The 129,515-nt window shown below is 48.9% G+C and overlaps 3 protein-coding genes across 11 annotated transcripts; all 3 read right to left on the reverse strand.

The window, feature by feature from the left end:
* Positions 1-12,082: 12,082 nt before the first annotated feature.
* On the reverse strand, positions 12,083-52,382 carry mgat1b (alpha-1,3-mannosyl-glycoprotein 2-beta-N-acetylglucosaminyltransferase b). 6 transcript variants are annotated; one of them, XM_048519970.2, is made up of 3 exons: positions 52,301-52,382; positions 44,341-45,159; positions 12,083-13,799 (listed from the first exon to the last, which is right to left on the reverse strand). In XM_048519970.2, exon 3 carries the CDS (start codon positions 13,692-13,694, stop codon positions 12,348-12,350), a length of 1,347 nt encoding a protein of 448 aa, XP_048375927.2. In that variant the 5' UTR covers positions 13,695-13,799; positions 44,341-45,159; positions 52,301-52,382; the 3' UTR covers positions 12,083-12,347. The 6 variants fall into 6 exon arrangements, with proteins under 6 accessions (XP_048375927.2, XP_048375926.2, XP_048375925.2 ...); XM_048519969.2 differs by lacking the exons at positions 44,341-45,159; positions 52,301-52,382 and adding an exon at positions 37,565-37,811; XM_048519968.2 differs by lacking the exons at positions 44,341-45,159; positions 52,301-52,382 and adding an exon at positions 37,542-37,811.
* Positions 52,383-59,880: 7,498 nt separating this feature from the next.
* Positions 59,881-68,931, reverse strand: polr1h (RNA polymerase I subunit H). Of its 2 annotated transcripts, none has more exons than XM_048520122.2 (5): positions 68,578-68,931; positions 64,884-65,014; positions 63,283-63,389; positions 60,900-61,009; positions 59,881-60,377 (listed from the first exon to the last, which is right to left on the reverse strand). In XM_048520122.2, exons 2-5 carry the CDS (start codon positions 65,005-65,007, stop codon positions 60,353-60,355), a joined length of 366 nt encoding a protein of 121 aa, XP_048376079.1. In that variant the 5' UTR covers positions 65,008-65,014; positions 68,578-68,931; the 3' UTR covers positions 59,881-60,352. The 2 variants fall into 2 exon arrangements, with proteins under 2 accessions (XP_048376079.1, XP_048376077.1); XM_048520120.2 differs by lacking the exon at positions 68,578-68,931 and adding an exon at positions 68,462-68,572.
* Positions 68,932-71,142: 2,211 nt separating this feature from the next.
* dhx16 (DEAH (Asp-Glu-Ala-His) box polypeptide 16) lies at positions 71,143-106,317 on the reverse strand. 3 transcript variants are annotated; one of them, XM_048520119.2, is made up of 22 exons: positions 106,166-106,308; positions 104,484-104,691; positions 102,866-103,077; positions 100,740-100,908; positions 99,399-99,455; positions 97,672-97,926; positions 97,113-97,334; positions 95,058-95,246; positions 93,546-93,656; positions 92,812-92,927; positions 92,229-92,439; positions 91,014-91,112; positions 90,521-90,673; positions 85,752-85,892; positions 83,376-83,538; positions 82,014-82,132; positions 81,333-81,400; positions 78,167-78,329; positions 77,811-77,972; positions 74,835-75,008; positions 71,720-71,857; positions 71,143-71,399 (listed from the first exon to the last, which is right to left on the reverse strand). In XM_048520119.2, the coding sequence occupies exons 2-21, from the start codon at positions 104,679-104,681 to the stop codon at positions 71,729-71,731; spliced, it is 3,111 nt and encodes a 1,036-aa protein (XP_048376076.2). In that variant the 5' UTR covers positions 104,682-104,691; positions 106,166-106,308; the 3' UTR covers positions 71,143-71,399; positions 71,720-71,728. The 3 variants fall into 3 exon arrangements, with proteins under 3 accessions (XP_048376076.2, XP_048376075.2, XP_059495395.1); XM_048520118.2 differs by having other exon boundaries at positions 71,143-71,857; positions 104,484-104,712; XM_059639412.1 differs by lacking the exon at positions 104,484-104,691 and having other exon boundaries at positions 71,143-71,857; positions 106,166-106,317.
* Positions 106,318-129,515: the final 23,198 nt, after the last annotated feature.

The raw sequence follows: 129,515 nt of genomic DNA on the forward strand, positions 1-129,515 counted from the left end.
AGTCTGCACACCACGCTGTGAGAAAGTTTGAGATTGTACTAGACTTTGCAGAGAGGCAGTTTTACAGGGGCTTTGCCTGGACCAGAGCGGCATCGTTGTGCGGGGATAGTTTGGCATTGGTTTCCTTGGTTGTCCTGAGTAAAAGTGAGTGAGAGAGAGAGAGAGAGAGAGAGGATGAAAAGGCTCTGTTGCCTTTAGTTCAGGGGTCCATAACCTGGGACACAGATTTAAGGGAGGGCAGAGATTCAGGCATTTTCTTTTTACTCAGGGGCATGAGAAGACCTGGAACTTTGTGTGATAATGTGGTCAATGCCCTGTTTCCACACCTGTAAATTTAAATATTCGCATGATTCTGTTAATGCAGGCACTATTCCCTTTTACCCTACACAGGACCCCTCACCTGCTTCCTTTTTACCCCACTCTGCGGCTTTCTTCCCCCATGTCTGCATGGGTTTCCGCCCATGGTCCATAGATGTGCCGGTTAGGTGGACTGGCCATGCTAAATTGCCTCATAGTGCAACTACAATGGAAAATGCAGAGCTAGGGGGAATGGGTCTGGGTGGGACACTGTTCATATGGTTGATGTGGACTTGATGGGCCAAATAGTCTGCTTTCACTGCAGGGATTCTATACGCCCAAAAAAAACACTGCAAATTCAATCCGGCTCCGACCATCAGCAACATGATGGAAGGTGTCGTGCATAGTGCTGTAATGCTCAGTTTGTGATCTGTGGTGGGATGTACTAGTCAACAGCTTTGGTCCAAACATTGCAGAGAAGGATGAACTCAATTGTTGCCATGAAAATAACAGCCCTTAACAGCAAGGAAGCATTTCACCAAGTGTGGGGGGGGCCCTGGAAAAAAACTGGAGTCAGTGGGTATTGGAGAAGTTCTCCACTGGTTGGAATCTTACCGGGTACAGAGTCAGGTTGACTGGTCAATCAGCTGTATCCCAAGACAAGTCTGCAGGATTTGTCAGGGTTAGTGTGCCTCGGCTAACCGTTTACAGCTGCTTCTTCAATGACCTTCCCTCCATCATGAGCTCAGAAGTGGGGATGCTTGATGATAATTGTGCAATGTTCAGCATCGTTTGTGACTGTTCAGCTACTGAAGCAGTCCCATCTAAATACAGAAAGACATTGATAATGTTCGGTCTCGAGATAAGTAGCTGCATAAGGCCCAAGCAATGACCATCTTCAATGACAATCATTACAGAAAAATCTATTCATCACCTTCAAGGGCACATTATCTTTGCTGAATCCTTAGCGTTACCACTGATCAGAAACTGTGCTGGACTAGTCATATAAATGCTGTGGCTAGAAGAGCAGGGATGAGGTTGGAAATTCAGTGAGGAGTAACTCACCTCCTCAATCCCCACTACCTGTGCACCATCTACAAAGCACCAGTCGTGGAATACTCTCTACTTGCCAGGGTGACAACGCTGAAGAAGGCTTGCATTTTATTGGCAGCCTGCCCACCACCTTCATCCAATCTCTCCTCCATCAGTGCACAGTGGCTGCAATATCGAGCTGCTGAATTACAGAAGTTCACCAAGCCCTCTTCAACAGTACCTCCCAAACCTCTACAACCTGGAGGTAACCAAGACAATAGATGCATGGGAATGCCACAATTTTAAATTTCAAAGCCACATTCCATCTTGACTTGGAACGATATAATTGTTCTTTCAATGTTATGGGACAATTTCCCTTCCTAACAGCACTGTGGGTGCACTGAACCACGTAGTCAGCAGCAGTTCAATGTGGCAGATCACAGCCGCCTTCTCAAGAACAATTGGGGATGGGCAGCAAATGCATAAAGAAAACAAGTAAGAGCTGAAAGTGTTGTAACAAAAAGACAATTCTGTACAATATGGTTGGCACAGTGGTTAGCACTGCTGCCTCACAGCACCAGGGATCTGAGTTTGGTTCCACCCTCATGTGACTGGCCGTATGGAGTTTTCACATTCTCCCCATGTCTGCATGGGTTTCCTCCCACAGGCCTAAGATGTGCAGTTTATGCTAAATTGCCCTGCAGTGTGCAGGTTAGCTGGATTAGCCATGGAAAATGCAGGGTTACAGGGAGAGGGTGGGAGTGTTGGTACAGACTCGATGGGCCAAATGGCCTGCTTCCACACTGTCATTTCCTTCCCTAAAGGATATTAGTGAACGAGATGGTTTTTCCTGACAATCAACAATGGATTCATAGTCTTCATTAGACCCTTACTTCCAGACATTTATTGAATTCAAATTCCACTATCTACCATGGTGGGATTGGAACCTGCATCCCCAGAGTGTTATCTCATCTCTGGATTAACAGTCCAGCAATAATACTACTAGGCCATTGTCTTCCCCTATGAAAGGTGCTGTGTAAATGCAATTTTTTGTATTCGCCTCTGCGTTTGTTTATTCTCATGGACAGCTACCCTTCATCTAAAACTCTGCTACCTGCTCATTTGGGTTTCACTGACCTGCATTGGTTCCTGGTCATAGAGTCACTAACCTGTTGCAAATTTCACTGTGGTAATGTCACTGGTTCAATAATTTAAAGTCACAAATACCAACAGTGGATGGAATTTAAATTTGATAAATATACCCAGCATATAAACCTTGTTTCTATGAATGGTGCCTGTAAAATTGCTGTCAATTGTAGTTAAAAACTTGCCTGCTATCCTAATATCCATCAGGAAGGAAATCTGCCAGCCTTACCAGGTCTGGCTTACACTGACTCCGGATCCACAGCAATATGTTGATCTTAACTGCGCTTGGAAATGGCTCAGCAAACCACTTAGTTCAGCGACAATTAGCAATGGACAGCAAATGCTGGCATTGCCAGTGATATCTCGATCCCATTAGAGAAATAAATCTTCTTGTTCATGGCCTCGGTCCTTGCATAACTTTCTCCAGCTTCACTAAATCAGAGCAGACTGGGATGTCCCTATTCCTCCAGTTCTTTGTGTTCTACCTGTCTCCCTACACTGGCCTCTACTTCCTCAGGAGGCTAAGAAAATTTGGTGTGTCCACAAAGACTCCCCTCTGACTTTTATAGATGCACCATAGAAAGCAACCTATGTCAACACGCTGCAGTGTGGTTTGACTGTTCTCAAGGCCATAAGAAACTACAGAGAGCCATAAACACAGCCCACTCCATCATGCAAACCAGCCTTAGCTTTTGTGCTCCTGACATGCTGCTTGGCCTGCTGTGTTCATCCAGCTTCACACTTTATTATCTTGGATTCTCCAGCATTTGCAGTTCCCATTATCTCTTCTATCCACTGGCTCTGTCTTTACTACCTTGCCTCAGGCAAGCAATCAACATAATCAAAGACCCCCCTCACTCGGTTTATATTTTCTTCCACCCTCTTCCAACATGTAAAGTTATAAAAGATGTAGGCTTCTGAATGGACCTCTCAAATTTTAAATTTAATGTTAATCTTGCTCTCTATGCATCTTCTCTGCAGCCATAATATTGTATTCCTCACTCTGTTCTATTACTCTAATGCACTTTGTATGGAATGATCTGCCTGTACTGCACAGAAAATGAAACATTTCACTGTACCAGGTACATGTGACAATAATAAATCAAAGCAAGTCTTTTGGTTCTATGACTTCTGGCTACATCAACTTCACCTTTAAACTCTATCTAAGATCAAGGATTTTGGTCACACTTTCTGATCTTGCTTCAGCTCAAAATCCATCTCTTTGTGCCTTTACTTCTGTGTTGAGCACCTTTGAGATTTGTTTTTTACCCTGAAACCTCTTTGAAACTGCCGAACATGAGTAGTGTGGTTGATATGGACTTTCAAAAGACAATTGACAAGATGTCAGCAAATTTCATGCCTGTTCAATGAAAGAGAAAATTGGCAACCTGAACACAAAGCTGACTCAGAAGCAGAGAATAGTGCTGCTTGGCCTGCTGTATTCATCCAGCCTCACATTTTATTATAATAGTGCTGAACAGTTGCTTTTCAGATTCATGGGATGTATATAGTAGATGCATGAAGAATCAGTGCTCATATTTGATATTTATCAGTACTTGAGTATACAAGGCAAAAGTTTCACAGATGGCATGAGACTCAGAAATGTGGTAAACGATAAGGAAATTAAAAACAGACTTCAGGAGGACCATAACTAAATGGGCACAAACATGTGGCAGACAAAAAATGAAGAGGAGTACAGGTGGTGGAGAAGTAAATTGAGAGGAAGCATGATACAATTCTGAAGGGGATTCAGGAGCAGGAGGGAGCGAACTATTTAATACAAATGACAGGATAAGCTGGGAAGGCTGGTTAAAAGTACACAGGGTACGAAGAGTACAAAGGTATTAAGGAGAGAAGATACCTACAGGTAGTCAGTGTCATCTAAACAGAGAAGTTTGAGGGCTTGAAGACTGCCCATGAGGGGAAAATACCAGATTTTCAGCTATTTGAATTGTAATATGGTTGACAGGTCAGCTTGGCTGAGCGTGCACCCAGTGTGTGTGTGAGAAGTCATGTGTTCCAGAAAGGCAAATCTGCAATAAGTGACTGCACTTGCACAAGCTTGGTCCTGAGTTTTGGAACTTGAGCAGTGGCTCGAGTCATCGTTGTGAACCCACAAGGCAGGGAACAATGTGAACAGCACATTCCAGAAGGTGGTCATTTTGCAGGTTAAATGTGTACTTCCATCAAAGGAATGGAGACTGCCAGGCAGTCTAAGAGAACTAGGCTGGCAGTGCAGGAACCCCCTGAGTCTATTCTAATTGGATACTAGTGAGGACGATGGCTCCTCAGCCAGAAGATAAGTTAATGGCAATACAGGTAGTTCAGCTACACAGCAGAGAAATGAAGGATTTCACAGCAGTTTTGTTTATTCATTCATGGAATATGGGCTTTGCTGGCTGGACTAGTATTTAAGGCCTGTTCTTAATTTTCCTTGAGAAGATGGTGGTGAGCTGCCTCTTGAACTGCTGCAGCCCCTTTCATGTAGTCACACCCTAATGCTGTTAAGGGACAGTGTTCCAGGAGTTTGAACCAGTGACTGTGAAGAGAAATGCTGATATATTTGCTATTCAAGATGCTGAATGGCTTGGACAATGACTTACAGGTGGTGGAGTTAGTTGCTGAAGGATTCCTAAATGCTGACCTGCACCTGCAGCCACAGTATTTATATGGTTGGTCCAGTTAAGTTTCTGGCTATTAGTAAACTCCAGGGATCAGTGAGGGTTGTGCTATTGAAAGTGAAGGGGCAATTGTTAAGATTGTCTCTTGTCGGAAAATGGCATTGCCTGGTACTTGTGTGACCTGAGTGTTACTTACCTGTTTTCAGCCTGAGCTGAATATTGTCTCGGTCTTGCTAGCTTTAGATTGCTTTACCATCTGAGAAGTATTCAATGTTGCTGAACATTGCACAATCACCAGTGAACATTCTAGCTTCTGAGTTTTTGTTGGAGGGAAGCAATCAGGGATTCCATCCTTATCCAATCAGCTAAGTGTTTCTGCAGTCATCACTGTTGCAAGTTGCCTCCCTGGTGCCACAGTAAAAAGTGTTTAGGATTAGCATAAAGACATTCATCTGGGGTAAAGTTATCAGCCAGAGATTGTTGGTCTACCTTGGTACCAATGACTTGGGTAGGAATGAGAATGAAGTCTTGAAAGAATATTTCAGGGAGCTAGTTTGGCAATTGAAAGCAGAACTTCTGAAGCAGTAGTCTCAGGATTATTCCCAGTCCTGTGTTAGTGACTACAGAAATAGGAGCATAGCTGAAAAAAGCTGGAGTAGGAGGGTGGGCATCAGATTTCTGGTGCATTGGAACCAGTTCTGGGGAAGGTAGGACATGCAGAAGCCATATGCCAGAACAGTACTGGGATTAATATCTGTGCAGCTAGATTTATTGGTCCTATTGAGGAAGGTACAATCTGGATTGGCAGGCAGATTAATCCAGAGGGCAAATTCAGAACAGGGAATGTGAAACAGAAAATTGACAAGTAATTCAAAGACAGGAAGCAGTAGTTAAAAATGTACAAGTCAGAAAATTTGCAGTGTTAGAAGGTACGCATGGAAACGCATGGAGTAGAGTGAATAAAGCTGATAAATTGAAGGATTAGATAAACACATGGTGGTGTGATATTGCTATGACAGAAACCCTGTTTAAAGAGGGGCACAAACTGCAGCATCCCTGGACAGAGAGTTTTCATGCACAATGGAGAAGAGATTAAAAAAAAAGTGGGGGCAGCATTACTGGTAAAAGAATCAATCACAGCCAGGAGCAGGGATTTATACTAAGTGAAGAATTAAATGAGCCACTGATGAATGTGTACTACAGACACAAAATAGGGGAAGGCAGTATTGGGAGGTTGAGAAATTGGCTGGGTCAAAAGTGGCAAAGTGAATTCATTCTGGTGAACCACAAGGTTATACATTTGGGAAGGCAAACAAAATTAAGGAATACATTGGAGGGTTATTGAGAGGAATAAAGGAAGTGAGAGACTTCGAAATACTTACCCACAGTTTGTGAAAGGTCGCAGAACAGGTAGATGAGGTGGTAAAGGCAGCATGTCAGATTCATTAATTGGGTGAAGTACTGACCGCAAAAGCAGGGATCTAACACTGGAACTATATAAGACACACATCAGTTAACAGGTGGACTTTTGCATTCGATTCTGGTCGCCACATAATAATAGCTAGGATATAATTCCTCTGTAGACTACAGAGGAAGATTGGATAGGCTCGGGTTGGCTTCCTTAGAACAGTGGAGGCTAAGGGATGATTTAAATCAGGGTGTAAAAATTAATTTGGATAAAGTGGACCGGGAAGATCTGAGAGATCAGTTACTAGGGAAATCAGGTTTAAGAAGTGATTGGTTGAAGCCTAACAAGATAATAAGTAAAACATTTTCACTGACAGTGGTGGGTGTCTGAAATTTCCATTTTGGTGCTGTGGGTGGCGGGTCAACACTCATTTTAAAGCAACCTGGATTAGCACTTGAAGGCCTGTAATCTGCAATGCTACAGGCCTGGTAATGGTAAATGAGATTAGGATGGGCGGTAGTGTATTCAGCAAGTCCGGACATGGTGGGGCAGACTAGCCTATTTCTGTGCTAAGATACCAAAGCGTGAAGCTGGATGAACACAGCAGGCCAAGCAGCATCTCGAGCACAAAAGCTGATGTTTTGGGTCGAGACCCTTCATCAGATCTCTCTGATGAAGGGTGTAGGCCCAAAACGTCAGCTTTTGTGCTCCGGAGATGCTGCTTGGCTTGTGTTCATCCAGCTTCACACATTGTTATCTTGGATTCTCCAGCATCTGCAGTTCCCATTATCTCTGATCACTATTTCTGTGCTTTTGGTTTTATATGATCTTTTAACTTTTGGATGAATAAAGAAATCGGGTACAAAGGAGAAGTTAAAGCTTTCTGAAGCCCTAAATTGGGCCTCAGCTGGAAGTTTGTCATCCAGTTCTGGACAGTCACTACTTAAGGAAGGAAAGGGTCTAAAAAAAGAGCTCCATGGATAGAGAGTTGCAGTTGTGCTAGGACTGCCTGAGATTTGACACAGCTAGCTTCATGCTCCTTTAGAGGAGAAATCATACCAGAGGATGGAGACTGGAGGTCAGTAGCAGCCAGTTATGATAGATCCAGTTGTATTGAGCAACACCTCAATTTGGGGAACTTCACAAACTAAATAAAGAACTGCAGATGCCAGAAATCAAACAAAAACAGAAATAGCTGGAGACACTCAGCAGTGCTGGCAGCATCGTTAGAGACAGCAACAGAGTTCTGAACAGCATTCACTGGACTTGGACTATTAAATCTGCTTTCTCTCCACAGATACCGCCAGACTTGTTAAGTTTCTCTAGCAATGTGTTTTGGTTTTGAAAACGTTCACCCTTATGCTCAAAACCCTCAATGATCTTATGCCTTCCTGTTTCGGTAACTTTCTCTTGCCCTATAATCTTGATGAGAATCCCTGCTTTTGATCACTGCTTTGTTAGCTCCAAGATCTGAAACTCCCACACTTCATTCACAACACCACCACCCCCAACACTGACTCCTTTAAGATACCCCTATAAGCCTACTTCTTCTGTGTTGTTAATAGCCAGGTGTGTGGCTCAACATCAAATAGCAATTGCCACTGTCTCAGCATGTCAAACATGTGATAAACATATAGGTTTTTACTGTTGCATATATGTTGTGCACATCCTGTTGCTTGTGACTTTTTCAACAAAAAATAATTGCAAGTAGAACAAAGAACAATTTTTTTATTATTTCAAAATAAAGTCACACAAGTAACAAAATAGTAGGGGAGAGAAAATAATAATGAACACCCAATCAGTATCTCCTGCAGATTTAACTCCCCTTACAAAGTCTGGGAGAGTGCTGGGGACACATCCTTTCAGAGCCCATATTATCACACGCCTCATAAGTTGTCTTTAAACAGATTTGAGGAAACAGTGGAGTTCAAGGCATGAACTTATGGTCAGAATGGATTAAATTGTAACAAAGCCAGAAACTCTCAGGCCATCATTTGTGTTAGTTCAAAAATTATCAATCTCAGGGGCATATCAACTTATACCTTAAATAGAAAAAGATGATCCTTGGCATCATTTATCCCAGACCTGTTTCCTTGGTTCTGTGCCTATTTCTTACAAAATCAGCACCCTTACAAAAAGAGTTTCTCTTCTACAAAGGCAGTGTGTACTTCTGTTTAATTCTAAAATTTATAAATGGTGAGGAAATTTGGAACTAGGCTGCATGTTGAAGGTGAGGATCAGGTCAGGCTTAGCAAATTGGTCTTTGCCTGTTCAGCTTGCTGTTCCCCACACCACAGCTGACTATAAACATGGTGGAAATCCCAATGTAAAGATTCACCAAGGCCATATTATGTCCTTTGAACTTGTACCTGTGGACTCCATGTGCGCCCACTCTGAAATCCCATCTCCACTGCATCCACAACTCTAGATAGCAAGGGTTAGTGGGCTTTTCAACTGTGGGTGCCCTCACCTGTCATGCACTTTCCAGCAGTGAAGAACAGGGGGAAAGGGTGGATACGATAGCTTTACCCACCTTCTAACCCAGTGTTGAATTCCCTTCCCTTTAGCATCACCTTTGTCCATTCTAACCCAGTCTAAACTATCCATCCTGTCCTGGCTGACACAGTAAACCTGCTGATTTGAAAGCGGCATGAGCCTGCACTCCTGTAGACAAATCAACACCCAAGTAATCAGGCCTTGCAACAATTATCGCCCAATTACTGGCTTCATAAATCAAGGGATGCCAGTACTGGAGTCTCCGAGAATTGAAGATTAATCTCGATGGCACTGCCTAGAATATCACAGAATAGCAAAAGTTTTTTTGAAATAAAAGCCTAAGGTGTTCAAGGCAAACCTTTGGAAATTTGTTGCAGGGCAAAGGTGAAGATCAGATTAGTATTTGATTGTCTTCTCGGCAGACAGCCTTTGAGCTTACAATCTTGTTTCCTGTAACCTGATCATTTTTGAAGCAGGAGGATTCGTCTGCTTTGACTGAAGATTTCCAACTATACAGCACTTTTTTGTTCCACTTAAAAAAAAAATCAGAGTAACTCCCACCACCACCATAAACCTTAATGCAATAAAGAAAAGATCCACTCGCAATACCTTAACAGATAAAGAAAAAGGGTTTCAAACAGTTTTGCTCGTCCAAGGTTTTCTCCGTTGGGTGGCTCACTGGGAGATGAACCTCTAATTCCTTGGAGACTCCAATGGTAATTCTGTATGATTTGGAACCCTCCCCAAAGGAAGTCAAGCTAACATCCTGCAGCAGCAGTGCCAGTAGAACCCAATCATCAAAGTCTCACCAGCTACGAGCAGACTGGGGGATGTAGCATCTCCTGTAACCCTACTTGTACCCAACCAAAAAGAAACCCACCCCAGTGTAGCTTAAAAAAATAAATTGGCTCAATAACATATCATCTGTAAATTTCCAAAAGAATACTCTCAATCCCAATTAACCCCTTCCCTACCTCACTACCCCCCCCCCACACAAATTCTCTCAGTTCCTTCTTTCCACCCAAGCCCCAATCAATTTGGTTTGCTTTTGCCAATACCAAGTTGTATGTGTGGGTGGGAGAGGTGGGATAAAAATATATGGTGATTCTCCTCCCGTTCCCCTCTCTTATTTGATGCATGCTGCCTGTCAGCAGAACCCACAGAAAAATAGTTCCATTTAAATCCAGAGGGATTATTGCAAAACATACAAACATCTTGTGTTTAATGAGATCATAGCAAGTCAATCACAGCTTCATTGAGAAAAAAAGTGACATATAACAAACATCCCAGGTCTAGAAATAGATACTGTATAAGATATATAGATGTGTATTTGAACTTATTTACAACTGCTGCCATTCCCTTCTGCCTCAGCCCCAACCCAGGATTGTCAAAGGGATGGATGGAAGTTGTTCTGCGGGGTGGGTGGGTAGTAACATTCCCCAAATTTAAATGGACAATTTTAAAAAATATAGAAATTGCTCAAAATTCACAAAGTGCAAATGGGGAAAACACTCTCTCTGCCCACATATATATTTGTGGAATAAAAATAAAAATTATGGTGAGTGCCCTTTATCACCCAGCCACTCAGATGGAGGTCGGAATGGGGATTATCACTTTAAGCACCATTGGTGATGAAAGAACTTTCTCTCAATGGGAGTGGGGGGTGGAGAGAAATGCTTCACATTAGGGAGGCCAGCTGGAGTCTGAGCAAAGGACCCCAGGCAGCTGACTGATTTTCGTATGTCATTCACATTCAATGGGTGTCACATTTTGCACTGGCACTGCCCCATGATTTTCCAACCAGGTGTGCAACTGCCCAAAAACATACCAACTGATAAAACATTGGCTCCTGCAACATCCAGTGTCTTTCCTTAAATCTTCTTGTTGACAGATTGTTTCCGTGTTGGAGAGGTGAAGTGATCATAAGGGTGAGGGATGAACCTCCTGCAATGATGTCAGCAACAAGGACATCAGGCTTTTGTTTAGCTGGGTGCGGTGAGGCACAGAATAATTCAGGTCAAAATGTACTACTGTCTTCAGCACCTTCCTTTAGTTACATTTTAGTCTTTACTCCCTTCCCCCATTATGTTTTGCCTGGGTTGGGTGTAGAACATGTTAGGAGGTGGGGTTCAGGGAGGAAAAACACAGAGAGGGAAATATATAGAAGGAAAATTGGGTGGACTCCCTCTCTGCACCAGGATAACAGGTCACTACACAAGTATTCAAACACCCTTCTCTCCCAAGGGTTGAAATTGTTTCACCTTTGTGGATTCCGAGCATACAAAATGATAGTAACACCATCTATCACTCCTTGCAAGAGGCTACCCTATGCCGTGCTCCTGTTACAGTGTGTGAAGTTCAAACTTACCTTATGTGGTTCTGACTCCAGATTAACAACAGGTTTCGGTGAAGTGGGGGAAGAGGACAGAGTGAGCAGGGGTTAATTCAGTACTGGTTATCAATGACGACTCTTCAAAGCCACAGCAGTTGAGTGAATCAGACAAAGGCAGGCCCTAACTAGGTGAGTCAACCACTGAACCCCAGAGCCAATGTCCATTTTCACGAGTAAGACCCTCAGCTTGTATTTGTTGGTCTCTGGGACATAGCCCACCCCTGCCCTCCACTCAGGAGGTCAGTCCATCAGATTCATTTCCTTCAGCAAGAGGACACTGGAATGAAAAATCAAGGTGGGCAGATTGACCCTAGTAGTTCTAAGCCCCACTGTCAGCAGTCTAATCCCCAAAGTTTCAAAAATCACCCCAGCAAATCAAGAAGGGGAGGTTTACAGTAGTTACAACCCTCCCCAGTCAGCAGTCTAATTTCTCAATCTTGAAAACCTTTCCAAATCGTGAAGGGGACGGATTAACGACTAGTTCTGACCTCGCCCTCACCCCAGTCAGCAGTCTAATCTCCCAAATGTGAAACCCACACCACCCCCTCCCCACATCGAGAAGGGGACAGTCTGACATTAGCAGAACCCCCGCAATGAGCAGCCTAATCTTGCAGATTGGAAAACCCCTTCCCTTCCGCAGCAAATCGAGGACGGGGGCAGATTTACAACTAGTTGAAGCCCCCACCCCACCCCCCCCCCCCCCCCGGGTCAGCAGCAAGTCTGGCTTCCCAAAGTTTGCAAACCTTCCTCACCCGACTGAATCAAGGGGAAGGTGGGTGCGGATTTACAACTCGTTTAAACACTCCTCCCCCCTCCCCATTCCTAACAGGCGGCGGTCCCAGGGTTGAAACACCAACAACCACCCAGCCCCCAACAGCTCCAGCTTTGACCAGCTCCCTGACAGGGACAGGGCTATGAAGGAAGAGGCAGAGAAAAAAAAAGGGGGGGGGGTGTGCTAACTCCAGGTGGGGTCGTATCCGGTCCAGTCCTGGGGCGGCGCCAGGTAAACGCGGCGGCCTCGGTACACGAAGGCGACGACGCCGCGGTAGCCGGCGCGGGGCACGCCCGACTTGAGGTCGTCCATGACGCCGAGCGCCTTGGCGAAGGCCTTGAAGGTGTCCCGGGACGAGTACTGCACCCGCACCCGGCGCAGCTCGGAGCGCTCGCCCCGCTGCAGCTCGTCGACCCGCACGGCCGGGGAGCCGTACACCTGCCGGGCGAAGGCCGGGTCGTACAGCTCCCGGCTGAGGTAGGACAGGTCGAGGCGGCGGAAAGGCACGAAGCGGTCGTTGAGCTTGATGAAGCGCAGGTGCTGGTCGAAGAACTGGCCGTTGCTGACCCCGCGCCGGCCGAAGGTCACCGTGCGCGAGACCTCGGGCCGCACGCACGCGCGCCCGCGCCGCTGCTCCGGCCCGCGCATCCAGTCGTCCCAGAAGGCGTCGGGCCACTTGGGCTCCAGCTCCTCCCAGGTGTCGCTCAGCAGCATCCAGCCCAGGCCCGGGAAGAAGTCGGTGCGGTACAGCGCCTCGGGCCTCCCGGACTCCACCATCTGCTCCTTGCCGTTGTCGTGCCACGCCGAGGCGCACCACAGGCTCGGGTCGCGGCGCAGCAGCGGCAGCAGCGCCCGGAAGTACTCGAAGAAGTCGGGCGCCACCTCCAGGTCGTCCTCCACCACGACGGCGGCCCGGTACCGGAAGTTGCGGAAGACCTGGTTGAGCGCCCAGCGGTAGTGACGCGAGATCTTGTAGTAGCCGCGGAACTTGCGGTGCTCGGGCGGCACGCGCGGCTCCGACAGGTCCGGCTGGCGCAGGTGCACGAGCTGGTCACCGTACGACGCGATGACGCGCGCCGTCTCCTCGTGGCCGCAGTCCTGGCTCACGAGCACCGGGAAGAGTTCCTTGGAGGGACGGTACTGCAGCAGCTTGTCCAGGCACCGCCGGATGGTGGGCCGGTCGCAGCCGATCACCAGCACCGGCAGCACCTCCTCCTCCTCCTCCTGCGCCTCGCTGCCCCCCGGGAGGGAGGAACGGGCGGCGGTGGGAGCCTTAGCCCGCCACAGGCCCCGGTGCTGCTGGATCTGCTGCAGCAACCGCTTCTGGTTCTCCAGCTCGGCCTCCACCTCCTCGGCCACCCGCACCACCTCGAGGGTCAGCTGCTCCGGGTCGGTGTCCCCGGCTCCCCCCACTCCCCCGGACGACGACGACGGCGGCGGCGGCCGGCCCAGCAGGAAGAAGAGCAGGAGCAGGTTCCAGCCGATGAAAAGCAGCACCCCCCAGACGATCACGTTGGCCCGCCGCACCATGTCTCTCTCTCTCTGCCTTTCCCAGCGTTGCTTCTCGCTTCCTCTTCTTCCCCCACCCCCCTCCCCCCCCCAAAACCCCGGCTCTGTCAGTCCAACTCCATCAACCTGCAGCAAGGGGTAGGGAACGGGGAAAACAGATAAAAAGAAATACAGAACGCTCGGGGTCAGACATGGCAAAACAAAAAAAAAACAATACCAGAAGTTCATGCACAAATTAAACCAGGTTTTAAACACGATCTGGAATGACACAGGGAGAGGTAGATAGATACAAAAACACACACAGTGAGAGAGGAGCCAGGCATGCAAACGTTTTGGAGTTTGTACGCAAGAGTTACACGCTGTCATTATGGAGTTTGGGAGAGATTCACATTGACATTTTGGAGTTATACATTTATGGGATGCTGTGTAAAATCTGCCTGCTGCATTTTCCTCATTAGTGTACTGGCTTCAATCTAAAAGCTACTTTTTGATAATAGCAGGGCCCTAGGTAATGTAGAACAGAGAGCCCAAGGAGGTTCAGGTACATAATTTCTTGAAGACACTTAATTGTCTGAGCCATGGAGGCAAGTGCACTAAGTACAAGAGTTGGGATATCATCTTGAGGTCGTACAGGACGTTGTGGAGGCCTCTTCTGAAGTACTGTGCGCAGTTCTGGACACTCTGCTATAGTAAGGATATTATTAAACTGGAGAGGATTCAGAAAAGATGTACCAGAATGTTGCCAGAAATGGAGAGTTTGAGTTTCTTGAAAACAGGCTGGGCGTTTTTTCAGTGGAATGCAAGTGATGGAAGGGTGACCTTTTAGAGGTTTATAAAATCCTCAGTGGTGTAGATAATGTGAATAGCAAGGGTCTTTTCCCTAGTTTGGGGAAAGTTGAAAACTAGGGATTTTTTTTAAGGTAATAGGTGAAAGTCTTAAAAAGGACCCGAGGGGCAAAATTTTTCACACTGATGGTGGTTTATGTGTGGAATGAACTGCCACAAGAAGAGGGGAAGGCAGATCCAGTTACAACTATCACCACTATAACAGCTATTTATGCAGTGCCTTTAAAATAATGAAATGTTCCAAGGTGCTTCACAGGCATTTTTTTTTTTAAACATTACATGATTATGTGAACCACAATTTTAGGTCCAAAGCAAGTGTGTCATCCAATTTGGCTAGAATACAGTTTTCTTAGCGCTAAGAGACATGACGCTGTGGACATGCAAAAGGAATTTAAGTATCTGTCCACAAAGATTAATAGAAGCTAGTACAAAGTCATCCGAAATGCCCATGTAAAATGTTAGCCTTTATCTGAAATGGGAATTGGAATAAAAGGGAAGGGATGGAAGGTGTGTTCCAGTTGTAGACAGCATATTGTGTGGAGTACTGTGTTCAGTTCTCGGCACTATAACTCCCAAAAAATGCAATTTCTGGGTGGGGGAACATAACTTTTTTTAGATAATATGGAGCTTAATCATAAGAAAAATGAAAAGACTTTTCAAACGAAGGATAGTGGAAATTTCTAATTCCCTTTCCCTCAGAAAAATTCTGGATTTTGGGTCACAAGTTCTCAGGACTGCAAAGGCAGATAGTTGTTGTTAGGATACAGGCCATCTCTCATCTAACCAAATGGCAGGATAGCTTTCAGATCTAAGTGCCCCCCTCCTTTTCATGTGGCTCTGAATAATGTCCAGAACCTTTCACTCCATCTAACCTGCATTGTATGTGCTTTGAATCTGTTTTGATGGGACAGCTCAGAGGGAGCTGTACGCTTTTCCTAGTTTTTGAAAAGTGTAAAGGGAATTTTATTTACCCAAGTTGTTCTTGGTCTGCTGGGATATTTTCATTATGTAGCTAACCTGAGTTACACCTAATCCAAGAGTTTGATGGGACAGTGAAACTGGAAACCTTACTCTGTATCAAACCTAGGATGCCCATACAAGATATGCCAACAGTAATGATGGAACTCTCATACAATGTAAACAAGAGCAAATACAGTAACAGGGTTAATCAACAAGAATCCAACAGATCAACTGCTGGACTAAGTTGCAGTCGGTGTGCGAGGGCAGAGGATAGTTAAATCAGACCATGTTACACAAATGTAAATAGTGGTGACAGGGTTAAAATTGGGTGGTCTAGACTCTCTGAAGAGCAGCTTTGGGTAATATAAACAAGTAATTGACAGAATTGGTTCAGAAAGGGTTAATGAGGACACTCATCTCAGTCTACATTGTATGACTGTGTCAGTAGATGAGAGTGCAGGAAATCTGTGTATGCCAATATCACACTCTGGTTCTGAATTCACGTAATCAGTTACTTTTGTGAATGACAATAAGTTTGTATCTGTTGGTTCTTATGATAATTATATTTACAAGGCAGCCTCTTTTCTAACTGCAAAACTCATTATAAAAAGGGTTGACATCCAAATATTACGTAATTCAGGAACATTGTGTACATGAGGACCGGGGGGGGGGGTAGAGGAGGATGGGAAGAAATCTGGAAACACAGTTTCAGTAAATGTACAGAAACATTTTCTGCAAACAACACTTTCTCTGCCTCATCTTTGGTTCCTTTGCTATTAAGGCCCATAGCTCAAGAATTAACACCATCCTCACCATACACAAATCCACACCTTCTGCACTTTTATCTCTGATAACAAATTAGATTGACCAAATGAGTGTGAAAGCGGGCTCATTTTGACCTGATTTACATGGATGATGAGATCAGATACAGGAACAGTCGTGGTGAACTGACTGCAAGTCAGGACGTCAGTGCAGGAATTTGCAAGGATATCAGGCAGAAGCAATCACCAAGGCTTCCTCCCCTGCTCCCCCTGGCCTCCCTTACGCACCAGTAGTCATGCCTCTCTAACCCCACCCACCAACACATCTGACTGCCCACTGTCAGATCCCATCTAAAACCAAATCCATCACTGACCTGGACTTCAAACAGAACCTGCCAGTCCAGAATATCCTCTCACTGAGTCAGGCATTGGAGGTTTTCACACAACCTCTACTTAATGCTGGGAACATTGATCTCCAGCTCCCTCTCAGGATCATTCCAGTGCATCCTCTCCAGAAAATGTGGTTGAAGTGCTAGTGCTGCCCTTGAATAGGGCCTCCAAAGATGACGGGCGTCACTGACCACAGCTGTTCTACATCATTTCTGAACCTTCTCTCATTCAATCAGGGACTAGCCAGCTGTTTCCCTTGTTTCCATTCCAAAAAAGTTCTGACTCATAAACAGCTCTCAAAATAGGCAAAACATGAACTCCTGCAGCATTACTTATAGATATAGAATATTAGAACTTGAGAGGAATGAAGAAACACTTTGTAGGCTGTGTCAAATCTGTCTCTTGGACACAATTTTTACTAATGGACACCCCTAACACACCCATCATTTCCTACAGCACCGAATGATGCAAATATTGCAGCTGCAATGCCTACCTGTTCACCTACTCCCCAAAGAGACTCTAAACACTCCCTCGAAGCATGAGTCATTTAGCTGTACTTCAGTCAGTTTGGTATACTGTATTCACTACTTTTCATGCCATCTCTACTAGATTAGAGGGATCAAATTGAGATAGGCAGATTTTTAATCAGTAAGGGAATCAAGAGTTATGAGGATAAAGACAAAGTCGAGTTGAGAATGATAAGATCAGCTAATACCATTGAATAGTGGATCAGATTTGATAAGCCAAATGGCTTACCTCTGTTCCTAATTCTTGTGGTCTTATTAATGCAGACTGGGTGACTGCTTCACGGGATAACTTCTGTTCAGTCTACAGGTGGGGGACCCTTAGCTTCCTCTCATTTATTTCAATTTTCCACATTCCTCCCATTCAGCCCTTTCCATCTAGGCTCAGTTGCATTGTTCCAACATTGGAGTCACAGACCCGTGGTCTCGACACTGCATTTACCAAGTTTAAATTATATCCTCCAGTCCCATTTTATTGTGTGTTTCTTAACTGGTTTCTGTCTTAGTTTCTCTTTTCATTCTCCTTCCCATTTCCTTGACTTGCTTTCAGAAGGTAGCTTTTTGCAATTTACACCTGCTGTAGACACACCCAGGGGAAATAGTGGCAACAGTTTTGTCATTGGACAAATAATCAAGGGACCCAGGTTAATATTCTTTTCCAATGAAAGTAATCACAGCATTTACAATCATATACACAAGATCTACCAAGATTTTGCCCACGCATCTAACCTGTCTATATCATGCGTGTCATTCCCCAGTACTTGCCTTCCCACCTAGGGATATGGGTCAAATGCAGGCAAGTAGGACTTGTTTAGTTTGGGAAACTTGGTCAGCATGGACGAGTTGGACTGAAGGATCTATTTCAGTGCTGTATGATTCTATGACTTCAAGTGGATTTGAATCCCAGTACATGTGACTCTAGGCCAAAACAATGTGGATGACTCTTGATCATCCCCTGAAATGGCCTAGCAAGTCACTCAGTTGCATCTGACCATGCAAAGTCTGATAAGAGGAATGAAACTGGACAGACACTGGATACTACAAAGGCTGCTTTCCTCACAATATTCTGGGAATACTATCAATGCCTTGTACTCCATATCTACTGCACCTCTCGTCAAGCAGTTCCAATACAATTATAACACAGAATCAAAAAACAATATCAGCAAACCAAGCCCTCATGATCCTGACAAAGTTCACTAACATCGGTGTACCAAATACCAGAAAGCTGTCAGGCAACAGTCTAGCAGTCACACACATGGAGTTGTACCTTACAAGACAGTGTCCCAGACACCACCAATCCTGAGGTAGCATTACAGTGGTATTTAATCAGGAGGGAGTCCCCATGGTAGTCCTCAACATTGCCGTGAGACTTTAAGGCCCACAGTCATCAGGTGCAATATGGATATTAATGTACCTTGCTGATTTTCTTCCCCCATCCCCCTCTCTCACTGAGCACCACTTGGAGGAAGGATAGCAAAGATAGATGTATCTGGGCAGGAACATCGATGTCCAACACCAGGAATGGTGATAGCACCACTAAAGAGTCTCCAAGCTGGCTGAGTTGTAAACAACGTACCTGCTAGAATTGATCTGCAGCAGGTTGTGAGGAAACCAACAAGAAGGAAAAATGTATTTGACCACATCCTCACCAACCTATCTATTGCAGATCTATCTGTTGATGACAGTATTGTCAGGAGTGATCACAGCACAGTTCTTGAGATGAACTCACATTTCACATATATGCATTGTGTTATGTAACAACCATGCTGACTAGGATAGATTTTAAATAGATCTAGCAACTCGAGCCAGGGCATCCTTGATGGGACATGAGCAATAGCAAAATTGTCTTGAACTACAATCTGTAACCTCATAGCCCAGTAAATTGCCATGCTACCATTACCATCAAACCTAGGTATTAATGAAGATTCACCAGAAGTGGCATTAGGACATAACCTGGCAAAGGTATAACAACAGACTATTGCACGCCAAGTGTACAAACCATGCTAAATGATCCCCTACCAATGGATCAGATCCAAGCTGTGCAGTCTTGTTACATCCAGTAATGAATGGTGCTGGACAAAATAAACAACTCTGAGGAGGAGGACTCCCCTCACCAGGGGAAGCAGTGTTTAGCCAAAGTCTTCACTTTCAGGAACAGGGTGGGGAGACAGGCTATAAAAGTCTGTATCAGCTGGAAGGAGAATTGAACCCATACTGCATTTTAAACACACCTAGCCAACTAAGCAAACCTGCTATCATTTAACCCAGTAAATGATCAATAAATTACCCTGTTGGTTCATCATCTGATCTATGGTGTGAAGATGTCGTTTTCCCGTCTATCAAAGACTAGTAGATCAGTCAATACATTCTGCTGAGTCAGTGAAGAGCTCTCTGTTTCACATTTTGGATCTCACGGCGCTTGCTGTGGCTTAGTGGGTAACACAGTCTTGCCTCAAGAGTCAGAACATCAACAGTTTGAGGACAGGTGCACAAAAACTAAGCTGACTCTCCAGTGCAACAGCAAGGGAGTAGGTACTGTCAGAGATTCCACCTTTAGGATGAGAGGTTAAACCAAAGTCCTATTGCTCTCATACAGTTAGAGGATACCACAACACTACTGTGAACTTGTTAGTTTTCTAGATGTTCAACCAACGTCACTAACAGTGTGTCACGGTCCTTGTCACCGTCACTGCTATTCGTGAGTGCTTGCTCTGTACAACGGGGCTGTCACATTTTCAACGTTATAACGTTGGATACATTTCAAATATACTTGGTTAGCCAGGAGGAAGTCCGAGGATTTGAAAAGCACTGCAAAAGTGCAAATCCTTATTTTATTCATCGCTTTAAATAATGCTAAACCTAGAGAATATATCAGCAAAACAAAATTAAGTTAAACCTAACGTTAAGAGAGTTCCAGTGGTTTGCTGCAGTGAACCTCTAGTTCCATCAATTAAATTCTCAGTGGCAGTGTCCGGTTACAAGCTATGCCATATTCGTTAAGTAGTTGAACAAGCATGGGAGTTGGAAACAGGATACGGACACAAAACTAGCAACACGTGATATACAAAAAAAACAGAAGTACGCTCATCCCCACCCTGAAAACATACCCAGGCAACACACATTTCAAACCTGTAACACAGCTCCATACTGAAAAAAAGAGACTAAAACGTGCTCCAGATATGCACAAAGGCATAAAACACAAACTAAAAACAGAACCAGTGACACGTACCTAAAAGACAAAACCGAAAACACATTCAGGCATGCAATCATGTACACACCAATGTAAAACCAAGGTGCCCACATACAAGCGCACATCAAAACTCAGAATCCAGGTACTCAACAGCGACACAGAACCAAAGACATAAGCAGTGTACCCCGTGTATACAGAAACAAAACCACACAACCAGGTGAACACAAACAGCTGGTACATACTTTCACTCAAGTACACGCGTACGCACACACCCTGAACCAAAAACAAACCAAACACCACCCACTAACACAGAATGAAATTCACACCCAGGAGACGAAAGAACCAAAAACACATCCCAATGAAACTTAGAGCTGCAGGTTAAAAGCAGAAGAGTATATGAGAAGAGACAAAACAGGAAACAGAAACCACATATGGACAACAAAGTTGTTTTTTTAAACATTCAATCGGCTGGTTTCTAGGGATATACAAAGGTTACAGGTCTAATTACATCTACGGGACAGAAGGTATAGGCGAGAAAGGAGGATCTGAAACTGATGCTGGAGCTTCAAAGAGATTAAACTACCATCTGGCAAATTGCTAACCACTAAAAACTGCTTCTGTTAAATGCTCACAGGTGGTGTTCACGGCATACAAAGTGTTGTTGAACGAACAGCTGGAGAGCAACACTAAGGAAGGAATCCATAAGATGTACTAGCAGAAGGTGGCCATTTGGCCTATCGGTGTTTGCTGCGCCAGTGACACCGCGGCTAATCTGATCATTCTCAAACCCTACTTTCCCGTCTTTAGTTTTGGCCTGCTTTCACTGTGTCCATTTCAACATTAATTAACACAAGCCCTTTCAGTGAAGGAGGAACCAGAGCTGGCGGATTGGCAACCCATGTCCGGGAAATCTTACATGATGGTCAAGGGAGTCTCAAACTCTTGCAGCATGGGCATGGACAAGAATGCGTTCTCCAGGGCTCGGTGGTGAGCACTTGCAATTGCTGAGTCCAATGCAGGCCCTGTCTGTCCTCCTCAGTGGGTGTGAGGGGGGCGGGGGACATGATTTTGAAAAAAAAAAGGCGATAACGTCTTCAGTGTCCCCGCTAATATTTATTTCTGGGCTAACATCATCTTAAAAGTTTTTTTTAAAAACCGTTGTTTGTATGGCTGCATTTTAAAACATTTTTTTGTGCTGTAAAGTGCTTCATGGAGCCTGGGCGTTATGAAAAGGCACTACATCAATGCAAGTTTTTGTTTTAAAAGGTGCCAACTCACTCGTTAGGCAGGGCCACTGCCAACCAGACAATAGTCCAGCCGATCATGGGAACACGCACAGCTATTCGGTGCAGACGGGCTCCCTACACATTCATGCCGTGGCAGAACGCTGTCTTGTTAGCAGGGCACTGGAATTGCAAGCAGGCAGCCTGAGCATCCCAGGCCAAATCAGGAACCGCAAAAGCGTCAGGCTGGGGCATCCAAGATAACACAGTGTGGAGCTGGATGAACACAGCAGGCCAAGCAGCATCTCAGGAGCCCAACGGCTGACGTTTCGGGCCTAGACCCTTCATCAGAAAAGGGGGAGGGGGAGGGGGAGGGAGTTCTGAAATAAATAAGGAGAGAGGGGAGGCGGACCGAAGATGGATAGAGGAGAAGAGAGAATAGGTGGGGAGGGGATAGGTCAGTCCGGGGAGGACGGACAGGTCAAGGGGGCGGGATGAGGTTGGTGGGTGGGAGGAAGAACAGGTTAGGGAGGCGGGGACGAGCTGGGCTGGTTTTGGGATGCAGTGGGGGAAGGGGAGATTTTGAAGCTGGTGAAATCCACATTGATACCATTGGGCTGCAGGGTTCCCAGGCGGAATATGAGTTGCTGTTCCTGGAACCTTCGGGTGGCATCATTGTGGCACTGCAGAAGGCCCATGATGGACATGTCATCTAAGGAATGAGAGGGGGAGTTAAAATGGTTTGCGACTGGGAGGTGCAGTTGTTTGTTGCGAACCCAGCATAAGTGTTCTGCAAAGCGGTCCCCAAGCCTCTACTTGGTTTCCCCAATGTAGAGGAGGCCACACCGGGTACAGTGGATACAGTATACCACATTGGCAGATGAACATCTGCTTGATAATGGGAAGTCATCTTGGGGCCTGGGATGGAGGTGAGGGAGGAGGTGTGGAGGGAGGAGGTGTGGAGGGAGGAGGTGTGGGGGCCGATGTAGCACTCCCTGCGGTTGCAGGGGAAAGGCATTGAGTCGTTCCAGCACATAATCTCGGCCAGGGGGATCTGCACACATCTGGAAGCTAAGCAACCACTGGTGGCAGCAGAGAACAATTGCTGTTCTCATGATACATGCTGGCCTTCTGGCAGATCCAAGTGCATCGTGACCAGGAGCCGGATCTCTTCCGGCCCAGGAGCGTCGGCAGCAATTGCAATGTGTGGCTAGTGTAACAGCGGGGTCTCTCGCCACGTTCCCTTGGCCTCACAACTCCCGTACACAGCCCACCGCCCCGTCACGCTTTACAAGGGATACATTTAAAAAGCAGCAGCCAATTGAGAACGTAAAAATAACTCACTTTAAAAAGGGTCTTCTCCACAGTGCTATTACATGGGCATGGCAAATGAAAGAAATCTGAAATGCACCTTCGCGGAACATGGGGATGGAAGGAAGGCGGGGTGATGAAGACATTAAAAGGTTGACACACACTCTGAGTTTCTAAACCACACTCTTCGCAGCGAGGAAATGCAATTTTTACATACTGGCTGCCAACTCGCTCACATTCCAACAATCACGGCTCTTTCTCTCTCCCACTCTCCCCATTGCCTGCCGGCGGCTGTTCGGAAATCTTTCCCAAAGCAGCACAGGAATAAAACTTTAGGAAACAGACAGGAGCTTCGGCGGGGGGTGGGTGGGGGAGCTGTGGAAGGAAGCGGCTTCCAGACCCAGTTCTTTACTTCCTGACGTCAGACTTTGTACTTATTCAAAGTTGTTCACAGCACAATCTGCCACTCCCTGTCTGGAGCGAACAGAACTGCCTGGTCAACTCAGTGAAGGTGCACAATATTCCGGGCTACACGCATCACCAGATTTCCACCTCCAACAACAACAAAAAACCCGTGACACAAACCGTTGCAACAACAACTTACATTTACTCAACACCTTTAATGTATGGAGATGGCCCGAGCTGCTACCTGTATAAATTAAGGACGTACATATTGACCGAATGATTATTGGTCACGCTTTTAGTTTTTTTTCCAAAAACTATTGTTGTGGTACCCCTATTTAAGACTCCTACTTAGCAGCTGGATGTCAGGCGTTTAACACAAGCAACTTCACAGGGGTGGCCTTATAGAGGTTTGCGATATCATGATGGGGCATGGAGAGGGTGAAAAGCTAAAGGTAGGATAGGTCAAAACGAGAAGGCATTGGTTTAAGGTGAGAGGGGAAAGGTTTAAACGGGACCTAAGGGGCAACTTTTTCAGGGTGGGGTGTGTGTGTGTGTGTGGAAGGAATGAGCTGCCAGGGTAAGATTGCAGCATTTAAAAGGCATCTGCATGAGAATTTGATTAGGAAGAGTTTAAAGAGATGTGGGCCAAACGCTGGCAAATGGGACTAGATTAATTTAGGATATCTGGTCGGCGTGGACAAGTTGGACCAAAGGGTCTGTTTCTATGCTGTACATCTCTATTGCTCTATGAACTGACAACCTACCAAAAGGTGTGGGACCTGGTCGTGATCACACTGCTGTGCACAAACTGGCTGCCACATTTGCTATCTTACAACAGTGACTCCACTTCAAGCAAAGTACTTCCTTGGCTGTACAGTGGGTCAGAATATCCTAAAGTTCTGTAAGGCGCTACAGAAGTGCACGTGTTTACCAGTCTTTTTACTTGGACCCATGTATTGGGAGAGGAAATAAAGGCAAAAGAAGGGAGTTTATTCTTCACTTATAGAGCGTCAGTGAGACCACTGGTCTGCTGTGTTTAATATTGATCTCCTTGGTTAAGGAAAGATGCAAGTGAGTTGGAAGTAGTTCTGCGAAGCTTACTCAACTGGGTTGTATTATAAGGAAAGGCTGGACAAGCTAAGCTTTTAAGGTGACACGGTGTGAAGTTGGATGAATACAGCAGGCCAAGCAGCGTCAGAGGAGCAGGAAAGTTTGACATTTCAGGTTGGGACCCTTCTTCAGAAAATAAAGCTAAGCTTTTAACTGATCAAGCTCAGAAGAGTAGGAGGTAAATGGATTAAAACATACAAGAAACATCTTGAGGTATCTTGACAGGGTGGATGTCAAAAGGATTTCTCTCTTGTGCGAGAATCTAGAACTGGGAATCGTTGATTTAAAAACAAGGGGGTGTCACCCTTTTAACACACAGATGAAAAGGATTTTCTTTCAGAAAGTCAGAGAAACCTGGATGTCAAGGGGTATAAAACTTAGGAATAAGTTTAAAAAAAGCTTATGGCAAATACCAAGGGCTTAATATGGCAGAGTCTGTGTGGGAGTAAAAGAAAAAGTGGGGGAAGAACTTAAAAGGAAATTGGGAAACCAAGAGAAGGTTAAGGGCAGCAGAAACATGGGAACACCACTACCAGCAAGTTTTCTTCCAAGCACTCACCATCCTGACTTGGAAATACATCACTGCTCCTGTGTCACTGGGTCCAAATCCGTCTCTGACGGCATTGTGGGTTGACCTACGCCAAATGGACTGTAGTAGTTATGACATTTGAGCATAGGAGTCGGGATGTCATGTTGACATTGTACAGGATGTTGGTGTGGCCTTCCCTGGAGTACTTGTGTGGTTCTGATCTCCCTGTTCTAGGAAGGGTATTATTAATCTGGAGAGGGTTCATAAGTGATTTACCAGGAATGAAGGGTTTGAGTTGAATAGAAAGGCTGGATAGGCTGGGCTCAGAGATAATGAGAACTGTAGATGCTGCGGAATCTGAGATAACAAAGTGTGAAGCTGGATGAACACAGCAGGCCAAGCAGCATCTGGTCTAGGCCCGAAATGTCAGCTTTTGTACTCTGGATAGGCTTGGGCCTTTTTCACTGGAGCGTAGGAGAATGAGAGGTGACCTGAAAGAGGTTTATAAAATCATGAGGGTATAGATAAGGTAAATGGCAGGTGTCTTTTACCTAGGGTGGGGGATCTCAAGACTAGGGGGCATATTTTTAGGGTGAGAGGAGAACGATTTTAAAAAGTCATGAGGGGTAATTTTTTTTTAAACAGAGAGAGGTTCATGTGTGGAATGAACTTTCAGAGAAAGTGGTGGATGCAGGCATAGTTACAACATTTAAGAGACATCTGGATGAGTACATGAATAAAAAATGTTTGGAGAGATCTGGGCCAAGCGCAGGCAGATGGGACTAGTTTAGTCTGGGATTATGTCTGGCATGGACTGGTTGGACTGAAGGGTCTGTTTCCGTGCTGTATGACTATATAAATACTGCTGACCACCACCTTGTCAAAGGGCAATAAATGTTGCCTAGCCAGTGACATCCACATCCCATGAATTAATTTTAAAAAGTGCAAGAAAAAGTATTGGTGGATAAAATAAAGAAAAAAACCAAAGATTTATATATAAATAAAAATAGTAAAAGAATAACTAGGGGAAGAGTAGGGACCATTGAGGTAATCTGTGTGTCAACCCAGAAGACATTGGCACAGCCCTCAATAAATACTTTGTGTTTGTCTTCACCACAGTAAAGGATGTCACAGGTATAGATATCAGGGTGGAGGACTGTGAAATATTAGAAGAAATTAACATCAGGAGAGGAAGTACTGCAAGGTTTAACAGCCTTAAAAGTATATTAGGCCAGGTGACATGTATCTCAGGCTGATGAGGGAAGCAAGGGAGGAAATATCAGGAGCAAAAACAAAAATTTGCTGGAAAAACTCAACAGATCTGACAGCATCTGTGGAGAGAAATCAGAGTTAATGTTTCAGGTCCGGTGACCCCTCCTCAGAACCGACAGGTGCCCTGTCAATAATTTTCAGTTCCTAGTCACAGGTGAGGTGTTAGAGGAATGGAGGAATACTAACATCATCACATTTTTAAAGAAAAGGCATAGATAAGATGAATAAGAAGGGTCTTTTCCTTAGGGGTGGTGAGTTCAGAATTACAGGGCATATTTTTAAGGTGAGAGGAGGAAGATTTAAAAGGGGCCCAAGGGGGAAATTTTTCCATACACAGGATGGTTCGTATGTGGAATGATCTGCCAGAGGAAGTGATAGACGCAGGTACAGTTACAACTCCAAAATGATATCCGAACAGGCACATGAATAGGAAAGTTTTAAAGGGTTATGGGCCAAACACAGGCAAAGAAGACTAGTTTAGTTTGGGAAACTTGGTCGGCATGGACTGATTGGACTGAAGGGTCTGCTTCCAAGCTGTATGACTCTATGAGTCTGAGTCAGAAACCTTTTGCCCATGGCTCTGGAGGATATGGTTCAAGAGCTACAAAATGACATTAGTGTAGTTAGAAACAAAACAAAAGTTTCTGGAAAAGCTCAGCAGGTCTGGCAGCATCAGTGAAGGAGAAAACAGAGTTAATGTTTTAGGTCCGGTGACCCTTCCTCAGAAGGTTATTTTAGTGTCGTTAGATCTGTGCTGACTGACCATTACACAATGGGCTGATTGGCCTCGTTCGGTGCTGTATAAATTTATGAGTCTATGGAATTCTTTTCCTCAAAAGGTGGTGAAAGCAGAGTTCTTGAAGGTATTTGAGGCAGAGGTAGATAGACTCATGATCAGCAGTGCGTGAAAGGTCATCAAGGTTGGCAGGAATGTGCAATAATCAGATCAGCCTCGATCTTCTGGAATAGAGGTGGCACAACCTCAAGAAGGGTCCTAAAAGAGCACAGGAAGGCAAAGAATTTAATGGAGACAATTCCAGAGCTTGGAGTCTAGACTGAAGACATTACGGACCCAAACTGTAGGAATTCTATGGATGAGACTGTCCTTTCCCCAACCTCAACCTCAACGCAGTAGAGTACACAGTCAATCTGGCTACTGCAGAAACCACCCTACCCAGCACTGACGGAACAAGTTGTGCGTTGTGTAATTACCAATAGCTCAAATCAGTAGTGATGTAACCTCACAAACTGCAGGTTTGTGCTCCACGGGAAAGTGTATGCAGTGGGAGAGGGGAGAATCAAACCTGGCCACTGGTCTCTACCCACAGTTTAAGGTTTGTCACACAAAGCATGGGCACGGCAGTTAAGGTTAAGTGACAACTGTGGACCTATTCCTAATGTTTTGGGGTGGTATAAAGCTAGGATGAGCATGAAACAAACAGGAAGGGAGGGGAGAACATAATAAAATGAATAGTAAAGGGTTAAACGAATAAAGAATGTATTATATATAACCATCGAGCACCAGTCAGTCACAGCATTTGCGAAACATTTATCTAATTTCCTCTTAAATAACGTGATTGTCTTGCAGAAAATAATTATCAGGGGTCAAAGAAAAGAGTGATTGTTGACTCAATCATTTGTGAAGGAGCTGGGAACAGCACAAGGGAGGTAATAGCAACCACGTGTTCTTAAATTGCTCTGATTCATTGTGGACATTATACACATGTCCATTGTAATGTAACAGAGTGGGGCCAGTCTATGATCAGAAGCTTCAGAGGAGCTCTTTGGAACAGGAGGAAGCCACATGAGCTAGATTAGATTAGATTAGATTCCCTATTGTGTGGAAACAGGCCCTTCAGCCTAACAAATTCACACCACCCCTTGGAGCATCCCACCCAGACCCATCCCCCTATAACTCACACACCCCTGAACACTATGGGTCAATTTAGCATGGCCAATCCACCTAGCCTGCACATCTTTGGACTGTGGGAGGAAACCCGAGCACCCGGAGGAAACCCACGCAGAAACAGGGAGAATGTGCAAACTCCACACAGACAGTTACCCGAGACGGGAATCGAACCCGGGTTCCTGGCGCTGTGAAGCTGCAGTGCTAACCACTGAGCCACCGTGCCGCTTTCATTCAGATCACAACTTATTTATATCTTAAACTCCAATAATCCACCTTGGATCACTAACCTTTAATATTTTTATGCAAGAAGAAAAAAAATTAGCCTCTGTGGGGACATTTCCAATTAATCCAAATCCTTTATAGCTCCCTATGGGGAGACAGAGCTCCAGATTGCTGCGAATAGCCTGATTTTTATTTCAAACTTAAAATCTACTTCACAAAGAAATAGTTTCTCTCTATCAACCCACTGAAATCATTTAATTGTCTCAAATACTACAAATTAAATACTCCAACAATCTTCTGCGTTGTAGGAAATACAATCCTGGTCTATGCAACCTATCATAGTAACTTTAGAGCTTGTTTAGCAGGATTCTGGTAACACTTGAGTGAGAAATATACATCGACAGCAGCTCACAGCCACAATGTAACACACTGGCATGCTGAGTTTTGATCGTCCTGACAGAGAAAGGTGTTAAACTGCCCATCCACTCCCTTCACCAGAGGAGAGGGAGTCTCTTGTTAGTGCATGTCTCTCTCTCTCTTTGTATTTGTATCTGTCCCCCCCGTCTCTCTCTCTCTCTCCCTCGCAGTGTATGTCTCACTCTCTTTGTTCCTCTCCCTCTGTCCATGTGTTTGCGTGCGGCTCTGTCTGTTCATCCCTGTGCATCTCTCTCTCCCTCTCCCTTTCTCTGTCCCTGTGCCTCTCCCTCACTCACTGTACATCTCTCTCTCTCTTTCTTTCTGTCTTGCACACACGCTCTCATTGTGCGCAGCTCTCTCTCTCTCTCTCTCTCTCACTCACTGTGCCCCTCTCTGTCAGTGGCCCCCATCCTGCTCCCTCTCTCTCACGCTGTGCCAACCTCACTGTCTCAGTGACACCCCCTCTCTCACTGAACCCCCCCCCACTATCTCAGTAAATCCACCCCACACTGACTCAGTGACCCCACTCTTCTCTCTCACACTGTCTCAGTGAACACCCGCTTCTCTCTTACTTGGCGACTCTCTATCTTTCTACCTCATTATGTCCCTTTCTCTCTCTCCCCATACCCAACTCTCCCACTCGCTCTCTCCCTGTGCCCACCTCTCTCTCTCTCCCCTGTGCCCCCTCTCTACCCACGTGCCCACCACTCACTCCCCTTGAGCCAACCTCTCTCTCACCCCTGTGCCCACCTCCCTCTCTCCCTGTGCCCACCTCTCTCTCTCTCCCCTGTGCCCCCTCTCTACCCACGTGCCCACCACTCACTCCCCTTGAGCCAACCTCTCTCTCACCCGTGCCCACCTCCCTCTCTCCCTCGTGCCCACCTTTCTCCCTCTCTCTCTTCCCCTGTGCCCACCCCTCTCTCTCCCCCATGCCCAGCTCTCTCTCCCTCTCTCTCTTCCACTGTGCCCACCTCTCTCTCCCCCCTGTGCCCACCTCTCTCCCCCCTGTGCCCACCTCTCTCTCCCCCCTGTGCCCTCCTCTTTCTCCCCCCGTGCCCACCTCTCTCTTTCTCCCCCCGTGCCCACCTCTCTCTTTCTCCCCCCGTGCCCACCTCTCTCTTTCTCCCCCCGTGCCCACCTCTCTCTTTCTCCCCCTGTGCCCACCTCTCTCTTTCTCCCCCCTGTGCCCACCTCTCTCTCTCTCTCTCCCTCCTCCCGTACCCACTTTTCTCTCCCTCCCCCCGTGCCCACTTCTCTCTCCCTCCCCCCGTGCCCACTTCTCTCTCTCTCTCCTCGTGCCCACTTCTCTCTCTCTCTCCACGTGCCCACCTCTCTCTCTCCCCCCCGTGCCCACCTCTCTCTCTCCCCTGTGCCCACCTCTCTCTCTCTCTCCCCTGTGCCCACCTCTCTCTCTCCCCTGTGCCCACCTCTCTCTCTCCCCTGTGCCCACCTCTCTCTCTCCCCCCTGTGCCCACCTCTCTCTCTCTCTCTCCCTCCTCCCGTACCCACTTTTCTCTCCCTCCCCCCGTGCCCACTTCTCTCTCCCTCCCCCCGTGCCCACTTCTCTCTCTCTCTCCTCGTGCCCACTTCTCTCTCTCTCTCCTCGTGCCCACCTCTCTCTCCCCCCCCGTGCCCACCTCTCTCTCTCCCCCCTGTGCCCACCTCTCTCTCTCTCTCCCTCCTCCCGTACCCACTTTTCTCTCCCTCCCCCCGTGCCCACTTCTCTCTCCCTCCCCCCGTGCCCACTTCTCTCTCCCTCCCCCCGTGCCCACTTCTCTCTCCCTCCCCCCGTGCCCACTTCTCTCTCTCTCTCCTCGTGCCCACTTCTCTCTCTCTCTCCTCGTGCCCACTTCTCTCTCTCTCTCCTCGTGCCCACCTCTCTCTCTCTCTCCTCGTGCCCACCTCTCTCTCTCCCCCCCGTGCCCACCTCTCTCTCTCCCCTGTGCCCACCTCTCTCTCTCTCTCCCCTGTGCCCACCTCTCTCTCTCCCCTGTGCCCACCTCTCTCTCTCCCCTGTGCCCACCTCTCTCTCTCCCCTGTGCCCACCTCTCTCTCTCTCCCCTGTGCCCACCTCTCTCTCTCTCCCCTGTGCCCACCTCTCTCTCTCTCTCCCCTGTGCCCACCTCTCTCTCTCTCCCCTGTGCCCACCTCTCTCTCTCCCCTGTGCCCACCTCTCTCTCTCCCCTGTGCCCACCTCTCTCTCTCTCCCCTGTGCCCACCTCTCTCTCTCTCTCCCCTGTGCCCACCTCTCTCTCTCCCCTGTGCCCACCTCTCTCTCTCCCCTGTGCCCACCTCTCTCTTTCTCCCCCCGTGCCCACCTCTCTCTTTCTCCCCCCGTGCCCACCTCTCTCTTTCTCCCCCCGTGCTCACCTCTCTCTTTCTCCCCCCTGTGCCCACCTCTCTCTCTCTCTCCCTCCCCCCGTGCCCACTTCTCTCTCCCTCCCCCCGTGCCCACTTCTCTCTCTCTCTCCTCGTGCCCACTTCTCTCTCTCTCTCCTCGTGCCCACTTCTCTCTCTCTCTCCTCGTGCCCACCTCTCTCTCACTCTCCTCGTGCCCACCTCTCTCTCTCCCCCCCGTGCCCACCTCTCTCTCTCCCCTGTGCCCACCTCTCTCTCTCCCCTGTGCCCACCTCTCTCTCTCCCCTGTGCCCACCTCTCTCTCTCTCCCCTGTGCCCACCTCTCTCTCTCTCCCCTGTGCCCACCTCTCTCTCTCTCTCCCCTGTGCCCACCTCTCTCTCCCCCGTGCCCACCTCTCTCTCCCTCCCCCCGTGCCCACTTCTCTCTCCCTCCCCCCGTGCCCACTTCTCTCTCCCTCCCCCCGTGCCCACTTCTCTCTCTCTCTCCTCGTGCCCACTTCTCTCTCTCTCTCCTCGTGCCCACCTCTCTCTCTCTCTCCTCGTGCCCACCTCTCTCTCTCCCCCCCGTGCCCACCTCTCTCTCTCCCCTGTGCCCACCTCTCTCTCTCCCCCCCGTGCCCACCTCTCTCTCTCCCCTGTGCCCACCTCTCTCTCTCTCCCCTGTGCCCACCTCTCTCTCTCCCCTGTGCCCACCTCTCTCTCTCCCCTGTGCCCACCTCTCTCTCTCTCCCCTGTGCCCACCTCTCTCTCTCTCTCCCCTGTGCCCACCTCTCTCTCTCCCCTGTGCCCACCTCTCTCTCTCCCCTGTGCCCACCTCTCTCTCTCCCCTGTGCCCACCTCTCTCTTTCTCCCCCGTGCCCACCTCTCTCTTTCTCCCCCCGTGCCCACCTCTCTCTTTCTCCCACCGTGCCCACCTCTCTCTTTCTCCCCCCGTGCCCACCTCTCTCTTTCTCCCCCCGTGCCCACCTCTCTCTTTCTCCCCCCTGTGCCCACCTCTCTCTTTCTCCCCCCGTGCCCACCTCTCTCTTTCTCCCCCCGTGCCCACCTCTCTCTTTCTCCCCCCGTGCCCACCTCTCTCTTTCTCCCCCCGTGCTCACCTCTCTCTTTCTCCCCCCTGTGCCCACCTCTCTCTCTCTCTCCCTCCCCCCGTGCCCACTTCTCTCTCCCTCCCCCCATGCCCACTTCTCTCTCTCTCTCCTCGTGCCCACTTCTCTCTCTCTCTCCTCGTGCCCACTTCTCTCTCTCTCTCCTCGTGCCCACCTCTCTCTCACTCTCCTCGTGCCCACCTCTCTCTCTCCCCCCCGTGCCCACCTCTCTCTCTCCCCTGTGCCCACCTCTCTCTCTCCCCTGTGCCCACCTCTCTCTCTCCCCTGTGCCCACCTCTCTCTCTCTCTCCCCTGTGCCCACCTCTCTCTCTCCCCTGTGCCCACCTCTCTCTCTCCCCTGTGCCCACCTCTCTCTCTCTCCCCTGTGCCCACCTCTCTCTCTCCCCTGTGCCCACCTCTCTCTCTCTCCCCTGTGCCCACCTCTCTCTCCCCTGTGCCCACCTCTCTCTCCCCCGTGCCCACTTCTCTCTCCCTCCCCCCGTGCCCACTTCTCTCTCCCTCCCCCCGTGCCCACTTCTCTCTCCCTCCCCCCGTGCCCACTTCTCTCTCTCTCTCCTCGTGCCCACTTCTCTCTCTCTCTCCTCGTGCCCACCTCTCTCTCTCTCTCCTCGTGCCCACCTCTCTCTCTCCCCCCCGTGCCCACCTCTCTCTCTCCCCTGTGCCCACCTCTCTCTCTCCCCCCCGTGCCCACCTCTCTCTCTCCCCTGTGCCCACCTCTCTCTCTCTCCCCTGTGCCCACCTCTCTCTCTCCCCTGTGCCCACCTCTCTCTCTCCCCTGTGCCCACCTCTCTCTCCCCTGTGCCCACCTCTCTCTCTCTCTCCCCTGTGCCCACCTCTCTCTCTCCCCTGTGCCCACCTCTCTCTCTCCCCTGTGCCCACCTCTCTCTTTCTCCCCCCGTGCCCACCTCTCTCTTTCTCCCCCCGTGCCCACCTCTCTCTTTCTCCCCCCGTGCCCACCTCTCTCTTTCTCCCCCCGTGCCCACCTCTCTCTTTCTCCCCCCGTGCCCACCTCTCTCTTTCTCCCCCCTGTGCCCACCTCTCTCTTTCTCCCCCCGTGCCCACCTCTCTCTTTCTCCCCCCGTGCCCACCTCTCTCTTTCTCCCCCCTGTGCCCACCTCTCTCTCTCTCTCTCCCTCCCCCCGTGCCCACTTCTCTCTCCCTCCCCCGTGCCCACTTCTCTCTCTCTCCCCCCGTGCCCACCTCTCTCTTTCTCCCCCCGTGCTCACCTCTCTCTTTCTCCCCCCTGTGCCCACCTCTCTCTCTCTCTCCCTCCCCCCGTGCCCACTTCTCTCTCCCTCCCCCCATGCCCACTTCTCTCTCTCTCTCCTCGTGCCCACTTCTCTCTCTCTCTCCTCGTGCCCACTTCTCTCTCTCTCTCCTCGTGCCCACCTCTCTCTCACTCTCCTCGTGCCCACCTCTCTCTCTCCCCCCCGTGCCCACCTCTCTCTCTCCCCTGTGCCCACCTCTCTCTCTCCCCTGTGCCCACCTCTCTCTCTCCCCTGTGCCCACCTCTCTCTCTCTCTCCCCTGTGCCCACCTCTCTCTCTCCCCTGTGCCCACCTCTCTCTCTCCCCTGTGCCCACCTCTCTCTCTCTCCCCTGTGCCCACCTCTCTCTCTCTCCCCTGTGCCCACCTCTCTCTCCCCTGTGCCCACCTCTCTCTCCCCCGTGCCCACTTCTCTCTCCCTCCCCCCGTGCCCACTTCTCTCTCCCTCCCCCCGTGCCCACTTCTCTCTCCCTCCCCCCGTGCCCACTTCTCTCTCTCTCTCCTCGTGCCCACTTCTCTCTCTCTCTCCTCGTGCCCACCTCTCTCTCTCTCTCCTCGTGCCCACCTCTCTCTCTCCCCCCCGTGCCCACCTCTCTCTCTCCCCTGTGCCCACCTCTCTCTCTCCCCCCCGTGCCCACCTCTCTCTCTCCCCTGTGCCCACCTCTCTCTCTCTCCCCTGTGCCCACCTCTCTCTCTCCCCTGTGCCCACCTCTCTCTCTCCCCTGTGCCCACCTCTCTCTCCCCTGTGCCCACCTCTCTCTCTCTCTCCCCTGTGCCCACCTCTCTCTCTCCCCTGTGCCCACCTCTCTCTCTCCCCTGTGCCCACCTCTCTCTTTCTCCCCCCGTGCCCACCTCTCTCTTTCTCCCCCCGTGCCCACCTCTCTCTTTCTCCCCCCGTGCCCACCTCTCTCTTTCTCCCCCCGTGCCCACCTCTCTCTTTCTCCCCCCGTGCCCACCTCTCTCTTTCTCCCCCCTGTGCCCACCTCTCTCTTTCTCCCCCCGTGCCCACCTCTCTCTTTCTCCCCCCGTGCCCACCTCTCTCTTTCTCCCCCCTGTGCCCACCTCTCTCTCTCTCTCTCCCTCCCCCCGTGCCCACTTCTCTCTCCCTCCCCCGTGCCCACTTCTCTCTCTCTCTCCTCGTGCCCACTTCTCTCTCTCTCTCCTCGTGCCCACCTCTCTCTTTCTCCCCCCTGTGCCCACCTCTCTCTCTCTCTCCCTCCCCCCGTGCCCACTTCTCTCTCCCTCCCCCCGTGCCCACTTCTCTCTCTCTCTCTCCTCGTGCCCACCTCTCTCTCTCTCCTCGTGCCCACCTCTCTCTCTCTCTCTCCTCGTGCCCACCTCTCTCTCTCCCCTGTGCCCACCTCTCTCTCTCCCCTGTGCCCACCTCTCTCTCTCCCCTGTGCCCACCTCTCTCTCTCCCCTGTGCCCACCTCTCTCTCTCTCCCCTGTGCCCACCTCTCTCTCTCCCCTGTGCCCACCTCTCTCTCTCTCTCCCCTGTGCCCACCTCTCTCTCTCCCCTGTGCCTACCTCTCTCTCTCTCCCCTGTGCCCACCTCTCTCCCCCCCCGTGCCCACCTCTCTCCCCCCCCGTGCCCACCTCTCTCTCTCCCTCCCCCCGTGCCCACTTCTCTCTCTCTCTCCCCCCGTGCCCACCTCTCTCTCTCCCCCCCTGTGCCCACCTCTCTCTCTCCCCCCTGTGCCCACCTCTCTCTCTCCCCTGTGCCCACCTCTCTCTCTCTCCCGTGCCCACCTCTCTCTCTCTCCCCTGTGCCCACCTCTCTCTCTCTCTCTCTCCCCTGTGCCCACCTCTCTCTCTCCCCTGTGCCCACCTCTCTCTCTCCCCTGTGCCCACCTCTCTCTCTCTCTCCCCTGTGCCCACCTCTCTCTCTCCCCTGTGCCCACCTCTCTCTCTCCCCCCCGTGCCCACCTCTCTCTCTCTCCCCCCTGTGCCCACCTCTCTCTCCCCCCTGTGCCCACCTCTCTCTCCCACCTGTGCCCACCTCTCTCTCTCTCTCCCCCCTGTGCCCACCTCTCTCTCTCTCCCCCCTGTGCCCACCTCTCTCTCTCTCCCCCCTGTGCCCACCTCTCTCTCCCCCCTGTGCCCACCTCTCTCTCTCTCCCCCCTGTCCCACCTCTCTCTCTCCCCCCTGTCCCACCTCTCTCTCTCTCCCCCTGTGCCCACCTCTCTCTCCCCTGTGCCCACCTCTCTCTCTCTCTCCCCTGTGCCCACCTCTCTCTCTCCCTCTGCCCACCTCTCTCTCTCTCCCCTGTGCCCACCTCTCTCTCTCCCTCTGCCCACCTCTCTCTCTCCCCTCTGCCCACCTCTCTCTCCCTCCCCCCCGTGCCCACACCCCCCTCTGTTCACCTCTCTCTCTCTCCCCCCCGTGCCCACACCCCCCTCTCCCTCCCCCCGGGCCCACACCCCCCTCTCCCTCCCCCCGGGCCCACACCCCCCTCTCCCTCCCCCCATGCCCACACCCCCCGCTCCCTCCCCCCGTGCCCACACCCCCCGCGCCCACACCCCCCGCTCCCTCCCCCCGTGCCCACACCCCCCGCGCCCACACCCCCCGCTCCCTCCCCCCGTGCCCACACCCCCCGCTCCCTCCCCCCGTGCCCACACCCACCTCTCTCCCCCGTGCCCACACACCCCTCTCTACCCCCATGCCCACACCCCTCTCTACCCCCCTGCCCACACCCCTCTCTCTCCCTCTCCTCCCCCTTGCCCAAGTCTCTCTCTACTCCCTGTCCCCAACCCGCTCTCCCTCTCCTCCCCCGTGCCCACCTCTCTCCCCACCACCGTGCCCACCTCGCTCTCTCCCATGTGCCCACCTCTCTCTTCCCCTGTGCCCACCTCTCTCTCCCTCTCCTCCCCCTTGTCCAACTCTCTCTCTCCTCCCTGTCCCCAACTCACTCTCCCTCTCCTCCCCCGTGCCCACCTCTCTCCCCACCACCGTGCCCATCTCTCCCCCCAGCCCACCTCTCTCTCCCCCATGTGCCCACCTCTCTCTTCCCCCGTGCCCACCTTGCTGTCTCCCTCTCCTCCCCTGTGCCCAACTGTCTCTCCCCCCTGCCATGCCCAACTCTCTCTCTCCCCCGCCGTGCCCAACTCTCTCTCCCCCGCCATGCCCGACTCTCTCTGCCCCTGTGCCCACCTCTTTCGCCCGCTGTGCCCACTCTCTCCCTGTGCCCACCTCTCTCTCCACCTGAGCCCACCTCTCTTTCCACTTGAGCCCACCTCTCTCTCTCTCCCACACCTGTGCCCGCCTCTCTCTCAGGCTGCTCTCCCTCTCTCTCCGCCCACCTCTCTCTCTTCCCTTGTGCCCACCTCTCTCTTCCCTCCCTGTGCCCACCCCTCCCTTCCCCCTCCCCATGCCTACCTCTACTCCCCCTTCCTTGTGCCCCCTCTCCCCTCCCTCTTGCTGTGCCCTTCTGCCTCTCTCCATGCCTCTCTCTCTCTCTCGCACTGTGCCTTTCTCCCCCTATCCAGCTCTCATTGTGGCCCCTCTCTTTCTTGCTGTGTCCCTCTCTCACTGCTCCCCCCTTCATGCTGTGCTCTCCCTCCCTCTCTCGCGCTGTGACCCCCACCCTGTGCCACTTTCTCTCTTCCTCTCTCTCTCTCTCTTTCCCATTGTATTTCTGTCTCTGTCTCTCCCATTGTGTCTCCTAGTCTCGGCGTGCATGTCTCTTGTCTGGAAAACCTGCAGCATGGCTTGCAAACACTCGCACTCACTCAGCAAGCCCATGAATTCAAAAGAGTAGCAAGGCACAGAAGACAATGCAAGGGGAGGGGTCCCAATGGTGTAGAGTTGAGACAGGGTACATGACACAGAGCGGGGGTGTGGCAGGGCAGATGCAAGGCTCAGAGAAGGGATGGAGCAGATAAGAAATCATGTGAGTGAAACACAGCACCTGCAAGGCTGTACTAGGAAGCAAGACAGGATAGCAGCAGAAAATGCAGGTGGTACACAGTCCATAAACTGGAGAGCAAACATTTGAACTGTAAAGACAATCTCAGGCTGAAACTGGAATGCATGATCGCGTGGGGGTGGTCAACCCCCTGTCCTACTCACAACGCTGAAAAGGAGTTTGATACCATAAGTCTTGTTGCAGGTCCCAGTGACTGAGGGGCACGGCATTATATTGTCGACAGTCAGTCACAAGCCACTAGTACCTGACCATGGAAAGTTGCATCAGTGCTGTTGCACAGTCACCAGGCTGTCAGCAACAACCAGTAGAAAAACAACATGCCTGAGAATAGTACACAGACCATCTACGATCGCCCAGGTGCTGTTTTGACTGATGTGGCCAACGTTCATACTAAATTATGACTGATCACTTTGTAACTGGCTAACCTGCACATCTTGGTCAGTGGACACAAGGTTAAAGTCGAACTCTGTTACACATTAACCGAAAGGAGGAGTGGAGCACAATAGTTCTTGCACCATGACTGCTGAAAGAAGCACAGCTGAACCATATTTGTGACAGTAACAGCAAATCATGTCTTGACCAGAGGAAAACAAAATTAAGAACTTGAATCTGCAGTGTCTGCTATCAATATTTGGACTTTACAGGCAATTAAGGACTTATGGATTTCTAAAAAAACAGCCTTTGTCATCTTAATTTAGCAAACAAAAGCGGTCAATCTCAGCACAGAATAGTTCCATGTGATAATGTCCTGTTGATGCTGACATCTTTTTTCATAATGTTATATTGGCTAAGGTATAACTATTGACCAAGGACAGTGTGAAGATCTCAACTTTGCAACAGTAATCATGGCATCTTTTACATTCACCCTAGAGGACACTTATAGACTCAGTTTGGATGTTACATCTGAAAATACAGCATGTCCTCATCATTGAGCTGAATTATCAGCATAGGGAGCCACTTTTAAACTTGTTACAACCAAACGAGGTGTGATGAATCAACTCCACTCTTTTTAACCTCTGTCAGTCACAACAAATATTTTTTCATTCTTTCTAGCAAGCAGCTTTATTGCTCTTCATTTGAAACATAGTACAAGTCAAGGGTTTGAATGAATGAAAGAAGTATTTTCTTATTTACTAACCCACGAAAAACAATAAAACTTGACATCAAACGCACTCGCACACACAGCCACAAGTGCAGGTATCGGAACAATGTTTAATGTGCTTGGTACAAACGGGAAGATCAAGAATGTGCAGTTTAACAAGAACAGGTGGTGTCAATTCTTTGAAATATTAAATTTTAACCTATGGCTCTGATTGTTTAATAGATGTTCTGTATCCTCAAATAGTGGCAAATGTGTAAATACCCTTGAACTCTTAGTGAATTTCCAATTTGCTTTATCTCTATTCACTGTTTTGACAGGCTGAGAAAAACAGGCTTTGACAGAGGCAGAACATTTGGCTAACAGAGTCATACAGCAAACAGACCTTTGGTCTAACCAGCCCATGCCAAACATAATCCCAAACTAAATTAGTCCCACCTGCCTACTCCTGACCCATATCCATCCAAATCTTTCATATTCATGTACTCATCTAAATGTCTTTTAAACATTCTAACTATACTCACATCCGCATTCCTCATTCTACACACAAACCACTCTCCCTGTTAAAAAAAATTGCCCCTCGTGTCTCTTTTAAAATCTCTCTCCTCTCACCTTAAAAATGTGCCCCCAGACTTGAAATCCCCCATCCTAGAGAAAAGACACCTACTGTTAACCCTATCTAAAGCCCTCATGATTTTATAAATCTCAATAAGGTCACCTCTTTAACCTCCTACACTTGAGTGAAAAAAAGTCTCAGCCTATCCAGCCTTTCTTTATAACTCAAACCCTCCTTACTCAGCAGGTATCCTGGTAAATCTCTTCTGGGCTCTCTCTAGCTCTATAATATCCTTCCTATAACAGGGCAACCAAAACTGGGCACAATATTCCAGAAGAGGTCTCACTAATGTCCTGTGCAACCTCAACATGACTTCCCAACTCCTTTGGGACAGACAATGGCCTAGTGATATTATTGCTGGGCTGATTAAGCCAGAGATCCAAATAATGCTCCGGAGACCCGGGTTCGAATCCTGCCACGGTAGATGACAGAATTTGAATTCAATAGATATCTAGAATTAAGAATCTAATGATGACTGTGAATTCATTATCGATTGTTCAAAAAACCCATCTGGTTCACTAACGTCCTTTAGGGAAGGAAACTGCAATCTTTACGATCTGGTCTACATGTGACTCCAGTCCCACAGCAATGTCTGAACTGCCCTCTGGGTAATAAATGCAACCTAGCCAGCGATGCCCTCATCCCATGAATGAATAAAGAAAAAGAAAGTATTCAAAGGTCTCAGCAATGAAGACAACTGTGCTAAATGCCTTTTTAACCACCCTGTACATATGTAATGCAAACTTCAAAGCATTATGTGCCTGAACCCCTAAAGCTCTGCTCTACAACACTACCCAGGGCTCTACCATTAATTGTGTAAGTCCTGCCCCAGTTTCTTCTGTGTTTTAAAAATCCTTTTTCCTTCTCTGCTCTGGCCATAAGCTGTTCTCCTGAAATATACTGAACCTACATCAGCTGTCATTGCTTCTGTCAAGCTGGCTAATGTACAACTGACTCTCCCACAAAAGTGTGAAACTTCCCAGGAAGCACAATGGGAAAAACGTCAGAGATGAGGATTTTCTCACGTCTGACTGAGTTTCAGTGCCTTCTGATAAAATGTCAAATCTGGTTCATATTATCTTTGCGAATTTCATGACAGTTTCGTGAGTTTGGCTGAACCTGACTTTTTCCAACTGTTAAAACCATTTTCAAAGTCCAAGACTGAAGTCTCAGGTACTAAAATCAGGTGACGCCAGTTGAAAATTATAAGTTAACTTTGTCATTTGTGATAAACTGTTTTCATAGACAGGTCACCTTAACATGAATGGTAGATAACGTAATAGTATTTCTACCAATGGAGGAAATAGAAAAACAACTCGGAACTTAAAATACAATGCCACTGAATCGTCAGTTTGAATTTCAAAACAAAAACTTTTTCTGACATGAACTCATTCTCTTGATAAAAGATTGATGAGAATTGGCATGAAGGCACATTTTCAAGGGATCAGTGCTCGGGCGAAAATTATTTACAATACTTATTAGTAACCTGGACGATGGAAGTAAATGTATTATCTTTGAATGTACAACTTTCCACTCAATGTAAAATACAGTCACACAGCACAAAAACACACCCTTTATTCCAACATGCCCATGTCACCAAGTTTCTCAAACTAAACTAGTCCCCCACTTGCCTGGGTTTCCCATATCCCTACACAGGAAGACAAGTAGTGAGGATGACACAAAGAGGCTACAGAGGGATATAGACAAGTTGAGTGAGTGGGCAAAATCTTGGCAGATGTCGTGTATATGGGTGCAGATACTGTGAATGGTTTCGTTTTAAGAACCTCTGATGTAAAGGGGGAGGGATGTTCTGTATTTGTACAAGTATGGTGGACTGTCACTTTAAGAGTCTGATTATGTGACATATTGAAGATGTCATTGACTGTTCTGGGGCCAAACAAAAACTCTTTCTCTAACCTTGCTGCCTGTAGAGTTAACATCTTCATAACAAAGCTCCCGCTGTTTAACAGTTTGGCCTCCTGGTCCTTCTTGGGTACACAGTAAATATAGTTTATATAAATGTTCAAAAACACTTCAATCAAATACTGCGTAACAAATTGATATGCAAGTTAAGAAATAAGGAGTCAGGGCACATGGAACCTTTTAGGTATGCAAGTATTGTAATTTCACCAGGTTGACACCTCAGTTTACCCTCCTGCGCCCTTCATTGAACCAGAGCTGATCTTGCAGCTGAATGATAACTGTAAAATGGGGGATGCGCTGGACCACGTGGTACAGAACATATCGTGTACTTCCACAGTTCTACTCACTAATACAGGACATAAAGACACTGGGCAGAGTGTAAAGGATTTACAAGGTCTTTACCAGAAATGCAACATTATACCTGCCAGGAAGGGACAAGCAAGCCAGGAAGGCTGAACAGAAGCACATAAAAGCTATGAAAGGTTTTGAACAGACTTTATTTCCCAGCTAACCTCAATGTATCATTAGCAGGAAATCAACTGAGTAATTCAGAAGAAACACATTCACTCAAACAATATAAAACTTTTTACTATACAGAGTGTTTGAAACAAACAGTAATGAAACATTTAAGGAAAAGCTAGATTATTGTAAAGGAGTAGAAAACATGGAGTTATAGGTAAGAGACAAGGAGGGCAGGGTACAGCAAAAAAGCTGGAGGGGGACAGGTTGGAACAAACAAACTGTTTTGATGCTGCATACTTCAAGTAAATTCTTTGTAATTTATAACACTCTGCAGATCTGGTGATCTCTTTTTCTCGGCAGGCAAACAGCCAATTTACTTGGTCCGTGTATTTTTTCTGAACATGTTCACGTATTTTCCTCAATACATAACAGTCTTTTCCAATTTGCTTCACAGTTATCAACAGGTTTCCTGTTTAACTACGAAGAAGCTTGAAGCTTGTTCATCCCTTTCACTTTCTTTCTGGTGATCAAACAGGCAGTTGAGTTTGCTTCCTCCACCTTTTCTTGCTTGTCTGATTAAATGCTTTGTTGCTTACTAGTTCTGAGGAGGGTTCTCTCTCTCTCTCCATCCTGAAATACGGACCCACCTATACCCCTTCAAGAAGTGTGAATGGAGCTTCCATGTACCTCCTGCTTATGTCTCAGATCTCTGGCATTTGTAGCTTTCTCTTTTCCTGTATCTTGGCCACTGCCTACTTTGCTCCAGGAGCTAAAGGCTAAAATGGTGCTGACTGTTGTTGCTGAATGCCAGCAAGTCCATTAAAAACACAGAGCAAGTTGGTGGAGAGATCCTGAAAGGGCAAGGCTGCAAAGTGTGAGCATATAAAAGTTTTAAACAGCAGTTCAAATCCAGCATATGGAGTCAACTACATTCCAGTCTGTAACTCACTCCCACGTATCCATTATTCTATACTTAAACCAACTGAAGCCCTCAATTAAATTCCAGTCTCTAACTCACTCCCAGGTATCTATTATTCTACATTAATATTTGTACCCCCTCAAGTGGATGTAAAAAAATCCCACAGATATATTTTGAAGAGGAGTAGGGGAGTTTATCCCTGATGTCCTGGCCCCAATTTCAATCTCGAGCAAACTGGTTCATAAACAGGAGAGGCTGGCACTTCCTTCACTGGAGTGTAGGAGGTTGAGAGATGGCCTTTTGGAGGTTTATAAAATCCTGACGGTTAATGGCAGGCATCTTTTCCCTCGGGTGGGGGAATTTCAAACTAAGGTATATTTTTAGGATGAGAGGAGGAAGATTAAAAAACACATGAGGGGAAATTTCTTCTCTTTTACGCAGTGTGATGGGTGTGTGGAATGAACTTCCAGAGGAAGATGCAGTGACAATTTAGAAGGCGTTTAGGTAAGTGCATGAATATGAAATTTTGGAGGGATTTTGGCCAAGTGCAGGCAGATGGGATTAGTTTAGTTTGGGATTACGGTCAGCATGAACTGGTAGGACTAAAGAATCTATTTCTGTGCTGTGTAACTCTATAACTTTAGAATCTATCAAATCGGATTACCCCAGTCCCTAACACACTGCAGTTCCTGAAGGTTTTCTGTGTACAAACTGGCTTCTGGGTTTATTACAGATATTACAATGCAGAAGGATGTCACTGTCACGTGACAAAATGGGTGTTCCGAAGGTGCTATAGAAATGCAAGTTTTTTCTTTTAGAAAAACTACGAACAATTTGAATATTGTGATTAAATTCCATACCGTGCACAATTATACCCATCCATGACTCTCTCAGACACTGTTTACTCTGTAACTGCCACCCACCCAATGCGGTGAAAGGTATTTCTCAGTGACAGACCACGTTGCAAACCACTTTGCTGAAATGTAACAAATGCCTGACAGTAGGAGGCTTAAGACGCTGCTCCACCATCATCAAAGCTGTGTGACAAACACATGCTTGCTGCGCTGCAGAACTGCTGAGCTGTTCCGCAAGTTTTGCATGATTCGAGGGGGCAGTTTAGCGGGCACGAGGATCCCTCTTGAATGCACAAGCATCAAATGAAAACAAAGACAAGACGCACACCCAGCACAGCCCAAAGCAACCCGGACAGCCAGTCAATCCAAAAAATCAGCAAGGATTGAAAAGAGAAGCACAGTGGTAAATTGAAGCAGCTCAGCCAATATAAAGAGGGCATCCTACAATTTACTTGTTACAACTATTTAGACACCCCCACCTAGGGACGCCAAGCCAGTCCTGGCTGGAAATAACACAACGACCAAGTTGCTACCTTTTTAGGAAACAGACTGTAATTTAGGAATAGAATTTGAGGATGGAAAAAAAAAGGCCCAGAAACTTGGAATAACATTCTTTTGGCGAGACATTGGTTTCATCTCCTCCCAGGGCTGTAGACTGTAATAAAGAGCAAATGCTGAAAATGGCACCTTCCCAAGAGCATAGGAAAAAGCCTGAGAGGTTAAAAGGTCGCCCACTAGAACAAATAAATGTTTTTAATCTGCCATGGACATACAAACACGAAATAAAAACCAGGACGATTGAGGACATTCTGAGCCTAATTTACAGACAGAAAAAAAGGCTGGTTGGAGCCAATAGTTTAAAAAAAAGAACATTTTCAACACTCAAGAAGTTGATAGATTAGTTTAGTTATGAATACTCGTCCAGCATGCAGACATTCTCTCACCCATCTTCTGCCAATGACTGCGCGTGAACAGAAAGCCTCCTTTGCACTTTTCCAAATACAGTTTCTCACCCTGCAAAAACTTTTTAACAAGTGTTAATGTTCATGAACTAAAAGCATGGTCCTACCAGGAGAAGTGGCGTTGATCCTATCTGCCCATTTCTTCCACGGAGAGGATTGCACCAAGTGTGAAGTGGAGGGCGAGTCGTACCCTCGGGTTCCTTACTCCGAGAGTAAATTATCGAAAATCCAGTTGTTTCCAATTCTTCCTCCTCTCTCTCCTTTGTGTGAGCGTGTGCTGAGAGCTGACTTTGCTTTCTGTACTTTGGCAGCCTTGGGTGTCAGCCAGTCACCCTCGGTTAAGAGGAAATGTGTCACTTTCGGGTAGGCCCCCTGGTCAGGAAATCTTTTACAGTGATTGTTTAGAGCGTGAGCCAGCTTCACCGTGCTGGCTTTTAATAAACACAAAAAAAATTTCCAAGCTGTCTACAGCCGTTCCTGCTTCTGGGCACTGCTCACCAGAGGGGGTTGGGTTTGAGTGGAGAGCCGTGAGTCAAGAGGAAGGGATGGTGGCGCGGGGCGGGGTAGTTAGGGAAACAGCCGGATCATTCAGCCAGTGGTGTGTCCAGCATCAACGCTGATCCTCGCTGGTATAGCTACCGTCTCATATAGTCCGGCCGTTAGTGCAGAGGGCCATTTTTCCTCGGCCACCAGGCGCTCCTCTATGCCATTTCGTTGCTGGTGCTCTCTGCTGTGTATCACGCCTCGCGAGCAGATGAGGAAGGAGTCAATCCCAGTGATCGGAAGCAGATAGGTTTGCCGCGCCCAGCTCAGGGTGGGCACTACTCCATTTACGGAATACCTGTGCTGTATCTATGGGTTTGAGATGGTACCTTCGCCTATCAGTTCGGTCACAGCCGCCTCCGCTTTCGCACAGGAGGGTTTCACTGAGGAGTTAAAAGAAAGAAACAAGCTAGGGATTAATCAATCAGTCGCTCCCTTCCCCTCCAACTGACACCAAAAAACTATCGAAGAGGCAGCCTGGAATTTCACTCCCAAGATGGGTCATGGAAGCCAAGAAATTCACCAGCTTCTACATCTTCCTCAGGAACGCCTCTACATCCCACCAAACAGTGGAATCTTCATTTGGTTGGGTGGGAGGGAGGACAGAGACTTAGGGGCCACCACCTCCCGATGCAGATCGACGGTGGCCAAAGATTTTGATGAAGGTCAAGACAGCTTTCTAAGACTTTACCCCAGTTACAGGGTTTTTTTTTAACAGAACAGAGATAATTCCTCTGACCCATCGTGTCTGTGTTTTCATCAAACATCCATCTGTTCCTATACCACATTCCATCACTTGGCCTACTGCCTTGTATGCTACGGACTTTTAAGTGCTCATCTAATTAGTTCTTAAATATCTTGAGGGTTGTAGCCTCTATCACTTTTATCAAGTACCCCACCATCTTCAGGGCAAAATTTCCTTTCCTCAAGTATTGTCTAAGCCTCCTGCTCCTAACCTTAAAACTGTGCCCCTTGGTTACTAACACCTCTACCAACAGGAACTGTTTCTCCTTATCTACCTAATTTATGCCCCTCTCAAAACGCTGTATATCTTAATCAGGTCCACCTCCGCAGTCTTCTCTGCTCTAAATAAAACAACCTTAGCCTATCTAGTCCCTCTGTATAGCTGAATCACTCCAGCCCAAGCACCATACTGGTCAATCTCCTCTTCACCCTCTCTGCTGCAAACACATGTTTCCTATTGTCTCCATCATAAGATCCTTGCTCTTGTATTCAATTGACTAGTAAAGGTAAGTATCACATTTGCCTTCTTAAACTCTTAATTATGTGTCCTGCTGCCTTCAAGGATCTATGGTGATGCATAGCCAGTTCCTCTGATCCTCTGTTGTTCCTGGGTCCCACTAAACAATGTGTACTCCCTTGCCCTGGACCTGTTAGTTGTCCCAAAATACATCACCTCACACTTTTCAGGATTAAATTCCGTTTGCCACCCTTCAGCTCATCTGACCAGCCTGTCCTGTAGTCTAAGTTTATCCTCCATGCAGTTTATCACACTATGAATTTTTGTGCACAATTAATGCACAGTACAAACAAGGTGTGAGCACTGAATACAGTCTACCAGCCACAAAAATACTCTTCAATCATCACACTCAACTTTCTACCACTGAGCCAAATTTGGATTCAACTTACGAAATGACCCAAGAACCCAAACCCATCCCACGGACTCTGAGCATCATAATCAGTATGTCGTTTGAGACACACATGCACACCTCCCCCACCCCCAACCATCTTGCCTGAAGATTCTATACTCCTGAACATAGAGCTGCCAGTTCTGCCCCTCCCTCAACTATGTCTCCTCGAAGGCAATACCACATCCCCAAGGGTGAAACACCCTCAACTCATCTGCTTTACACTTAAAGAAAAATGCCATCGGGCCTTGCCATGCTGCCTTCACTTGAGTATATTTTATATAAGTTATGATCTTTCCATAATCTTCCCAAACATTACACCCTTTGGCCCTCAATCCCTCCAACAGCCCTCCATACCTCTACATATCAGGCTTTGTCAATCCATGCCCTCCCTCTCATCCCCAATAGCACTTAATATCTTTGATTTCAGATCATGATACATCTCCATGGCCTATTATAACCTATAGGCTCAGACATTTTCAGCACAGAAAGGGGCCATTCAGGTCTTTGTGCCCACGCTGGTCAACAAAGATCTGACTACACTAATTCCACCTCCAAGATTTTGGCCCATGGCCTGGAAGCTATGGCAACATAAATTAATATTTAAATACTGCTTAAAATGTTTCAAGAGCTCCTGATTCAACTACTTTTTCCCAGGCAGTGAGTTCCAGACTCAACCCTCTCCTATCTCATCTTAAATCTATGTGCCTGGTTATTAACATGTTTGCCAATGGAAAAACTGCCTATCTCCTTTATCTATGTCCCTTGTAAACTTAACATAGCCCTGTCAGGTCTCCTCTCACCCAACGAAAACAACAGCACCCCATGTAAACATTCCTCATATTGGACATCTTCCAGTGTGCATTTTATAGTCCCAGTGAAACCTTCCTGCTCCTGTATTCCATGACTTAGGTGATAAAGCAGGTATCCTTATGCTTCTTGGCCATCTTGCCTGGCTACCTTCAGGGATCTGTGGTCAAGGTCCATCTGATCTTCAGAACTTTCCAGGGTACTACCAGTTGGGGCTGTATGAAACCTTTTGCCTCATTGGCTCTCCCCAGTTGCAATACCTCACACTGTTCATGCTTGAATTCCATTTGCTGCTGATCTGCGCACTTGTCATCCTCCCCGTTATTTACCACCCTACCAAATTCTGTGACCTTCTTGATCATAGCTCCCACATTGAAATCCAATCATTAATGTATACTACAAACAGCAAGGGCCCTAACAACAGCACTGGGAAGAGGCCTCCAGTCATAGAAATATCCTTCTAGCATCGCCCTCTCCTTTCTGCTTTTCTGCCAATTTTGGATCCCACGTGCCACTTTGCTTTGGATCCCATGGATTCTTATTTTCTTGATCAGTTTTCCAGTTAGATCTTATCAAATGCCAATCTAAATTTCTTGCAGACCACATCAAATATCTTATTAGCTTATTACCAACTCATGCCCTCCCCAGATATACCATAGACCCTTCTTTTAGCTCTTATGCCAACTCAGTATTGATCCATGATTCCCTCTCACACTACATTTGGTACACATATCCTCTATACCAGCTCATTCAGTATCCAATGTGGGCAGACTTCAGAAGACACATGAAGCCATATTAAAATAAATGTTATTGATACTTATTGCAGAGTTCACTATGTTAACAGTCCTTTTCCTGGAATACCATACCAAACATTGAAATCTCTTTAAACACTCATTCCCTAATCAAATCAAGCAGACTTGTATTCATAACTCCACAGAGACAGCTAATCCTTTAATATTCATTTTACACTGTCAATCAAACTGCAAAAACCTGACCAACACTCCTTGTGACCTCCAACACCATCGTAAGTGTACATGATAAGAAGACAACCAAGCTAATATGATAGCACTTAGTGTAAATGAATGACCATCATAACTGCTATAACAGTTTTTTTTCAACTGCAACAAACACAGGCAGGCAGTTTTCTTTTCACTGTTAAACGGCTGTCCATATAAATAACTAGAAAGTGCGACAGTTCTGCATCACTTACCCACTTTTCAAGAGCACTCATGACTTGTCTAAAGATTTTAAACTCCCACACTATAGGATAAGAGCTTTGTTCCAAACAAAAGGCAGTCTGCACTGAGCTAAAATAACCCTTTCCGAAGAAAGGTCCAGACCGAAAACGTCAGCTTTCCTGCTCCTCTGATGCTGCTTGGCCTGCTGTGTTCATCCAGCTCTACAGCTTGTTATCTCAGACTCTCCAGCATCAGCAGTTGCCGAATTTGGGTTGCCTTCATGTAGGAGTCATGCCCTGCCCCATCCTACTCAGGCAAAAATAAGACTACGTTGGAAATTGAGGTGGAACTCCAGATTTGGGACATGCCTAACCTTTGTCAGGTTTCCAGAACTGCCACAACTCTGAAAATCCAGGGATCTGTGGTCAAGGTCCATCTGATTTTCAGAACTTTGCAGGGTACTACCAGTTGGGAGTGTATGAAACCTTCTGCCTCGTTGGCTCTCCCCAGTTGCAATACCTCACACTCTTCATGCTTGAATTCCATTTGCCGCTGATTTGCGCACTTGTCATTCTCTTCGTTATTTACCTCCCTACCAAATTCTGTCTAAGCTCAAACTGTTGTGTGCTGAGGCCCACCCCCATATTCGCATTCTCTCTCTCACTCACTCTCTTCCAATGCCTCTAACCACTTCTAGCAGTATAACCCTCTGAAAGCTCTGCACTCCTGCAATTCTGGCCTCTTGACCACCTCCACCTTCCTTTGCCCCACCACTGGAGGTCACTCCTTCAGCTGCCTATGTACTACGATCTGGAATTCCCTCCACAAATCTCTCTTCCCCTCCCTCCTTTAAGATGCTTCTTGACAAGAGAAAGGCTGGTCTGGAGAAAGAAAAGGCCCACTGATGCTGCAACATCTCAACCAATCTCTTCATCTGCAGTAAATGCTACACAGACTGCCTGCTGTGGTTCACCAGCCCCAGTGTTAAAACACAGAATTGATCATTAAAGCACAGACCATTGTCTTGTGCACCAGAAGGCCAGCAAACAGGAGAAAATCCACCTCCTTGACAAAGCTTTTCGTTACTTGACTTAATACACCATTGTGGCCCTACAACAGTCTCTTTGTTTGAAGAGTATTCTTTGTGATTAACAGTGTAAAGAATACATTTTTTTCTGTACTTTGATAGTGAACTGAAATGGGGAAGAACTGGTTTAACCATCACTGCATTACAAGAGGCCTAAATCAATGGGTATGTAAATATTGATTATAAAATCTCTCTCCCTTTCTGTGGGATACATCATAGAATTTCTTGGGGTGTGAATTTTTTGACAGAAACCATCAGACCTCTAGAGGAGAAGCAGCTGGTTTTGCTCTGCAGTAAAAAGCATCTCAAGCCTGAAGATATCCAATTTATTTCTCCCCTTCAGTTGCTGCAAGCCATGACATATAAAGGACTTTGACGTGTCAATTAACAGTGTGAAACAGTCACCGTGTTCCTCCTATGAGCAAGTGAAAACATCTGGAGAAAGAAGACTGAGAAGCAGCATTTTGATTCGCACAAGATTAACCACAGCAAACCCTGTGGACAGAGACCACTGAACTGCCTTTCCACTCTTTCTTTCTGTCCATAACACCCATTATTTTCTTGTGCCTGTTTGTATGTGTGTGAATTTATAAGAGAGTTTAACTATACGCAGTTTTAACTAATAGCTATATTTTGATGTTTCATAATTTTTTCTGTAGTTACAATCTATTTGTTTGTAATAGCTAGTAATTCTTGTTAAAGACAGAAATCTAGTCCATGTTTTTGGTCAACCTGGGTCTGAAAGATTGACAAATTGGGGAATTCCACATCCTTCTAACATCTTTTAACTTTTGTGGCAACTCCGGGAATAGTGGAGCTCAAATTCTAGCACATTACCCCGCTGAGACTTTACACCAGAAAGTAGGAGAAGGTGGAGAGGAAGCTCTGTCGATTAATGATGGCATACGTACAATAGGCGGGATAATTTAAGCTTGGGAAAGCAAGATGTAGAAGTAGTTAAGGCAGAAACGAGAAGTGATAAAGGCAAAAAAATTCACTTCTATGAATGGTGCAAAAGCCCTCTAACAGTAACCATACAGTAGGATGTTGCATGAAGGAAGCAATGGTAAGAACTTGTCAGAAAGGCATAGATGTATTCCAGCTTCCAAATTTGGAAACATATCACTGTTCCTTCAGTACTATGAGTCAAAATGTTGAAACATCTTCTGCCTCTACTCTCTCCATGGGTTATTTATAAATCATCTGTACAATCCCCGCCCCTTCTCCATGAGATAATTAAAAATCAAATACAGAACCTCACTCCCTCTCTATGGGATATTTTTGTATTGATTATAGAAAGTCCTCTGTCTTGCTGTGTATTTACAGATACTTCAAATCAGATTGTTCAGGCATGTTGTGACACATTTGGAGTTTCACACCTCCCACTGATAGGATTTGTATACATATCCAATGTGGAGTTTCTCACCTCCCACTGGTAGGATTTATATACATATCCAATGAGGCGTTTCTCACCACACCAGTAGTTAGATATACAGTCATCTGGAGTTTCTCACTCTTCCCCCCCCAGTGATTATTTATACAGTGATCCTGGAGATTCCCCCCCCCCAGTGATTATTTATACAGTTATCCTGGAGATTCCCCCCCCCCAGTGATTATTTATACAGTGATCCTGGAGATTCCCCCCCCTCAGTGATTATTTATACAGTGATCCTGGACACTCCACCCCAGTGATTATTTATACACTGATCCTGGAGATTCCCCCCCCTCAGTGATTATTTATACAGTGATCCTGGAGATTCCTGCCCCCCCCCACAGTGATTATTTATACAGTGATCCTGGAGATTCCCCCCCAGTGATTATTTATACAGTGATCCTGGAGACTCCCCCCCCCCCAGTGATTATTTATACAGTGATCCTGGACATTCCCCCCCAGTGATTATTTATACAGTGATCCTGGAGACTCCCCCCCCCCCCCCCCCAGTGATTCTTTATACAGTGATCCTGGAGACTCCCCCCCCGCAGTGATTATTTATACAGTGATCCTGGACATTCCCCCCCCCCAGTGTTTATTTATACAGTGATCCTGGAGACTCCCCCCCCGCCTCAGTGATTATTTATACAGTGATCCTGGACATTCCCCCCCAGTGATTATTTATACAGTGATCCTGGAGACTCCCCCCCCGCAGTGATTATTTATACAGTGATCCTGGACATTCCCCCCCCCCAGTGATTATTTATACAGTGATCCTGGACATTCCCCCCCAGTGATTATTTATACAGTGATCCTGGAGACTCCCCCCCCCCCCAGTGATTCTTTATACAGTGATCCTGGAGACTCCCCCCCCGCAGTGATTATTTATACAGTGATCCTGGACATTCCCCCCCCCCAGTGTTTATTTATACAGTGATCCTGGAGACTCCCCCCCCGCCTCAGTGATTATTTATACAGTGATCCTGGACATTCCCCCCCCCAGGGATTATTTATACAGTGATCCTGGCGATTCCTGCCCCCCCAGTGATTATTTATACAGTGATCCTGGAGACTCCCCCCCCCCCTCAGTGATTATTTATACAGTGATCCTGGCGATTCCTGCCCCCCCCCCTGTGATGAGATCTTTACCCTGATGCACCTCTCTCCTGTCCCTGACAGAAGCTATTTCCTGGAGTACGGCTCTCTCCGGTCACAGGGTTACAGCCCGGGACCGGTCTGGTCACCATGACGACGAGTCCCTGGCGTCTCCATGGTGACGGGTCGGTTTTGCCCCCGACCCTGGGCAGGCGTGGGTTCGCCCTTTCACCTCTCGCCCCCCCGCCCCCCGCGGTCTCCATGGTTACTCACCCTCTTCTCTCATCATCCACCAGCACTCGCGCTCCGTCGGCTTCCGGCTCGAGACCAGGCTCGGCGCGGCGCCCGCGCGCACAAAATAAACGTCAGCGCGCCGTTTGCCCGGCGCGGGCGGGTGCCGCCTGCGGTTGGCCCGTGACGTTCATGTGACTGCCAGTGACGGCGGACGCCGCTGTTGGGCCTCTGATTGGGCGATCCCGATCATGTGACGCGCGTTCGGAGTGACTGGATGGATTGATGAATGAATGAATGAATGAATGAAATTTGTAGCATTGCCTCTCTCATTCCCTACTCCCCCGGAATTAAGTCTTCATCAGGTGGCATTTAAAAAGTCATATGTTTTAAACCACAAATCATTTTCATTCATTGTCAACCATTAAAGCCATTAGTGGGGTGGGGGTGAATGGGAGGCAATACCCGAGTAGTAGTATCACTGGACTGTCAGTCCGGAGACCCAGATAACAAGGTGTAGAGCTCGATGAACACAGCAGGCCCGGCAGCATTAGAAGACCAAGAAGGCTGGCGTTTCGGGCCTAGACCCGAAGCCTTCCTGCTCCTCTGTTCATCGAGCTCTACACCTTGCATCTGCAGCTCCTACTATCTCTGACCCAGGTAACAAATCCAACAAATGGTGGAATTTGAATTCTACAGATGAAGTAAAAATCTGGAATTAAGGGTCTAACCTATGCAGGAAGGGTCACCGGACCCGGAACATTAACTCTGTTTTCTCCTTCACAGGTGCTGCCAGACCTGCCGAGCTTTTCCAGCAGAGATAATGGGAACTGCGGATGCTGGAGAATCCAAAGATAACAACGTGGGTAGCTGGATGAACACAGGCCAAGCAGCATCTCAGGAGCACAAAAGCTAACGTTTTGGGCCTAGACCCTTCATCAGAAAAGGGGGATGGGGAGAGGGTTCTGAATCAAATAGGGAGAGAGGGGGAGGCAGATCGAAGGTGGATAGAGGAGAAGATAGGCGGAGAGGAGACAGACAAGTTGAAGGGGCGGGGATGGAACCTGTAGAGGTGAGTGTAGGTGTGGAGGTAGGGAGGGGACAGGTCAAGGGGGTGGGATGAGGTTAGTAGGTGGGAAATGGAGATGCGGCTTGAGGTGAGAGGAAGGGATAGGTGGGAGGAAGAACAGGTTAGGGAGGCGGGGACGAGCTTGGCTAGTTTTGGGATGCAGTAGCAGGGGGGGTGGGGGGAAGGGGAGATTTTGAAGCTTGTGAAAACCACATTCATACCATTGGGCTGCAGCGTTCCCAAGCAGAAAATGAGTTGCTGTTATTGCAACCTTCAGGTGGCATCATCGTGGCACTGAAGGAGGCCCAGGATGGACACTTCATCTAAGGAATGGGAGGGTCCTGGGCCTCCTGCAGTGCCACGACGATGCCACCTGAAGGTTGCAGGAACAGCAACTCATATTCCGCTTGGGAACCCTGCAGCCCAATGGTATCAATGTGGATTTCACAAGCTTCAAAATCTTCCCTTCCCCCACTGCATCCCAAAACCAGCCCAGCTCGTCCCCGCCTCCCTAACCTGTTCTTCCTCTCACCTATCCTCTCCTCTCACTTCAAGCCGCACCTCCAATTCCTACCTACTAACCTCATCCTGCCCCCTTAACCTGTCCGTCCTTCCCGGACTGACCTGTCCCCTCCTTACCTCCCCACTTACACTCCGAGCTTTTCCAGCAACTTTGTTTTTGTTCTTGATTTACAGCATCTATGGTTCTTTTAGTTTCTATCTAATTCACTAATGTCCTTCGGAACCCGCTATTCTTACCTAGTCTGACCGAAATGTGGTTGACTCTCAACTGCTCTCATCTCATGAATGAATAAAGATGGGGCTAAAAGAAAAGAATTTCACATGGGCTTACGTTATTGAGCAATTCTGAGGCCGCTGTGTACAATTCTGGTCTCCTCCCTTAAGGAATGATGTAAATGCATTAGAAGTAGTTGAGAGAGATTCACGCAATGTATTTTCTAATCACCCTGTTCAGAGGCATTGTTTACACACCTCTGGAGCAGGTGGGACTTGAACCTGGGTCTCCTGACTCAAAGGTAGGGATACTATCACCACACCTCAAAGGCCCGAAACAGGTATGCTCAACCGGTAAGATAAATCAAAGAACTGAGGGTACTGGAAGTCTGAAACAAATGCAGAAATCGCTGGAGAAACTCAGCAGGTCTAACAGTATCTGTGGCAAGGGAAACAAACTTCAACATTCCAAGGGTCACTAGTCTCATTGTGGATGGCATTATTTTATTAGGAATGTTAGAATTTGACAGGTTAGGTCTTTTGTATCCATTGTGGTTTAGAAGAGTGACAGGCAATTGTACTGAAACAAAAAAAAGGAGATTTGACAGAATGAATACTGAAAGATTGGTTCTCCCATGGGAGGAACTGGAACACAATTTAAAATGCAGGGTGGATTCAGACGGAGGTGATGAGGAATTTTATTTTGGAGAATGGTCGGTCTTGGAACTTTGCCCCAGAAACTGGTGGAGGCAGGGTGATTGAATATTAATACAACATTTAATAGAAGTAGATGTATTTTTGGCTAACAAGGGAGTCAGTGGCTATTGGGGATAGGTGGGAATGTGGAATTGAAGTCACAATCAGCTCATCCATGATATAATTGAATAGTAATGCTGGCCAGATGGGCCAAATGTCCTATCCCCCAACGTACACTAGTCTGTGCACCTAGAGTATTATTTACAGTAACTAGTTATAGTGGACTAAGGAATATAGGCATTTCAGACAGAGACAGTTGCTTATATATAGCTTGTGGGGTACTGCTCCACAATGGGCACAGCAAGGAGGAAGACCTCCATGAACACCAATAACCAGGATAAGGATTGCGACCTGTTCTGTTTGTGTCATTTCGCATCGCACCTGAGCCACTTAGTCGAGCCAGCCAACTCTAAAGAATAGCAATGGCCCTAGTACCACACTGACATCGGAAAACCAATCATTCACCACCAATGTTTCCTGTTGCCGCTAACCCTTTCCTTCCATAGACTTTAGTTTGTGCATTCACAAGCTTGTGTTTATTGAGTTTTTAACAGGGTGTTTATGTAATGTTTGATGTGTATTTGAACATCCGAAAGTTCAAATACACATCAAACATTACATAAACACCCTGTTAAAAACTCAATAAACACAAGCTTGTAGCCTTTATGCTTAATTTCCTTAATTAATTCTCAACTTTGAGTGCTGTTAATTTTGCCCCAGTGTACCCTCTCTAAAAGCCTGCCGACCACTGATTTTAGAGTAACTGCCCTGTAGAAGCTGGGTTTCTCCTTACATCTTTTTTTGGAACGGGGGTGTAACATCTACATTTCTTCAGTCCTCTACCATCAATGCCGTATTTAAGAAGGATTATGATCAGTGCCTCCACAATTTCCACCGTTCCTTTGCTCACTGCCTTAAATATATCTCATCTGATTTGTAAGCATGAACTTCAACCAGCCTTTCTGATACTAACCCCTATCATTTCTTTCATCCAATATAAGATCTCAACTATCTCCATTTGTTAAGACCCTGGTAGCATCTCCTTCCTTGGCAGATGCAAAGTATTCAACTTTCTACCATCTGTACTTTAAATGTTTGCTCTATTGTAAAATTCCAGTGTATTGTAGAATCACAGAATCCCTACCCTGAGGAAACAGGCACTTCAGCCCAACAAGTCCACACCAATCCTGCAAAGAGTATCCCACTAAGACGCATCACCCTACTGAGGAAGGATTACTGGAACCGAAACGTTAACCCTAATTTTTCCTTCACAAATGCTGCCAGACCTGCTGAGCTTCTCCTGCAACTTCTGTTTTAGCCCCTACCTCTGTTCCCGGTAACCCACCTAATCACAGCCCTGAACACTATGGGCAATTTAGCATGGCCAATCCACATAACTTGCACACCTCCGGACTGCAGGAAGAAACCGGAGCACACAGTAAAAACCCACATAGGCACAGGGAGAATGTGTAAACTCCACACAGACAACCCCCAAAATGGGAAATGAACCCAGATTTCTTGGTGCTATGAAGCAGCAGCAGTAACTACTGAGTCACTATGCTGTGTTTTTCTGGAAATAGCAGATGAAGTTGCCATAAACACATTTAAGATGTTGCACCTAACCATATGTCCCCAGGAATTAGTATTCGCACATTGCCTCAAACACCTTGTGTGCAACTAAATGACAGCCTACGTAAAACAAACAAAGGATTGTTTAAGACTGTTGGAAAAGATTAAAACGTGGCAATTTAAGCAAGGTCACATTGTTCCAAGGCATGTTATAAATAATCTGTAGTGTACTCAATGCTGCAGCTGATCACAGGCAATCCTGGATATAAGCTGAACAATGGCACTCTTATCCTTCACCAAGCATAAATGCAATTGAAGTGCCCCACAAGGAAACAAGTTACTGGTGGTGGCTTGCAGTAGTCGGTGCACACAGCCTTGTTATTTATTATTTTCATTCATTTTGTAAAATTCTTTCATTGAATGTAATGTCACTAACATTTGCTGCCTATCCCTAATTGCTGTCGAATTGTTTGGCTTATTAAGTCATTCACAGAGCCAGTCAACCACATCCCTCCCTCTCCTTGGGTCTCGAATCGCTTTTAGGTCAAATGAATAACAGACTACCCTCCCTGAAGGACATTATTGAACCAGGTGTCTTCATGTTAATGGATGATTTCATGGTCACCAATTCAGAGACTAGCATTCAATTCTAGATGTACGAATTAATTTAATTATAAGGACACATATTTTAATTGGAAGCGTAAACTGGGGACTTTTGGATACTGCTGTGTTGTACAGAATGTGCTAATTTTCTTTACAACTCTGAGGAAATGTAGAAGCGATGTTTGCCTTTTGGTTATGCAAGGGCACACAGATTTTGGAGAAGCTGGATTTGATACCTATGCAAGAGAAAGGGGTGATTAAGTATGTTCAAAGCTGAGGTAGACAGACTTTTACATCAAGAAGGGAATTGAGGGTTACGGGTAAAAAGCACGAAAGTGGAGTTAAGGTTATCAGATCCATCGTGATCTCATTTGCTGAGTTGTCTGCTTCTGGTTTTGTGCCTGAGTGGTCTTGTCAAAAGACATTAGTGCCAGGTTTTTACAACAGTCGACAGTGGTTGTCTTCATTCCATATTGTTATTAAATCATATCCAGGTGTGGGATTTTACTGTATGACCCAAGGCATTAGTCTGGCAGTTCTGGATTACAAAGTGACATTCATTTCCTCTATGGTAGCACAGTAGTTAATGGTCCTGAATTAGCTTTACACAAGTTATAGAACTAATATGTCTTCAGATTAATTAATGTGTTGAAATCCAGAAAGATGCCAGGTTAGTGAAAATGAGCAGCTAATGTCTTTTAAGGAAGGGAGCTTCCACTGTTACTTGATTTAGTTTTATTGGGGCTCCAATTTTGTGCTGCACGATTGGACTATCAGTGAAGACCAATACCCACCCACTCAAAGTAGCTGCTTTTAATGCATTATGAAGCTGAATTCCCAACTCCCTCCCCTTCCACATCATCCTTCCTCCTTCTATTCCAGTACAATAATTCCTCATTTTTCTACCAAAATTTACTAACTTACGGCCTTTATTGGTCAGTGCATTGAGTACAGGAGTTGGAAGGTCATGTTGCAGCTGCACAGGACATTGGTTAGGCCACTTTTGTAATACAGCATTCTATTCTGGTCTCCCTGCTACAAAAAGAATACTGAGAAACTTGCAAGAGTTTAGAAAAGATTTACAAGAATGTTGCCAGGGTTGGAGGGTTTGAGCTGTAGGGAGGCGCTGAATAGACTTGGGCTATATTCCCTGGAGTGTCAGAGGCTGAGGAGTGACCTTACAGAAGTTTATAAAATCATAAGGGGCATGGACAGGGTGAATAGACAAGGTCTTTTCCCCAGGGTGGGGGAGTCCAAAACTAGAGGGGCATAGGTTTAAGGTGAGAGGGGAAAGATTTAAAAGGGACCGAAGGGGCACCTTTCTCAAGCAGAGAGGGTGGTGCGTGTTTGGAAAGAGCTGCCAGAGGAAGTAGCTGGTACAATTACAACATTTAAAAGGCATCTGGATGGGTATATGAATAGGAGGGATTTAGAGGGATATGGGCCACATGTTGGCAAATGGGACTGGATGTATTTAGGATATCCGGTCAGCATGGGCAAGTTGGACCACAGCTCTGTGACTCCGAGTACCTTTCAACTCACGATTCAATCCTGACAGCACTGCAGGAAACAGTGAGCCATTTGTGTGCATTAGTTAAAGTGGCTGTAATTCAGCAATGGATTATAGGCGCACAAGATCAGAAAGGACAGTTGTGGTTCAGTGACAGCAAGGGGAAATTCTGCGGCACGAATCCCAGAGAGCAAATTTGGAATATCAGTGGCTTCAAGGCCCAAGGAAGCCTGGTGAGCTAAAAACAGGAGATCAGGGCGAAGTGAGACCAGTTCGACTGTTACAGGGGAGATCTGACAACGTGCCACAGGATGGATGACGTGGCAGGCAGGTGCTCTGTTTTGGCAAAACGCGGGCACGTGGTGTATCCATTCGCACCGCCCACCCACCCCCACCACCCACACCCCCCCCACACACACCCCCCCACCCCCCCACCACCCACACCCCCCCACCCCCCCACCACCCACACCCCCCCACCCCCCCACCACCCACACCCCCCCCACCACCCACCCCCCCCACCACCCCCCCCCACCCCCCCCCCACCACCACCCCCCCCACAACCACCCCCCCCCACCACCACCACCCCCCACCACCCCCACCACCCCCCACCACCACCCCCCACCGACCCCCCCCACCACCACCCCCCACCCCCCCCACCACCACCCCCCACCCCCCCCACCACCCCCCCACCACCACCCCCCACCCACCCCCCCACCACCCACCACCCCCACCACCCCCCCCACCCCCCACCCCCCCCCACCCCCACCACCCCCCCCACCCCCCACCCCCCCCACCACCACCCCCCACCCCCACCCCCCACCCACCCCCCACCACCACCACCCCCCCCCACCCCCCCCCACCACCACCACCCCCCCCACCCCCCCCCCACCCCCCCACCCACCCCCCCACCGACCCCCCCCACCACCACCGCCCACCCCCCCCACCACCCCCCCACCACCACCCCCCACCCACCCCCCCACCGACCCCCCCACCCCCCACCCGACCCACCCCACACCCCCCCACCACCCACCCGACCCACCCCACACCCCCACCACCCACCCCCCCACCCCACCCCCACCACCCCATCCCCCCCACCCCCACCCCATCCCCCCCACCCCCACCCCATCCCCCCCCACCCCCACCCCATCCCCCCACCCCCACTCCCCTGAATCGAACAAGCTCTGTCACCTTAGCCTGGCGCTCCACGCAGTTTCCTCAGAGTCTCAGTGCCCTGGACCGGGTCCCTTTGTTTTACATCAGGTAATCGGGCCACTGCTCGGGATTCTGGACAGTCTGGTTGCTCACACTCCTGTGTAGCACCTTGAATGCTTCATGATGGTTACAGTGCCACACATAAACAAGAGGCTTTGATGCTGCATTGCATGAAGCTCTGTTTATTGCCCACTAATCCCAGGTTGAGCCACCACTGCGCGGCCGCTCCACAGATTCTTAGTCTAAATCTGGTTTGCTCATTTACACAATCTGGAATGGAACATCATATGGGTGGTGGGAGAGAGAGGAGGGAGTAGGGGAGAGGTGGAGGAAGGAGAAGGAAACTAGAAAGGAAGGACGATGATTGTGGGGGGGAGTTTAGAGTGGATGGAAGATAGGGGAATGGCTGGGAAAGAAGGAAAGAGGGAAGGTTAAATAAAGGAAGGAGAGGGGCAGTGCCTTTGAAATGTAATCAGTCTATTCGGCGCATCAGAACACGTTGGTTCCAACGGCAGTCACAGCCAGCTCCATGCCTCACTGTGTGCGCGTACGTCAGTGTGGGAGACTGACTGCTACAGCAAGTCTCCGGCAAGCTAGTCCCAGGTCTCACCGCACGCTTTGAGCTCTCCCTGCACTCCGGCTAGGAGTCCTCCTTTTCCTGGTACCTGAAAGAATGAGATACGCAAATGTTGCAAAAAAAATGGGTGGTGAAAGTTACCGGTGCTGATCGGGGTCATCAAACCGGGGCCGTCATCCACCCCGCCTCTGCCTCCTCTTCCTGAACACAGCTGCCTCCACCCTCCCAGGAACCCGGATCCCCCGGCCTGGAACCAGCCTGAAAACGGCTGGAGTGGGACGGGAGCCTCAGTGACGGCGACTGCGAGACCATCTCAGAGGCCGTTGTAAAACCCCATCCGGTTGGGTCGCTCGTGTTCTTCAGGGAAGGAAAACACGCTTCCTTACCTCGTCAGCTGACACATTACTTCAGGCCCGCAGCACTGCGGATGAAATGAACCACTCATATGATCCTTGCTTTCAATGCCCATGAAAGGGCTAATAATAATAATAAAGCTTGCATCTCACTCCCAAGCCTGTGCATCACTCCCGCCCTACCTCCTAAACAGATTTTGGCGAGTGTGGCCCCCTGCGAATTCCCTTGCTGACCCCCCCATCTCCCCTGCACCCACCTGCAGCTCATGCATGTGTAGAACACTGTCTGCCCTTCATCTGCCGAGCGGGTTTGCCTCGTGTGATACACCATCCCGTCATGTCCGCACCGCGAGCACTTCCGCTCCACCTGGTGGCACAAACACCGCACTGGTCAGCGACGACAAATGCACCCCCACCCACCCCATACCAAACCCCAACCCACCCCCCCCCCCAAAGATTCCGACCACTGGGGAACGGCTGTCCGATGGACTGCGCATTCCAAGCACCCACACCCCGTGTCCCACCCTCTTCAACAACCACCATCCACGCCCTCCTGTCCCCCTCACACAGCACCTCCTCCATCAGCCTTCCCCCATTCCATGTCATAGAGTTGTACAGCACAAACCGTCCATGTTCCCAAACTAGTCCCACTTGCCTGCATTTGGCCCGTATCTCTCTAACCCTTTCCTGCTCATGCACCTATCCACATGCCTGTTAAATGCTGTAACTGTACCTGCTTCTATCACTTCCTCTGGCAGCTTGTTCCACACACGAACCATCCTCTGAAAAAACTGACACTTGGGTCCCTGTTTAAGTTCTCCTCTCACCTTAAATACACCCCCCACCGCCTTTGTTGTGAACACCGCCTCCCTAGGGAAAAGACCTCTGCTGTTCACCCTATCTATGCCCCTTGTCATTTTATAAACCTCTATTAAGTCACCCCTCAACCTCCTATGCTCCAGTGAAAAAAGTCCCAGCCTATCCAGCTTCTCCTCATAACTCAAACCCTCCAGTCTTGGCGACAACCTGGTAAATTTTTTCGGAGCCCTCTCCAATTTAATAATATCCTTCCTACTGCAGGGTGACCAGAACTGTATGTAGTATTCCCGAAAGTGACTTCAGCAACGTCCTGTACAGCTGCGACATGACATCTCAGCTCCCATACTCAATGGTCTCAGCAAAGAAGGCAAGACTGCTAAATGCCTTCCTAATCACCTGTGAGGTAAATTTTAAAGAACTATGTACCTGAACCCCTCTGTATCTCTGTTCAACAACTCTATCCAGGGCCTTACCATTAACTGCATAAATGAGATGCTGCTGGGCCTGCTGTGTTCATCCAGCCTCACATTTTATTATCTTGGATTCTCCAGCATCTGCAGTTCCCATTATCTCTAAATCCTGCTCTTGTTTGTTTTACCGAAAAAGCAACACCTCACATTTATCCAGGTCGCTCCTGCTAACACACCATCCTCTGTACACAGAGCCCCATCTCACATGAGTACACAGTTTGGAGTTTGTATATATTACAACGACCAATCTGACTGCATTCCACCTCGTAACTGAGATCATTACAAATCTGTGACTTGACTCCATTCCTGCGTTTTCCCCATTTCCTGGAATAACCCACAGTTACAACTAACCAATTGCTCTTTGCAGAACTGTTTCCAAAGTTCTCTCATCTTTTGGATGATGCAGAGTTGCCTCAGTTCACCCCACCCCTCAGGTTTAAATGATACCACCCAGTGTTAGGAAATATTTCCACTGGTCAGGGGAGTCTAACAACTCATTCCGCTCCCTCTGTATCTTGAAGTCTTAAATCAGATTAACCCCATAACTGTAACTGACGTACAATCTGAGTTTGGCCTTAACTCTCCTTGTAATTTATCCCTTGGATCTAGATATTATTTTTGTAAAGACATGCTGTGCTCTCCCTAAAACCAACATCTCCTTCCCAAGGTGTCAGGCCCAAAACTACTCTCAGTTACTCAAACTCCATCCCCTCAATATTTTATTCCACCTGATAGAAAGACTTGTAGTCCATCAGATTTAGAAGTTATTCTCTATTGTGCGTTCCTGAGCATTAGTGAATGCGGAGACCCTTGTCCCATCTCGTTGAACCTCAAGTCTTTTAACATTTTCATAGTTTTGAATGTACCTTCTATTGTTTTAAACTTCAGGGTGAATTTAATCACATTGATACCGGCATACTATGGTTTTCTCATCTTTCAATTTATGACTATCGCTGCATTTTAACGCTGCAACTTGTACAGCTGACAATTCTGGCTGTCGTTATTTCACCAAAGCTCTGCTCCTCTCCTGACAACAGCTGTAAATCGCTCAACAAACTGTACAGCTGCGACATGACATCTCAGCTCCCATATACCCATTCCATCCAAATACCCATTCAATGTCTATGTCTTAAGATCTGACCTGTTGTGCCCCTTGATCAAACGTCCCTCCTAATCAGACACTGTATACAAACCCTCTCTTCAGGTAAAGTGTGTCTCCTTCCCCTGACAGACTTCCCAACCCAACACACCCCTTCCACTCTTTCCCACACCAGTACATCTTGCTTCCGAGTGTCGCTGATTCACAGCTGCTCCTGGCCTCCGCAGTAACCCTCCCTTCACGGCTACTCACCACAGGCCCCTTGACAGCCCCGTCCTCATCCTCAGCCGCCAGGTTTAACTCCATGATTTCTGGATGGTTAAACACCATTTCCGTGTGGATCTCTGTTCCTTCGAACTCTGGGAGAAGGAGGAAGTCAGTGACTGAGAGTTAGAGTCCAACCACAGACCGGGCCACACACACAAGCCTCCAGCTGAGCGCAGCCGGTCAAATTCACAGCCCACAAGGCAAACCCGACCCCAAACAAGGTCCTCATATTGAATCCAGTCGAGACCTGTCCTGGGAGCGTTTGACGGGACAGCTTTACTTGCTGTCCAACTGAGTAGAGAAAGATTTACTTTCAGTTTACAAACATAGAGGAGCTTTACTCTCTAACTAACCCTGTGCTGTACATGTCCTGGGTGCGTTTGATGGGGACAGTGTTGAGGGGGCTTTAATTTTCAGTTTAAAAAGAGTAGAAGGAACTTTACTTTCCATTTAGAAGAGTAGAAGAGGCTTCACTCTGGATCTAACACCATGCTGTACTTTCCCTGAGAGCGTCTGACGGAGATAGTGTAGTGTCAGTTTTATCGCATTTACTTGCAGTTTATAAGTGGACGGAGAGCTTCACTCTGTATCTAAATCCATGCAATACTTAGTCAGGAGTCACAAGACACCAGGCCATAGTCCAACAGGTTTATCTGAAATCAGAAGCTTTTGGAGCGCTGCTCCTTCATCAGGTGAAATGCCCCATACATGTCCTGGGTGTGTTTGATGGAGACAGTGCGGAGGGAGCTTCAATCAGTGTCTAACCCAACGCTGCCCCTGTTCTGGGAGTGTTTGCGGGGGACAGCGTTGAGATAGCTTTACTTTCTGTCTGCGACAGCAGTGAGGTCTAGTTTCAGTTTAAAAGAGTAGACAGCCTTATTTTGGTCTAACCCATCCTGTATTTGCAGTGGGGGGGGGGGGGGCCTTTAGAACTGCAGTGCATGTCAGAGCACAATTCAACCTCTTTTTCATGTATTATCTTGAGAGTGACACTCTGCCTGAGCGAGGCAGTGTTGTAGTGGTGTTGAGGCCAGACGAGTAGCCCAGTACCCTGGGCTAATAATCTGGGGACTTCCTTACAAATTGCACCATGATACCAGGTAACACTTGATCTGGAACAAAAATGGCAACCATGTCAGCAAATCACTGTCAACTGTCTCAAAAACCCATCTGGTTAACTAATGCCCTTTAGTGAAGAAAATCTGCCGTCTTCACCAGGTCTGGCCTACTCTAGACTCAAAGTGATGGCGCTGACTCTTGACTGCCTTTTGGACAACAGATATCACCCTGGCCAGTGATGCTCACATGCAATGGACAATGTTTTAAAAAATTCAGGCTTTCTCCTCAGCCCTACGGATGTGATGGTGGTGGTGGTGGTCGGGGAGGGAACATGTTTTCTCTGACTGGTACCGAGCCTCATGAGTGACTTGCCTTGGATGCACTGGAAATTTCAAGGGCATTTCTGCCTAGACAACCAGCAAACTCCTCCACCCCCAACCCAAGTATGTGTTGAATGTTAGCAGAGGTCGAGTTTGATTGCAACGTCAGCTCCTGAACTGTTTACCCTCATGCACTCTGACACTCACTGTGCACGCTGATTTTAAAATCACACTTGCGACACACAACGTAGTCCTCAGGCCCAGGGAGCGGCAGGATCGTTCCACACTCGGGGCAGAAATCTGGGTCACACTGGAAACAAGAATCGGCCATTGCGGGTCTGTGGGGATGAGAAGAATAAGAGCGAGACCTTATCAAAACACGTACAAGATTCACAAAGGGCACAGCGTTGTAGATGTGGAGAGATCGCTTCACTGTCAGGGGAAGTCCAGAATTAGATGGAATAATCTCAGAGTGTGGGCTCACTGAGAAATTTGTCCTCTCAGACAGCAGTGAATCTATTTATTGCAGATGGCTGTCAGATCTGAGCAACTGAGTATATTGAAGGCTGAAACAGACTGAGGGAGCGCCGCACTGCCGGAGGGTCAGGATTGAGGGAGTGCCGCACTGTCGGAGGGTCAGTACTGAGGGAGTGCCGCACTGTCGGAGGGTCAGTACTGAGGGAGTGCCGCACTGTCAGAGGGTCAGTACTGAGGGAGTGTCGCACTGTCAGAGGGTCAGTGCTGAGGGAGTGTCGCACTGGCAGAGGGCCAGAGCTCAGGGAGTGCCGCACTGTCGGAGGGTCAGTACTGAGGGAGTGCCGCTCTGTCAGAGGGTCAGTACTGAGGGAGTGTCGCACTGTCAGAGGGGCAGTACTGAGGGAGTGCCGCACTGTCGGAGGGTCAGTACTGAGGGAGTGTCGCACTGTCAGAGGGTCAGTACTGAGGGAGTGTCGCACTGTCAGAGGGCCAAAGCTGAGGGAGTGCCGCACTGTCGGAGGGTCAGTACTGAGGGAGTGCCGCACTGTCGGAGGGTCAGTACTGAGGGAGTGCCGCACTGTCGGAGGGTCAGTACTGAGGGAGTGCCGCACTGTCGGAGGGTCAGTACTGAGGGAGTGCCGCACTGTCGGAGGGTCAGTACTGAGGGAGTGCCGCACTGTCGGAGGGTCAGTACTGAGGGAGTGCCGCACTGTCGGAGGGTCAGTACTGAGGGAGTGCCGCACTGTCGGAGGGTCAGTACTGAGGGAGTGCCGCACTGTCGGAGGGTCAGTACTGAGGGAGTGCCGCACTTCGGAGGGTCAGTACTGAGGGAGTGCCGCACTGTCGGAGGGTCAGTACTGAGGGAGTGCCGCACTGTCAGAGGGTCAGTATAGAGGGAGTGCTGCACTGTCAGAGGGTCAGTACTGAAGGTGGACCGCGCTGCCAGAGGGTCAGTACTGAGGGAGTGCTGCACTGTCAGAGGGTCAGTACTGAGGGAGCGCCGCACTGTCAGAGGGTCAGTACTGAGGGAGTGTCGCACTGTCGGAGGGTCAGTACTGAGGGAGTGCCACACTGTCAGAGGGTCAGTACTGAGGGAGTGCTGCACTGTCAGAGGGTCTGTACTGAGGGAGTGCCGCACTGGCGGAGGGTCAGTACTGAGGGAGTGTCGCACTGTCAGAGGGTCAGTGCTGAGGGAGTGCTGCACTGTCAGAGGGTCAGTATTGAGGGAGTGCCGCACTGTCAGAGGGTCAGTACTGAGGGAGTGCCGCACTGTCAGAGGGTCAGTACTGAGGGAGTGCCGCACTGTCAGAGGATCAGTACTGAGGGAGTGCCGCACTGTCAGAGGGTCAGTATTGAGGGAGTGCCGCACTGTCAGAGGGTCAGTACTGAGGGAGTGCTGCACTGTCCGAGGGTCAGTACTGAGGGAGTGCTGCACTGTCAGAGGGACAGTACTGAGGGAGCGCCGCACTGTCCGAGGGTCAGTACTGAGGGAGTGCTGCACTGTCAGAGGGACAGTACTGAGGGAGTGTCGCACTGTCAGAGGGTCAGTGCTGAGGGAGTGCTGCACTGTCAGAGGGTCAGTATTGAGGGAGTGCCGCACTGTCAGAGGGTCAGTACTGAGGGAGTGCCGCACTGTCAGAGGGTCAGTACTGAGGGAGTGCCGCACTGTCAGAGGATCAGTACTGAGGGAGTGCCGCACTGTCAGAGGGTCAGTATTGAGGGAGTGCCGCACTGTCAGAGGGTCAGTACTGAGGGAGTGCTGCACTGTCCGAGGGTCAGTACTGAGGGAGTGCTGCACTGTCAGAAGGACAGTACTGAGGGAGTGCCGCACTGTCAGAGGGTCAGTACTGAGGGAGTGCCGCACTGTCAGAGGATCAGTACTGAGGGAGTGCCGCACTGTCAGAGGGTCAGTACTGAGGGAGTGCTGCACTGTCAGAGGGTCAGTACTGAGGGAGTGCTGCACTGTCAGAGGGTCAGTACTGAGGGAGTGCCGCACTGTCAGAGGGACAGTACTGAGGGAGTGCCGCACTGTCAGAGGGTCAGTACTGAGGGAGTGCCGCACTGTCAGAGGGTCAGTACTGAGGGAGTGTCACACTGTCAGAGGGTCAGTACTGAGGGAGTGCCGCACTGTCAGAGGGTCAGTACTGAGGGAGTGCCGCACTGTCAGAGGGTCAGTACTGAGGGAGTGCCGCACTGTCAGAGGGTCAGTACTGAGGGAGTGCCGCACTGTCAGAGGGTCAGTACTGAGGGAGTGCTGCACTGTCAGAGGGTCAGTACTGAGGGAGTGCCGCACTGTCAGAGGGTCAGTACTGAGGGAGTGCCGCACTGTCAGAGGGTCAGTACTGAGGGAGTGCCGCACTGTCAGAGGGTCAGTACTGAGGGAGTGCCGCACTGTCAGAGGGTCAGTACTGAGGGAGTGCCGCACTGTCAGAGGGTCAGTACTGAGGGAGTGCCGCACTGTCAGAGGGTCAGTACTGAGGGAGTGCCGCACTGTCAGAGGGTCAGTACTGAGGGAGTGCTGCACTGTCAGAGGGTCAGTACTGAGGGAGTGCCGCACTGTCAGAGGGTCAGTACTGAGGGAGTGCCACACTGTCAGAGGGTCAGTACTGAGGGAGTGCCGCACTGTCAGAGGGTCAGTACTGAGGGAGTGCTGCACTGTCAGAGGGTCAGTACTGAGGGAGTGCCGCACTGTCAGAGGGTCAGTACTGAGGGAGTGCCGCACTGTCAGAGGGTCAGTACTGAGGGAGTGCCGCACTGTCAGAGGGTCAGTACTGAGGGAGTGCCGCACTGTCAGAGGGTCAGTACTGAGGGAGTGCCGCACTGTCAGAGGGTCAGTACTGAGGGAGTGCTGCACTGTCAGAGGGTCAGTACTGAGGGAGTGCCGCACTGTCAGAGGGTCAGTACTGAGGGAGTGCTGCACTGTCCGAGGGTCAGTATTTAAATGGGATGTTAATCTTTTTGGGTGGATACAGAGGAGGTTTTTATGAAGATCACGGGGAGGGGAGTGGGGAGCACCCCGCACCCCCCGGATTTCCTGACCGACAATAATCTCCCTTCACAAAGACAAACAGTTTGCACAGAGATAGAAAGGACAGCAGCAGCAGGAGGCCATTCAGCCCATCGAGCGTGCTGCGCCATTCTTCCCGATGAGGACTGATTATCCGACACAACGGCATCAATCCTGGTTTCTCGCCCTAACTTTTACTGTTGGTTAGATCCCACTTATCCCCATTCGTCTGCGATCCTTCCAGAATCCAGAAAGTGCTTCCAAATGCTCTTAATTGCGAAAGGCGCTACACAAATGCAACCTTTTTTTCCTGTCTCCGACGACATCCATCCCATTTAAGACAAAATCGCACCGTTCGTCTCCGACCGCTACTGCCTGGCCCTGAAACTGTAAACGTGCCTCGACGTCCAGAATCACCTGCGGCCTAGCGCTCAGGCTCCCGGCTTGGAAACAGGAAACATCGCCCTCCGGCCGCATACGCGTAGGGGGGGGAGGCTACCGCCACCAGCAGCGCCTCCCGGCGGTGGGGAGGTACCGCCAACCCGGTCACGGCGACGATGAGGGGATGGCGCCTCCAGGGGCACCGCCTCCCGGTGGTGGGGATGTACCGCCAACCCGGTCACGGCGACGATGAGGGGATTGGACCTCCTGGGGCACCGCCTCCCTGCGGAGCCGGGGAACAGCCAGGCCGTTTATGGCGGCGGCGGGGGTTGGATCCTCCACGTTCAGCGCCTCCCGGCGGTGAGGAGGAAACCGCCAGCCCGGTTATGGCGGAGGTGGGTGTTTGAACCTCCAGGGGCAGCGCCTCCCCGTGTTGAGGAGGAAACCTCCAGCCCGGTTATGGCGGCGGCGTGAGTTGGAACCTCCCGGGACAGTGCCTCCCGGCGGTGGAGAGGAACCCTCCAGCCCGGTTGCTTGCTCGGGTCGGACCAGCCATCCTCCCACAACACAAACAGAAGGGAGGAACCTCCGCCGACAGCGCCGCCTGACGAAGTGGAGGGACATCTTCGCTCGATGGCGACGGCGCCGCCCCGTGGAGGGGAGGAACCTCTTCATCATGCACTGACTTGGTGTTTCGGGGGAGGGGGGCGGGGTTCAGGCAGCTCAGTTGGATCGCACTTGGCTCAGAATAACTGACCCTCACCATGGGTTCGATTCCCGCTTCAGCAGCATCCTTCAGCTGTACCTCCCGCCTTGCTTCTCCTGTATTCGATACAGAGAGGAGAAGGTTTCCCACTCACATTAGTGGGATATCGTGACAGGATCCTGCCAGAGGGACCCAGTGATAGGGTCCATCGGTGAGACACTGAATATAGACTGTCACAGGGACCCAGTGATAGGGTCCATCGGTGAGATACTGAATATCGACTGTCACAGGGACCCAGTGATAGGGTCCATCGGTGAGACACTGAATATAGACTGTCGCAGGGACCCAGTGATAGGGCCCATCGGTGAGACACTGAATATCGACTGTCACAGGGACCCAGTGATAGGGTCCATCGGTGAGATACTGAATATCGACTGTCACAGGGACCCAGTGATAGGGTCCATCGGTGAGATACTGAATATAGACTGTCGCAGGGACCCAGTGATAGGGTCCATCGGTGAGACACTGAATATAGACTGTCGCAGGGACCCAGTGATAGGGTCCATCGGTGAGACACTGAATATAGACTGTCACAGGGACCCAGTGATAGGGTCCATCGGTGAGATACTGAATATCGACTGTCACAGGGACCCAGTGATAGGGTCCATCGGTGAGATACTGAATATCGACTGTCACAGGGACCCAGTGATAGGGTCCATCGGTGAGATACTGAATATAGACTGTCGCAGGGACCCAGTGATAGGGTCCATCGGTGAGACACTGAATATAGACTGTCGCAGGGACCCAGTGATAGGGTCCATCGGTGAGACACTGAATATAGACTGTCACAGGGACCCAGTGATAGGGTCCATCGGTGAGACACTGAATATAGACTGTCGCAGGGACCCAGTGATAGGGTCCATCGGTGAGATACTGAATATAGACTGTCGCAGGGACCCAGTGATAGGGTCCATCGGTGAGATACTGAATATAGACTGTCGCAGGGACCCAGTGATAGGGTCCATCGGTGAGACACTGAATATAGACTGTCACAGGGACCCAGTGATAGGGTCCATCGGTGAGACACTGAATATCGACTGTCACAGGGACCCAGTGATAGGGTCCATCGGTGAGATACTGAATATAGACTGTCGCAGGGACCCAGTGATAGGGTCCATCGGTGAGACACTGAATATAGACTGTCACAGGGACCCAGTGATAGGGTCCATCGGTGAGACACTGAATATCGACTGTCACAGGGACCCAGTGATAGGGTCCATCGGTGAGACACTGAATATAGACTGTCGCAGGGACCCAGTGATAGGGTCTATCGGTGAGATACTGAATATAGACTGTCGCAGGGACCCAGTGATAGGGTCCATCGGTGAGACACTGAATATAGACTGTCACAGGGACCCAGTGATAGGGTCCATCGGTGAGATACTGAATATAGACTGTCGCAGGGACCCAGTGATAGGGTCCATCGGTGAGACACTGAATATAGACTGTCGCAGGGACCCAGTGATAGGGTCCATCGGTGAGACACTGAATATAGACTGTCGCAGGGACCCAGTGATAAGGTCCATCGGTGAGATACTGAATATAGACTGTCGCAGGGACCCAGTGATAGGGTCCATCGGTGAGATACTGAATATAGACTGTCGCAGGGACCCAGTGATAGGGTCCATCAGTGAGATTCCCCGAGTACAGTCGGCTGTGAGGGCCCTGTGACGAGGTCTACCTGTGAGACTCTGAATATAGATGGCTGTGACAAAGATCCCCAGTCCTGTCACAAAGATACTCTGACAAGAGGATGCCGTGGAAATTAAGGGACTGGAGCACTTGGCACCGCTATTTTACAGATTACAAATGCTGACAAACAAAAAAGCAAGAGCTCTGACAGAAAGACAAACTGTATTTCTTCTTGTATAAAAAAGTGCCAAAACTTTACTTGAAACAAGCGGCAGGTCCGGACTGCCGCAGACAGCTTGTGCTGTACAGACCTCATGCGTGCAATTCTGACAATGAGCCACTGCTCCTGAGTGTCCAGGCTCCTGCTACAGACAACACAAGTGGCTTCAGCGTCGAAATCATGAGTGTTGTCCTTCTTGGTTATTGATCCCGGTGCCTCAGATCCACCGTGGTCACGGCACTGCAATGGCAAAGGCAATCATGAACTGAGAGGCACCGCTCTCACCCAAACCTATCTCGCTGCTGGCCAAAACGCAGAGTAACATTCCTCCCGGGAACGGAACGGGGAGGGGGTGGGTAGTGGTTCCAATTCAATCTGAATTTGGCATCGAGGTGCCTGCACGATGCGAGGGGATTCAAGGCCTTCCCTCAGGCAGCACTTGCTCCATTTAATCCGACACAATCGCAGTGAATGCTGGTGATGGGCTGTCACCCTGCTGTGGAGAGTGGGTGCACAGCCAGCATGGCTCATGCCCCTGGCATGGCAGGTCTGATACGCACCCAGGACCCTCAGCCGAGCTCCTCCCGGGTCTTGCCCACTTTCTTGGGCATCTTCTTGCTGGCCGCATCCTGCAGCTCCTTCGATTTGTAATAATGCGGGGCCACCTCCAACAGCCAGTTGCTGTCGATCTCAATCACCTGAGAGACAGACAGACAGAGAGATTGAGGGGTGCTGCATGGAGTCTTAAGGTCACCACGGCTCAGCTGATGGATGGGACACTCTGGAAGCCATCATGTGGATGGCTAAAGACAGAGGAGTAGAGCTGACAGTCCGAACAGAAAAAGCAGCACAGATCAGAATATAGGAAACACGGTTTGCAGATTACTCCAGAAGTGGTGGTTTTGGACTGTGAAAGTTATCCAAGATTACAGAGAGATCTTGATCAATTGGGCCAGTGGGCTGGGAAATGGCAGAAGGAGTTTAATTTGAACGAATGCGAGATATTGCATTTTAGTAAAATAAACAAGGGCAAGATTTAACCAGTTAATGGTAGGGCCTTGGATAGTGTTGTCGAGCAGAGACACCTTGGAGTTCAGGGGCATAATTTTCTGAAAGTTGCGTCACATGTGGACAGGGTGATTGATAAGGCATTCACAGCTTGCTTGCCTTCACTGTGCAGACCACTGAGTATAGGATTTGGGATAACATATTGATGTTGTACAGGATGTTGGTGAGGTCAGTTTTGGAACAACGTGTCCAGTTCTGGTCGCCCTGTTATAAGGAAGGATATTATTAAGCTGGAGAGGGTTCAGGAAATGTTTATAAGGATGTTACCGGAACTGGAAGGTTTAAGTTGTAAGGAGAGGGTGGATGGGCTGGGACTTCTATCATGAACATAGGAGGTTGAGGGGTGAGCTCAGAGAGGTTTACAAAATCATGAGTGACATAGATAAGGTGAAGAGCAAAGGTCTTTTCCCTAGGGTGGGATATTTTTCAATACTAGGGGGCATATTTTTAAGGTGAGAGGAGAAAATTTTAAAAGGGACATGTGGGATAATCTTTTCACACAGAGGGTGGTTCCAGGAAGTGGTAGAAGCAGGTACAGTTACAGCATTTAAAAGATGCTGGACAGATACATGATTAGTTAAAGGTTTAAGAGCAATATGGGCCAAACGCAGGCAACAGGTACTGGTTTAGTTTGGGGAAACTTATCGGTAAGAACTGGTTGGACTGAAGGGTCTGTTTTGGTGCTGTCTGACTGAGTGTTGGTGCAGTGCCAGGCTCTATCATTAGGTGGCGCATTGTCCACAGTTGACAAGCACTCGGTATTGGTGAGAGAGTCAGGAAAGTCACAGGCTCATGCCCCACTCTATGGACTCGGTCATACAATCCTGGTTGACAATCTCTTCCAAGAGTAATGGTTGCCGCTGTAGGTCCCCCCTTTTACTGGGAGTTGCCTCCAGGGAATGTGTCTCACTGAAGTGTACGAGCGTGATTCTCCCACATGGGGAAACCCAAAACAAGGGGACGCAGTCTCGATACATGGGGCCAATCGTCTTTTTTTTAAGGACAGAGGCGACAAGAAGTGACTTCATTCAAAGGACTGTGAATATTTGGAATTCGCTATCCCACAGGGCAATGGACACTTCATCACTGAATCCATTTGAGGCTGGAATCATGGGAATTTTTGATCGATCAGGGAGTTAAAGGATATGGGAGGCATCGACGCTCCCACTGAACGATAATGCAGGTCAAAGGTGGCCCACAGTCACTCCTATTTCTTTAGAGCTCTGGTATAAAAAGTTCCACGTGGCCACAAACCTGAAGAAGGGGAGTTTTCCTGCATCATAGAATTCCTACAGTGTGGATGCAGGCCACTCGGCCCACCAAGTCCACATTGACCCTCTGAACAGCATCACACTCGGACCCAAATCACCTGTATTTCCCATGGTTAATCCAACTAGCCTGCACATCCCTGAACACTATGGGCAATTTAGCATAGCTCAGCCCACCCTATCGTGCACATCTCTGGACTGTGGGAGGAAACCCACGTAGAAACGGGGACAACATGCAAACTCCACACAGGCAGTTGCCTGAGCGTGGAATCGAACCCAGGTCCCTGGCACTGTGAGGCAGCAGTCCTAACCACTGAGCCGCCATGACTGCCCTTCAGTCACATCTTCTTGAATAAAAAAATCACAAACCGTCTACACAGCTGCTTGGGCTCAATGGCCTCGTTTCATGTCGGAGGAGCCTAACAGACAGGGGTAAGATAAGGCCATTCAGCGCCTCGAGTCTGTTCCATCTGAAAGTCGCCTCAATTCCTTTCCTGCCCTGTAACACTCGATTCCCATAAATCCGTCATCCTCAGCCTTGAACAGGTGCAAATCTGGGAAAGAATTCTACAACTCACCACCCCTCGCGGAGAAGAAATTCATCCTCGTCTCCATCTTAAATGACAGATGTCTGATTCTAAAACTGTGACCTGACAGAACTTAATCCTTCTGTGGAGGTGCTGTGGTTGCCCTTTGGTGGAGAAAGTCAGAAGTCACACAACGCCAGCTTTTGGTCCAACAGCTTTATTTGAAATCACAGACTTGTGGAGCGCCGCTCCTCCGTCATGTGGAATGAAACTCTGAAAGCCTGTGATTTCAAATAAACCTGTAGGACTATAACCTGGTGTCGTGTGACTCCTGACTGTATATTTTTCGTTTAAATTGAGGAGGACTTTAGTGTTAATTTTTATCCTTATTCCATGAAGGTAATACTTACTAATTCAGTTTCTCTTACTCCTTTGTACCTAAGTTGCTCTGTACTGAGGTACCCTCATATCTGAGATGATGTTGTGTGTGGAGACACTATACACTTTACATGGTGCTTGAGTAAACATGACAATAGAACCTAAATCTAAAATCTCCCTCCCATTGAGCAATAATATCCTTAATCACACTGTATCCTTAATGTGTGTCACAATGGTTATGCGGGCGTGGTGGACTCGGGAGGTGTTGGCTTTACGAGAACGCAGGCTGGGCCGGTGATGCCCGCTCACGCAGCTGTGTCCAGCACCAAGTGTCAGAGTCAAGCTGCAGGGGAGGAAGCAGGAAATGGTGGCGTAGCAGAGGAGAGGTGAGAAACAGACGGGCGCAGGGAAGGTGCTGTCAGTTGGGAGTGTACCTGTCTCATGAACTCCTTTGTGGTGAAGACGAGCTCGTGATAGATGAGCCAGCGGGGCTGCTCCTCGAACAGGCTGCTGTTGGGGTGGACGTAGACTGCCTGCTGGTGCTTCACTGTCTTGTAGCCGGTGCGTGTGAGCCGAGCGGTGTGGTAGAAAAAGCCGGCGGTAATAGTCTGGAGGCACCGAGTGGGAAAAGGAACCGGGCATGAGAGCCGTCTCCTGACCGTCTTTCAGAGATAACTTCCTCTCGGCTAGCTTCAGTTACTGCGCAGCCCAGTGCCCAGTTCCACAGTCGACTATCCTCTCTCAAAGCCCCCACTCCCACCGCCACCCCCCACCCCCATAGACCGCAACATTCCTCTTCAAACAGCTACAGAACCACACAGCAAAGGAAGGACACACAACCCGTGTCAGATTGATCACAATTAGTCCCACAGACTCTGCTCTTCCCCTTCCTTTGTCGCTACAAATATTCCCTTCTCAAGAGGGTACCTGTACTTAGCCAATCCCGTTGTTGAAAGTTAGACTGAATCCGCTTCCTGTTCTTTTCATGGAAGCAAAATTTAGATCAAAATCATACCTCTCCCCTCAACCAACCCCACCACCAAAGTTAAAAAATAAATAATTTCCCCTTCTGTTCTTGACCATTCATTCAGCTTTAATTTGTATCCTCTGGCTACTGACTCTCCTGCCACTGCAAACACGTTTTCCCCAAACATTCACTCCATCAGAACTCCTCATGATTTTGAACACTTCCATTCAATCAGCATATGGCCCCTTCTATTCCGAGGCGAACAATCTCAGCTTCTCCATTCCCTTCACAAAGCTGAAATCCCTTGTTCCCGGTACCAGTCCAGACTCAAGGATTTGAATTCACAAATTCACCAACTTGATACAACAATCCCCTGCACAAATCTGTCTGATAGTAACCAACACCAGTCAGACTGCTGTTTGCTGTGTTACAAAAGAAAAACCCGAAGTAAAACATCAGGATCCACAACAGAAATTACACACAGGTTTCGCAGCTGGTGTTAAGTGGGTAGTTTTAGCGGTAGTGGTAGTGGCTGAACAGGTCTGTGGATGGTGAACTGGCTCACGACTGGCACAAGACTGGTGCTTTGTTTGAGGACAACCCCCAACTCTGCAATCTCCTCATGAACTGAAAGAAATGTTTCAGATTATTAAAGACAGGGTGGAGTCTCTGCGAATGCCCTCAGGATACGTGGAGCCTGAGACTCAGTGGAGGAAAAGGGTCGAATGATTTTTATTGGGCGAGGGTATTAAATATTAAGGACCGGAGGCAAGTACAGCGAGTCAGTTCAGTTGTGGCTTAACTGACTGGCTCCAAAATTTGAGAGAAGATTTGTAGCAGCTTGGGTTGTGGATGAGGTTGTGGACATGCTCGCCAAGCCGGCTTGGCTGCAAATGTTTTGTCACCCTGCTGGGTAACATCGTCAGTGCACCTCCAGCGAAGCATCGGAATTTTGTCCCGCTTTTTATTTACATGCTTTGGTTTGTTGGGGTATTTGGTACCACTTCCAGTCTGTCTCTCAGTGGTTTGTACACAGATCTAATTCAATATATTTATTGATGGAGTTCTGGTCGGAATACCAGGCCTCTAGGAATTCCTTGGTACATGTCGGTTTGGCTGGAGATATTATGGAGGTAAAAATCAAGAGAACTGCGGATGCTGTAAATTGGGAACAAAAACAAAGTTGCTGGAAAAGCTCAGCTGGTCTGGCAGCATCTGTGACAGAACAAACAGAGTTAACGTTTCGGGTCAGTTCTGAGGGAGGGTCACCAGACCCGAAACGTTAACTCTGTTTTCTCCTTCACAGATGCTGGAAGACCCGCTGAGCTTTTCCAGCTATTACGGATGTGTTGTATCAGTTCGATTCGTGTCCCTTGTTGTCCATGTGTAGTGAGACAAGTGAGAATTAGTCGTGTCTCTGGGGGCCTAGTTGCTGTCCATGTATCCGTATTGTCAATTTCCTTCCAGTTTGGCCTATGTAGCATTTCTCACAGTCAATGCATGGTATTTTGTATATTACCCCAGTTTTGCTGGTTTTGGGTATGGGATCCTTTACCCTCATCAGTAACTGTGGTTGTCGGTTTGTGGGCTACTCTGATACCTCGGGGTCTGAGTAGTCTTGTGGTCATCTCTGAATTGTCCTTGATCAGTGAGTCTGGTCATGTTGTGTCTTCCTGTTGTGGTCTGTCTCAGAGGTAATGGTAGATTGTGGTTTTAGAGTATATATTTCCTTTGGAGATTCCTGTTCTGCTTTGCATAGTTCCAGATTGTTCCAATATGGTGTGGCTCGTTTAAATAGTGTCCTGATGCAGCTCTGTTTGTGGGATGGATGCTAGTGTAATCGAGTATCTGGACCGTGTATGTGGTCTTTCTATATATACTATGACTGAGAGACCAACCTGATCAGCTGCAAGGATGGGTCACCCTCTCCCATTTTGAAGTTCTTGACTCTCGCCCCCACTCAGATCACATGAACAGCTCTTGCTCTCAGCCTCATGAGGTGCTGAGATTCATAAAATCCCTACGGTGTGGACGCATTGGCCATCGAGTTAACACCGCCCTGCCAAACAGCATCCCACCCAGATCCATCCACACCCCAGCCCCCAACACTATCTATGGAATCCTGAATTTCACGTGGCTAATCCACCCTAGCCTGCACATCTTTGGACTGTAGGATGAAACCAGAGCACCTGAAGTAAATCCACGCAGACACAGGGAGAGCGTGCACATTCCACACAGACAGTCACCCAAGGCTCGGAATCGAACCCAGTCCCTGGTGCTGTGAGGCTGCAGTGCTAACCACTGAGCTGCCCAGCGAGATTTAGTACCAGGTCTGTAGAACAGCAGCTGAATTTCTGGATTAATAATCTCACAAAAATACTATGAAGCTGCCACCCGCCCCGTGCGTCCTTAGTGCGACCCTCATCGTGACCCCCACTCTCACCTTGCGGATGAGGACGTTATCGCCCGCGGATGATTTCATCTCGACTTCAATTCTCTCCATCAGACCCTCCAACTGGTCCCGCACATCCCTGGCTCTCCTCATCGACCGGAACTGAATGAAATTCTCGTAACACCACTGCGTGGAATAGCCGCTTTCAACCCACTGCCGGGAGTTGGGGGGTGGGGGGGGGCATGATGAGAAAGGGTTAGGGTCAGGTTTATATGGCCCTCCATGTGGGGAGATGCACACACGGCCCCTCAACACGGGGAGGTCTGCACAACCCCTGAATGCAGGGGGTTTTACACGACTGCGCTACACTTTGGTGCGCAGATTTAGTACCCGGTGTTCCTTCTCACCTGTGTGTAGACATTGAGCAGAACCAAATGATCCCCTCCGGGTAGGAAGAAGTTCATGCGAGCATTGTCCGCATGCACTACCTTGTCTTTGGGCCGATAGAAAATAGCGTTGTTGACTGACAGCATGGCTGCGATGGTTAGGATTTCCTCTGAGCATTGATACCTGTGGAGGCAGAGTGGTGATTAGTACATGGGGTCTCCTCCAAACCCCATAACCGCACATTCAAACCATAAGCTAAGTGGGAAGCTTGAGCTGTTCGTTTTTGTTTGATGCTCCCGAGAGCCCTGTCTTCCTCCAACAATTCTGTATGGAAGACGAGCCGAAACTGTGGGGCATGAGTTATTTTGAATCGTTATGACTTGGTTAAACAAGCCAGGAATAAAATTATACTCTGTTTAACAGTGGTGAGTTGTAAAACACTTTCTTTGAGAAGTTCAGAACAGGTTTAAGATTTTATGGCTATTTTTAATGGACAAAGCAAGTGTAAATTCAGAATAACAGATGTCAAAATGTTCAGGGTAAAAAGCTTTCACATAAAGATGCAGCTATGTTTTAAAATGGTTTATCCGCCTTTAAAAAAACCAACAGGTCTGTTAAAGAACAAAAGTACCAGCGTCGTCTTCTGAAAAGAACTTCAGTGAATTTGTGTCAGACCTAAATAGCTATTGTGGAGTCATACATGGTTCTTTTAGTTCAAAGACACTGATGAGTTTGAATTTTCCAGAATAGTTAAATGTCTCTGTTGGGGTGTTTGGAATGAGATGTAGTCTCTCAGGGATGGCCCGACATTCTCTCAAGCAGACAAACAAGTTCTTCTGCGAGTGTCACATTATCTTGGTAGAGGTCAAGTAAACTAAGAGAATCAAGCTATCATCGCGGGGACCTGGAGACAGTAAGGACTGCAGATGTCAATAAATGTGGAGCTGGAAAAGTACATCCAGTCAGACAGCATCTGAGGAGCAGGAAAGTCAATGGTTCAGGCCAAAACCCTTTGACAGAACTGGGACGGGGAGCCCAGAATAAATTTTGGAGGGGGGAGGGGGGAGGTTGGTGGGATGGAGTGAGGTGGATGAAGGTAGGGGTTTATTGCAGTTGTTGGTGGGAGGGATAGAGCAGATAGGCGAGTCGTGGGATTGCTTCAAGATGTGGTTGAAAGGCTTCAGGGCAGAGGGAGTACGTTGGCTGGGTGGGGGGGGCTTGCAGTGACAGAGACTCGCTGAACTGTTTTTGGAGGTGGGGGGGGGATTTTCATCACGATGGACATCCTTAGAAAAGACTATGTGGGGAGGACGTGGCTGTTTCCTAATTTGTTCCTTGAAATGACAGTCCTTCAGTAAAATGTCTATCACTTTTAAAGAAACAATCAGAAATTGGCTACACTCTACCAACCAACCTGAGACTGACATGGTGTCAATGCCTTGGCAAAGCAAGTAGAGTTCAGGATATCTCTGATCATGGGAAGGCTAGCAAGGGTTAATATCCTTAGTAACTTTTGATGGTTTGGAGCACAGCAAAGACGGCCAGAGACAGGAGGAGAAGGTCAATCAACAGAGTAAAGCAACCTGTGCCCGGTTGATAACCACCGATTTTATTCAGTATCATTCACTTTGAGAAACCTCATAACACATCCATATCCAAATTGAGCCCCGTAAATAATCAGGACTAGTAAGACTGGTCCACTCAACTTAATTTATAACTGTAACTGACTCGGGTCTTACGACTGGAGTGAAGCCTACAATCTCACTGCACACACTGTGAGAACAGCTGGTGAATGAAGGTAGAATAATACATGAGAACACACAAAACTAACTAGTGCGTCCATCACTGGTGTGTGCAACGCGTACCAATAAGAAAAGTCACGCTGCAGGAGGCCTGTCAAGGGTTTTTTGGCAGCGCCTCCAAAATCCCTGACCCCTACTACGGGGCATATTACAGTACTGCTGCCTCCAAGAGATACACCTTCGTGCCTTGGGACCATATCTGCCATTCCCTCATTGCTGCCGGATTGAAACCTCAGCACTCCCTTCCTAAAAGCACAGTGGGTGTACCTACATCACAGTGGTTCAAGAAGCTAGGTAACCCGTTCTGTTGAAACGGAGAGTCTAGATAATCTATAAATACTAGATTTGCCAGCAACATCCACACCCCATGGACAATCAGAAAATCATCTACAATACAGAAGTAATGGGTTCTCTGGTGGGGAAGTGGGGAGGGGTCGAAACAGGATTGGCGGGTAGTGAGCGACCGTCATTGAGCTAAATTTGAGATAGTCAGCACCAGTTAGGACCAGCATAAAAACAGGATTGTAAAAACTGCAAATTTCAATAGAACGAGGGAGGAATTAAGATAAGCTGACCGGAACAATCCCAATTAGGAAATAAAAGGAAACATAAAAATTGAAAGGGGCACAAATAACACACAGCAGTTGGCCCAAATGGCTTGTTTCTGTGCTGTAAATTCTTTACCTTCTCAAAACTGAGAGTAATAGCTCCTTACATGTGTCTATTAAGAAAATCAGCATACAAGCAGTCCTCAAAATAGAGTTCCAGACAGATGCAGGCCTTTCAGCCCACCATGTCTATACTGACCAACAAATACCAAACTGCACTAATCCCAGTGCACATCCTACAAATTTACCACCCCCTTGATGAAAAAGATCTCTGCCGAACCATTTACCTCTCCCCTTAGACTTGGGCTTTCTGGTCTTTTACATGGCCTGCTTGTGTGTGTGTGTGTGTGTGTGTGTGTGTGTGTGTGTGTGTGTGTGTGTGTGTGTGTGTGTGTGTGTGTGTGTGTGTGGGGGGGGGGGGGGGGGGGGGAAGAGACAGTAAGGAATGATGGATAAACAGACCAAATGAACACAAAAGGCAGTTGGTCAAGTAACTAAAGGGTTAAAGGATGGGAAATTTAGTGAACCAGCTTGAAAAGCTGGAGATTGCCCCAGTGGGGTGGGGGTGAAAGAGGACAGGGAGAACTCAAAAGGGGACCAGGAGTGATGGTAAACACATCCCTTTCCACAGTGAAATAAATTTTATGGGAAGAATGAATCTCTAGAACTAAGTTTTTGAATCAACAGAAGTTCAGCACGTTTAAAGTCAGAACTTCAGCAACGCACCAGTCAGACCAAACATGGAAGTGACATTACCTGTTCTGGCTATCACTCACCTCTCGGAGGCTAGGATCATTTTGGACAGCATGGGATCAACAGGGAGCTCAGCCATCCTGCGACCGAGCTAAAATAAACACAAGAGATAAAGGATGTCAGGGAAGCACGACGCACTGAAACACTGCCAGGGTTGGAATCAAGAGGACAGGAGAGGACCACATTCAGAGCAGGGCATGCTGCATTGAGGATCTGGGAGGTGGGCGAGCTGAGGCGACCTGGGGACTTGTATGAAGTGATGCAACCTGTCAGATCCACTGAACTCTTAGGACAGCACCAGGAGCTGACACAAATCTGGAAGCTGCAGTAAGCCGACACCAAGCTTGGGATTTTGAACAAAAAGATAACCTTTCCGATATATACAAGTAACAATTTCCATCGCTGCGCTCTCAAGAGGTGTTGCTATGTGGCCCTTTCCTCGACCCTCTGCCCCAATCACCTCCTGCCTTCCTTTTAAGATGCAAGGAGAGGGCACAGCTGAAGGAAATGAGATGTTCTTCAGAACAGCCAGTCAGGGGAAGGAAATGGTGCAATTAAGTCGCGACTTGCTGAAGGATGCAGAGGAAGGGGAAGTAGGGGAGGTTCAGAACTGCAGCATCAGGAGGAAGAGATCCCATTAATCCAAGCCATTGCACCGCAGACCCCCTCCCCCCACCCACCCCAGCCCCAGCACCCTGGCTTACCTTGGTGAGCTCTCCAAGATGGTTGAGAGCCCCCAGGGCATACAGCTGCTCCAAGGCCAGTACTAGGGTCTCATGAGGAGGGGGGTCCATGAAATCAAAGTGGATCAAATCGTTGATTCCTGTAAGGAGCAGAGTGTGACATTAAATGGAGGGTCCCTGTCGCTGGCGTCCTATCACAGGCAAAGAAACAAACAGTACCCAAAGGACAACCATGCTGGAGTGCTGCAGTGTTTCCAGAGGAGACACTAAATTAAGGTCATGCTGGGAATAGGTTCTAGATCAGACCCCCTAAAAATATTTTAAGGTGATGGCCTAGATCTTAACTTTCTCTTAATTCAAAGGCAAACGTAGAGTGCCTGTTCCAGATGCAATGCAGCTGGTCAAACTACTCCACATTAAGCAAAACACAATTTATTGAAACACCATAGTGTTTAAATACAACCAAAGAGAGAGGAATTTAGAATAACTTAACTCTATTGGAAAACTTAACTGAATATTAGATACGGTAACTATTACTAATTAACTGTTCCACTTTCGTAACATCCCATAAACACACCTCTTGGCAAAAAGGGAAAGTCCAGACACAGATTCTCATTTGAAGTTCTCCAATCCTGAAGGAATTGATGACGGAAAAACATCAAGACAAAATTCAGAGAGAGTAGCAGCCAGGAGACATTCACTGAAGCTTCCAACTCTGTTGAGCCCCAACAACTTCTGATAGTATTGAAGAAACGAAAACCCAGCAATCTGGATCTCTGACAGCTGGCCACACCCATTCAGGCTGGTAAACCCAAGCTCTTCACATTACCCCAGACTGCTTGGCACCTCTGCTTTACAAACTCTCTTCAAAAACAAATGGGGCAAAATAATCTTTAAAGCCACAGCATCGTCACAATAGATTCCAGGCCAATTGATGAAGTAGAAACCAAAACATACATCATATCTTTGCATCGCGAATTTATTGCCGTGCTCAGTCTTACCCTTCAGTCCACAATGAACTCTCCAGTTATGTGTGCTTAGCCAATTAAAATCTACCATTTCTTTATCTCAGTCTTCAGTAAAGACATTGATAAACCTTAACAGTAATTGGCCAGACCTTCACAATATTTGCCCTCTCAATGTTCATGACACTATTGAAGGACATGTACTCGCTACTGCCCTCGTCAGTATTTACTCATCAACCAACGATACTAAAACTAGAATTCACCCCACTGAACATTAGATCTTACAGTGTACAAATTAAACCATCAGAGTTAGAACAGTGACTGCAGCAGTTCAAGACCACTCCAGTCAGTTGTAAAGCGCCTGGACGCATCTTGAGGTTCTCAAAGATCGTGCAGAAAAATAAGCCTATTTCCTTACCCAAGCTCTTCAGCAGCAGCACCACATTGCCCAGGTTTGTTCGCTGTATTTCTGGGACCGACGTTTCCTCCATTTCGTGCTTGAAGGCCCAGGCGGTGTAGAGACGGAAGCATTTCCCTGCTGCCACGCGGCCAGCCCTGCCGGCTCGTTGGTTAGCTGAAGCCTGCAGTCACAAAGAGGCAGGGGCCGAAAGTGTTAGCGCAACAAGGATTTTCGTGACCAGCTGGTGAATGGGCATTACTGCTTCAGGCCACCACTCACGATTCCTCCACAACTTAGTTCCATTACCAGGAACATCAGGGACAGAGCTAAGGAGCGTTAAAGATAACTGCTGCACAGCGGTTGTTCTCTCTACACCTCACATATCACTTTATTCCACTCTGTGAACATCAACTTGCCTTCCCTCTGACTGGCATAATGTCTGTTGATGCTAGCTCTCGGCTCAGTGTGAGCTCCCCTTCTAATACCTCCCTACCTTCCCCCTGATTGAGAAGCTTGTGTTCCATCCTTAACCACACCAGGGGAATGACATCTTTATCGTCAAAGCATCTTTTCCTTTGCTGTGTCGTCATTGTGGTGGTGTCAGACAAAACAGCAAGCAATTTGTGTACAGAAAACCCATGCAAACAGCACTAAAAATCTCGACTAAGGGGTAAATATTGTCCAGGACAATAGGGCAGAAAGATGACCTTGGCTGATTGTTTCATGCAGCACCAGAGGTGTTGTTCTGCAGATCAGTGGTTAACGGAAGCCGTCATCTATGTTCTCGGTGGATGTAAACTATCACAGTGATTTTTTTTGTTTGAAGACAAACTGGGGAAAGTGTCTAGTGTCTTGGGCCAATGCTTACTCCTCACCGATGTCATAAAACCAGTTACCTAGTGACAGTCACAATGCAGTTGGCGGAAGCATGCTGTGTCCAGATTAGACTGACCGGCCCTGGGGAGAGTTGCTGAACAAAGAGACCTTGGGGTGCAGGTTCATAGTTCCTTGAAGGTGGAGCCACAGGTAGACAGGGTAGTGAAAAAGATATTTGGTACGCTTGCCTTTATTGGTCAGTGTAGTGAGTACAGGAGTCGGGAGGTCATGTGCAGCTGTAAGGGCGGTGGTTAGGCCACTTTTGGAATACTGTGCTCAATTCTGATTTCCCCACATTAGGAAAGATGGTCTTAAATTTGAAAGGGTGCAGAAAACACTTACAAGCATGTTTCCAGGTTTGAGCTACTGGGAGAGGCTGAATAGGCTGGGCTTATTTTCCCTGCAGTGTTGCAAGTGAGGGGTGACCTTCTCAAGGTTTATAAAATCATGAGGGGCATGGATAGGGTGAAGTGTCAAGGTCTTTCCCCCAGGGTAGGGGAGTCCAAAACCAGAGGGCACAGGTTTAAGGTGAGAGGGGAAAGATTTAAAAGGGACCTAAGGGGCGACATTTTCACGCAGAGGGTGATACATGTATTGAACGAGCTTCCAGAGGAAGTGGTGATACAATTACAACATTTAAAAGGCATCTGGATGGGTACACGAACAGAAGGTTTTCAAGGGATAAGGGCCAAATGCTGGCAAATGGGACTAAATTAATTTAGGACAGCTGGTCAGCATGGACCAGAGTTGGACTGAAGTGTCTGTTCCGTGCTGTACAACTGCATGACTCCAGACTTTGCATAGTATTGGTCTTCTTATTTAAAGTGGTGTTGGAAGCAGTTCAAATCTTTATGAGATTTTACGAAAGGGCAGGCTGTCTTGAGAAGGAAGGTTGGACAGGCTAGATTTGTATCTGCTGGAGTTTAGGAAGAGTAAGAGGCAACTTGATTAAAATGTCAAGGCTTCTCAGGGTCTTATATAAGGGGCACGCGGACAAGATGTTTTGTCTTGTGGGCGATTATAGAACTAGGGAACAATTTAAAAATAAGGGGTCACCCATTCAGGACCGTGACAAGGAGGCACACTATCTCTCAGAGGGTGGTGAGTACTCGGAACTCTCTTCCTCAAAAGAAGCAGAGCCTTGGAAGATTTTGAGAGCAGGATCAGATCGATTTTTCTCAAGCAAGGAGTGAAAATTTATGCGGGGGTGGGGGAGAGTGCGGATTTGAGGTTACAATCGGACCAAGCCATGATCTCGTCGAACCTGTGGGGCAGGCTCGAGAGGGTGAGTGGCCTCCTCTTCTTGATTTGGATGTAAACCTAAAACTTTAAAAAAAAAGGCAGCATTGGAGGTGAAGCTAGATTTGTAACATTTTCAAGGTGCTACATGAATACAAGTATCTTAAATCACCCCTGTTTTCAGATCTGCATCTTCCCCGCCACCACCGCAGGCTTCTAACCCAGGAGCCGCACCCCACCACGTCCCCTCAACCTCACACACCGGGTGAAGGCACCCACCTTGGAGCAGGGCGTGACGATGAGAGACTCCATGCCTGTGCGTGCATTGTAACTCTTCTGCTTGCAGAAACCGGGATCGATCACGTAGATGATCCCGTCGATCGTCAGGGAGGTCTCCGCGATGTTGGTGGCGACAACGACCTTCGGTGTGGAATGGGGAAGAGGAGGAGAGAGACTGAATTAACAGGGCAATGCTGTGACTTGCAAAGTGGTTGCACATTCGGGGGTGGGGGGGGGGGGAGAGATTAGGGAGCGAGGGTTCAGAGGGCAAATGTCCTCAGGGGCAGCCTCGCCAAATCCTGGGAGTTGCAGGCACCCTGGGCTTGCTGCTAAACTTGCTCTTCCTCGTTCTCAGGTTTTTGCACGTTTGCTATCAATTAACAAGGGAAATCTTTGCAGATTGATAGGAGTAGCCAATCCCAAAGTCTCAGCTCTCCTGCACTTGTACCCTGATTACCTAAGGCTGCTTAAAGGATAAAACTATCTGGGCTTCAAGGGCTGGAGTGTTAGCTTGCTTAGCAAGGGCCCTAGGCTGAATATCCTGCTCCATATCAAGTAGTTCTTCATTTACAAGCTGATCTGTTACTATCAAATTTTACCGAAAAAGCAGCAAACAACCCCAAAAAATAGACTTACAAAGCCCAGCCATAAAACACAATCCAGGAAGTGTGAAGGAATACTCATCACTTTGCTTGGATGAGTGCAGCTCCAACAACAGTCGTGAAGTTCAAGACCTTTTCTTAGCAAGCCATCTAAGATTCAATCTCTCCACCACATGCAGTGGCAGCAGTAAGACGTATAGCAGTAGCTAACAGAGTCTCCTCTGAAAACACCTTCCCAACCTGCAAATTCAGTAGGACAAGGGGAGCAGATGCGTGGGAACGTCACCATCTGCAAGCCACTCACCATCCTGAGATGGAAATATATTATCATTCTTTCACTGCCACAGGATTGAAACCTAGAACTGCCCCCTCTCACATCTGTGTAGGTGAACCTACACCACATGGACTGCATTGGTTCAAGGAGGCAGCTCATCTGCACCATCTCCTGAGCAACGAGGGGCAGGCAATAAAGGCTCAGCCAGCAAAGCAAACATTCTCTGAAATCACTTTAGGTCAAATGATTTGCGACTCCTGGCCACACGCGCTTTTCGTCCATCAGTTTCAGCACACCCTTCCTCATTGCTGATAACTCAGTCAGTGCACTCACACCCCAGTCAATAGGTTGTAGATTCATGTCCCACACAACACAGGCTTGAGCAGATGATTGAGGCTGACGACCAGACTTTAAAACCCAAGGTCCATCTTTCCATTCTTTTGAAGGACAGCAAGGTGATACCCCACCCCATATTTCCCCTTCAATCTATGTCACTACTGCAGGTTATCTGATTGTCATTACGTTGCTGCTTATGGGAGCCCACTGTGCATTAGTTAGCTGCAGCACTTCCCAACTTTGCTACGATAATTGCGCTGCAGTGAAGTACTTAACTGGCTGCAAATGGGTGCTACCTAAATGGATAAAAATAAAGCGTGGGTGCTGGAGATCTGAAACAAACTCTGAAAACGCTGGAGGAACTGAGCAGGTCCGGCAGTAACTGTGGCAAGTGAAAAACAGAGTTAACGCTTTGAGCCCAATGACTTTCTGTGGAAGATTTAGGGCGGTGAGGGAGTTGCACATCGAGGGAAGGAGTTCCTTTCAGGGGTTACAAAATTTAAGAGGATAGATTGTAGAGGTTACAGCTGTTCTCTTTGGAGAGCAGGCAGCTAAGGGGAGGTTTGATAGAAATCTTCTAAATCATGACGGGGCTGGATACAGTAGGTAGAAAAACCGGCTCATAACAGGATCAAGAAACGGAAGGCACAAATTTAAACTGATCGACAAAAACAAACGTGATGAGAGGACAAACCTGTTCCACACAAGTGGTTTGGGTCTGGATTTCACTGCCTGGGTATCTGGTGGATGCAGGTTCAATTGTAGAATGGAAGGGAATGATTATTCAAACAGAGCAAGGGTACAGCGGAAAACGGAGATAGACACAGTGCGACAAAGCTCATTCTGATAGGCTGTGGAGACATGATGGGGCTGAATGGTCTCCTTCCATGTGATTCCGGAAACGAGGAAAAGGAACATCGACGGCAAGTGAGACCGTGAGAATGCATCACCGCATGAGACCATGGCTCCTAAGTGGTTGAAGGAAAAGGGAATTAAAACGGCGTGGCAAAGGCGTAGGGTGCAAGGGATCATGATCATAGTTCATGTAAGGATAGAGAGGTGTGTGTGTGTGTGTGTGTGTGTGTGTGTGTGTGTGTGTGTGTGTGTGTGTGTGTGTGTGTGTGTGTGTGTGTGTGCGTGTGTGTGCGCGCGCGTGCGCCCAAAGATGTGCAGGCAGGCTAGGTTGCTACCCGTGGGAAATGCGGTAATAAGGTGGGGGAGGGAGCAGGCCCTGGGTGGTGTGCTCTTGGAAGGGTCAGTGTGGATTCCATGGGCCAAATGGCCCGCTTCCACACTGCAGGGATTTTATCATTGCTGGGGCCCAGTTTGCCATATGCATCTTTGAATATCTATTAAATCCTATGCAAACACCGCTCATAATTTTTGCTATAACAAGGTGTAGAGCTGGATGAACACAGCAGGCCAAGCAGCAAGAGGGGAGCACAAAAGACCTAGACCCTTCTTCAGATATGGGGAAGGGGAAGGGCGTTCTGAAATAAATAGCGGGGGGGGAGCGGATAGAAGATTGATAGAGGAGAATATAGGTGGAGAGGAGACACACAGGTCAAAGAGGTGGGGATGGAGCCAGTAAAGGTGAGTGTAGGTGGGGAGGTAGGGAGCAGGTAGGTCAGTTCAGGGAGGATGGATAGGTCAAGGGGATGGGATGAGGTTATTAGGTTCCCCTCCACTGACACCATCATCCACTTAGCCGAACTCATCCTCACCCCAACAACTTCTCTTTCAATTCCTCCCACTTCCTACAGACAAAGGGGGTGGCCATGAGTACCCGCATGGGCCCAAGCTATGCCTGCCTCTTTGTAGGTTACGTGGAACAGTCCCTCTTCCGCACCTACACAGGCCCCAAACCCCACCTCTTCCTCTGTTACATTGATGACTGTATCAGCGTCGCCTCGTGCTCCCACGAGGAGCTTGAACAGTTCATCCACTTCACCAACACCTTCCAACCCAACCTTAAGTTCAGTCTGACCATCTCTAATACTTCTCTCTCCTTCCTGGACACCTCTGTCACCATCTCTGGCGGCCACCTTGAAAGCGATATCCATTTCAAGCCCACCGACTCCCACAGCTACCTAGAATACACCTCCTCCCACCCACCTTCCTGCAAAAATGCCATCTCCTGTTCCCAATTTCTTCACCTCCACCGCATCTGCTCCCAGGATGAGAAATTCCACTCCCGTATATCACAGATGTCCTCGTTTTTCAACAATCGCAATTTCCCCCCACCTCAGTGGTCGAGAACGCCCTCGACCATGTCTCCCTCATTTCCCACAACTCATCACTCACACCCTCTTCCTGCAATAACAACCAAAACAGAATCCCACCTGTCCGCACATACCATCCCACCACCCTCTGGATCTAATGCATCATCTTCCGACACTTCCGCCATCTGCAATCTAACCCCACTACCAAAGACGTATTTCCCTCCCCACCCTTATCGCTTTCAGGAGGGATCACTCTCTCCGTGACTCCCTTGTACGCTTCACACTCCCCTCTGGCCCAAGCACATCCGGCACTTTTCCCTGCAACCGCAGGAAGTGCTGCCCCTACACCTCCCTCCTCACCACCATCCCAGGCCAGAGGAAGACTTTCCATATCAAGCAGATGCTCACCTGCACATCTGCAAATGTGGCATAGTGCATCCGCTGTTCCCGTTGTAGAGGAGGCCACATCGGGGAAACCAAGTGGAGGCTTGGGGGCCGCTTTGCAGAACACCTACGCTTGGTTTGCACTCAATAACTGCATCTCCCAGTCGTGAACCGTTTCAACTCCCCCTCCCATTCTGCAGATGACATGTCCTATCCTGGGTCTCCTACAGTGCCATGACGATGCCACCCAAAGGTTGCAGGAACAGCAACGCATATTCTGCTTGGGAATCCTGCAGCCCAATGGTATCAATGTGGACTTCACCAGCTTCAAAATCTTCCCTTCCCCCCACTGCATCCCAAAATCAGCCCTGCTCATCCCCGCCTCCCTAACCTGTCCTTCCTCCCACCTATCCGCTCCTCCCACCTCAAGCCCCACTCCTATCTCCTACCTACTAGCCTCATCCCATCCCCTTGACCTGTCTGTCCTCCCTGGACTGACTGATCCCCTCCATACCTCCCCACCTACACTCATCTTTACTGGCTTTATCCCCGCCTCTTTGACTTCTCCTCTCCACCTATCTTCTCCTCTGTCCATTTCCAACCACCTCCACTCCTCTCTCCCTGTTTATTTCAGAACCCCCTTCCCCTCCCCCGTTTCTGATGAAGGGTCCAGGCCCGACACGTCAGCCTTCCTGCTCCTCGGCCTGCTGTGTCCATCCAGCTCTATATTCCTTGTAATCTCAGATTCTCCAGCATCTGCAGATCCTACTATCTCTTAATTTTTGCTAATTACTTACACTGTAGGGTCCCAGAAGGCTACCTACATAACACTACTGGCTCCACACAGCCATCGGTGAAAGTCACACTCCCAGCAGTGAAAGGAAGTTTCCTTAAAAGGAAGGGACACTTTTAAACGGAGACTTTAACAAAAAGAGTGCTTGCCCCCCTCACCTTCCTGGCACCGGCTGGGGTCGGCTCAAAGATCTTGGCCTGCATATCTGAGGGGAGGTTGGCATAAATAGGTAGAACCAGCAGCTCGGCAATCTTGGAGCCCAGTCGACGGCACCGGTCCTGCAACATCTCGCACGTGGTCTCGATTTCCTCCTGTACAAGGAGCAAGGCAACCCGTTAATGAGTGACACGCAGACGGCATTCAGCACAAAGCAAACACCACCACCCCCATGAGCCCACCGACGTCCCCCAACAAGCCCCAGCCTCCCTCCATCCTCCTCCACCCCAGCCCTCTCCCTTGCTGTCAGCGGGTTTGACTTAACACAGAAGAGTGCCAGGCACTGGGATTAACACGAGGGCATCGTGGAGCATCAGCCTAGCTCGGTTTGGCCTGGAATCAGGCACTACGCAGCTGAATGTCAGGTGCAGACCAGGGTAATAAATCCGGTCAGCCCTCCACCGGGTCCTGCAGGGGATCCCATCACCTCCTCACCTGACCGGTCAGGAACACCAGAATGTCACCAGGAGCTTGAGTGACGTGAATCTGCAGCACACAAACCACGCAGGCTTCCAGATAGTCCGCTTCAGGGGCCTAAGGGAAGGGAGGAGGAGAACGGGTCAGTCAATGCAAAACATTTACTCGTGGCCTGCACATTGGTCCCATCAGCGGGATGTTCCAGCTTGGGAGGGTCCACCGTGGCTCGGGGGCTCACGCATGCTACCTCTGTGCGGGGACATCAGCCCAGGAGAGGCGAACCCCGCGATACCACAGACCAGGGGTCCATCCTGGAACCTCTGTAATCTGCTGCTGTCAGTCACGCTGATCAGGAGTCCGAGACTGAAACTACGAAAGAATCACCATAGATTCGGCATTCTTTCTTCTCCACCCCAACTCTTCGCGCCAACGTGGATGACATTATTCGTGAATCTTACAGCAGTGGAGGCCATTCAAGTCGTCATGCCCTGTGCTGGCTCTTTGAGAGAGCCATCAAAACAGTTCCCTATTTCCCCCCATTCTTTCTCCAACCTCCAGCATGTTTTCAGTCCCCTTCTTCTAAAGTATGATTCAATTTGGTTCCACCTCTCAGGCTGTGTCTTTCAATCCACAGCAACTCCCCATTAAGGCACTTCTAATTTACCACTCTTTGCGATTTACCTCAAACTCACAGGTTGCCTAATTTAGGTGGGGGGGGGGGGGAATGCGTGTGTGCGCGCACTTGAGAGAGGTGACCTCCTCAACAAAGCCCTTCATGATTTTGAACACCTTGGGTTCAAATCCTCACAAGCTTTTGTGCTTCATGGAGAACAAACTCAGATTCTCTCGTCTTTCCCCCAAAATGAAGCTCTTGGTCACTGGCGATTCTGTTCTGCTTGTACCACAGGGCCCTGACATCCTAGTCTAAAGTCCAGTGAATTTATGTACCAGTTAGCAACAGCCGAGGCAAGAGGACACCCCAGGCTAACCCTGCAGTTTGACAAGCAGAAACTATGCTGCATACCCCATGTGCTGCTATTTTTTTGGCCAGCGAGTTCCGACATGCTGAACAGAACTCTGCATGGTTTAAACTGCGCATTAGAGGGAAGGAACTGGAAATGTCGGTTCCAGCTCCACCTCCAAGCACGAGGTTTATGGAGGGTTCCGAATCTGGTGAAAGGACTCCAAGTGTCCCCTTTTCTGAAATGCCCCTCACTATCCCCATCCTCGTACCTTGGTGTAGTAAATATCAACAGGGAACCGCCGCCCCGGAATACGAAAGATTGGAGCGTCGTCGAAAAATGTCGAGAACTTTTCCGTGTCCAGCGTGGCACTCGCGATCAGGACCTTCAGGTCAGGGCGGAAGCGGGAGATGTCTTTAATCAGCCCGAAGAGAATGTCAGTGTGAAGTGTGCGCTCGTGGGCTTCGTCGATGATCACAACACTGTAAAGACAGGTACATGCACAGACACATCAGCCCAGACCATGCAGCAGGGAAGGGTTATCCTGCACCATGAGTACATGCCTGGGAATTGCCCAGCACGCAGGCACAACCCAGCACTGTGCGAATGCACCCAGCACAGCATGAACACACTTTAATTAACCTGTACCAGGTAAAAACACACACACCCCCTCCATTACTCAGAACCTGCATGGCCCCAGCATCACATGAACACACATGTATGACCCAGCGCAGCGTGTACATGACGTTCGAAATTTGCCACACCAAAGAAAACTCTTCCCATCGTGCCTGATATGTTGTAACATTCTGCGATCCTCAGTAACGGCTGCTCTCTCGTGTGGGAACCTCGCTCACCTATATCCAGCCAGGTCAGGCTCTGTTAGGAATTCTCTCAGCAGCATCCCATCTGTCATGTACTTTAGCACCGTCCGTTCTGACGTGCAGTCTTCAAACCGGATACTGTAGCCGACCTGGGGAATCACATGTGCAGGAGTCAGGCGGCTAGACCCTCTAACGGCCTCTTAACGTACCGAAGTACTGATCTCACGGCCGCTCCTTTTATACTATCCTCTCACAACCCTCCCTCTGCTCCTTTACCCAGAGGTAGCTTTCTGCACTTCCTAACATTCCCACTCACTTCCCATCCAGCACTGTTGATCGATTAGGGCTGTGGTCGGCCATAAGGCTCTTGAATCCTGTTCTGCCATGAACATGGGAATGCCCCATCTTTTCCCTCACCTCTACATCCCTTGCTTTGGCTCCTTATCCCTTAGCACTCAATGCTCACCAAAATCACTTTGGTTACACACTTCAGTAATAAATTCAACTTGCGTTATTTGTTTTGCACATTTCTACTACCTGTTACTGCTCTCTTACCTTCTTTGCTGTCTCAGTCTCACAGTCACACACCCTGCTATCTTATCGTTGCTCACTGTGCCTCCGCTCCCATTATGCCTGCTCACTCCCCTGCCCCCCGGACCCCTCCAGGCACTGAGGTGCCTCTTTAATCCTTTAGAGGTCAGTACCGCTCCCGTCATGCTGTTCTTTGCTTGGTTTTTCTCCCTTGGTGCCACAGCTGAACAGCTCACCTCATTTCCCAGCTTGACCCCGATCTCCTGTGCCACTCGGGCAGCCACGCTCATGGCTGCCACACGCCGAGGCTGTGTGCACCCGATCTTCATCCCCCCGGCAGTGTAGCCCTGCGGAGACAGCGCCGAAAGTCAGCACCAGATCACCAGGTAATTAATACAAGGTAAAGATCCTATACAGCACTGCAACTCAACTAAACTGACTGCACTCTTAACCAACCTGAGATTGGGGGGGTGGGCGGGGGGGTACCGAGTGGGTAGAGTGCGTCTGATTTCATGCTCCATTGATTTCAGTGATGAACACTGGGTACAGTCTAAAGCCCAAAACCCCAGGCTGGAATTAGCCCAATATTTCAGGAGACAGAAATATACAAACGGGATATTTCTGACACAGTATGTTTTGCAAAATGCATCACTTTTTAACAGATATTAATATTAATTTATAAATACAAAGATGATTGTGAGAATCTCAGGGCCATCTCATTCCTTAGTGTCACTGGCATGGGTTTCTCTCAGGTTGTGCTTAGGGGTGGTGCGTGAATGGAATGAGCAGCCAGAGGAGGTGGTGGAGGCTGGTACAATTACAACATTTAAAAGGCATCTGGATGGGTATACAAACAGGAAAGGTTTAGAGGGATGTCAGCCAAATGCTGGCAAATTTAGTTTAGGATATGAGCAAAAGGTCTGTTTCTGTGCTGTATAGCTCTACAAGTATGAAAAGGACTCCCTTGAGGGATTGGGGAGCAGACGGTATTGAATGATGGACAGTATTTGACAAATGTCTTTGAGTACTATAAAAGGCATTGCTTAAGATAAGACATGCGATAAGTTGGTGGGAACAGTTGACTTTGCTTCCCAGAAGTCTCCATCATGGAGATTTATTCCAGGTCATGACCAAGGCTGGTGCCAGACCAGTTACAGGAGGTTGATTGATGTGATCATCCAACAACTCCGTATCATTGGATCGAGAAACTCCCAGTTTCAAAGAGGGCAAGGTTGCTGACCTTGAGTCTTTCTCCAGTGAGCAACAGCTGTTTCACAGGATAAACCTAGGACTGCAACCCTCTGCCTGTCTCAGGTTGAGTAGTGTACTATGTCACTCCCAGCTTTACAGGTTGAACACTGTACTGTATTAGTCCCAGCTTTACAGGTTGAACACTGTACTGTATCAGACCCAGCTTTACAGGTTGAACACTGTATTGTATCACTCCCAGCTTTACAGGTTGAATACTGTACTGTATCAGACCCAGCTTTACAGGTTGAACACTGCACTGCATCACTCCCAGCTTTACAGGTTGAAAACCGTACTGTATCATTCCCAGCTTTACAGGTTGAACGCTGTACTATGTCACTCCCAGCTTTACAGGTTGAACACTGCACTGCGTCACTCCCAGCTTTACAGGTTGAACACTGTACTGTATCACTCCCAGCTTTACAGGTTGAACACTACGTTAAGCGTCCACCAATTTTTTGCGATGCATCAAGTACCTTCCGATGTGAAGAGACACTCACCTCCTCGTACAAATACTGGGGGATCTGGGTTGTTTTGCCAGAGCCCGTCTCGCCCTCGATTATGAGGATCTGGTGCTCAGCGATAGCTGCCAGCAGGTCCTGGCGGTACGGGAAGACAGGCAGGCTTTTCCTCACTTCCTGGAGGGTCATCTTCTGCTTCTGTGCCTCTGACATCTCTGCCTTCTCATCCTGGCATGGAAAAACAGGTGAGTAAGCGCCACTTTGGAATGGGGCAGCACTGTTTTGGTCTCCACGGGACAGCATCCCAAAACCTCTTGAGAAGAAACTGTCACCTCATTTCTGTTTTATAAAAAGGGGCTTTTAATTTTAACGCAGTGACTCCTAGTTCGAGATTCTCCCACAAGAGAAAATATCCTTTCCACTCAAACCTTATTGAGCCAGATAGGTTTGTACAAGAATCAGCAGTTTTACAATCACTATTTATGAGAATTTTATTCCATATTAATTAATTGAAAGTGTCCCAACTAGGCTGGGATGTGAATCCAAGTTTCTAGACCTCTCGAAGAAGAACAAGATGAGGTCATAATTAATGCCTGTCAGGACACTAGGGCACTGACAGGAGCAGAGGGATCTTGAGGTAATTATTCACAAATCCCTGAAGTTGGCACAGCACGTGAATAGTAGAGTTAATAAGGCATATGGGACACTTGCTTTCATCAGTCATGGCACAGAGCAGAAGAGCAAGGAGGTCATGTTGGAGTTGTACAGAGTGTTGGTCAGGCCACAGCTGGAGTACTGTGTGCAGTTCTGGTCACCTCACTACAGGAAGGATGCGATAGCACGGAGGGTTTTCAGAGGAGGTTCACCAGGGAGGCTGCCTGAGATGGAGAATTTGCACTGTAAGGAGAGACTAGATAGGCTTGGATTGTTTTCTTTAGAGCAGTGATGGCTGAGAGGGGACATGATTGAGATGTGTAAGATAAAGATTGGTACGGGCAGGGTGAATAGGAAGCAGCTGTTCCTCTTGGTGGAGGGTAAATTTCAGGGTAAGGGGCAGGAGATTCAGATGGGATTTGAGAATAAACCTTTTCACTCAGAGGGTGGTGGGAATCTGGAATGCACTGTCTGGGGAGGTAGCGGAGGCTAGTAACCCTACAACCTTTAAATAAATAATTGGATGGGCACTTGAAATATCGTAACACATTAGGGTATGGGGACAAGTACAGAAGATTGAGATTAGCATGCCTTCAGTGGTAATTGTTGTCAGTGTATTCTGTACTGTCAATGGGCTGAAGGGCCTTTTCTGCGCTGTAAGATTCTATGACCTCTGAACTTACAGTTCAATAAACAAACAAAGGCAATTAAAGTAGGATTTTGGGTAGGGTTGCAGAACAGAGACACCTAGAGGTTCAGGTACATAATTCTTTGAAGTTTGCATCGCATACAGACAGGGCGGTCAAGGAGGCATTTAGCATACTTACCCTCATTGCTCAGACCTTCAAATGTAGGAGTTGGGACATCATGTTGTGTTTGTATAAAGGCACTGGTGAGGCCTCTTCTAGAGTAATGTCTCGGAAGGATATTATTAAGCTGGACAACGTTCAAAAGAGATTTGCCAGGATGGAGCTGGGACTGGAGGGTTCAAGTAACCAAAACAGACTGGGACTTTTTTCGCTTGAGCGTAGGAGGTTGAGGCGCAATCTTATAGAGGTTTATAAAATCATGAGAGGCATGGATAAGGTGAATGGGAAGTGTCTTTTCCCTTGGGTGGGGGAGTTCAACTAAGGGTCAGATTTTTAAGATGACAGGAGAAAGATTTAACAGAAAACACAAGGACAATTTTTTTTTTAAACGCTGACTGTAGTTTGTGTGTGGAATGAACTTCCAGAGGAAGTGGTGGATGAGGGTACAGTTACAACACTTAAAAGACATTTGGAGGAGTACATGAATAAGAAAGGTTTGGAGGGATATGGGCCAAGTGCAGGCAGGTGGGACTAGTTTAGTTTGAGATTATGTTCAGCATGGACCGATAGGTATGTTTCCGTGCTGTATGACTTTATTATCAGTGTGTCACTGTGCAGTGTAGCAGCCTACCTTAGTCATGGTTCCTTGCATCGTCACAGCCGTCACAAAGTCAATCATCTCATCCTCCTCCAGCACAAACTCGTATTCCTTCTGTTGGTTACGCTCCCTGGCGTCCCGGGCTCCGAATTTTAACAGCGCTGCGTCCATGTGCTCCTCCTCCCAACGCCTCTGCTCGTCCCGCGGGGCATGCTTGTCGTCTGCTTTGGGCTCCTCGTAGCGATCCGGAACTTTCTTTTTGAAAAACACAAAGGGTGTCGACGAATGAGAGCTGCGATACTAGAACAAAGGGTCAGCCACTGAGCTCAGGCAAAACAGGCTGAGCACAGAGCAGTCAGGGGTCGGACGTTAAAAATGCAGGTCTCTCCCCTCCCCACCGACACTGACACACATAACCCAGACAAACAAACCTTACGTACTCGTACAGTATGACACTGTAATGCGCTCACTGTAAAGCATGTACCCTGAGCTACGCTATGTAACACGCAGCCCGGGACAGCCCCCAGCAGCTCCCGTGTGCGTTTGCCCCCTCCAAAACCCTCCACCCCTCCCCGCGCCCGCCAGCACAGACCTTGCTGCGGGACTCCTCCGGCATGTAATAGCGGTTGCTCTGCTCCTGCTTCTCCTGGTCTCCGGCAGCCTTGTACTCCCGGGCCAGGTCGCGCACTTTCTTCTTGTATTCCAGCTGCTGCTTCTCCCGGGTGCTGAGCTCAGTCGAGGAGAACAGGTACTCGTCGTCCAGGATTTCCGCCTCCAGGTCCTCCAGCTTCTCCTGCTCTCGCTTGCCCAGGTATTCCCACCGGGACTTCTTGCGCAGCTCTGGGATCTAGGAGATGGAAACACGCGTACCTGGGATCAGGAATTCTGCACGCTGAGCAGTGGTCCGGCTTATGTACAGACGCATGTATACACACACACACACGCACACACACACACACACACACACACATTGAGAAATACATTGTGTGACAGCCCAAAGAACACTGCATTTCACTATCATTTCCCATGACTCGTTACAATTTATTTTACGCATTTGCCAGTGAAAGGTGGTTAATATTTGAGAATGGAAGCATTTTCCAATTCAGACATCCACTGACAGCCGCACTGAACCTATTCAGTGCAGTGCTCCCAATGAATACTGCCAGCAGGCAGTGCTCCCCCCAACTGCAGACAGCTTTCTCAGATTATTCACAATGCGGGTTGGATTGACAGCTCATTCTGCACGGTCCCCACAAAGCATTTTCAGGAATGGCACAGAGAAAGGGTCTCTCGACACGGTACAGCCGGCTACGGTTGCTCAGTGGTTAGGGACCGATGACACACAGCTCCAAGGAGCCGGGTTCCATTCCCACCTCAGGCAGGCTGTCTGCACATTCTCCGTGTCTGCGCGGGCTTCCTCCGGGGCCCCACAGTCCAAAGATCCGCAGGTCGGGGGGGGATTAGCCGTGTTAAATTGCCCCAATAGTGCCCAGGGGTGTGCAGACGAGGTGCATAAGCAAGTTTACAAGGATAGGGAGCTGGCTGCCGGTGGGATGCTCTTCGGAAGGTTGGTGTGGGCTCAATGGGCCGGATGGCGTGTTTCCACCCTGTAGGGATCCTATGATTCTATGACACTGTCCCCCATCGAACACTCCTGGGACAGACACAGCACAGTTTAGATACAGAGTAAAGCTACACCTACTCTTTTACACTGAAAGTAAACCGCTCTACACTCTCCCCATCAGACACTCCCAGAAGAGGAGCAGCAAAGGTTTGGAATTAGCGTAACGGTCCCTCTACTCTCTTAAACTGAAATTAAAACTCCACCCACGATACCCCCATTGGACACTCCCAGGACAGGAACAGCATCGGTCAGGTATAGAGAAAACACATTTATGTTGTTTGAAGGGGCCTTCAATATGACACTGTCCTCGAAAGGAAACAAAGCCTCGGGCAATGCTTGTTCCACACTGAACTCCTTCTGTGCCAATCCAACAAGACTGACTTTCCACTGAAGCTTGGAAAAGCAGGTGAACCTGGAACGTAGAGGCGGACAGGCAGTGCCTACCACACAACTCGGTGAAACCTGACCTATGGCTGCAAAGCTGCCCCAGAACCTCCAGTGGAACAGGAGCTGTCAAGGAAGTCTCGGGTCAGTCCGACTTTTCAAATGGCTTTGTGCAAATAGAGCACAGAGCAACTGAAAGTGTAGGCTGCCCATCACCAACACAAGGTGCACAGTGGCAGCGTCAAACCTCGCAGAGAGACACGATGCTCTCCAACCTCCTGGCTGAAAGCCAACATCACTCCTCATCATACCATGGCTCGCCGATCTTCCTCCCCCATCTTCAGACGCTTCTGAGCTTCCTCATAGGCCTGGAGCAGGACAGAAAAATCCCTCATTAAAAACATATATCACGGGCTTTCCACATTTGTTCACAGAAAACCCATTCCACATCCTGTACCCTACGAGTGTAGCCTTTAACCATCTGAACCCCTCGATTAGATTCCAGACTGTAACTCACTCCCGGGTATCATTATTCTATATATAAACCATCTGAACCCCTCAATTAGATTCCAGTCTGAACTCACTCCCAGGTATCCATTATTCTATATATAAACCATCCGAACCCCCGATTAGATTCCAGCCTGTAACTCACTCCCAGGTATCCATTATTCTATATATAAACCATCTGAACCCCTCGAATAGATTCCAGTCTGTAACTCACTCCCAGGTATCCATTATTCTACACGTAAACCATCTGAACCCCTCGATTCGATTCCAGTCTGTAACTCACTCCCAAGTATCCATTATTCTATATATAAACCATCTGAACCCCTCGAATAGATTCCAGTCTGTAACTCACTCCCAGGTATCCATTATTCTATATATAAACCATCTGAACCCCTCGAATAGATTCCAGTCTGTAACTCACCCCCAGGTATCCATTATTCTATATATAAACCATCCGAACCCCTCGATTAGATTCCAGTCTGCAACTCACTCCCAGGTATCCATTATTCTACATGTAAACCATCCAAACCCCTCGATTAGATTCCAGTCTGCAACTCACTCCCAGGTATCCATTATTCTACATGTAAACCATTTGAACCCCTCGATTAGATTCCAGTCTCTAACTCACTCCCAGGTATCCATTATTCTATATATAAACCATCTGACCCCCTCGATTAGATTCCAGTCCATAAATCGCTCTTAGGTACCTATTAATCTCTTACATAAACATGGATTAACGTGACTTACAAGACAGTATTTGGGAATGAGTCCAATGATGTCCTTTAGGGAGAGAAATCTGCTCTCCTTACCCTGCCTGGCCTACGTGACACCACAGCAATGCAGTTGACTCTCAGCTACCCTCTGGGCAATTAGGAATGGCCTGGCCAGCGACGTCCACATGTCACAGATGAACTGAAGAAAGTGTTAAGAGACTGGAATCTAATCGAGGGGAAGTGGCAAGGTTCAGACAGGGGACGATGAGACAATTTTACCCTCGGGTTTTGTCGGGCAGTATCTTAACCCTCCCTCTCATTAAAACAGTATTCTAGCTGCAGTTAGACAGATCGGTTGAAGGGGGATAACTCCCAGCCACAGACTGAATGGCCTCCACTCCTGCTCCCATGTCTCTCCAAACATGCCCCTACCTTCTTGTCGGAGCGCTCCAGGATATTTCGGGTCCTGTCCTTGTCCCGTTGCTTGATACGCTCGGCGAAAGCATCTCGCTCCTCCAGATCTTTCAAGCGATCCTTCTCCTCCTTCTCCCATTCTTCTTCTTCAGATCCTGATAGTTTCCGCGGCGACGGGTTTCTGGCCCTGACATCAAAAGATACAGGCTGATCGGTAGGATTCATTTCACCCCGAGATACCAGGCTACAGGCTGACTGTCCCCTCCGAGTCCCGCTGCCCCTATTGCAATGATCCTGCACTGATGTCACTACCAGACAAGTCGAACCTCAGGCTGAATTCTAGCTCATTAGATCTGATTTTGGTTTGGTTATAATGAGGGCAGTTTCTCACTGAGACACATTACATTAATATTTTGCACTAACAATGAAAGAAAAGATTATTAAGGCAAAAAATGGAAGATAAATAGAACATTTGCTCAAAACACAAGCTCAAAGAGTTTCAAACACACAACAAAAGTATAATCCCATTAAGTTAAAAACACTGCTTTGCAACTTTTTTAAAAAAGAAATCCCATGTACATTACAGAACAGCAACATTTGGACAGTACTCATGAAAGGATCCCTTTAAGACCCTAACAAGTTTAAGTAAGTGAGTGCTGTTTTAACTCCCAAACTGGAATCTTGACAGCGTATTCCTGGAGCTGTTATCACCCAAGCGTAAACAAACTCAGCATCAATTCCTCTTCAGGGTTTTATCCCAACACTACCAGTCTGGAATGTTCCAAGGAAGGGTCTTTCAACCCGAAACGTTAATCCTTGATTTCTCTCCCCAGATGCTGAGCTTTTCCTGCAATTTCTGTTTTGGCCTCTGATTTACAGCATCCGCGTCCCTTTCGGTTTCTGGCCGGTACCATCACTAACTCTACTTGAAGGTATTTGAGTCGCACTATGATCTCTCCTTCTCAAACACTGTTCTATTTATGGATCTCTACGCAAGGACTTTACGTAATGCTGAAACAAAGTAAAATTGAATCAGAAAAGTCTCCCCGCCTATCTGTAGTTGCTTCTCCAAAGCTCAGTGGCACCTTTCTTTCAAATCAATTGTTAAGATACAGTGGCAGTGTGCCCAGCTCTGGACTGGTTGAGTAGAAACTACCTAAGAAATAACTTAATGGAAATTTCTTTCAGGCCTCAGAGGTCTATCTCGCAGAGTTGCAAAACATTCTGACAAAAAGACATATCTGTGAGGCTGCTAAAGGAGTCCTCTGAAAAGGTTTTAGAAGAAATTACCATGGCTTCGATTATACTTAAAAGTTACCTAATAACTTCAGACACACAGAAAAGCCACAGGGTGTTAACTCAAAATTCACAACATAAATTTTAACCAACTCAGGCAGATAATATGTTTTTCTAAAGAAGGGTCCAAGCCCGAAATGTCAGCTTTCCGGCTCCACTGATGCTGCTTGGTCTGCTGTGTTCATCCAGCTCCATACCTTGTCATCACAGATAATATCACCACACACACACAGACACACAGACAAACACACAAAGGCGGCAAGGAGACAAAACAAGCCCAAATACAGTGTCAGATTGTTCCTGTAGAGCTCCATTGTGTAAGAACGACACCCATGCGGTCAGACTGAGCCCATCGCCCTCCCACACACCCTGGCTATCTCCCGTGGTCAGACTGACCTGGCCCCACACCCCAACCCCAACATCTCCTGTGGTCAGACCAATTCCCCTGGCCGTCTCCGGTAGTCAGACCAACCCCCTGCTGTCTCCCGTGGTCAGACCGACCCCCTTGGCCCTCTCCCGTGGTCAGACCGAACCCCCGGCCGTCTCCCGTGATCAGACTGGCCTGACCCCACACCCCACCACCGCCATCTCCCGTTGTCAGACCAATTCCCACCGGCCCTCTCCCGTGGTCAGACCAATTCCACCCAGCCCTCTGCCATGGTCAGACCGACACCCCCGGCCCTCTCCCGTGGTCAGACCGACCCCCCCCCGGCCCTCTCCCGTGGTCAGACCGACCCCCCTGGCCCTCTCCCATGGTCAGACTGCCCGCTGTCGTTCCACACACAGGGCGCCGTGCCAAACTGTCTGCTCCCGTTACTGATTTTGCCCCACTCACTCGAGGAACATACATTTTGTCGTCGGAGTCACTCTCTGAAGACGGTGCCCTCTTTTTGCGGATGTGTTTCCGTTTCCTTTTGCTTTTGTTATGGCTTTGCTTCTCCTCGGGTCCGCTATCCTCGCTGTCCTCCAGTAATAGGTAGGTCCGGTTCTTCTGCTGCAACGCGAGGGCCTCTCGCTCGACGGCACGGGCTGCCTTCTCAACCTTCTCTTTCCTGGGGATCTGAGCAAGGGATGCCGGGCAAAGTCAGGTCCTTGCTCATCACCGTTCCAAACCTGTGGTGTCTCTCGCCTGGAAAGACAAGGGCAGCAGGTATGTGGGAACACCACCCCCTGCAAATTCCCTTCCATGCCACTTGTTACCCTGACTTGGAGCTACACCCTGTTACAGGGCCAATGGGCCGAGGAGTGGCAGATGGAGTTTAATTTTGATAAATGTGAGGTGCATTTTGCATAAGACCAACTAGGGCAGGACTTACAGTTAACGGCTGGGCTCTGGTGAGTGCTGTAGAACAGAGAGAGACTTCGGGGATGCAGGTACATAGTTCCTTGAAAGTTGGCTCACGGGTAGACAGGGTGGTGAAGGTGGTAATTGGCACGCTTGCCTTCATCAGTCAGAGCAGTGACTGCAGGAACGGGCAGGTCATGTTGTGGCTGTAAGAGATATTGGCAAGGCCACTGCATGCAATTCTAGTCACCCTGCTGTAGGATGGGTGCTATTAAACTTGAAATAGTGCAGAAAACCGGAAGGTTTGAGTTATAAAGAGAGGCTGGATAGGTTGGGGCTATTTTCCCTGGAGCGTGGAGGCTGATTGGTGACCTTACAGAAGTTGTTAAAATCATAAGGGCCACAGATAGGGTGAATAGGCAAGGTCTTTTTCCCAGGGTAGGGGTGCGCAAAACTAGAGGGCATACGTTTAAGGTGAGAGGGGAAAGATTTAAAAGAGACCCAAGGTGCATTCTCTTTTATCCAGAGGATGGTGTGTGTACAGAATGAACCGCCACAGGATGTGGTAGAAGTCAGTACATTTACAATTTAAAGGACATTTGGGCAGTACATGGATCAGAAGGGTTTACAGGGATATGAGCCAAATGCAGGAAAATGGGACTGGCTTAGTTTGGTTTGGGAAACCTGGTCAGAATGGATGAGTTGGGCCTATTTGCATGATGTATGACTCTATGACTCTTGGTTAAGAACCCTGGAACTCTGTCCATGACAGCACGGTGGCTGTTCCTATGTCATACGGATTGCAGTGGTTCAAGGATGTGGCCTAGCATAAGCTTCAGGAAATTAGGGATGGGTAGCAAGTGCTGATCTAAGCCTTGGGTGACATCCACGTTCCATAAATTAATGCTGAAAATTTCAGCTCAGCAATGAATTGATAAAACAGAACACATGATCCTGCAAAAGGCACTGTTCACCAAACACTGACCGAGGGAGGGGGTGCAGCCTAGGAGCACAGCAAGGTGCGAAGGATGACAAGCCTAACCGGGGGGGGCCCAGCGGCCTGCAACTCCCATCACCCTGCACATGCCACAACCTAGTCTTGAACTCCAACCAGCCTGTCCAGTCACAGTATCTGCTACTCGCCAGCACCATCCTCCCACCGTGCCCCACACAGCACCCACCTTCGCCCAGAGCTCATCTGCAAAGCGTCGGACTCCCTGTGTGATGTCAATGGTTCCCGTCTCCTCCAGGCGCCGGATGAAGTTTGCCACGCTCTCGCTGCGCTGGGCAGTGCCAATCAGGAACTGTGCCACATACTTATCACTCAGCCCCAGCAGCTGGTGAAGCTGGTCATTCACCCACTTCTCCAGCGAGGTCATGGTGGTATCTCTGCAAACAGCGAGCGGTACGCTTTTTCAAAAATAACACAAAAATCCCGTCAGGAATTGGGGAGGGCCAAATCAGTGGGCAAACGGATAGGGCGAGTACAGTTGGAGCAGACCCTGGGGTTTGAGTGATGTCTCTGGGCTACTTTGGACGCGGGGTTAACAGAAATCTGCCTAATGTAGACCAGGAGTAATTGGGGAGCCCTATTAATGGCAGTTTGGATGACTGGGGAGCCCAGTTAATGGGGAACCTTGGGTAGATGAGAAGCTCGTTAATGGAGATGAGGGGTTAATGGAGATGAGGGGTCAATGGAGACCCGGGTAAAGTGTGAACCTGGTTAATCGGGACTCGGGGTAAAAGGGCGACAATGTTAATGGGGACCAGGGGTGAAGGGGGCTGTGTCATGGGGACCGGGGGGGACCGGGGGGGGGGGGGGGGGGGGGGGGGCGGGACCGGGGGGGGGGGGCGGGACCGGGGGGGGGGCGGGACCGGGGGGCGCACCGGGGAACCCGGGGGGGGGGAGGACACCGGGGGACCCGGGGGGACACACCGGGGGACGGGGGGGGGGACGACGGGGGACGGGGGACGACGGGGGACGGGGGGGGGGACACCGGGGGAGGGGGACGGGGGGGGGGGGGGGAGGGGGACGGGGGGACGGGGGACGGGACGGGGGGGGGGGGGGGACGGGGGGGGGGGGGGGGGACGGGGGGGGGGGACGGGGGACGGGGGGGACGGGGGGGACGGGGGACGGGGGGGGGGACACCGGGGGACGGGGGGGGGGGGGGACACCGGGGGACGGGGGGGGGGGGGGGGACACCGGGGGACGGGGGGGGGGGGGGGGACACCGGGGGACGGGGGGGGGGGGGGACACCGGGGGACGGGGGGGGGGGGGGGGACACCGGGGGACGGGGGGGGGGGGGGACGGGGGACGGGGACACCGGGGGACGGGGGGGGGACACCGGGGGACGGGGGGGGGGCACCGGGGGGGGGGGGGACACCGGGGGGGGGGGGGGGACACGGGGGGGGGGGGGGGGGGCACCGGGGGGGGGGGGGGACACCGGGGGGGGGGGGGGGACACGGGGGGGGGGGGGGGGACACCGGGGGGGGGGGGGGGGACACCGGGGGGACGGGGGGACACCGGGGGGGGGGGGACACCGGGGGGGGGGGGGAGACACCGGGGGACCGGGGGGGGGGGGCACCGGGGGACCGGGGGGGGGGGCACCGGGGACCGGGGGGGGGGGGACACCGGGGGACCGGGGGGGGGTGGGGGGGGGGACCGGGTGGGGGGGGACCACCGGGGGGGGGGGACACCGGGGGGGGGGGGACACCGGGGGGGCCTGTTTCATGGGGACCGGGGGGGGGGGGGGGGCTTGTTTCATGGGGACCTTCGATAATGGAGACCCAAAACTAACGAGGTTCAGAGTAAATTTGCTTGTTTCAGTTTGCGACCAGATGCACAATCCCAAGCCGCACTCACCTTCTCAGAACAACAGGCTCCACCCGGACCAACCAGGCCCTTGCCCCGACGGCCCAACCAGGACCTGATCCTGACAACAGCCCGCACACACCCCTCAGTCTCCTGCTCCCGGCCACTGCGAGCGCGGTGAGGCAGAGCGTCACAAACTCCAGTCACAGCGCCGCCTCTGTCCGGGAGGGGACTCGGGGGAGACTCCGGTCACAGCGCCGCCTCTGTCCGGGAGGGTACTCGGGGGAGACTCCGGTCGCAGCGCCGCCTCTGTCCGGGAGGGGACACTCCGGTCACAGCGCCGCCTCTGACCGGGATGGGACTCGGGGGAGACACGCGTCACAGCGCTGCTTCTGTCCGGGAGGGGACTCGGGAGAGACTCCAGCTATAGCGCCGCCTCTGTCCGGGAGGGGACTCGGGGGAGACTCCGGTCGCAGCGCCGCCTCTGTCCGGGAGGGGACTCGGGGGAGACTCCGGTCGCAGCGCCGCCTCTGTCCGGGAGGGGACTCGGTGGAGACTCCGGTCACAGCGCTGCCTCTGTCCGGGAGGGGACTCGGGGGAGACGTCCGTCACAGCGCCGCCTCTGTCCGGGAGGGGAAAGCCATGGGAGACTCCACTCACAGCGCCGCCTACGTATAGAAATATACACAACGGGTCGGAAATGACCATCTCCAACAAGATGGAATCCTCATATCGCTTAATGTGGGGCTGGATGAACACAGCGGGCCCAGCAGCATCTCAGGAGCACAAAAGCTGACGTTTCGGGCCTAGACCCTTCATCAGAGAGGGGGATGGGGAGAGGGAACTAGAATAAATAGGGAGAGAGGGGGAGGCGGACCGAAGATGGAGAGTAAAGAAGATAGGTGGAGAGAGTATAGGTGGGGAGGTGGGGAGGGGATAGGTCAGTCCAGGGAAGACGGACAGGTCAAGGAGGTGGGATGAGGTTAGTAGGTAGCTGGGGGTGTGGCTTGGGGTGGGAGGAAGGGATGGGTGAGAGGAAGAACCGGTTAGGGAGGCAGAGACAGGTTGGACTGGTTTTGGGATGCAGTGGGTGGGGGGGAAGAGCTGGGCTGGTTGTGTGGTGCAGTGGGGGGAGGGGACGAACTGGGCTGGTTTAGGGATGCAGTAGGGGAAGGGGAGATTTTGAAACTGGTGAAGTCCACATTGACACCATTGGGCTGCAGGGTTCCCAAGCGGAATATGAGTTGCTGTTCCTGTAACCTTCGGGTGGCATCATTGTGGCAGTGCAGGAGGCCCATGATGGACATGTCATCTAAAGAATGGGAGGGGGAGTGGAAATGGTTTACGACTGGGAGGTGCAGTTGTTTATTGCGAACTGTGCGGAGGTGTTCTGCAAAGCGGTCCCCAAGCCTCCGCTTGGTTTCCCCAATGTAGAGGAAGCTACACTGGGTACAGTGGATGCAGTATACCACATTGGCAGATGTGCAGGTGAACCTCTGCTTAATATGGAAAGTCATCTTGGGGCCTGGGATGGGGGTGAGGGAGGAGGTTTGGGAGCAAGTGTAGCATTTCCTGCGGTTGTAGGGCAAGGTGCCGGGTGTGGTGGGGTTGGAGGGGAGTGTGGAGCGGACAAGGGAGTCGCGGAGACAGTGGTCTCTCTGGAAAGCAGACAAGGCTGGGGATGAAAAAATGTCTTGGGTGCTGGGGTCGGATTGGGGAAACCAAGTGGAGGCTTGGGGACTGCTTTGCAGAACACCTCCGCTCGGTTCGCAATAAACAACTGCACCTCCCAGTCGCAAACCATTTCCACTCCCCCTCCCATTCCTCAGACGACATGTCCATCCTGGGCCTCCTGCAGTGCCACAATGATGCCACCCGAAGGTTGCAGGAACAGCAACTCATATTCGGCTCGGGAACCCTGCAGCCCAATGGTATCAATGTGGAATTCACAAGCTTCAAAATCTCCCTTTCCCCCACTGCATCCCAAAACCACCCCAGCTCATCCCCGCCTCCCTAACCTCTGTCCTTCCTCTCACCTATCTCCTCCTCCCACCTCAAGCTGCACCTCCATTTCCCACCTACCAACCTCATCCCACCTCCTTGACCTGTCCGTCTTCCCTGGACTGACCTATCCCCTCCCTACCTCCCCACCTACATTCTCCTCTCCACCTATCTTCTTTTCTCTCCATCTTCGGTCCGCCTCCCCCTCTCTCCCTATTTATTCCAGAACCCTCTCCTCATCCCCCTCTCTGATGAAGGGCCTAGGCCCGAAACGTCAGCTTTTGTGCTCCTGAGGTGCTGTGTTCATCCAACTTCACACTTTGTTATCTTGGATTGTCCCAGCATCTGCAGTTCCCCATTATCTCAGAATGAATCCTCATATCGCTTTGACATTTCAATAGCATCACCATCATTGATTCACTGTTAACATCCTAGGGGTTACCACTGAGCAGGAACTGTATTATTGGACTAGCAGGGTAAATAGTGTGTGTCCAAAAGCAGATCGGAGGCTTGGAATATTTGCAACTTCACAAATATCTTGGATGAAATAATTCACATGTGTATCCGTGTCTGTGTATGTGCAAGAGCGTGTGTGTGTGTGAGAGAAAAGGAGCCTGTGTGTGTGTGTGAGAGAGAAAAGGAGTCTGTGTGTGTGTGTGAGAGAGAAAAGGAGTCTGTGTGTGTGAGAGAGAAAAGGAGTGTGTGTGTGTGTGAGAGAAAAGGAGTGTGTGTGTGTGAGAGAGAAAAGGAGTCTGTGTGTGAGAGAGAAAAGGAGTCTGTGAGTGAGAGAGAAAATGAGTGTGTGTGTGAGAGAGAAAAGGAGTCTGTGTGTGTGTATGAGAGAAAAGGAGTCTGTGTGTGTGTGAGAGAGAAAAGGAGCCTGTGTGTGTGTGAGAGAGAAAAGGAGTCTGTGTGTGTGAGAGAGAAAAAGAGTGCGTGTGTGTGAGAGAGAAAAGGAGTGTGTGTGTGTGAGAGAGAAAAGGAGTCTGTGTGTGTGAGAGAGAGAAAAGGAGTGTGTGTGTGTGTGAGAGAGAAAAGGAGTCTGTGTGTGAGAGAAATGGAGTCTGTATGTGTGTGAGAGAGAAAAGGAGTGTGTGTGTGTGAGAGAGAAAAGGAGTCTGTGTGTGTGAGAGAAAAGGAGTCTGTGTGTGTGTGAGAGAGAAAAGGAGTCTGTGTGTGTGTGAGAGAGAAAAGGAGTCTGTGTGTGTGAGAGAGAAAAGGAGTGTGTGTGTGTGAGAGAAAAGGAGTCTGTGTGTGAGAGAGAAAAGGAGTCTGTGAGTGAGAGAGAAAAGGAGTGTGTGTGTGTGAGAGAGAAAAGGAGTCTGTGTGTGTGTGAGAGAAAAGGAGTCTGTGAGTGAGAGAGAAAAGGAGTGTGTGTGTATGAGAGAAAAGGAGTCTGTGTGTGTGTGTGAGAGAGAAAAGGAGTGTGTGTGTGTGTGAGAGAGAGAAAAGGAGTCTGTGTATGTGTGTGAGAGAAAAGGAGTCTGTGTCTGTCTGTGAGAGAGAAAAGGAGTCTGTGTGTGTGTGAGAGAGAAAAGGAGTGTGTGTGTGTGTGAGAGAGAAAAGGAGTCTGTGTGTGTGTGAGAGAGAAAAGGAGTCTGTGTGTGTGAGAGAGAAAAGGAGTGTGTGTGTGTGTGTGAGAGAGAAAAGCAGTCTGTGTGTGTGAGAGAGAAAAGGAGTCTGTGAGTGAGAGAGAAAAGGAGTGTGTGTGTGAGAGAGAAAAGGAGTCTGTGTGTGTGAGAGAGAAAAAGAGTGTGTGTGTGTGAGAGAGAAAAGGAGTCTGTGTGTGTGTGAGAGAGAAAAGGAGTCTGTGTGTGTGAGAGAGGAAAGCAGTGTGTGTGTGTGAGAGAGAAAAGGAGCCTGTGTGTGTGAGAGAGAAAAGGAGTCTGTGAGTGAGAGAGAAAAGGAGTGTGTGTGTGAGAGAGAAAAGGAGTCTGTGTGTGTGAGAGAGAAAAAGAGTGTGTGTGTGTGAGAGAGAAAAGGAGTCTGTGAGTGAGAGAGAAAAGGAGTGTGTGTGTGTGAGAGAGAGAGAAAAGGAGTGTGTGTGTGAGAGAGAGAAAAGGAATGTGTGTGTGTGAGAGAGAAAAGGAGTCTGTGTGTGTGAGAGAGAAAAGGAATGTGTGTGAGTGAGAGAGAAAAGGAGTGTGTGTGTGTGAGAGAGAAAAGGAGTCTGTGTGTGTGAGAGAGAAAAGGAGTCTGTGAGTGAGAGAGAAAAGGCGTCTGTGTGTGTGTGAGAGAAAAGGAGTGTGTGTGTGTGAGAGAGAAAAGGAGTCTGTGTGTGTGAGTGAGAAAAGGAGTGTGTGTGTGTGAGAGAGAGGAGTGTCTGTGTGTGTGTGTGTGAGAGAGAGAGAGAGAGAGAAAAGGAGTGTGTGTGTGTGAGAGAGAAAAGGAGTCTGTGTGTGTGTGAGAGAGAAAAGGAGTCTGTGTGTGTGTGAGAGAGAAAAGGAGTCTGTGTGTGTGTGAGAGAAAAGGAGTCTGTGTGTGTGTGAGAGAGAAAAGGAGTCTGTGTGTGTGTGTGAGAGAGAAAAGGAGTGTGTGCGTATGAGAGAGAAAAGGAGTCTGTGTGTGTGTGTGTGTGTGTGTGAGAGAAAAGGAGTGTGTGTGTGTGTGAGAGAGAAAAGAAGTGTGTGTGTGAGAGAGAGAGAGAGAAATGGAGTCTGTGTGTGTGAGAGAGAGAGAAATGGAGTGTGTGTGTGTGTGTGAGAGAAAAGGAGTCTGTGTGTGTGTGAGAGAGAAAAGGAGTCTGTGTGTGTGTGTGAGAGTGAAAAGGAGTCTGTGTGTGTGAGAGAGAAAATGAATCTGTGTGTGTGAGAGAGAAAAGGAGTCTGTGTGTGTGAGAGAGAAAAGGAGTGTGTGTGTGAGAGAGAGAGAGAAAAGGAGTCTGTGTGTGCGAGAGAGAAAAGGAGTCTGTGTGTGTGTGAGAGAGAAAAGGAGTCTGTGTGTGTGTGAGAGAGAAAAGGAGTCTGTGTGTGAGAGAGAATAGGAGTGTGTGTGTGTGAGAGAGAGAAAAGGAGCCTGTGTGTGTGAGAGAGAAAAGGAGTCTGTGTGTGTGTGTGAGAGAGAAAAGGAGTGTGTGTGTGTGTGTGTGTGTGAGAGAGAGAGAAATGGAGTCTGTGTGTGAGAGAGAGAGAGAAATGGAGTGTGTGTGTGTATGTGAGAGAGAGAAAAAAGGAGAGTAGGTGTGTGGATGTGTGAGAGAGTGTGAAAAGGAGTGTGTGTGTGTCTTTGTGTGTGTCACTTAGAGAGAAAAGGAGTGTGTGTGTGAGAGAGAGAGAAAAGGAGTGTGTGTGTGAGAGAGAGAGAAAAGGAGAGTGTGTGTGAGTGAGAGAGAAAAGGAATGTGTGTGTGAGAGAGAGAAAAGGAGAGTGTGCAAGAGAGTGAGTGCGAGAGAGAAAAGGAATGTGTGTGTGAGAGAGAGAAAAGGAGTGTGTGTGTGTAAGTGAGAGAGAAAAGGGATGTGTGTCTGTGAGAGAAAAGGAGAGTGTATGTGTGTGTGAGAGACAGAAGTGAGTGTGTGTGTGTGTGTGTGGTGAGGTCACCTGTAGTGTGACATGAACCCAAGATCACGATTGAGGACATCCTGAAGGGTATGGAACTTGGCTATCAGCCTCTACTCAGTGATTCTGCATTGTTATGTATCTCGAGGTCCATCTTGGAGGACGCTTACCTGAAGATCAGAGGCTGAATGTCCTTGACCCCTTAAGTATTCTGCCAGTGGGATGGAACCCCCCTGTCCAATTATTGTTGTGTGGTGTCCACTCATTCATTGTTGTAATGTGTGCATGGTCTCGCCAATATACCATGCCTCAGGGCACCCTTGCCTGAAGCGTATGAGATAGACAACATTGGCTGAGTCACATGAATATCTGCCATGTGGGTGGTGTTCTCACGTGTGATTGGTAGTGATCATGTTGATGATCTTACATATCTTGCAGAGGTTGCCATGACAGGGTTGCGCAGTTTCAGAGATAGCAGGAACTGCAGATGCTGGAGGATCTGAGATAACAAGGTGTGGAGCTGGATGAACACAGCAGGCCAAGCAGCATCAGAGGAGCAGGAAAGCTGAAGTTTCAGGCCCAGACTGTTCTTCAGAAATGGCAACCCAATGAAAACCCATTTCTGAAGAAGGGTCTAGGCCCGAAACGTCAGCTTTCCTGCTCCTCTGATGCTGCTTGTCCTGCTGTGTTCATCCAGCTCCACACCTTGTTATCTAGGGTTGTACAGTGTTGTGTTCGACACTATCCTGAGGGCTAAGTAGTTTGCTGCGAACAGTGATCTGTTTCAGATTTGGTGGTTGTTTGAAGGCGAGGAAGCAGAGGCGTAGTGAAGATCTTGGTGAGGTGCTCATCATTATTGAAGGCTGCAAAGAATATGATGTAGTTTTTCTGCTCCAAGGAAGTGGAGGATGAAAGGTACCCCATTGGTTGTATCTCCCCTCTGTCTTCTGTGGATTTTATTATGGTTTTTCTGTGGCATGATGGAATTGGTACTTGATGAGTTAAGCATCATACCCTGTTCTTATAAGGGCATCCTTCAACATCTTCAGGTGGCTGTCTGACACAAACACATTCTCACACTCACAGACTTACACATTTACACAGACCCTCTCTCACACATCACACTCCCACATGCGTATGCTCACTCACATGCATACTCTTTCAAGCACACACACACATGCGCACACCCTCTCTCTTTCTCTGTCTCTCTCTCTCTCGATCTCTCACACACATTCACACGCAAATATACAGACATACACACACATATTATTTCATCCAAGCTGTTTGTGGAGTTGCAGATACATTCTGTTTTGCTCAAAAAAAAACCTGACCCCAGTTTAAAACATAAACAGATTCTAAGCAAGGCCTCACACCTAAAATGCATTGTCTGACCTGAGATGTCATCTCTTGTATACATTAATAAAACCTTTAATTATCTTGGGACAATGACTTTCAGAGGAATCCAGATTTTGCATTTTAGTCAGTAGTCTCCTTCCTCACTGTTTAAAGATTCAACAAGAGGCAGCCAGTTTTAGGGTTGTTATATTTCTGCTTATAAATTCTGTGTCTTGTAGCCTCTCTCTCACACCACACCTGAGGAAGGAGCTGAGCTCTGAAAGCTTGCATTCTCAAATAAACCTGTTGGTCTATAACCTGGTGTCATGTGATTTTTGACCTTGCCCACCTCAGCCCAACACTGGCACCTCCACTTCACCTCAAGGCAGTGAAAGGGGAAAGAAAAGGAAGGTCTGAGCCAAACTGGAAGGTGAGGCAATGTAAAACCAAGGATTGTGGGTGCTGGAAATCTGAAACAGAAACTGCATAGGTTGGGCAATATCTACAGACCTGATCCTTGATCCTTCGTCAATGTACTCAGTTTCTGGTTTTGGGGAAAGACAGCTGTCTTTGGTGAGTAGGATTTAGAAGCTGAGGAAAGACTGAATCAAGGAGTGTTGACCTATTGCAGCCCTGATTTAAATGTTCAATTCTTATTTTTGCATTTTCATTGTATGTTCTTATAACCATGAGCTGAATGTTTCAACAGCATAACAGCATTAGGGTTAGGGACTGCACTTCAGAAGTGCTTGCCTGGCCGTGAAATGCAGCAGGACTATTGAAGGACATGACTGGAACTGTATCTCTTGTCGCTGACCCCCACTGACTACAACCTGCTCCGAGGAAACAATGCACCGTGAGCTTTAGCAGAATGGTTTAATGAGGCTGAACACACTTGTACAGCTCAGTGTTACCTGATGCATGAAGTGACTGTCCCTGTTGCAAATAAAACCAATCAGTTACACACGCTTGCCCCATCGCATGGCCTGGCACCTGGCTCCTCTCAACAAAGTGCTTCTCCAATTCTCTTTTGAAAATGATTTTACCAGCGTTTAGGGCAACGTGTTCCAGGTCATTGCACAAGAAACACATTTCAATGTTGTCACCTTTCTTGCCCAACACCTCAAGGCTCTCTGTTTAATGTTCACTCTGCTCCCGCTCTGTTCTTGATGGGCTGCAGCCCAATGTCAGCTCAAGGAGTAGCACCTCATCTGTCACTCCCCACTCAACATCAGCCCCTACCATTTCAGACCGCAATCTCTGTCTGCGGTCTGCGGTTTTCCATATTTGTCTCAGCACCACCCCACCCCCACCCTCCAGCTCCCCGTCACCTCGCTGTCTCACTTTCAGACACTCACGGTTCATCGTTGCCCTGCCATTCTCATGTCCACCTCGAACATTGTTTGTTCCTTGTACATGACCAATCCCTGCCGTGACATCATCCCTCCTGCCCTTCACCATGTCACACAGGCTTCCCCTTCAATTCTTTCTCACCAGCCACAGGAACAGGAGTAGGCCATTCAGCCCATCGTCACCTGGCCCCCCCATTCCATATGATCGCGGCTGACCAAACCTTCCAATGCCTTTTAGCCTCCCCATCCCTATAGCCTTGTCCCACCCCTGGTAATCAGAAATGGATCAATCTCTACCTTAAACCTCCTCTTAAAGGCTGTGGTCACTGTGGTAGAGAATTTCAAAAATTCACAATCCTCTGCATGAAGAAAAACTGTCCTCATCTCAGGCCTAAGTAGCATCTCCCCACATTTTTTAAATAATGCCCTCAACTTAATCTCTTTGTATTAAGTCGGCTCCCTTACCAGGGGAAATGTCTTTGGTGCCTCTATGTAAGCATTTTGTAGGTTTCAGTGCAATCACTTCACATTCTTTTAAACTCCAGAGAATGGAGATCCAGTTTTCCCAGTGTCTCTTCACAGGACAGTCCCACCATCCCAGGAGCAAGTCTGGTGACCCTTCAGTGCTGTGACAACAATGTCTTTCCTTAGATAGCACGGCTAAAACTGTACCCAATATTTAAGATGCAATCTAACCGGCATGGTACAGTCTGGGTTGGAAGAGCAGTTATTCTGAATTCTTATTTCTCTATTTTTGCAATTTATTGCTGGACTTTAATTTGCTAGCTCTTTCTCCCCTAAGAATTTGTACTTAAGGTGCCTAGATACCTTGGTAGCTGAGGTGGTGACTTGTAAATTTTTCACTGTAATCATGAGAGTGCATGTGACAATAAATCTAATTCTAATTCTAACTCTAATCATGCTCCTGTACCATTGAAGTGAGACCTCATTACCTCTGTACTCAAATCTGCTTGCAATAAAATCTGACATTACATTAGCCTTCCTAACAGCTCGCTGCATCAGCCTTCACTGACTGATCGACAAGGGTGTCCCTTTATACGTCGATACTTCCTATTTCTCTTACCAAGAAGCCTTGTGCACTTCTGTTTTTCCTACCAAAGAGGATAGCCTCACATATTACCACGTTCTGTTCAATCTGCCACCCTCTTGCCCATTCGCTAAGCCTGAGCGAACCTTTCTGGAACACAATTCCAATTAGCATCATCGGAGATTCCCGTTAGCGGGACAGGATATGGGCACCATAGCCATTCTCTCACCTTGGTTCCTCTGTGATTGCAAGGAAAATGCAAAGCCCTGGGCGTGTGCGGGGTAGACACTGCGGGAAGGGGTTGCAGCAGTAAAACCCGACATCTGCTGACCATGCAGCAAGAGTGGGTGGTGTGCCCCCGCACAAGCCATCAGGTGGCATTGTGGCTCAGTGGTTACTACCGCTGCTCCATTGTGCCAGGGACCTGGGTTCAATTCCAACCTCAGGCAACTGTGTGGCATCTGCATAATATCCCCTATGTCTATGTGGATTTCCTCCTACAGTCCAGAGATGTGTAACTTTGGTGGAATTAAATTGCACATAGTATTCAGGGATGTGCAGGTTAGGTGGAATTAAATTGCACATAGTATTCAGGGATGTGCAGGTTAGGTGGAATTAAATTGTCCATAGAAAGTAAAGAGTTGCTTTGAAAGCACGGCTGGATGCTTTGAAAACAATGGAGCTAATAGCCACTGCAGAAGTCTTATAAACAACTGTTTGAAGCTTGAAATACAGATGATTTGGAGTTGAGGGCCCATGCTGGCAACAAGATTTTGAATGTTCTACAGTCTCATGACTGGTTATCGATACCTGTCAACAGTTGTGTGATAGGTTTTCAGACAACTGAGCAGCTTGGAGCTGGGAACAAGTTACAGAGAAAGAGACAGAGAAAAATGCTCATTTCTGCCCCAGCTCAAGATCAGTCTCTCTGTTCTGTCCAGTTTACTCATGGTAAACCTGAAATAAGCCAATTTATCTTTCTCCCAACATTTCATTTTTAATCATTATGTCAGAGTATTATGTTGACAGTTTCCCTAGAGATGTAAAATTGCTTGTCCTAAATAGTGTTTCCTGTTTAGTGCAGGAACCTGGTCCATGCTTTGTTTGAATCTGGTTCTGAAAGCCAGGTAAATTGGGGAACTTCCATAATTTATAAAATCTTTAACTTTTGGATAACTCTGGGAATAACCAGGCTCGATTTCCAGGTGAGATTAAAACAGTGTCAGTAAACACAGAGCCCTGTCAGGACTTGGAGACATGGATAGGGTGTAGAGCCAAAGCCTTTTACCCAGGGTAGGGGAGACACCTGGCCCTCCCCTCTTCCACTTCTCCATGCCCCTGACTGCGCATTCTGCCCTCCTATAGATCCCTGGCTCACTTGCCCAAGCTATTAACCCTACCCCATCCCATCTCCTTCCTTCTATTCTTAAGACCCAGGATTCTATCAGCTTTGTAATCATGGTCTCAGGCTCCTGGTAGCCTCAATGATTCAGACACATACTCCCCTACATTGCCCTTGTCATTTTAATATTTTTTCGTTAAATTCACACAGTTTCTCCAACGGACATAAGTTTGGCTTTTCCATCTGCTCCAGTTCACCAGCACCATCGTCAACTCAAAAGCAAAGTGTTGGGAGATTCTGGGAGCCTGAGACAGGAACTGAAAGTGCCCGAAAAAAAACCTAAGAGAGAAATAGCAGCAAGATCCAACTTTCCAGGCAGATGACCTCTCATTGGAATGATCTGACGTGTACATTTGAACTGATTGGTCTCAATCCTGACTTCTAAAGACACCAGGGGGCACTTCCTCCTTCAGTCTGAGAAACAACTGTCTACTCTCTCTCTCTCTCTCTCTCTCTCACTCAGTCAATTTCAATCATTGAAATTACTTCCCCAGTTCACACAATTCATCAGGAGGCAACCGCTCTGTCGCCCACTCAGAGAGTGGTGGCAACACAGGAGAAGGGTAACCATTTGCCCTATTCTGACATTTTTACCTTCTTGCCTCTCTGTGTTTGCAGCTCACCCTGTTCCTAGTCCGTTGCTGCTAAAGCCGCCTAAGTCTGCCCTTCTGCTTCCTTGGGATTGTTTTCGACTTTTTGTCACAACGAAGGATTGAACCTGCTTCCGCCATGCTCCCAGGCACTGCTCTCAAGGCCCTGAACCCCACACTCAGTGAAGGAGCTTTTGACCATCGGCATAACTTGGAGTCCATTGGTTCTTGACCACTCCGACCGCAGAGGCAGCATCCCTGCCTCGGAACCCTCATTCTTTTCCAGCACTTCCATCAATGCCCTCTCAACAACAACAAAAACAGAACTTGCTGAAAAAGCTCAGCAGGTCTGGCAGCATCTGCGAGGAAAAAGAAGTCAGAGTTAACGTTTCGGGTCGGGAGTCTCTGCCTGAAAATGCACTCTCAGCCTTGTGCAGGGAGAACAGCCCCAACTTCCCCAGTCTCTCCATCAGACTGAACTCCCAGCCTCCCCACTCCCTCCATCAGACTGAAATTCCAGCCTCCCCACTCTCTCCATCAGACTGAACTCCCAGCCTCCCCACTCTCACCAGCAGATTGAACTCCCAGCCTCCTCACACTCTCCATCAGACTGAACTTCCAGACTCCCCAGTCTCTCCATCAGACTGAAATCCCAGCTTCCCAAGTCTCTCCATCAGACTGAACTCCCAGTTTCTCCACCCTCTCCATCAGACCGAGCTCCCAGCTTCTCCACTCTCTCTATCAGACTGAACTTCCAGCTTCCCCACTCTCTCCATCAGACTGAACTCCCAGCTTCCCCACTCTTTCCATCAGACTGAACTCCTAGAATCCCCACTCTCTCCAGCAGACTGAACTCCCAGCCGTCCCACTCTCTCCATCAGACTGAACTTCCAGCCTCCGCAGTCTCTCTATCAGACTGTACTCCCAGCCTCCCTACTCTCTCCATCAGATTGAGCTCCCAGCCTCCCCACTCCCTCCATCAGACTGAAATCCCAGGATTCGCACTCTCTCCATCAGACTGAACCCACAGCTTTCCCACTCTCTCCATCAGATGAACTCCCAGCCTCCCCACTATCTCCATCAGACTGAACTCCCAGCTTCCCCACTCTCTCCATCAGACTGAACTCCCAGACTCCCCACTCTCTCCATCAGACTGAACTTTCAGCCTCCTCACACTCTCCATCAGACTGAACTTCCAGCCTCCCCACTCTCCCCATCAGACTGAGCTCAAAGCTTTCCCATTCTCTCCATCAGACTGCACCCCCAGCTTCCCCAGTCTCTCCATCTGACTGAACTCCCAGCTTCCCCAATCTCTCCATCAGACTGAACTCCCAGCCTCCCCAATCTCTCCATCAGACTGAACTCCCAGCCTCCCCAGTCTCTCTATCAGATTGAACTCCCAGCCTCCCCAGTCTCTCCATCAGACTGAACTCCCAGCCTCCACACTCTCTCCATCAGACTGATTCCCAGCCTCCCCACTCCCTCCATCAGACTGAAAATCCAGCCTCCCCACTCTCTCCATCAGGCAGAACTCCCAGCTTCCCCACTCTCTCCATCAGACTGAACTCCTAGCATCCCCACTCTCTCCAGCAGACTGAACTCCCAGCCTTCCCACTCTCTCCATCAGACTGAACTTCCAGCCTCTGCAGTCTCTCCATCAGACTGTACTCCCAGCCTCCCTACTCTCTCCATCAGATTGAGCTCCCAGCCTCCCCACTCCCTCCAACAGACTGAAATCCCAGGATCCGCACTCTCTCCATCAGACTGAACCCACAGCTTTCCCACTCTCTCCATCAGATGAACTCCCAGCCACCCCACTATCTCCATCAGACTGAACTCCCAGCTTTCCCACTCTCTCCATCAGATGAACTCCCAGCCACCCCACTATCTCCATCAGATGAACTACCAGCCTCCCCACTCTCTCCATCAGACTGAGCTCAAAGCTTTCCCATTCTCTCCATCAGACTGAACCCCCAGCTTCCCCAGTCTCTCCATCAGGCTGAACTCCCAGCTTCCCCAATCTCTCCATCAGACTGAACTCCCAGCCTCCCCAATCTCTCCATCAGACTGAACTCCCAGCCTCCCCAGTCTCTCTATCAGACTGAACTCCCAGCCTCCCCAGTCTCTCCATCAGATGAACTCCCAGCCTCCACACTCTCTCCATCAGACTGAACCCCCAGCCTCCCGACTCCCTCCATCAGACTGAAATTCCAGCCTCCCCACTCTCTCCTTCCGACTGAACTCCCAGCATTCTCACTCTCTCCATCAGACTGAACTCCCAGGCTCCCCACTCTCACCAGCAGACTGAACTCCCAGCCTCCCCACTCTCACCAGCAGACTGAACTCAAAGCCTCCCTACTCTCTCCATCAGACTGAAATTCCAGCCTCCCCAGTCTCTCCACCAGACTGATCTCCCAGTTTCCCCAGTCTCTCCAACAGACTGAACTCCCAGCTTCTCCACTCTCTCTATCAGACTGAGCTTCCAGCTTCCCCACTCTCTCCATCAGACTGTACTCCCAGCCTCCCCACTCTCTCCATTAGATTGAGCTCCCAGCCTCCCCACACTCTCCGTCAGACTGAACTCCCAGCCCTCCGCACTCTCTCCATAAGGCTGAACTCCCAGCCTCCCCACTCTCTCCATCAGACTGAACTCCCAGCCTTCCCAGTCTCTCCATCAGACTGAACTCACAGCCTCTCCACTCTCTCCATTAGACTGAACTCCCAGCCTCCCCACTCTCTCCATCAGACTGAACTCCCAGCCTCCCCTCTCTCTCCATCAGACTGAACTCCCAGCCTTCCCAGTCTCTCCATCAGACTGAACTCACAGCCTCTCCACTCTCTCCATTAGACTGAACTCCCAGCTTCCCCACTCTCTCCATCAGACTGAACTCCCAGCCTCCCCACTCTCACCAGCAGACTGAACTGCCCGCTTTCCCACTCTCCATCAGGCTGAACTCCCAGCCTTCCCAGTCTCTCCATCAGACTGAACTCCCAGCCACCCCACTCCCTCCATCAGACTGAACTCCCAGCCTCCCCACTCTCTCCATCAGACTGAACCCACAGCTTTCCCACTCTCTCCATCAGATGAACTCCCAGCCTCCCCACTATCTCCATCAGACTGAACTCCCAGCTTCCCCACTCACTCCATCAGACTGAACTCCCAGCCTCCCCAATCTCTCCATCAGACTGAACTCCCAGCCTCCTCACACTCTCCATCAGACTGAACTTCCAGCCTCCCCACTCTCTCCATCAGACTGAGCTCAAAGCTTTCCCATTCTCTCCATCAGACTGAACGCCCAGCCTCCCCAATCTCTCCATCAGACTGAACTCCCAGCCTCCCCACTCTCACCAGCAGACTGAACTCCCAGCCTCCCCACTCTCACCAGCAGACTGAACTCAAAGCCTCCCTACTCTCTCCATCAGACTGAACTTCCAGCCTCCCCAGTCTCTCCATCAGACTGAACCCACAGCTTTCCCACTCTCTCCATCAGATGAACTCTCAGCCTCCCCACTATCTCCATCAGACTGAACTCCCAGCCTCCCCACTCTCTCCATCAGACTGAACTCCCAGCCTCCTCACACTCTCCATCAGACTGAACTCCCAGCTTCCCCACTCTCTCCATCAGACTGAACTCCCAGCCTCCCCACTCTCTCCATCAGACTGAACTCCCAGCCTCCTCACACTCTCCATCAGACTGAACTTCCAGCCTCCCCACTCTCTCCATCAGACTGAGCTCAAAGCTTTCCCATTCTCTCCATCAGACTGAACCCCCAGCTTCCCCAGTCTCTCCATCAGGCTGAAATCCCAGCTTCCCCAATCTCTCCATCAGACTGAACTCCCAGCCTCCCCAATCTCTCCATCAGACTGAACTCCCAGCCTCCCCACTCTCACCAGCAGACTGAACTCCCAGCCTCCTCACTCTCACCAGCAGACTGAACTCAAAGCCTCCCTACTCTCTCCATCAGACTGAACTTCCAGCCTCCCCAGTCTCTCCATCAGACTGAACTCCCAGCTTCCCCAGTCTCTCCATCAGACTGAACTCCCAGCTTCCCCACTCTCTCTATCAGACTGAACTTCAGCTTCTCCACTCTCTCCATCGACTGTACTCCCAGTCTCCCCACTCTCTCCATCAGATTGAGCTCCCAGCCTCCCCACACTCTCCGTCAGACTGAACTCCCAGCCCTCCGCACTCTCTCCATCTGACTGAACTCCCAGCCTCCCCACTCTCTCCATCAGACTGAACTCCCAGTCTCCCCAGTCTCTCTATCAGACTGAACTCACAGCCTCTCCACTCTCTCCATTAGACTGAATTCCCAGCTTCCCCACTCTCTCCATCAGACTGAGTTCCCAGCCTCTCCAGTCTCGTCATCTGTCTGAACTCCCAGCTTTCCCACTCTCTCCATCAGACTGAGCTCCCAGACTCCCCATCTCTCCGTCAGACTGAACTCCCAGCCTCCCCACTCTCTCCATCAGACTGAACTCCCAGCCTCCCCACTCTCTCCATCAGGCTAAACTCCCAGTTTCCCCACTCTCTCCATCAGACTGAACTCCCAGTCTCCCCACTCTCTCCATCAGACTGAACTTCCAGCCTCCTCACACTCTCCATCAGACTCAGCTCCCAGCCTCCCCACTCTCTCCAGCAGACTGAACTCAAAGCCCCCCCACTCTCTCCATCAGACTGAACTTCCAGCCTCCCCAGTCTCTCCATCTGTCTGAACTCCCAGCTTTCCCACTCTCTCCATCAGACTGAGCTCCCAGCCTCCCCACTCTCTCCATCAGACTGAACTCCCAGCTTCCCCAGTCTCTCCATCAGACTTAACTCCCAGCCTCCCCACTCTCTCCATCAGACTGAACTCCCAGCCTCCCCACTCTCTCCATCAGACTGAACTTCCAGCCTCCCCACTCTATCCATCAGACTGAACTCCCAGCTTTCCCAGTCTCTCCAACAGACTTAACTTCCAGCCTCCCCACTCTCTCCATCAGACTGAGCTCCCAGCCTCCCTAGTCTATATAACAGTCGGGCTGACTTTCCAGTCTCAGCTTCCTGAGTATATTCATTGGAGAGAATTCCCTCATCCCTGGATTTGTGAACAGTTCCTGCACCTTCAAATCTCTTCTCAAACACAGAGCCCGTAACTGTGCACGAGACTCCAGCTGAGGCCGAACCTGTGTTAGATTCCGTTTACATCACAAGTCTGCCCCCTTTGATGCACGCGTTTATAAATCTGTGGTTGTTTTATTGAACTCTTTCCTCAACTGTCCTGCCACCGTCAATGGTTTGTGCATACGTGCCCCCGGTCCCTTTGATCCATCTTCCGCTTTTCGATTAGACCCTTCCTTTTATATTACCGTGAATTGCCTCACACGTCTCTGCATTCAATTTCATCCTCCGTTTCTTCCTTAAGGGCACAGGAGTGTCGCTGTCTGGGTCAGTAAATATTGCCCATCTATCATTGACTAGAAGAAGCTGGTAGTGAGCTGCATTCTTGTCCTGTTCTGGCCTGTTTAGGGTACGTTGACCCACAATTCCCTTAGGGAGGAAATTCCAGGCTTTTGACTCACCAACAGTGAAGGAATGGCAATATATTTCGAATTTAGGACATTGGGTGGCTTGGAGGAGACTTTGGTGTTCCCCATGTATCTGCTGTCCTTGCCCTTCTCAATGGTAGACGCCTCAAACTGGGCGTTTCTGAAGAGGTTATTGCTGAGAGGGTGCTGCTTGACAGCAATATTGATGACCCTTTCCATCTCTTTACTGATAATCAAAGGTAGATTTACGGGCCAGTGATTAGCCAGGTTGAATTTGTCCTGATTTTTTCATCCTTATAGGACATACCTGGGCAATTTTCCAATTTGCTGGGTTAATGCCAATGCCTTGGCTGTATTGAAACAGCTTGGCCAAGGGCGTGGCTAGTTCTGAAGCAGAGGTCTTCAGGACTATTGAGAATTTTCTACGTACTATACTTACTTTATGTACAGAAATAACAACTTAATTTGATTTGATTTATCATGATCGGAGGGGAGGCAATGGCCTAGTGGTATTGTCACTGGACTGTTAATTCAGAGACCTAGGTAATGTTCTGGGGACCTGTGTTCAAATCCCACGACAGCGGATGGTGGAATGTGAATTCAGAAAAATATCTTGAATTAAGAATCTAATGATGACCATGTACTCACTGCCGATTGTTGGAAAAACCCATCTGGTTCACTAATGTCCTTTAGGGAAGGAAATTGCCATCCTTACCTGGTCTGGCCTACATGTGACTCCAGACACACAGCAATGTCATTGATTCTTAACTACCTCTGGGCAATTAGGAATGGGCAATAAATGCTGCCTAGCCAGCAATGCCCGCATTTCCCTGAATGAATGAAGGAAAATAAATTATTGTCCTATTCATCTAAGTAGAGTGAAAAATTTTGTTTTGCATGCAGTACAGGCAGGCCATACCCTACAAAGGTCACAGGGTGATAGAATTGAGCGAGGAATGCAAAGTTGTGGCTGCAAAGAAAATATGCAAAAAGCAAGATGAATATTACATTTGAAACTCAAGAGGTCCAATCAGAAGTCTAATAGCAGCCAGGAAGAAGCTGTTCTTGAACCTGTTGGTACCCGTGTTTAAGCTGGATTTCTAGAAAAACCCTCCACATTTGTTCCTTTTCATGAAAAAAAGACCCAGGAGTAAAACTCTCTGCTGTGCACTACGGCAACAATCTGACCCTGTCCAGGATTTTTGCTGAGAGAGTGGGGATTCATTAAGCTATACCATGCTCAGTTTTGGTGCTGTTATTTTAGGAAAGATGTAAATGTTGAGTAGGTGGTCCAGTTTGATACCTGGAATTTTATCAGGGACAGTTGGACAGACTGGGCTTGCTCCACAGGAATCTTGAAAAGTGAAGGGTGACTTGGGTGAAGTGTATAAGATCCTGAATGGTCTTGACCAAGTGGGCATGGGAATTATGTTTCCTCTTGCAGATCAATCCAGGGCTATGACATACAGCTATCAGGAAGAGTAGCTACATGAAGGTGGAGTGGTGGCACTGTTACTCAACAATGGCATTTGTGCAATAGTTATAGGTGATTTTGGGTTGAAGAGATCAATGTGAAGGATTAGTTTGGCTGGAGATGGAGAGGACAAATGGGGAAATAAATCACTAGAGGCACTAGAGGCACCTTTGCTGTATTGCCCACTATCAACATCCTAGAGCTTACCATTGACCAGAAACTCGACTGGGTTTGCCATGTAAACACATTGGCTACAACAACAGATCAGAGGTTAGGAATACTGCAGTGAGTAACACGCTTCCTGACTGCCCAAAGCCTGTCCAAAGGGCGTTAGTGTGGAGTGTGATGGAATACTCCCCACTTGCCTGGATCAGTGCAGCACCAACAACACTTAAGAATCTTGACACTATCCAGGGCAAAGCATCCTGCTTGATTGCCACTACAACCACAAGCATCCCCTCCCAAGTAAAACCCTCCACATTTGTTTCGAAATTTGTCAAAGATCCTCAGACAGCACCTTCCAAAACCACGACCACTTCCATCTAGAAGGACAAGGGCGATAGATACATGGGAACGCCTTCACCTCCAAGTTCCTCTCCAAGCCACTCACCCTCCTGACTTGGAAATATATCGCTGTTCCTTCACTGTCGCTGGAATCCTGAAACTCTCTCCATAACAGCATTGTGGGCCTACCCATGGGCACATTAGTGCGGCAGCTCACCTCTACCTTCTCAAGGACAGCTAGGGATGGTCACAGCAACATCCATATCCCACAAAAGAGTAAAAGAAAAGTAGTAGCAATCACAATGTGATTTAAATTTTACATCCAATTTGAATGGGGGTAAGTCGGGTCTAAGACTAGAATTTTAAACTTAAATAATGGCAACTACGTGGGGATAGAAGGTCAGCTTGCTGATGTGAACTGACATGCTAGACGAGGCAATATTTCAATGGAAGTGCTGTATGTAAGACATGTCAGGCAATGTTTAGTATGCAGGTGAAGTATTTTCCTACAACGTAAAAGAAATATAAAGGGAGGGCTCACTATTTGCTGATAACTAAATACTTCAGGGAAAACAACACGTTTCAGGAGACAGCAAAAATGAATGGCAGGTCAGACGATTGATCAGCTTACAAGGATCAGCTGAGAATGACTAAAATCAGAAGGCAGAAATCAGAGTATGTGAAGAAGGCTGCTCAAAATGTAATAATGGATAAAAAGATTTTTTCCAGGTATGTTGAAAAAAAGACTAACTAACATGAATGTTAGTTCCTGAAAGAATGAGAATGGGAGTTAATGTATAATGAGAAAACAGTGGATAAAATAAATAAATATCTTGCCTCTGCATGGAAGACATAATATATTCCAGCAATAGCTGATGGAAGGGAGAGATGAGTAATGTGAAATTACTAGGGAAGTGGTACTAATCATTGATACAGCTAACCCCCTGACAAGTCTTCAGGTCCAGATGGGCTTCATCCCAGGGTCTTGGCCAATGAGGTAATAGCTATAATGGGGTTAACTTTCCAAAGGTCCCTAGGTGCATGAAAGAGTCCATTGCATTGGATAATATTAAATATAACTGCTCCATTCAAGAAGGAAGATAGGCAGAAAGCAGGACACTCATGGCTTGATGTCTGTTAGGGAAGGTGGTAATGAGATTATAGCTTTGAGAAATGTGAGGCAGTCAGGGAAGTGTCAGAGTGGTTTTGCAAGAGGGGAATCATGTTTAACCAATTTACTGGAGCTCTTTGAAAGAGGAACATGTGCTATGGATAAAGGGGAAACTTTGAGACGTACTGTACTTGGATCCCCAAATGGAATTTGTTACTGCTTTATTTTAAGTACTCACCCATGGGATTAGGGGGGTTGGCGGGTGTGGTGGGGCGGGGAGTCACTAGCTGGACAGCATTTATTGCCTGTCCTCAGCTGCCCTTGAATTGAGTGGATTGCTGGGCCATTTCAGAGGGCAGCTGAGAGTTAACCACATTGCTGTAAGCCTGGAGTCACATGTAGACCAGAGTAGGTGAGAATGGTCGATTTCCTTCAAGCCTAATTGTGGAGCATAATGTCAGCAGAGATAGAAGATTGGCTGGTTGGCAGAAAACAGAGAGTATCTTTAAATGAGTCTTTGTCTCATTGGCTGGATGTGACAAGTGAAGTTCTAAAGGGTGCAGGGTGGAACTTCAAGTTTCTTCTTACAATTTACATCAAAGATTTAGATGAGGGGTGTGAAGCCACAGTGGCTAAATTCACAGGCACCATTATGATAAGTAGCAAAGTTGGTTCCGAGAGGGCACAAGGAAGTTACAGATGGATATAAATGGTGGAATTCCAAGTTGCAGAGGTGTGTAGCTGACCTAGAGCACACATCACAAAAAGTTAGTATGCAGTCGCTGCGAGTGATTAAGAATGGGATGCTACCCTTTCATTACGAGAGGAGTCAGACACAAAAGTAAGGATGTTATGCTTGATTTACACAGGACATCGGCGAGAGCACATCTCAAAAACCATGTGCAGTTTCAGTCTCCTAAGTGAGGAAAGTGTGACAGATTGGTTCAGCTTCAGAGGAAGTTTACTGGGTCGATACCTGAAATGAGGAGATTGTCTCACGAGGATGGTTTACACAACCTAGTCTTGTTTGCACTCGGGTTTAATTGAGTGAGGAAATGTGGGGTGTGGGGGGTGAATTGATTGTAAATGCAGGGCTAGGGTAGCTATATGGGTCTAGCTGGGATGCCCTTTGGACCAGTGGTGTGGACTCGATGGGCCAAATGTTCTGCTTCCACACTGTAGGGATTCTCTGAACATTTAAGGTAGAGGAAAAATGACTTCGCCTAGAGGATAGTGAATCTGTGGAATTCTATGTTGCAGAGGGCTGTGGGGGCTGGGTTGTTAAGTATATTCAAGGCTGAGATAGACAGATCTTTAATCAGTGAGGGAATTGAGGATTATGGGAGACAGTAGGAGAGTGGAATTGAGGATTTGCCAACCAAACATGATCTCATGGGATGGTGGAACACACCAGATGGACTGAATGGTCTCAATCTGCTTCGTTGTCTTAGTGATGTGAGAGGAGTTTCCTTCTCGCAAAGATTCCTGAGATTACAAGTTGCTGATTGTAGGAGAGACTGTGTCAATATTTAAGATTAGGTGCGGTGGAGGGTTGAACAAAAGGGAAAAGAAAGGAATCTGGGAACAGGGCAGGTACGTACAACTCAGATTGTGGCTGGGCTGGAGGCAAAATGCCATGTGGCCTGATAGGTCAAGCCTGTTTCAGTGCTGTGACTCCTGTGTCATACATTAGCTTCTGAATTTTGCCTACAGTTTCTGTCATGTTTAACCCCAGCTTATTCAGCATTGTGTACCGCTCAGCTCGCATTATCACAGAACAAAGCTCCAACTCTGCGCTCATTCGAAGGGAACGCTCAAGAATTAAGCACTACTGATGCTTGTAAGGAGGGTAACTGCATATGAGCCTCATGTAAACGCTCACAGCGGGGAAAGAGCTGGCAACGATTATAAGGTTATGATTTGCAGGTGAGAGGAAAAAGGAGGAGACGCTTAAAGAAATAAGGAGCTCTGCAATTTGAGACCGAGGTAAGACAATGAGTTAAGAGGAGAAGGCAGTGCTTATTTGCATGAAGTCAGCCTGAAAACGGATGAAGGATACATAGAGAAGGAAGTATCATTCAAAGGGCTTATCAAGAATGGATTCGGTACTGGGCACTAAATTCTCTGAATTCAGAATTGGCTGACCCGTAGAAGACAAAGTGTGGTAGTGGACTGAAAATATTCGACATGGTGCTCAGTTACGGGTGGTGCACCACAAGGATCTGTTCTGGGTCCTCTTCTATTTGTGACTTTGTAAATGATTTGGATGTAGGAGTGGAAGGGTAGATTAGTAAGTTTGCAGACAATATTAAGGTGGGTCATGTTGTTGACAGTGTGGAGGGCTGTTCTAGGTTACAAAGGGACATTGATAGGATGCAGAGCTGGGCTGAGAAGTGGCAGATGGAGTTTAACCCTGAACAGTGTGAGGTGATTCATTTTGGAAGGATAAATTTAAAGCAGAATACAGGATTAATGGAAAGATTCTTGGAAGTGTGGAGGAGCAGAGGGATCTTGGGGTTCATGTCCACGGTTCCCTGAGAGCTGCCACCCAGGTAGATAGAGTTGTTAAGAAGGCGTATGGTGAGTTAGCTTTCATCAATAGAGGGATTTAGTTCTAGAGCCGTGAAGTTATGCTCCAGCTGTACAAAACCCTGGTTTGCCCACATCTGGAGTAGTGTGTCCAGTTCTGGTCGCTTCATTGCAGGGAAGATGTGGAAGTGTTAGAAAAGTTGCAGAAGAGATTTACCAGGTTGGTAAATGGAGGGAAGGTCTTACGAGGAAAGGTTGAGAGACCTAGGGCTTTTCTCTTTAGAATGACAAAAGATGAGAGGTGGCTTGATAGAGGTGTACAAAATGATCAGAGGTATAGATGGAGTGGACAGCGAGAGACTTTTTCCTAGGGTGGAGGTAGCTATTATGAGGAGGCATATTTTAAAGAGAGTGGAGGTAGATACAGGGGAGGCATCAGAGGTAGGTTCTTTACTCAGAGAGTGGTAGGGGCGTAGAATGCATCGCCGGAGAGGGTAGTGGAGTCGCCCTCATTAGGGGCATTTAAGCAGCTATTAGATAGGCAAATGGATGATAGTAGAAGGTAGGGGTGGAGTTTAGATAGACCTTCGGCTTAGGGTAAAATTTCAAAACAACATCGTGGGCTGAAGGGCCTGTACTGTGCTGTACTGTTCTATGTTCTATGGAAATTACACGTAGGCTATCATAGGATTATGCAGAGCGTACACTGCCAATTCACCAGATGGATACTGGAACTAAACTATGAGAAGGGTTTGGACAGCCTTGGCTTGTATTCTCTGAAGCTCAATAGTAAATTAAACTGAATGAAGGACTGGTTGGGACAGATAGAGATCCCCTGATGAGGTAGCCCAGAACAGTAGGACATGGATTTAAATTTAAAGCCAGACCATCAGTGGTAATATCAGGATGTTATTGTGCTTTCTCCCTCACCAATTATTCTTCTGGGAGCTGGGGGGTTTGGCTGGGGAGGGGAAACATCAACAGGAATGGCAGGTAGACAATTGCAAGGAGGAAGTATTAAGCAAACG

Source organism: Stegostoma tigrinum, chromosome 34 (genome assembly GCF_030684315.1).
Source record: "Stegostoma tigrinum isolate sSteTig4 chromosome 34, sSteTig4.hap1, whole genome shotgun sequence".
NCBI classification, from domain to species: domain Eukaryota; kingdom Metazoa; phylum Chordata; class Chondrichthyes; order Orectolobiformes; family Stegostomatidae; genus Stegostoma; species Stegostoma tigrinum.

Bases quoted from the DNA above. Each gene is read 5' to 3' on its own strand.
- polr1h (XM_048520120.2), bottom strand. From the start codon at position 68,490: ATGGATGTCGTCGGAGACAGGAAAAAAAG. The intron at 65,015-68,461 runs GTTGCATTTGTG...TCATCCCCACAG, and splicing joins GTCGGAGACAGGAAAAAAAG to ACCCGCAATGGCCGATTCTT. The intron at 60,378-60,899 runs GTGGGTGCAGGG...TCATTCTTTCAG, and splicing joins TACACATGCATGAGCTGCAG to GTACCAGGAAAAGGAGGACT.
- dhx16 (XM_048520119.2), bottom strand. From the start codon at position 104,681: ATGACCTCGCTGGAGAAGTGGGTGAATGACCAGCTTCACCAGCTGCTG. The intron at 95,247-97,112 runs GTAGGCTGCTAC...TTTCCATGCCAG, and splicing joins TGCAAGGAACCATGACTAAG to GATGAGAAGGCAGAGATGTC. The intron at 82,133-83,375 runs GTAAGGAAATAG...TGCTCCTTACAG, and splicing joins GCTGCTGCTGAAGAGCTTGG to GAATCAACGATTTGATCCAC.
- mgat1b (XM_048519968.2), bottom strand. From the start codon at position 37,607: ATGCCGTGCCCCTCAGTCACTGGGACCTGCAACAAGACTTATGGTATC. The intron at 13,800-37,541 runs GTGAGTAGGACA...CCCTTGCTGCAG, and splicing joins TCAAACTCCTTTTCAGCGTT to GTTGATGGAGTTGGACTGAC.